This window comes from Megalops cyprinoides, chromosome 2 (assembly GCF_013368585.1).
Source record: "Megalops cyprinoides isolate fMegCyp1 chromosome 2, fMegCyp1.pri, whole genome shotgun sequence".
Lineage (NCBI taxonomy): Eukaryota > Metazoa > Chordata > Actinopteri > Elopiformes > Megalopidae > Megalops > Megalops cyprinoides.
In genome coordinates, this window is record NC_050584.1 from 7,125,536 (window position 1) to 7,269,714 (window position 144,179).

Here is a 144,179-nt window from a genome sequence, read left to right on the forward strand (position 1 = left end):
TAAAAAAGCTACATAGTAGGACCCAAGGGTGGAAGCCAGCCACATAATCATGATAACCATCACATGCAGACAGTAATATTACTTTGTTCAACATCCTCAGTAAGGTCACTTTTACATATATGTTGATGTTCTATGTTCGTCATGCTTCCCTTAGATTTTGGGTAAAATGGCTTTATTGGGATCAGCAATTGTGTGTTTTATACCATTTCAAAACAAACCTATCTTTGAAAAGTTTCAATGTCCCTATATTGAGCCACCCTGACAGAAGTTTAAGGGCACCAAATATCCTCCTATAAAACAGTAAACTGTAACATAGATATGAAGAAAACACAAGGGGACAGTATTTCCCCTGGGATTTTTTCATTGGCCAGGTGGGGCCTTACTTTCACTGTAGTGTCTCACATAAGATTAGACACCTACAGTCCTCTGGTAATGCTGCCCTTGCTAGATTCCACATCATCACTTTCCAAATAAGGGCACTCTAAAAATGTACAGTGTCATGAAATACAAGTACTTCATCACAAATACTAAAATGCAGTCCCTTTTTCCCCTCACAATTTTTGCACAAAAGCTTATGAACATGTTTCTTAGGGAGAGATCTGAGACGGCATATTAATGGAGCAACTCATTGTGACTCTCACTTTCCACCCTCTGCTTTCTTATGAATGTGCTCTCACAATACAGACAGACCCTATTATTTCATTTGTCACATTTATGTTTGTTTGTCATTTGTGTGTCACAATTAACAGCCAGATGATTTTGCATATGCTTGTAGTAAATTTAAAGAGATGTGATACAGGAAAGAGACAGGCTAGCCTGCACAACGGGTTTATTCTGCTCTGCAAGAATACTTATGAAGATACAGGTTTTTTTGTTGTTGTTTTTTTTTTTTCCAAAGGAGGATTATTGGGGATTTCAGTCTTCCTGCTGTATAGTTTGGCCTCCACTTTTTAAGAGATAAGTGTAGGACAAGTGCAATATTTCTGAGCTTGTACAGAATTTCCTTTTATTTCAAGATGATGTTTATGAAATGTTGCACAATTGAAGAAAAACTGACAATATCCTAAATTGTGTTCCTTAGACTTCAGGCCAAAACACATAGCAGGAGGAATAAAATTGGGTGGGTCTGTGTGGGTCTGTGCGTCCTTGATTAGTTCAGATTCAGCAGTTTATGTAAAACAATGACTGGGGTACTACAACATAAATATAAAGTGTACATAGCTGCACATCTCTGAATTGAATTATGTTAAAATGTCAGAGCCAACACATTGACAAAGAGCAAACAGAATGAGCATTTGAACCTCTCGTCATTTAAAGAGCCACGGTTGCGAGAGAAATTTTAAATATACCATGTTATGAACAGGAGAATATACTAGATATAGAATGCAATTATTCTAATAGTGTTTGAGATTAACAGGTCATTCAACAAGATTATTGCATTAACTGTCCAGGAGATTCATAGACCAAGATTCTCCTACAAAATGTCACTGAAACACACTATCAATAATCTAAAGTGTCTTTATCTTTGTATACAAGGGAGTAGTTCTACTTATGATGGTGTGTTTAAACTTGTTCAGTATTAAAACAGTCCTCTTTGTCCAAGAAACTTAAACTCCAGCATCTACAATCTTATGGACTGAGACTTTTCTGTCTCTTTTGCCTGAGGAAGACCATAGGTCAAAATGCACAGTTTAATACATGAATGAATCGTACACACGGTTATGCATTATCTGTGATCTTCACATTAAAGTACCTCATTACCATTGGTAATTTGATGCTACACCTTAAAATCTCACAAGATTTACTCTTTACGTTTAGTTTTCATTATCCTTTTTCTTCAGTCTTCGACGCATGATTCTGCCATTTCAAGCCTCATTGAGGCTTTACAAACTCAGCACTGGCACCGTGTTTGAGAATTTGAACTCTCCGTTAATTTATTGTCTTACTGCAGTTGTGCGGTACCTTTAAGAGAAGTCTTAAATGGGCCTGAAGGATCCATGGCACATACTGTGACTCATACCAAAACAAAAAGGACTTAAGCAGCTACTGCGTGTATGGTTCCCTTTACAGCAATTTCCGTTGCACAATTTCATTACATTGCGGTCAAGCTATTTGTTTTGAAGTATGTCTTTATCAATAGCCTCTCTACATTAAATAACCGTTGATATAGGCTTATACGCTTAATAGTAGATAATCTTTTTTGGGTGTGTGTGTGTGTGTGTATGGGGGGGGGGGGGGGGGGGGGGGGGTATTCGAGGATGTCTTTTTGTAATTGTTTATGGTAATAGTAGCATAGGTCTCTGTCATGGCAGGACAGCTGAGAATGCACCTTCAAATAGTGCAATAACTTACATGGGGAGCCATAGCTCCAACTCGAAAATTAAACGGGAACGTGCACGGGAAATTGATGTTCACGGGTTAGTCATTGTCCTGGCAAAAGGTGTATTGGTTAACGGATTCACGCTGGATATTACAGTAGTGAATGACGCGTTAAGTGAATGCCCCATCTCTGTACAACGACTCGTCGCTGTAAAACGTCCGTGGTGAATCTGCGCTATTTTATTACCCATTTATACCCACTGCTTCATTGTATTCTCGTAAGAAAGACACAGGTCCGACTGGACAGTTCAGGGATTTCATCATTGCACACCCACCTCGGTGAACCGCTTCCATAATAGAAAAATATATTTGGTTTGAGTTCCTGACTACATGCTTCGCTGTTTGCTAAAACTGACAAAATGACGTCGCAGTCATATCCATTGCTTTAAAAATAAGTTACGGGTTATATATTTCTTAATATTTCCTTTGCTTAGATGACTGACCTTTTCATACTGGAAGTAAAAATTGTCCGTACAACCCTACCGAGTGTAGGTTTTGTGTGCCTGTTTCAAACCAGAAACAGAGTGACAATCTGACTGCATGTTGGAACGCTGTTTGGCCTCCAACTTCCTCAAGCTGTCAGTCAGTAGCTTGAAAGAGCAGCGCTGAGCCGGAAACGCTTGAGTGGAGCTGCAGATTTTAAAACATTCATATCGTTGCTAGGTTTCACAGGAGTGTGACGCCGATATTTTTGTGCAGTTATACGTTTACGTACGATGCCATCCATGGGGGAATGAAAAATAATTTCGAAAAACAGGAAGAAATCTTGTTCCATTAGCTGGCCAAGTGCTTTAGCTAGCGTTAGCTAGGCAGGTCGCTTGCTAGTTAGCTGGTTAGCTGGTGAGAAGGGGGTGTTCAGGGGAACACTTGGAATTGCCTGGTATGCAACGTTAGCAAGAGAGTGAATTGGCTAACTAGCTATTTGTGGGGTTGCAGAAATAATTTTATTTTGTTTTAATGCTTATTTATTGGCTTGTTGTCGACGATAAATGCCGTGTCTCTAGAGAGCTGGCTGGCTAGCTAGCTAGCTAGCTGCCGTGGTAGCCGCATCTGGGGTTCGAGGCTCAGGAAGGAAGGAAGGGGTGATTGATGTTTGGGGGAAGTGCTGCTCGTATAGCTAGCTAGCTAGCTAACTTGCAAGCTCACTATTAGCTTACCATCGCCATCAGGAGATACGGAGCTTGGGTTAACGTTACATTTAAAAAAAGACACAGCCAGCTAGCACACGTTACTGTATGACACGTTATCCACAGTCCGTGGAGAGGAAAGCTGGGAAGACAACTTACGCTCCAAAAATTTTATGCGTTTTAGGTTTTGAAAGGCGCGCAGCTATTCGTAACAACGCAATCCGTCAGTTTCCGAGCAAATTGATTTATATTAAACATGGCTACGGCTAGCAGCATCGCCGCGTCTATTGCGAGTAAAACGAAGACGAAAAAGAAACACTTCGTGGCTCAGAAAGTGAAGCTGTTCCGTGCCAGCGACCCTCTGCTCAGCGTTCTGATGTGGGGAGTCAACCACTCGGTGAGTCAAGGCAATGAATTAAATCATTTCAGCGAGCTAACCATTGTTTGCGATCAGCCTGAATGCATGTGTCAGTTGTCAGCTGTGGCAGATTTGTGGCTGTAACTTGTATCTCTGTAGTGGGTGTAGTTTAGTGTTATCCCTGCGTATCGAATTAAATTGACAACACCGTATCCTGTAGCTGTCTTTGCTCACTAGCTGGACTAGCTACCGGACTGAAATTGTAGTCCTGTAATGTGGCGACAGCCAGCGCTAGATAGCTGGCTACATAATTAGCTAACGTTGGTAAACACGCCTTTGATAGATAGCTGCCTCCTTGATTTTCTCAGATGGCTAGCTATCAAGAAATTACAGCTAATCAACGGTGGTTCAATTTTAAAACGTAGCTAGCTAGCTAGCTAACTGGTTGGCTACGTGGCTTGGGACTGCTGGTGAATTAGCTAGCTAGGTGACTAGTGTAAGTCATGCTATAACGGCGTCTTTTTACAAAGTGGGTAACGTTAGCTAATTACCAAACAAACTTGTTGCAATTGAGATCAGAGCCCTTATGACGATCGGTTCAAATTGGCACGCACTGGTTTCTGAAGAGTGCAGGTGCTGACAGATGCCATGATGCAAGTTAGCCCTAGCCCGAGAAGGTAGGAGCGCTGCTTGGAGCGATTTGCAGATTACCAGCGGGCGGAGGTAGGCTCGGTACACGGCAAGGTGACGGGGATGTACAGCAACACGTTTGGGCTGAGTGCCTTTTTAATCGCCAAGCTGTTGAGATAGCTAAGTGAAGCTCTAATAATGGTCGAGATTATGGGCCGAACGCGGTGTAGTATTTGCTCTTGCTGTTGTGGCAGGCACGGTGACGAGGCGGTACACTGAAGGACACGGTCTAAGAGCTGCCCTTTTAAAATCGGTTGTTGCGCTTTTAAAATCCTGCATTGGGTCTTTTCATTTCCTAACAGAAGCGAAACTTGCCGAATAACCAAGACATTTTGACGAAACCGGGGTAAGATTCCAGGAATGTAACCCCTTCAACTCACAGTCCAAAAATCGAAATCTTATGTCAGGCACACAGTTGTACTTGACTAGACACTGTACTCGACTTTAAAAAGCACGATCACTGGTTCCAACTGCCAAGTGTCATATTTTGGATCATAGGCAATGAAATGCAGATCACTGAAGTTAGGGAAAATACTCAAGCATTATTCAGATAGATTCTGTTTCTTTCGTTTGAATAGAAATAAGATGAAATTTGTTTTACTTGAATAGTAATCAGAGCTGCATGTTGTAAAATTGTGGTGCAGTTTGCCATGTGGTGTTAGTGAAGAATTGTCCGTTGATATATTTGTGTTCACTAAGCTGGATTCCCTTTGGACTTTGGCCAATCTAAAGACATTTCACAGGTCTGACTTTTAGCCATGTTGGACATATGCCTTGTCTTCCATGCAAGTTCTTCTGTGGTGCGAGTGGAGTTCAAATTTACAATTTTCACAGCCACTCAGGAACAGAGGTGCCCAGTCTTGCTCTTGGTGGGGTAACCCTCCATGAGATTTTCCAGTTTGCTTTGAAAATGACTAAATAAGGGAGTGATTCAATCAGTAAAATGGAGGCAGTAGTTGGCTGAGTGCTTACCTGCTTGGTTGGGAGAGATCATTGCAGAGCTGTGACCCTGATGGAAAGCAATGGAAGTAACAGAACTTCTGACAAGATGCTGGCTCACAGTGGACGAGATCAAGGTCCCCCGCAGAGAGGCAAACTCCTGATATTGCTCCAGAGAGTGGCATCACTGTCCATAGTTGTCTCATACACACACTGGGCTCCATAACACCAGCAACCATTAGCTATTACTGGGCTGCTCTAGTGCAATAGAGCCTAGCTGATTTAGCCCTACCTGGAATTATCTGTTGACATCTGTGCATTAGGAGTGCATCATTTGGGGCCTGACACATGCTCCAGGAAACATGGTTTGTTTTATGTGTACCACTGTAAAACATATGCCAATTTTAGGGATGGCGTCCTGTTAGGTATGGGATACCCAGATGATAAGCGGAGGCTTAATGCTACTCAGCGAAGTCTGAGTAGCATTAAGCCCAAGTTCGGCTTAGTGATAGATGGTGTGTGTCTCATTTCAGTCATTTGGTTGCAAGCCCTTTTTTCTGATTTGAAGTGTACTGTGCATGTAGGCCTAAGTCCTTGTTCATCAAGAGCTGAAGTATTTGGTATTCACTGAGCATACATGTCTTCTGTGGATTATACTAGATAAGATATATTTTCTATCAGGCTCTCAAGAGCTGTAGTATGGCCCTAATTAAATTAAAATACTTATTTAACTACCAATTGTGGTATAAATCAATCATTTCCTCAGACATCACTGCTTCTACAACTTACAGCTAAACAGCTGTGCTAGAATAAAAATGGAGTCATTTGCTAGAACAAAATGGACTCATTTGCATATCAGAATTGCAAAGGCAGGTAGCAGTTTTATTAACAATTCAGACCGGATTCAACCTGCCATTTATTGCTGGGTTTGGCTTTCCAGTACCAATAAGGTTTGTGACAACCAAATCATTGTTACAGGCCAGGTAAATTCGCAAAACCTGGTAACATCCAAATCCTCTCAGTGATACTGTCTGAGCTTCATGTGATATCCAAATTGAATATAAATGCCTTGTCAGTAGACTGCTAATAACATACCAGGCTTTTGGCTTGACATGAGAGGGTGATGTCCCTTGCCATCCATATGATGGCATCCAGCCTGTAAGCACAGCTCTACACCACTAGTAGCCAGCATTCTGAACTGGGCAGCACAGAATGAGATTAAATTAACTGTTTCAGATGTAGTTTTGTGGACTCATGAATAATCCCCCAAAGTCCCTGCCACACAGATTTCACTACTAAATTCACTCACAGAATTGATGAATCCCTTACTATGGATGATCTTATTCATAGGCTTCTCATGACAACCTTGACCAATATCACTTTTATACTGAAGGTGATTTTATACAGATTTGTAAAACAATAAAGAAACAAAAAGACAGATATGTAACACAAAGACTCATGCTGAATACTGTAAAAAGAAATTTCAGTATTTCAAGTCATAAGGGACCAGTTGTAAGTATAAAACACAGCTTCTCACCACTTCATGCCACAATGTCTTAAATGTCGTAACTGATAACTGTTATTTATTACAGTAGACAAGTGGGTTTTGAAATTTACACTCTAACAATGTAAACAGTTAACGTTTTTACAAATAATGCATTTAAGGGGGGGTCAGGTCGCAATGTAAAATGTGCTGTTTGTAATATCCATATGCCTCATAAAGTCAGTCCTTGCATGCCATCAGGCTTGCAGCTCTGATGATAATACCAGGTGATTAATACCCTGTGGACCAGGCTGGGACTTAATTGCTCTGCTGTCTGAAATCTGAATGTTGTTTTTTTTGCTTTTCTTCACAAAGGCCTCTGATTGTGTGAACACACTGGAAATGTGACAATGTGAGAGAGACATAATAGTCAGTCATTACTTTCACACCTAGTTTCTTTCACTGTTTGATTTTAATAGAAACACAGTTTGTTTTTTTGCAGTTACATGTGAAATCTCTGACAGTGATGTAATCACACCATATTGCAAATTAAAATGGTCACATTGACACCACTGGAGAGATGGTCTTCAGCTGTTTGGAACTGAACATGGGCATCTCGTAAAGCTTATGAAGTGTGAAGGCCAGGTGCTTCAGGTTTAATTGGTGATGAACCTCTCAAAGAGGGCCCAAAACTGTACATTTCACATCTCCCGAAGTGACGAATTTGACTTGAAATTAAAGTAAATTATCATGTAAGTCATAATATAGGTGACCATATCCTTACATTTGTTTGCTGGGGTTCAAGGGAGTTAAAAGATGTCTGCTGTTTGCTTGGGTTTCTGCTCTGAAGATCTCTGGTGGTTTCCCTTTTCTAAAGGGAACAGTTTTCTCCTCTGCAAAAGGCGTCTTGAAGGGCACATCAGAGTTGCCAACACTTGCGCCCTAAGGAGCTGAATGACTGTGGCTGTCTTGTCACTTCCGCCCTCCATTCCAAGGGCAAGAGGTGGTAAGGGAGCAGGCTGGAACATGGCCAAGGTTTCCCCCTCTGCCTGTGTAGTGGAGCTGCCTGCTGTCATTGGAGGAAAAGCTCGCTGACTGCCTTTCTCTGATGAAGGGGGATGCTCATTGGTCGGGGGTTCTCATCCGTATTATGTTCAGCTAATGATGGAGGTATTCCGAGGGCAATTGCTTTTTGTTTTCAGGGCTTAATTGGCCCAGAGGGGAATTCAGGTCTCGGAGAGTCTCATTATATGGCCATCCTTTTTAGTTTTAATTTGAGAACGCCTACCAGATTACTGCCAACTCAAGGCCAACATGTAGTCATTTTGCAGGTGCTCTTATCCAGAGTGACTACAAGAGTGTATACAAGATGGTTAGGATAAGAGCAGAAACAATACTAAGCCATAAGCATCACAATCCAGTCATTACTTTACCATATTGAATTAAGTTCCTTAGTAGGTGCAAGAGTACGTTTGTTGTGAGGGTATAGCATGAATGTTATCACTTCAGTATTAGTTTGCAGTTGGAACAGATGAGCTCTGAACACAGAGGTGGAAGACGGTCAGTGATTTGGGGCAGTTCTGACTGTTGTGGGGAGCTCATTCTACCACAGGGGAGGCCAGTGTAGAGAACACATGTGGCTGAGAACATGGACCCTTTGTGAGAGGGATGACAAGGTGACCTGAGGTTTCAGAGCAGAGTGGTCTAGCAGGACTGTATGGCTGGGTAATAGTAGGGGGCAGTATCTGAAATTTTACATTGCTACTTCATCCTGCAAAAATCATGAACAAAACACAAAGGGGAACCTAAATATCTTATTGATGTTACCTGTCGTCTCTCCAAGTAGTAAGTACCTCTAGAAGATGGCAACACAACCAGTTTACGTGGGCACTTAGAGTTCATCACCCGGTGGAGTTTTTGGATAGGCAGCAGAAACTTGTGATTGAAAAGGCTGCCATTCCAGAACTGCATGATAAAGTGGCAATTTCAGTCTGTGCCTGAGCTGAATTTTTCACTTTGGCCATGAACGTGTTGTGGAGTAGTATAATGTCGGCGTGTTATTAACAGCACTCTTTATTAACTCAGTATGATGGAGTCAGTGTAAGAGCCACTGCCTGAGCATTTGGTGTTTGTCAGTTATTGTTGCCAGTTTTACTTAGGCTACAGCAGGCAGAAAATGCAGGACCTGCAGAAGGTGCAAGTTGAGATAAGTCTGCTGTATTTTCTGGTTACTGTAAGTTGTCATTTCTTATTATAATAGAATGGACTTACACAGTGCTTGACAATAGACTGTAGCCCTCAAATTTCTCAGACCGCACTACAGAGGGCCAACAAGAAGTCAATATGATTGTATAATGTAGGTGTGAGCTAGCATTATTAACAAATGGGGACTTGGTAAATGGTTATTTTTTTTTTCTATACAATCATCGATGTGAATGTACCATTGGTAATAGAGTACCCTTTGTCGATGTCCAGTGCCCATCAATGCATAATTGTGGACATGATGAGTTCAAATTTCTCAATGCTCTATTGGCAGCAGTGTCATCAAGATACTGTCCATTAAAGTATGTACTAGGGGTTTAACTGTTAAGAAAATGATGATTATATACATCTGCAGCCATCTAGACTTAAACTTTCTGTACTTCATTTTTCTACCTGATACAAGATTATTTTTCTTTGTATTTGCTTGGTCTGTGTAACTACATTGAGCCCTTAGGGAAGTGAACCTACATTGAATTTGTTGGAAAATCTACTGTAGATTTTAACTGTAGAATGTTGTGTAGAGTGTGACTCACTGGATTTCCATGTATCAAGGTCTTTACAGCCTTCCCTTATGCAACGAAGACTGTAAGGAACTTCATGATTAGTCAGGTCTTCCACGGTAAACACAGGGTATTGTAACTGTCTGTACTTTGTACCATTAAAAGTGTGAAACCACCCAATGGTAGACTTGATTACGGTAATGTTCGTCAGCACTTACTGTCTTTCTTAGCTCTGTCTTGTGGAAAGCTAGTCGTGATGGACATATCTCCTGTGCCGCACAGTGAGAGGACTCATTGAAGAGGGTAAACAGGTGTCATATGTACTTATGAATGATGAAGTTCACCAGATCTCCTCTGACCAAAAGGAGGCTGACTCGTGGACACCGCCTCTCAAGTCTTTAATGCGTTGATTCTTTGATTTTTTTTTTTTTAGGAGGGATCAGTGACAGCACTTTAAAGAGTGTTTTTTTTTTTTCTTTGTTCACTCCCATATGCACACTCACACGTTGTGTTTAAGCTGGATGGACTGGACAGGGTCTCATCAGAGAGGGAGTTTCACACGGCTGGCATGAGTCATTCTCATTCCTGTCCCACAGCAGCTGCTGGCAAGGAGAGCTCCTTGCTGACAAAGTGGTCCAGCCCGCTGTGGAGGATGTGCCCAAAGCCTGTCTGCATATGACCAGTCTAAGGACTGAGGAAAAAAATAGTGCTGGGATGGAAATGGCTCTCCCCTGCATGGCTTTTAGAAATACAGGCCCTCGGACAAGTTGCAGTTGATTATGTGCGATAAAGTCGGTTGAAGTTCATGTACAGACAGTTTGGACATACCTGTTTGAGATAATGAGAAACATGCGTTCAGAGACATTTTGATCTAAAGACTTCTACAGATTCTTAAATGGTTGAAGTTTGATTCTTTCCAAAAAAATTAATTTTAAAGAAGATTACTGGCTACTTTGAAGAATCTAAAATATGAGAGTTTTCATTTGTTTAACACTTTCATCACTGCATAATTCCATTTGTGTTATTTCATAGTTTTGATGTCTTTACTATAATTCTAAAATGTGGAAAATAGTAAAGATAAAGAAAAAGCCTTCTGTGAGTACGTATGTCCAAACCTTTGACTGGTACTGCATAAGTTGCGTGTATGTAGCTCCATATGCACGTATACACATAGAATTAGAGTGCTGCTATGCATAATAATTTCATACATCAAACATGTAATCATGCGTAATTATGCAACCGTGAAAACCTGGACCTGTTCACTGTTCACCCAGGGAACGGGAGACTCTCCATTCCCGCAGTACAAAGGCCTGTTTCCTCTGAGGGTTGATTCTGTAGAAACTGTGTTGTGTTATTTTTAGAGGTCCAGCTTGTGTGTCAGCAGGCCTTGGGTTTCCTGTTTTGTGTGTGTGTGTGTGTGTGGTGGTGCATTCGTATGTGTGTGTGTGTGTGTGTGTGTGTGGTGGTGCATTCGTGTGTGTGTGTGTGTGTGTGTGTGTGTGTGTGTGGTGGTGCATTTGTGTGTGTGTGTGTGTGTGTGTGTGTGTATGTGCGTGTGCGCGCGCACGGGGGAGATAAGCTGTCAGCCCTGTCGCATACAAGTGAATCATCTCATGCATTGCAGCCTGGGCCTGCTGTGACTTCCGCTCCAGCACATAAAGCAGCTGCACACACACACGCTGATGACACAGCCCTCGTGCCATGGCCTCACCTTCTCAGCCTTCCTTTGCATTTGCCCTGTGGGCGGCGGGACTCAGAACAGCCCCGCAATCACCTGCAGCCGCCACTGGAGGTGCCACCCTCAGGTCGTGGGAAGAACCGGGCGCTGACTGCATGCACCAGGCTGTGGTCTTCCATACTGCAGCTTTCCATGACCTCAAGTCAGTTATCTGGTTAATTAAAAACAAAAAAACAAGTATTCAGAGGTTCCTGCTCTCACCTGTCAGTTGCTCAAGAGGGTAGAACTGGTGGATTAAAAGAAAACACAGTATAGGCCTAGCACCTTTTGCAGCCTTTACATTAGGGACAGTGTAGAGCAAATTGGTGTGGTGTGGTTAGTCAATCAAGTATTTTTTGGTTGAAACTGCTTTTTATGAATTTCACCAAATTTAACTGGCGTATACATAAGAGAATTTCTTTTGGATTCTCTGAGAGCTTAATCTAAATCATTTTGTATCTAGCTGCATTTGACCTAAAGATATTATCGTTTCGCTTGACAGGGTACAAGAATTTTTGCCTTCTGGGCAAAAATGTGTTGGCATACACCCCACCCCCCCCGCCTTTGTTTGCCACATCTGTTGATGATTCAGGCTTTTCCTTTCAGTAATCAAAGCAGGGACATATGGTCACTGTCAGACTCCTCTAGTATGTTTGAGTTGTGTTGGGCCAATGGTGGGAGCAATTAAGATAATGTGAGCTACGGAAAAGTCCGTATTACACAGATCTGGAGAAATAATCCATTTACACTGATGTCGGATTCTTTTAAAAGTTTGCAGTGATGAAAGTTCACCATCGAGGTACTGGATTTTCAGTATCTGGATGTTGTGTAAATCTTTGGCCAACAGTGGTAGCCCTGCTTTTGAGGTGCATGGTTGTTTCTCCACATTCTAATAGATTATACTGTATGTAGCTACTTCTTCTGCCTCTGAGGCGCTGTGTCTCCTACACTTTTGATGGCACAATTCAATGCATTTGCATCTGAATAATTTGACTGCATTTGTCAAGTTGTGCCTTTAATCACTATCTAATCATCAACACCTTGCTCTATCCATCTGTTTAGGGATACTCTTATCGCAGTAATGGGCATGTAAATAATTTCTGAGCTGTAGGGATTAGAAGGCTAAGCCGAGGAGAAGGTGCAGAGTTAGGGGGAAACTGACTCATCAAAATTCCGGATGCAGTGCTTGGATGGTCACAAAAGGGTAACCAAAAAAGGTAAAATGTCATTTTAGTTGTGTAGAATGTTACGCTGTCAGGAAATAACAAAGACATCATGGTTTTGTGTGTCCAGCACTTTTCATGGATCACCTTTGAGTCCTGTCACTGACTGCTTGTTTTTTAAAGGAAATACTGAATTTTGAGTTTCTGTGCCCTGACCAGTCACTGGAAGACCAGCCCAGGCCTTCAGTATGCATGTGTTGATTTTTTGCGTCTAGGGTCAGCTCCTCTGGGGGGTATACTGAGGTGCCCTCTACTTGTCTTGCTGGTGTGTCCTCTGCAGTAGAAGGCACATTGTCACTTACGTGACATGAATGCCTGATAATGTCATAGTCTTTAGTAACACCTGCTGAACAGAAGCTACCTCTGCGCAACTGTTGCTAATAAACATTAGCTTGAGAACTGCACCACATTATCCTAGTCATCCACGGCACGATGCCTGAAGTCCCCAGTAAGGGCTTCCAGCTTCTTAGATCACCTGTTCTAAATGTACCCGTTTCTTCTCACGTACAGTCATTCGAACAGCAGCTACTTTTCACATGTGGTCTCTGTTGCCACAAAAGGCACAAATACCCAATAATTCAGCCTGCTGCTAAAGCTGTTGACATCCTTGTTTCAGGAAAATTAATATATTTGTTAGAATAAGTGTTTATTGTGTAATGAATACAGAAACTAACTTAAAAAGGAATTGAAATTCTGAACAATGAGTTAATCATGGTTAGCCCTAGCAGTACTTTGGTCTGAAAAAGGAGTGGCTGAAGCTCCAACATGACTTGGGAGCATGCCATGTAGTAGGTTAGTAATGGTGGGTATCCTATTGAGTGGAATTCAAGGTGAGTCACCAGAATCAAATAAGGTATTAGAACATGCTATGGAGGGTGCAATACCTATTGTTGATGACCTCATCAATTATAATGCGTTGACAACTGCTATCTGGATACCGGCCAATTTTTTTACATTCCTCTGGCAGTAACATCTGTTCCCAATGACTTTGGTCAGACTTATTTTTGTGCACCTTACTGTGAAATTGGCACCAAAGTTAATGGAACCCATCCTCCTCTTTATATTTAGTTTGTCATACTGATTAAATCAGATGGGAAGTTACTGTACGTGAGTGGACGAACTACATCAGGACTTGATGTAACACCAGCAGGATTATCTGAGAGCTCATTTGTTTTGTGAAGCATTTCCTCTGATTAAAGTTTGCATAGACTGCTTTTACAACACCTGTGATTCCCACCAACAAATCACATGTAAGCTGCTTCTGGCATTTTGTCACAAAGCTGGCGCCATTATTTACGTTTGCACTTAAAGTCCACATAAATTAGTGTCACTCCTCAACTATGGGTTGACACGACTAAGCCGTCTGACGACATTGTGAAAGCAACAGCTCGTTCACAGTGCTGCTTTAGACGCCGCCACATTTGCATTGCTGGCTGCCTGACATATCTGGGGCAACGTCAGCAGTGTTGGGTCACCTGGCTGGTATCAGGCACTTGAGCATGTGTCCGAGAACCTCCTGTTTTGCAGTGGCCCTCACCCAGCAATACATGAATTCAGTGTATTCTGAAGGGGATTTCCACTTTTTCAACAATCCCTGGCTGTGGTGGATGCTCCCAAACCAGTTTATCTGTGACAGTGTTTAAGGCGGTCGTGTTTTTTTTTTTTTTTACTTTGTGTGTCCGTACCAGAAATAAATAAATCACTCAAGCCGTTCTGTCTCTCTAATCGATTTCTACTTTCTACTTGATTTCTGAATTCAGCCTAAGCTGAGTGATCACATAGCACGAGGGTTACAGGAGGGCAGTATGGAAAGCATCATTGCCCTTGATGGAACAGGAACTTTTGTTTTGTTTGTTTTTTTTTGGTAATTGTTTAAATCACCACTTGGTGTTGTCAAAGTGTGTCTGAGTCAAATAGCCACATCCTAGATACAGTGGCACAACCCTGAGGAGCTGCACGTGTAAATTTCACTCGGTGAGCTCAGTTCTACCGATTTGGTAGTTCTGTTTTGACTATTGAATCGAACGTTTGACCATTAAGTCATCAGTTTTGTTCTATTAGCAGAGATACGTCTGTTACACATCCTGTTGATTGGTTAAAATTTCTGGTGGTATGGCGTTTGAGCAGTTGTACTCTGAAAATCAGGAGTAGTGAACAGCAGTTGTCAGTTGTCAAAACTTATTCATCGTGTGAGACAGACCTGGCGGTTTAGAAGAACTAGTCTATTTTGATGAAATTTATGCTGTAACATGTCACCAGTTTATAATCTGGTTTACCGTAAGATGTGGTGCACATAGACGAAGCAGTCCTCCACATTTTTTGAGTACCTCAGTATAAATGAGCTTCAGCTATTTAAGTTCTGGCAATTATTTCATTTTATTTATAACTCTAAGCAGCAGTGTGAAGCAGCTGCATTAGTAAGCTGGCAGGTTGTTGCATCAGGTCTCACCCCTGATGCATATTGTTATTTATGGATTTTTACTCAGGTTAGATGGAGGTTTTGACAGCAGCCCACGGCCTCGTTCAGCATACTGAATGGGGAGAGATCGTGCAGCTTTACTCAGGGAGACAGAAGATAAGGTCACAGCTGTCCTACCGTTTTCCCTCCTTTTTCTCTCCTTGGAGTCTTGTGGTTGGGATCACTTGTTTCTTCCATGTGAAATTTAAGCCAGAGGACACGCTGAAGGACACCTCTGCCCATGTGAGTTACCGAAAGACGCATGCGATTCAGCGTTCCTATCCACCAACCCCACAAGTCTGTGCCCTCTTGAGTCTTTCTGTATACTGGTCTGAACCAGCTTGGCTGCAAGTACAGTGCAGTGATTCCGCTGTAGGCTGTGTGGTCTTGGTCCTGCTGTGCCTGATGTGTCTGAACAGTCAGCCTTGGAGTCAGTCAGTGCTTGGCTTTGACCTGAGCACTACATGGCTGGTCCCCTCTGAGTGTAAACATGAAAGGCTGATCAAAGTGCATGTTACTATTACACACTTCTCACTGACCACAGGTAATTACACCCCCTTTTGTGCCTCCTTTTTTGGTACCGTTGAGGTAAGCCATGCATGTCTGTGCAAATGAAAGGTTTTCTGCCATGGCTTTGAGATGGCTCAGTGAAAATGAGTGCTTGGACAATGAAGGTGAAATAAATTTGAAATAAATAAATCTGGTATCCCTGCACCAAGGAGACTGAAGCTGTACTGAAAAACCTATTGTCTGTTTGCGAATGTGCATCAAGTAGACCCATGATGTGCTATGTAGATGGGGACAGATCCAGCCCTGAATACACCAAAAGCGTGTTGCAATTAAAAGTATTTTGCACGTGATGGCACATTATTGTGATTGCTCTACACAAAAATTTGGTGATGTTGATAGGATTGTGTGTCTGTGTGTGTGTGTCTGTGTAAGATACATCACAGTACTTGAAAAATGAAAAGTGAGACTTTTGGTAAGTTACCAAATTTATCATTCAATACCAGCATGTAGGCTACAACGTGTTTTTCAAAGGAAATAAAAAACAGCCAAAGCTAACGTGCCCTCGAGCATCACGATACAGTTGGCATCCTTGCATGGCGTAACATTTATATAGCGCTCTATGGAAGCATGGAATACTTGAGCAAGCCTTTAATTGGCCCAGATTAGAAACTGAAAGGTGCATATGTCCTGGAGCAGAAATCTGAGACAAAGGGGCAGATTATATGATGGTGCTTACAGTGAAAACATCCAGGCCTTTGTGTTTTCCTTACAAATAATTTTATTCTTCTTACTATGATGCAAAACACTTAAATTGTAGGGTCTCTGTGGTAGAAATTAAGATCAAATTTGAAACTGTATTACCGTTTATTTATTCCTGCACTTTTGTAATTCTTAATTACAATCTCTCATAGCATTACAGTCTGAAAAGCCTCACTCAGACTGATCTGTTTGTTGTTGAAAATGGTGTGTAATACTGGCACCAGGACACACATTTGGTGCTTGCTTGATTCTTGGCCGGATCGGCCGGATACTCAATATGAAATGGTTAAATAGGATTATGGAGGCCCAGCTAGTCGGAGGTAAAGGACGGAAGAGCCCTCCAGATGTCTGTTTGAATAGAGAAATAGCATGTTCAGTTAATTCTGCTGCAGGCGGTCAGATGAAGAAACTATGTGGACACCCCTCAAAAGTATTGGGAAGGAACATGTTGATTGGCTGGTGTTCCCGTAAGTGTAGGAGACCACTGGCCGTGACACACTGGCATGTAGGAAGTTGCTGCTGTAAAAATTTGTGTCCAGCAGATACTACAAGTGTACCCTGTCACGTGACCAGCCACAAAAATGATGTGTGCCGGGTCAGTCATCATGCAGAGGGAGATGGACAGCAGAGCAGAGCATTAGTTGCTGGAGTCTTTAACAGAGACTCGTTAGATCACATCTAGGATAGCAACCCACTACTGCTCTGAAATGGCCCAAATTGGAGTTTACAAAATCACTTCTGGCACAGCACAAAGTTAAACCTGTGAACAGCTCATGAGTGGTATTGCTGATGAAAAAGCAGTGCTGGTGGGTCAGAGGAGTAAGGCAGCTTGGAGTTACTCCATAGTTTATGCGGAGGGTCTGGTTATTTGACATGAAAGCTTTCAGGTGTATTTCATGTAAAGCAGATTGGTTCAAATGCTCTTGCTTGGCACACGTGCTTCACACTAGTTAGTTACAGTATGATGTTTGAAGTGCCATGTTATTACTGGAGGTTTCTGCTGTTAATGGCCATACAGTTGCCGTTACCAGGCTTCTCTTCATGTATGAATGTGGTCAGCCAAATTATTAATTTTTTGCAAATTCCTGTCATGCAAGGCAAGTGAATTTTTTCAGGAGTTTCTTTGGCGTGAGCACAACCAGTGATTTGATAGATAGTAATGAAAGATTAAATGAAAGTAAAATTGTTAACTCCGGAGAGCCACATGACTTTTCTGTGGCGAGGAGCCTTGTATTCACTTCCCTTCTCCACGCCATCTCTGTATTTCTCTGATGGCAGCAAAGCAACACCCGCTCATTATGCAAGGAAGCGCCCACCTGTAGCTTTATCTTCTCCTCACGGTCGCATTGAGAGCTGCACATCTGTTTCCAGTCAAAAGCCATGGTGTAAAATTCAGGTTGAAGTGTAAGATTAAGGAGTTTTTTCTCTTTCTTTGGTTACTCTTTCTTTCACCCCTCTGTGCATCTCAGACTCGGAGCAGCCGGGGTTACGTAAAGGTTTTCTAAAAGCGGCCTTGAGCCAACAGTCAAAATCTGCCGATGGTTGAACAGGCACGGTGTCTCGACAGGCTGCCTTTTCTCCGCGCCCGGCAAGGCCAACCAGACAAGTAACGGCAAGGTGTGTGCGTGGATGTCATTCAGTCCCATGCATTCATTCATTCCGCATAATCATGACTCAACCCTTAAATCAATAGCAGCAGGTTCAGAAAAACGCTGCAAGTGCTCTGCTCTGCTGAAGCTCTCTCTCGATGTGTGCGTCGGATCCGGAGAGCGTTAAACCAGGCTGACAGATGGGTGCAGGAGGGCCTATGGCTTCTGCTTGCAAGCGGCACAGGCCTCCGAAGCAGATTTCTGTGTCACAATAATACCCTATTAATTAAGACCGTGGCGGAGAGGACTTAAAGCAGTAATTACGGAATGGCAACCAGTGCCAAAGCATTGACAGCTGTCTGACTTTGGAACATAGTAATCACACTGATGACATGTGAGTCAATGTATCCGCTGATTGTGATAATTGGAAATTGCATGGGGCAGAAAGAGTTATTTAGATGTGCCTTTTCGCCCTTGTAAACATTGGCTCCCGTAAATGTTCTTCCACGGTGAATGAGCCAAGCTGCTCTCCCGATACTTTGCGCAACAGAGCCTTCTTGAGGTTCCTGTGCCTGCAAGCACCAGATGTTCACTTCTCGGGCTGTTCTGTCTGAGCACAGGTGTTTTTTTTTTTTTTTTTTCGCAGCCCATGATAAATCACACTTCCAAAAGAACCGGTAGCTTTATTCACTTTAGCAGCGCTCTTTGATTTGCATGGAAATGAATCACATTTAGAGGTCATGGGTCTGCTGTGTGCGGGGCTCGTCCTCTACCCACCACTTGTCAGAGCCATACGCCATGCTTACAGCATGCAATTTGCTTTAATGATACCGCAGACACCTCCGTCCGATTTGTGTTGTGATTGAACTGGCAATAAAGACCTTTTCCCGTGTCACAGAACAGGCACAGCCGCGCGACCCGAGAGCTTTCAGGCAAGTAACAAGGTCGAAATGAGCCACCGGTGTGCTTTAGCATTCATTGAGCTGTCGGGATGTGGCCAGTGTTGTGTGCTTCATGAAAGGAAACGGTAATATACTTCTAAAATTGGTTCAGTGTCAGTATTTCAGTATGATTTGGCATAGCTGCTAACAGAGGATGCCGCCACAGTAATGTTTGAACTACGAGTCACCTGGTTGTTGAGCAGCGGCACAGTTCGGACATATTCCCAAGTCCTAAAGTAATAGCAGTTGGCCGTTTACTGTCATTTCAGAGGGGTACTGGAAGGCATCTCACGTTTTCTTCTGTGAGAACAGAAAGCATTTCAGAAGCATTTCACTATGACTGAGTATTTTCAGTCATTTTTGTTCCGTATTCTGTGTGTATTCAGCGATTTTTTTTTTTTTTTTTTTTTACATGGTTAATTTTATTTAGAAGTATTGTGAAAATTTCCTGAAAACTTTCAAGGTGATTACTTCATTACATTACATAACATACATTGCATTCATTTAGCAAATGCTCGTATCCAAAGCGACTGACAGTACAAAAGAACAGAAGTTTATCCATTCAAGTTGAATGAGCAACAGTGTTAGACCAGGCTAACAACACTCCCAGACCAGTGAGTGTGAGCATAACACTATTCAAGCCCTACCACAAGTTAACTTGTGCAACCTGACTGGACAAGAGAGGCCAAATATACTACCATACATCAGTGAAAATGTCACTGAATCCAAAACACATTGCAATACTACACATAAAATAAACAGCAAGTAATACAAGCAGCAGGTTTTACAGACAGTACAGACAAGGATTGTGTCTGAGAGGAGCAACCTCATGGGGATGGGACAGTCAGTTGCCTCATGGTTGCAGAGCGTATGTAATTCCTCAGTATGCTACACATATATTGTGTTGAGTGTTGGCAGGTGGAAAATTTAATTATTTGCACACTGGGAAGTGTCCCAGTCAGTGTGTTTATCTGAATGCCAGAAAAAAAAATGCCAACGTTCACAGGAGATTCCGATGTTGGGGTCCCACTCCGCAGTTGCTTTTTACATTTTCTGTTTGTCACCATTTACCATAGAGAATACATGGGAGATAACTGTGAGGTATGCTGCTGACCAGGTTTCTTCAGCCTAAGGGCCCAGCACCATTCTATTCTTCCGTCTGGTCCTTTAAAGAAGTGTATCAGCTGCTCTCTGACCTGGCAAGGCTTTTTCAGACAGAGATATAAGAATTTGAAAATTAGAAATGCCACTGCAGGTTTGTGAGGGTGAACAACGGATGCAGTCACACACTTTGTGCACCTCAGTGGAACCTGATATTTTAGTCTAGGACCAGACAAAGTGTTTTAGACAAAACAACAGCATGTATTACGGCCCTCTGGTGTGTCTGCGTATGCTTCTTATGTGACACTTTCCCTTGGTTTGTCCTTTCAGACACTAAAAATGTGAAATGTTCATTGTTTTGTAACATTGCTTTTTTCAGAATTTTTTGTTCAGAATAGTTTGTAATGCTTGTCTACATGAAACAGGTTAAAAATTCAGTTCAGTAAGGTAAATGTTTCATTGTTCACTTTCATTCATGCATACAGATATATCTTTTGGGGAAATAATATTACTGAGATGAAAGTTATGCGTCCTCATCTAACAGGGAAATTTTGCAGGCAGCGTATAGAAATGTCAACAAAGTCACAGATTATCTTTTCCTTTTTACGCCCCCATAAGTGAATACATGGATGATTATAAGTACCGTCATAGTTTTCCAGATAAACTGTTTTAACACCGTCATCAAACGTTTACTTTTATACCGGCACTGTCTGGACTGCAGCTATGGATAAAAGCAGACATTTTTTACGGAGATTGTCACGTCACAGGCGGTTACCATTACTGGAAAAAATGCATTTCATTTACATTATAATGATCACGGCATTACTTAATAATACATTACATTATTTATCTGCTTAGCAGATGACCTTATCCAGGGTGACCTCCCCAGCTTACATTTTACATATTATCTGTCCATACAGGTTAATATTTACTGAAGCTCTTCAGATAATTCATTTTAGTAAAGGGTCCAGTGGCATTTCTGTACCAATGATTAAATCCAGGTTCCCAGAACACTATGTCCCAGTGCTGCTTATTCTTTATTGTACCTTTTATTTGAAGTAGTGCCAGTGTTCATGTTGAATTAACATGTTAAATTACCATTAAAAGGCCAGGCATGTTGATATTTTCCCCAGGTACTTGAATCCAGCCGAGCAGGTGGCTAAGGTTAGCACTGCATGTACAAATTAGCTAATCACAAATAGCTTCTGTAGCTTCAGAGGAAAAAGAACAAGTAGTTAGCTAGCTACATTGAACTCAGAGGCACCCTGACATAGCTATTTGGCTGCTTTTTGCTGGACAAAATTAATTTTGTTGAGGCAGAAACAGCCATGATACTTAGCCAGTGATTACCTTCTGAGCTATAACATTGATGTATAGAGAAAATACTGATCAGTACTTGCCATGAATTCAGTGCAGTGTGATTTTTTTTTTTGATTTGTAGCTGTCCGGGTACAATGTCAGATATGTAACTTGGCATCAACAAAAACAGGTTTGTAGTTGTAGTACTCTCAATCCTCAATCCTTAATTTACGTACCGTCAGTCCCCACTGACACACTCAAAATGATTTCCTAGCATGGTATTATGCTTAACTGTTCAATTGTAAGCTCAACTGGACAGTTTAATTGAAATGAATCTGAGGCATTTAAGATAGGAAAGCCCTGTACTCCATGAGTAATTGCAAAGGAATGGGGATTCACTTTCAGGGTTACTTGATTCGACAGAATTGTGTCGTTAGATACAAGTCTACGTTGTTAACTGGTGCTCTGTGTCTTTGAGCACTAGCTGGGAGACCAAATTCACTGCAGTAGAAGGTAGCAAATGTGACTGGCTACATGTGAGCACCTTGTCTTTGCTCTATTTCCTGCCTGCAAGAGTGTGCTGTATGTGAAACCTGACAGTGCTGCCAGGACGATGTACAGGAAGTTGTGGTGTGAAACTTGGAAGATGAGAGTAGTGCAGTCTAAGAGAGTGATAGTGAGATAGCTATGTTTGCTGTGAAGCTAAAAAACACAAGCCCCCTCTGTATTTGTCTCGTTCACAAGGTTAAGACCAGAGCTGCACAGAAAGTAACGAGGCTTCATTTTTGACTATATATGGACTATACACTGAAAAAAAGATGAGGCATTGTGTTTTTATGTCAGCGTATTGCACCAGTGCAGTACATCGTACTTTGAAAAGGCCATCATGTTTCATCTTAAAGTCTCTTGAGTCACACTTGAGAGCCTGCCACAGATAGAGATATGGCCACATGAAAAGGAAACTTGGAGAAGAAGATGAAAAGAAAAGAGAAAATACATCTACAGATTTCTGTGAAGGCCTTCATGGTCTTCTCACTCACGTTCGATTCGGCCTAGTCAGCGCCATGCACAAACTGCGTGTTTGAGCCGGTCTAAAGAAGTTGTGCACAGGATTCTTGGCATCTGTAAATGATTAGCAAGCTATAAGTAGAAAGAGTAGCTTTTGTCGGCATGACATCTTCTCTGTTCATTCCAATTAAAGAATTTGGCTGGTGGTAAGAGCTGCTTGTATTATGGACTGCATGAGGAGCGTCAGGGTCAGGGCTTACAGGGCATGGTTTAGAATCCTCAGTCATGCTTGTAAATACTTGATGCATCATCATAAAATATGTAATGTTTTCTGTTTTGACAGTAGTTCCTTAAGGTTCACTGCACAACACTTTAAACTGGCTCTAGCGGGTCACATGCAGGTCAGCAGTGACCCTCTTCTTTGAGAGAGATTAAGACAAATTGTTATGATGCTGGCATAAGCATATAATGCTAGGTGTAATTATGTACAGTGTTATACACTTTTCGAACAGGGGTCAGATCATCTCAATTTCCAGCCATTCATCCCCATCCAGAGTTTTAAATCTCTGGACTCATTCCTCTTGCCCAGTGATCAAAGGCAAATTGTCCAGACTGCATTTGCACAACATTCAGGAACCTTAAGGGATACAATGACTACAGGACTTGCAAGCTTGCTTTATTTCACAATGTGCTCATGCTGCTAATATATTTATGTTTCTTATTTGCAAAGGCTTGACCTGGTTTGACAGCTGTAACAACTTGCTAACTATTTAACAACTGCTTGGGCCCTCCTAATTTTCAGACGTAAAAGGAATTTATACAGTCGCTCTGTTAAAGTGAAAGAGTTTAAAAGATCCGAATGGAAAATGGAAATGCTTTTACTTATTCAAGGAAACAATTTATGTTTTTCAAATTGTATCACTAAGAGTGCTCTTTTTTTGCATCTTTAGTGTTTGACTGAGTATTTATTGGTGTGAATAAGCAGGCTCAACTTCAATTTGTGTTCAGTTTGTACAGTTTGTACGTCCCCGTACTATATCAGAGTATAATATCAGACCCTGAAGATTGCAGAAGAGCAGGTAGACACGCTTTCAGTGCCGTCCATCGCTGAGAGCGCGCCAGTGCTGTGGTGTAAGATAATGGAGCTGTGTCCGAGACTGCACGAGCGTGGCGTGTCGAAGCGGATCAGTGCACTTTGTGTGTGAGCGAGTGAGAATGCAGTATTTTGAGGTGTTTGAAGATCTTATAATATGGTGGAAGTTAGTGGTACACTGTGTGGTGAGAGCAGTAGTATGAGTTGTTTGTATTTGCAAGCCACAGGGGGGGGTAAAAATAAGAAAAAAGACGGAGACCAACTGTGCCAGCAGGATTTCCGCAGGAGGCTGTGCTCACTGGAGACAAGTGACATTCTCAGGGTGTTCATTTGAGAATGCGTACACTTTCTCTCGTCTTTTTTTCTGTTTGGGAAAATGATTCGGGAGGACTGACCCACAGAGCTGGTTCCGCTCGGGATGTGATCGGGGCGGTGTTGTTGAAGGCCGTGTGGGCGTGCTCCCATCGCTCTGGGACAGCTGCAGAGCCACAGCCTGTGCTCCAGCCCTGCTGGGCCTGCCGTCTCTGCCGTGACGTCATCAGACTGCAGAGAGAGAGGAGAGGGAGGAGAGAGAGGGGAATCCAGCGCTCATGACTCACCCTCACTGTGCTGTGCGTGTGCAAGTGTGTGTGTGTGTGTGTGTGTGTGTGTGTGTGTGTTCGTGTGTGTGTATATTTATTTCTGAAAGAGTGTGTGTGTGTTCGTGTGTGTGTATATTTATTTCTGAAAGAGTGTGTGTGTGTGTGTGTGTGTATATTTATTTCTGAAAGAGTGTGTGTGTGTTCGTGTGTGTGTATATTTATTTCTGAAAGAGTGTGCGTGTGTGTGTGTGTTCGTGTGTGTGTATATTTATTTCTGAAAGAGTGTGCGTGTGTGTTTGTGTGTGTGTATATTTATTTCTGAAAGAGTGTGCGTGTGTGTGTGTTCGTGTGTGTGTATATTTATTTCTGAAAGAGTGTGTGTTTATTTATGTGTGTGTGTGTGTCGGTGTGCGGTGTTCGTCTGTGTGGTTGAATTGGTCCGCCTGCTCGGCTTTGTGTATCGAGGGGCAGAGCCCTCGCTGCCAGCCTGTGTGCCTGTGGATGCGTCTGCCGCAGTGCTCTCTCTGCAGATGAAAGCGGAGCTTCCTCGGTCGTAAACGCCTGTGATTTAGCGCTGCCGTATATCAGAGCTCCTGAGCCGCGACACCCCTGCTCCGTACGCAGCCCCTTCCCACAGAAGGGGGCGGCGAGCCGCGCCGCATCGTAGCGCTGGCACAGTTCACACTGACGAAACAGGCTGCAGCGCACGGCTGTGTCAGAGGAATGGAATTTATGATGTCCTTAAAAAGCAGTGCACTGTGTCACTGCTGTACAATTATGATATTATTACCCATTTCAGCGCTGGTGCATTGTGTTACAAATGGATACAGTAGTATACTGATAATAGTCTACGTGACAAATGGGTACAGCACCGCACTGTGCCAGCACAGTTTCACACAGTCTGCCGGCTCTGTGCTGTTTTAGTGCTGGAAGAGTGCTCCTCCCTGCTCACTGACAGAAATGCAAATGAGCCTTTTTATTGATTGGCCTGTGTGAGGTTTCCAGTGCCTTTGTCAGTGAAAGCGTAGAGTCTGTGATTCAGCTCTGCCGTGAGACGCAGCATTAGTATTCATTAGTCTTGGAGCGAGCCTGGGCCTCAGAGTGTGGCAGAATTGATCTTCCTCCCTGGCACCGCCAGAGAGCTCCTGTAAGCCCTTTGCAAGCTGCTGACACCAGCTACAGAGCAGCGCAGATAGCCGTTATTACAAATATGGGGAGCACTGCAATTGATATGGGAAGATCGTAGTGATAATATATACAGAGGAAAAGTGTGAGGTTTCAGATGAGAGACTGCAGAGTAAAAAGGAGACAAATTATTTGTTGCAGTTAGGGCGTTAAATGTTGATCTCAGATGGCAAATATACTGTTCAGTGTTTCTTTTTCCTTTTTTATTTATTTAAATTAGCAACCATGAAAGGTTGTATTTGTGTATTGAAGGACTTACTTCTTCTAATGGATTTTCTTCTAATGGATTCTGTCTGATAGTTTGGGGATTTTGACATCATGACACATCTTGCATATGATCAGTTGTTGACTGTTGTCAGAGGAGCTCCTTGTGTTTTTATTGACATCTAGGTTTTAAAAATGTCCGGTGATTTTTTTGCAGTGACTTTATTTCAAGTGATTGCTCTCCTACATTGGTGCCCTGAGGCAGCAGATAGCAAAACTATCTGTACCTTTCAGTTTTGTTTATTGTTATGCCTTATTTTGTTTCCATTGCCATGAATTGGGAAATTCCTTTTGGATTTTGTAATTTTAACAATTGTTGTGTGAAGTCCTTCTTTAAATCAAACTTTAGCTACATTTTGAAATTAATATTGTGTTGGATAAATTACATGCATGAAATGCCCATTTGTTATTGTGTGTACTGGCTTCTTGTGGCCCCAACTTAGTAATTATGATTTAGGTTATTATTCATGTCTTTCTTCTATGTTGTCATTAGAATAACAGAAGTCCAGTAGAAATGTTATGGATGTATTCAGCTGCATAGATGCTTTCAGATAGGGTTTGTTTTGGTTTGAAAAAGACTGTGGAAGGTCTGATTAGTGATTCTTTATGAATGATTGATGAGTGTTCTTGCGGCCGTGGTATGTAATTACACTGGGACCTCAGTGGTATCAGATGGGCTGTTTGTCTTCATTCGTGGGGAGTCTCCTCTGGCTGGTGACTGCAGAGTGGGACAGAACAGGACAGACCCCTGGCTGTCTGGACGAGCAGTGCGGAGCACTGAATCAGAGAGAGGTCCCCATAGGCAGCATTATCGCCTGTCAGAGCTATAGGCAGGCCTGGTGCCGGGAGAAAACGCAGGGAGGTGCAGTTGCAATCCACGGGGGTGCACAAAAAGTCAAATACTATGTAGACATCTGGATGTAAGGACACAACTGGGGGTGCACTGAGGTCCATCCGGGGGTGCAGTGCACCCCTAAGCACCCCCATAGCGCCTGGCCTGGCAATACTGCACAGCACAAGATGTTTCTTCCGCGTAAACCCTGCGCGATGTGGAATCAGACACTGTGGCAGCCCTGGAGCAGGCCTGGGGACACCAATAGACCTGGGGTTCTGTGGCATCTCACAATTGACAAAGACAGGCCTCTGTTCTGCCCCCCCAGTCAGCAGGTTCTGCTGGAGCTAGTCAGACGGCCCTGCCAGTAGTTAGGCACAAATATCAAGCAGGAGACGCTGAGACTGTCACCGCTGTGTCCTTGCAGAGCTCTGAAGGGTGCCACTGCTACCGCAGGGCAGCCTACAGAGACTTCACCAGGGAAGGGAGGCTAAAGTGCTCTTGAGAGGAACCAAAAAATGGAGGATCCTCTTGGGTAGCAAAGAACAGAAAATAAGACTTTACATTAATGTTGCCAATGAATAGGTTTTTCTTTTATACTACTGTAAAACTTCCAATAGTAGCTGAGTCTCCAATAAGCGCAGGCCTCTTATAATCACCGGTATGCACAACCCTCTTAGTGAAATAAACACCTGCCTCAAATAAACGCCGGGGAAATTATATTTATTTTTCGTGACAATAAAACGAAAGAGCAGTGGGTTAAAGTGCTTACAGTAGTCCTATTTATATTTCGTAAATAACACAAACAAATAATTTTTTACAATTCAATTTGCTCTATGCGTGTTCATCTGTTCACAGACTAAACATAAACAAAAAAAACAAGCTATCTTTCAGACCATGGTAGCCTAAATTCATACTGCTGTTCTTACAGACTGTGCTCTCCCATCATAGGTTGCAATGACAATGTTTAACTTACTTGATTCCTGTTTGAGTTGCTACCAAAGAGTGCTGTATAATGTTTGTTAAGTAGGGTACTTGGAGGGAAAAAAAAACATGGTAAATTGTCAGTTCAGCTACCAATAACTTGCAGAAGCCTGAGGGCTTTAGGTGAAACAAATGTAGATCTCTTATTATCACCGAGTCTCCAATAAACACCGGTAAAGTTAAGTAATTAAAGCAAATAAAAACCTCAGCATTTATTGGAAGTTTACGGTATGTTTACAAGGGAACTCCTTTTGTAAGGAACTTATATGCAAAACTGAAGTATATCTGTATGATATTATATGATGTTAGTTCTCAAGCTTTTAAGGTGCTTGCCCAATGGGATATGTCCTGTTATAGTCCTGTTCTGTAGTGATTTTCCTCTCCTTTTGCCTGCTTATGAAAAATTTGGGAGAAGCTTTCTCACTTGAGGAGAGTGTCTTCAGCTAGTTTACTTCAAGCTCAGGGTTTGAAAGTAAGTTGCAAAAATTGGACACAGTAGTGTAAGCTATATCTTACCTTATCTCTCTTTGTTATGCCAAAGTGAAAATGCCATTTTTTTTTCCTTTTTACCAATTACCAGAACTGAGTTCATTTTACATACTACTTAAAGCTGCTGCACTACCAAAAAAGGAAAAAGGACATGACAAACAGCTCAGATTTGTGTATGGCAGAAATTGTAACGTGTGAAAGGAACGCCTGCCGTAGAGCAAGGGGAATAATAATGGCACGTCTGTGGCTCGCGATAGCTCCTGTTGGGGGAGGTTAATTAAGGCTTTGAGAAAGTCTGACAAGGGCCACTCCAGCTCTTCTTTGGAGGCTTAGCAGGGAGCCCTCGGAGAGGGTGTGCTCCCCAGGAGCCGGCGAGCTCTGTGCGCATAGTGGGAAGAAGGAAGAGACTCTTAATACATAGATAGGCGGCTGAAAGAAACCAATTACTGAGGCCTTCTTTGGAGGACCTTAAGCCAGGCTTGAATACAGATGCTTCTGACTAGGGGAGGGGAGGGGGGGGGACGCCTGGCTCTCTGCCCCCAGCCGCTGTACAGACGCTATACGTGAGCTTTTCTGAATGCTTTGGTTTGCAAATGGCTTCCTTGCTCAGTTGATTCACAAGCGCAACTTTGTAAAAGTGGCACAAATAGCTGCAGGTGTCAAAGCCTGGGGTAAGTTCTACCGTAATGTAACAGAATTTGGGCTAGCACTCAAAAGAGGCTGAAACAAAATATTACTGGTGAATACAGGGTATGGACCAATTTGCCATTGTGCAGTTGTCCTCACTGGGGGTCTGTAAGGTTTTAATTAAGAAAAAACATGTCAAGAATGGTCTGCTGTGTTGGTCCAAATTGTTCTGCCACAGTGGTGAGTCAGAGAGCTGTTAAGAAGTAAGTTTTATTTTTGACTTATAAAGTGAGGATTAGTTATTTTAACATGGTGATATTAAACAAAAAAGCAGCAATGATGTCAGCTCCTCCAATCCTGCTGTGACTAATATGTTTTTCTCCACTATTTTTGGAAAATTGATGTGGAGTATTATTTTTCAGTCTGTACCTTTTTTATGTTCGCTGCTTAAAACTGCTAATTTGCTTATTTGTTTTGGTTATGTAATAGCCTCATTCCGTGTTTTTTTTTTTTTTTTGCTTTATATCGATACTTGATAAGATACTTATCAGGAAAGTACCGTTTATCTTAATTATCCAAGTATAGACTGTATTAATCAGCCTTAATACTGATGAGGCAGGATTAAAGTTTTTTTTTTCTTTGCTGATCTTTTAGTCCTTCACTCTGAATTGTGTAATGCCACTCAAAGTTGTAGCAGAAAACCGTACAGGCATTGTAGCATTGTCATGTTTTATGTGTTTGATGACAGGATAAAGTGCTATGTGGAGGTAGAACACATTGAAGGCAGTAGACACTTTGCAACGCTGTAAGAGGGGCTGTTTTAGAGATTGATTATTATCTGATGAGGAAAGATGAGGGCTGGTTGATGACCTCCAGATTAGTACATGCTAGAGTATTAGAAACTGCCATTGGGTTACTGTTTACAGAGTGAATATGTGAAGGGGACGTTTGGTTTAAAGACTTTTGCTCATCATTCTTTTTGACAACAGCTATGGAGGTTTGCCAGTAAAATATCCGCCAGCAGCAAGCAGTCTCAGGAAGCTGTACGTTTAAGTGACAGGAAGGTAATGAGTCTTCACCCAAGCGTCTCACTCCGTTTTCGGGGTGAAGAACGTCGACACCCCCTCCGGTTTTCCACTCGCGCTACGCTGAAGGGCGCATCCTCTCTGACGCCTGTTTGGAAGCCGCACCGAGCCCCTCCGACGCCACCGAAACAGATGGAAGCTGCGGGAAGGGGCGCGAAAATAGAACGGGGCACAAGCGCGGCGTGGTGGGGAACAGCGGAGCGTGAGAGCCATGATTGAGTGGGTAGTGTCAGAGAGGTGGCGGAGCAGCCGAGGCCAAATTCAAGGGCAGACGGAGAATCGGTGGCACCGCGGCACCCAAGCAGACTGCGGAGTGGTCAGAAAGCTGCCCAGTTTATTATATTTACGGCCCTGCACCTTATGGGTGGCATCTCTCTACAACGGTATCTAAAATAAGGAGCAACAAGGTGCTTCTAGGCGGATAGGGATGGAGAAAATAGATATTCTGTCTGATAGGACAGTTTGCAGCTAGAGCACAGTAATCCCATTCGATGCAGGGCACACTGCCCGTGTGTGTGCGTGCCACATCCTCTCTTAGAGGTCATGCCGCGGGCAGTCCATTTGGCGTCCCCCTAAAAGGGAGCCTGATAACCTGAGCTGTTTGTTCTCCGTTACCTGCGACGCACCGCATTCTCTAATGGAGTGAGCGCCCAGCGGAGTGCTGCCAAGTGAGGCCGAGCGAGACCCGCCATGACCTTCAGCGCAGTCTCTGATCATCTGTGCAAAAGCATTTTAAACACAGACACTGCAGAAAATTGGGCTAAATGCTTCACAGAATCTCCCTCTCTCTGACTCTGGCTGGCTCTGTCTTTATCTCTAGCTCCAACTATATCTCCCTTTTTCCTCTTTCTTGGTGGCCCCCAAAAAAAGCCAAACTGCAGAAATCAAATCCCAGATTATTCTTTTGAGATTTTGGTATATTTAAACAGAAGGAACTTCTGAGGAACAGAAGGTCCTCAGTTCGTGATTTCCCCTGTGATCTGTGAGATTTATGATGACTAATGCTAGCAGAAAGCAGCAGCAGCCTCAGAACCCCTCTATGCGTTGTCAGTGGTATGAAACACGTGCGAACTGTGGACCATGCCTGAAATGGCAGCTGGAATCCATCTCATGTATTTCACATTTCAACCGCCACATTCATCATCCGTCTCTTTTTCCACTGCATAAACACGGAGTGCGTAATTAGAGCCGCGCCGTACAGTCCATTTTTTTCAGCTGCCTATTTGGAAAATCCGAATGCCTGCGCAGAACTCAGTCCAGTGTAGGGCCCAGTGCTTATTTTCGTCATCCATCATGCTTTCTGTTCCGTTTCAGCGCTCGGTGGCCACCATATTTCTGAAGAAGTTACGTGTATTTTTGTTGTATGGAAGAAAGTTACTGGTAAGGGATGTCATATTTTACCATGTTGTTGCTGGATGTGATGTTGATGCCGTGATTGGACTGTACGGTTGTAAACGAAATAATCCTTTGTGATAGCTGTGTAAAAATTTGTTTTGAGGGGTGGAGTCCACCTTATGCCATTGGGAGGGGTTTAGGAGGCATGACTTGAAGTTTGAAGTGTTAGACATTCATAATTTGCTGTTCTGTTCCATATGAAATAATATTACTCAGAAATAGTAGAAATAATAGCACAACACTGCATCTGCTTATACTTTGTATTGGCCTGTCTTTCAGAAATATGCAATTACAGGTGCTGTGAGAAATAATGAATTTTCATCCTCTGCAAACAAACAGTCATGGCAATAGAATTCAAATTGCAAAACTAAATATTTTTTAAATGCAAATGCAAAAATGCAAAGTGTTTAATTTTACAGCAATTTTACTTCTATTTTAATCGCAAAAATGTAAGAAACAAGCAACAAACTTCATTCACCATTGAGGTACGTAAGGGCTAAGTAAGGGAGGCAGTTGGTGTAAAAAATGGACGAACCATTAAAATCAGAAGGTAGGGAAAGGAGACAGTTGGGTATGGTTCAAGTATGTTTCCAATAGTTGCGATAAAGAAAAAAAAAATCATATTTTGAACAGATAACAAAACAAAAACAATGGAGAAAATGGAGATGGGCTCATTTTTATGCTTGTGCTGGACCGTATTGCACTACACTTACTCAGTTAACATTAAGCCAAACAAAAATCCAACAGAGTTGTTTGTTACAAATGTTTTTGTCTCTTGGAAGCATGTGGAAAATATTACCTCGAATAGTGTTATGAATAATGGAAACTGTAACTTCACATTGGATGTCCTGTTGCATCTTGTATCTCAGTTAGGTGCCAGTGGATAAAGGTAACATTTCAGTGCCTCTCAACTACAGCAGCATGGTCTTCTCTTTGCTGATGTTATTCATGCCTAAGATGCTTTTAGCAAACTGCAAATGCATTGAACTGATCCATATTGTACTTCCTTTGCTACCGCAGCCCTTTAATTAAAATATTTGACTGAATGTTCTGTTTACACTGGATTAGATGCACATTAGCATCAATCTGGTTGTTATTCCACAGTGTCATTGGCTTCCTCAGCACTGAATGTAATGTAACAGCTCTGTTACTGTCTTTGCTTTGGATTCCATTGACTGAGGTTTTATTTTAATGAGAGCAAAATGTGAAGATATGTGACAGTATGTGCAAAATAATTTGTCAGCTCATTCGTAGAACGCCACGCATTCTGTTTATTGTTGCATGAAACTGTGTTTGACACAGGAGTATTCAAGCCCAGAAGCTTTTCCCGGTGGTATGCATCTGTAAGGTCGGTTTAAGGCCTGAAACTGTGACACATGAAAATAAACATTCACTGGGTTGAACAAGACTTTGAAGGCCTTAATCAGAATCATTCCTCAGTGAAATGTCTGAACAAAAACACATCTGCTGATGTGGAGTTGTAAAAAGAGCACGAACTTTGTCATTGACAAAAGCTAATGTCGGGCACAGAGACAGTTGTATCATTAGAGGGACCACTGGTGCCAGAGCACTTGTTCTATCCTGAGCCTTTTCAAAATTGTAGCTGTAGCTCTCTTCCATTAATATGTAAGGTGAGCCAAAAAACCTTTGTATAAAACCTTTCAAATAAGCCTTGTTTATCAAAATTAATTTACCTGGAGGGGGGAATAGATTAGAGTTTTGAAAAATTTTAATGGAAACCACAGGCTGTTTGAATGTCAGGTAGATTGAAATGTATATTCTTAGCTGCACTCCACCTTTGAGGCAAGCGTGTTGAATGTCTTGAAGTTACGTGCAGTTAAGGGCATTGCTTGCTCGTGCTTCAGTGCCTTGGGCTCTGGCACATTCATCAGGAGAATTCCTCCCCTGCATGGACAGATTTCCTTCAAAGGAAAGCCTCTAATGGAGTGTAGCAGAGGTCTCGGGGGTCATCCACCCACAGGAGAGTGAAGGAACGAAGGAGCACAGCCACTAACTGAGAAGACCATGTGACTATTCAGAGCCTCACCGTAGACGTCAGTACTGCTGACCTTGTGGTCCACGCCCTAGGGCGGTCACTCTGCCAGTCGGCATCCCCAGACAAGCAGCATTTCACAATTCAAAAGTGTCAAAAACAGGAAGAAACCGGTTTAAGAGTCCTATTTCAGTTTTGTTTTCTGGTAAGTAGTGCTAGGTTCTGGGTGATCTGGTCTTATTTAATTATGTTCCCATATATTGTAAAATGATTTCAGAATTAAGACTACGTCTATTTCCAGGGGAGTTACGATATTCCTTTTCCAGTCAGTATACCAGCAGTAAATTCTCAATATAGGTTTAATAACCAGCATATAGACATTGTGCACTGAATATAGTACACCGCATTCAGGAGCTCAGTTATGAAAGTCAGTTTGAAACAGAAGTAACCTGATGCCTCCTTAACAGCCAGTTGCTCTGTCCTGTGTCCAGTTTTGGAAATTTGTATTTGAACACATGATGCAACCAGATGGTTGTGAGATTGATTGTTTGTGGGACTCGGTCGTGACTGCTGGGTTTGACACGTGTTTCATGGGAAAACCACCCAAGCAGTGACAAACTGATCTGTGTATCGTTCAAAGAGAGGCCAGGGACAGCTGACACATGGAAAGCTGTTTCATGGTCTTGAGCTTCTTCCCCACGTATCTGTACAAAGGCAGTCCTCGTTTCTATGAACCTACTTGAACCTTACCAATTGATAAGAGCTCTCAACAGGGTCTTTATTCTCATTATTAAAAGTAGTTGTCTAACACTGACACTTGACCAAGACTCTAGACCCCACTAGACAAGGTAGTCCGCAACATCTGTTTATGTGTTAAAGAAACCGAAGGTAAAGGTTTGCTGGTCAGCTGGTACATGCTATGAGCGATCATTGTTAGTTGGTGTGGGGGGGGGGGCTGATCAATAGAGGGTATCATGGTGTGACAGAGAGTATTTGTTGAACTTAGTGAATCAGGCAAGTCATTGTGTCAGATGCGGGGGTGCTGGTGCAGTGAGGGACATCGTCGCCTGATGCCCCAGAATGCACCAGTCACACAGCCACCATTGTGTACAGCACATCGTGGTAGAGTGGTCAGGGTGGTACTTCGGGTTGCACCAGATCCCAGCCTAATTACCGTGTACATCTCATAGTGCGCACTGTGATGATTTTGTGACTGTAGACAGCTTAGTGTAATACCTGGTCATTTTACTCAGAATGAGTCATTCTTGGTATTAACTAAGACTTAATGGGAAATATTATTAGTAAATTTTATTTATTAGTTTAATAATTATTATTAATTACAACTCATTCATTATCCCATCAAGAGTCGTATGAGACTGCTACTTGACCTATAAATCTGCTGTATGTAGGTATTGTTTATACAGCTGTAATAAACTAATAAAAAGTGAATACTTTTGGATATTGGTGCAGTATGATTTGGTTTACGTACTGTTGTTACTCCCTTTTGTGGTCTGTACCGCAGAAGATATGTAAATTATACGTACACATTAAATTCTACTCTTGCAGCTCTGTTTTGTATTCAGTGTTTGCTTGGTACATGTAAACTGTCTGTAATATCCTTGCAGTATTTGTTAGCTGCCTTTATGCTTGACTAAATGAGGGTTTATTTATGTCTCTCATAGTTTCAAGCATGACACCATTATAGACTGGGGGTTCTCCATGCATTAATTACATAATTATATGCAAATACTGAATATCTTATTGGTGTTAAATTGAAAATCAGTCATGATCATGGATTTGGATTGAAAACAGAGGGAATATGAGGAATGGAGTCGAAGTATCCGTGTGGTTATATCATTGGCACAAACTGAGAGTGACATTTAAATCAGAATTTTGACTAACCAGCTTCCTATGAATCATAAGCACAAATGGCCAAAACTATCTTGAATCTTCTGCAGTATCCAATAGCAACCGGGAAACCTGACACTGAATATGTTTGCAGTCAAGTGGACAATCATAATACCAGCCTTGCTCTGCACTTACACCTTCCTACTTGGATTTTGGGGCCACTGATTTGCTTTGTTTTATAGAGGCTACTTTATGGTTTTTTTTGTGCAGGGTGCACAAATTTGGGATAGTAACCCAATTAAATTACTGGTCATTTGACATATTTGTGAATTCACATTCTTAGATGAGGCATAATCTTGCCATACCTTTGAAGGCATCCTTTTCCCGGTAGAAGAACAACTGAGTATATTTACTCACTGACTGAGTGTTTTCCCTTTTCCCCCTGCAGATCAATGAGCTCAGCCATGTTCAGATCCCAATCATGCTAATGCCGGACGACTTTAAGGCCTACTCCAAGATCAAGGTCGACAACCACCTCTTCAACAAGTGAGTACCTCTCCGATGCTTTTTAATGCACTGTGCTTACTCACCAGCCAATAGAACCGTATGGGTATTTGATTAGATGGAGGCAGACCTCAAGAGTTGATCTACATCTCCGATGAGTGGTAGGCAGCAGAGTGGACTTGTGCTAAGGTCATGACTTTGAATCCTGCTTGCAATGCTACTGTTTTCCCCTCAAGTAAAGGTATGTTGCTTCAGCTGCATCTGCTAAATGTCCATCTGTTAGGCTGGATAATAATCCATCCATAATAATTTAATAATCTATTTCAATGTTATACTGTGTAGAAATGTGTAAAATTGTGAACCTTTTTAAGTTTGTATAGATGTAACAGAATACAAAATTAATAATGTCACAAAGGAACTGATTTCCTAAAGCCCTGATTGGTATGCATTCTGTAAAGAATTGCTTGCTTTTATGTAAACAAGTTAAGTTTGACGAATATTTTAACCTACATATTTTGAATTATTTTTGACATACTCATGTTTGTTTTTATAGGGAAAACATGCCAAGCCATTTTAAGTTCAAAGAATATTGCCCGCTTGTCTTCCGTAATTTAAGAGAGAGGTTCTCCATTGATGATCAAGACTTTCAGGTATGTGAGCGTTAACACACTTCATCAAAGAAAGCATGCATACCCCAGCTTTATAGTATAAGGAACAGATTGTCAGCTCAGTCTTCCACATTAGAAGGTCTTTCTCTGTCATTGTTGTAGCCACAGTTGTTCTGCTTTGCTGGCTCTCTGGGAACAAGGTCTAAAACAGAACATCCATACAAATGCAAGAGAACACACAGCGCTACAACTTCCTGTTACCGACCGCAGCCTCCCAGACAAGGGACAGAAAGAACGCAAGACCTGAATGTCTGTGCATAATAGAACATCTGTGTCTTTATTGTCACAGTAGAAGGTACACACTTTGCCTAAAAGACATTTAGGGCAGATTTTACCACTGTCAGTCAGGATGCAGTCTGAAAGCATAAGCAAGTTGTGATCAGCTTTGGGTACAGTGACTTGCCTGTGCTTCTACTGGAAAGATCAGAAGACACCACTCCAGTCACTCCATGATTTCAGCATAATTTGGTAAAGAAATAAGATTCTCTCTGATCTGATTTCTCCAGAAAGCCCCATCTGCCAATGATAAACTGAATATGTTTGTTAGCAGCTTTTGATTTGCTCTGACTCCACCGCAGCCAAATCTAATGTTACACACGCGTGTGTTGCGATGTTGGTAAGATAATGGTTTGAGTGAAACATTTTACAATTTTTTCATTACTTTACAGGCTGTGAATCCATTATTTGTGCATATTTTCACAGCATGTCTCTAGTGAGGCGCTTGTTGAAAGGAAGCATGAAGATTTTCGGTATGATGCAGTCGAAGCTTGGGGTGCATTGCAGGGACATATGGCTGTTGTGTCATCATTTCACATGTCAGATAAGGCCACACAAGAAGAGATGTATTGAAGAGATATATGAAAACGTAACACTTGAGTGGAACAAAAATGCAACGAGACGAAATGACCCCAGTAGAGTGGTTCCAGGCTGTGGTTTCCCGTGTGCGCAAGCAGCTGACTACACATTGATCCTCTAACTGTAAACATCCGTTGATGGACTTTATGGTTTTAACTTGTGCACGACCATTGTCTTTGAGAAGAAGCTAGCACAGTAAAATGGTGCATTAGTGATTCTTATCTGACCCACACTGACCTTTTATAAGCACTGACATTTTCAAGTGATGAAGAGCAAAAGCCCTCCTCTTACTCTTGTACTAACCAATGTAGAATAGGGTATAAATGCTCTCTTAAAAGGCAAGGCATGGACCTGATTAATGAGAGCCAGTTTTCTCAGCCGAGCCTCAATCTGTTGTCATAATATGCACCATTATGTGTCATAATGTCATTGCAATTTTAGAATAACTCCTCCTCCCTCCAGAAATGCACCAGAATGAAAGGATTGACCGCATTTTCTCTAATAGCACCTTGTGTTTATTGATGGCTCTGTATGTTGAATGACTGTGTTTAGGCTGAATGACGTAGCAGCTCTTCATCTGTGTATAACTGAAGCCTTACAGAGTGCTGTCAGTCAGTGTGCTTTGGTGAAGCAATGGTGGTGACGGAAAGCAATAGCAGAAGGCCTTGGAGCGCGTAGCAGGTGGATGCAGGCAGCCTGTGGGCTGCCATGCCTCTGAGCTCTCGGTTCTCTCGGCCAGGACGAAGGATACACCTCTAAGTCATCTAATTCCCCAGATCCTGCCGTCCAGCACAGAGCTCAGTAAGCCCTCTGGCCCGCCGCCACCTCCCCCCCCCCCCCCCCCCCCTGCTCTCACCAGCTGTTTCCTGGGGATTAATCTGCAGAGGAGTTTTGAGGCCTGAGGCTGTCACCATGGGCACTGAGGCAGATAGCCGGGCAGAGAGCACCCCAAGCCCCGCTGATGGGCAGAGAACTTGGAGCCGCAGTGTGGTCCTGGCGTCTCAGCCGAGGACCATTATGAGGATTACTTAGACAGCCCGAGTCAGTCACCTTATGTTGCTCCTGGCATTTCTCGTTGAATTCTTTTCATTCTTGCCCGATTCCTTCGTTTGCGCAAAAACATGTAAACGCTTGCCTCAGAAAGGCGGTCTGCATATAAATCATTGTAAAACAATGCTCAGCCTGAGCAACGATGAAGAATGAGGAAGAGGAAGTCACCCATGTGCCTTTTTACACTATTGAGACCAGGATCAAAAACTCAAGGCTCTTCACAAAACAGACGCTGTGACTTACCAACAAGAGCAAAAGATGGCACATCTGTGAGAAATTCACACAGCCTAATAGCCGCTGGTTAGGATAATACAGGCAAACTGAAAACTCCTTTAAGAGAACTGATGAAACCCTGTGACGCTACACTGAGGTTCACCTTCTGTTCTTGTTGGGTAGATTAAGACCAATACGCCTGTAATAAGATGAATCCCAGCAGAATGTTTGATACAATCTCAAGAATGTCAGGACTTAGCTGCTTATTTCTTGCTGGGAGATCACGAAGAGCAGGGGCGAAAGCCTCTGTTAAGCCTTGCACGGCAGGCGTTACTGGTGGGGAGCCTTTCTGTGCCGGCCCTTCAGCGTCACGCGTTCCCCAGATTCGACTGTGCCCTCACGATGCCTCATACTCCCCGGCTTATGCAGCAGGCAGGCTTCGGCAGGGCAGCTTGTTCAGGAGAGGCTTTCGAGATGACAGCAGACAGCGCAGCGGCTGCAGGGAGGTCCTCGGCTCCGCGCTTCTGTGAGATTGAGATCGTGCCTAATAAAAACAAGAAGACACTGGGGGGGGGGGAGCTGTGCTTCTGTGGTTTAGACAGATAGGCCGGCTGCAGCTCCTGTACATCTACTGCCGGTCTTCAAGCCAAGACAGTCCAAGCAAATGGGAAGAGAGTTGTGAAATACAGATTGACAAGCGTAAACAAACAGCCACTTCTAAGTGATGGTAATCGTCAGCACAAGTGATCACATCCATTGAAATCCCACACCCTCAACACAATGAGGACAAGTTGTTCATTAGTTATTCTTTTTCTGCTAATGCTATTATGAGGCGATTTCTTATCTCTGCATGAATTGATTTTTGAAATGATTTTTAAATCCCAGCTACTTTTAAACTAATAGTCTGGTGTGAAAATGATATGTCATGCTTGACAGGCCAGTTTGGCACATTATCGCTGGGTTCTCTGTGAATTTGGTGACATATCTTAGCATCATGTGTCACATGCTCTGAATGTAGGTACAGTGCATGATTGTAGCTTTTTCGCACTGAAGTGAGGAGGGGGATGTTGGAATCAGTGTCATTCTGCAGTGTTGATACTTAACCAAACAGGCTGTGCCACTTTTCTGAGACCAGCCTTGTAGTTTCTGAAGCTGCAGCAGTGAGCATTCATTGGCTTGTGTGCCACTTTCCGGCCCTGAATGGTTCTGAAGTGTCTACAGCAGGGATTCCTAAAGTGCAAGGCTGATAGCCAAATGGAGCTGGCTTCCTATGCGTCTGCCAACAGCCCTCTCAAGTTTCTCATTATTTTCAAATTTTACTTGGACCAGAACAGTGAATTTTGTTTGTAAGCATTTTTAAACTGAACATATTTAACAATTAGCATTCACATGCAGAGTTTGCGAACTTACTCTACTCACATTTCAGCTCTGTCTTGTTTTCATACTAGTATGAATGTTGTATTCGCTATAATAATTTAAGGAAGCAAAGAGTAGCTCTGTCAAAAGTTGTACATCAGTGGCTTTTATCCTGTGACCATAATAGCATATCTAATGCTATTCTTGCTGGCTTCACGTGAGTTTTAAAGCTCTGAGCCATGTAGCCAGGAAGGTCTTGGTATAATTCCTGAAGACAGCTGCTGTATCCTTGTTGTATATCTAGCCTGGATTTCTGCAGTAAAGTCCCACATGTTGTAACACCAGAAGCTGATTACACACTGCTGTTACCTCAAGGTATCACTCACTGGAATCATTCCTGTCAGGTTGTCAGCTTTTACAGCTACATTTGTTCACTAGCCTATGATGACGGTAAGTGATTTATGCCTACTTACAGATTTCTGGCATAACCGAGGCAAATGATAATCCTTTGGCCTCCTACAAATACTCATCAGTAAATGTTGTGAAACGTTGCCCCACCCATTTTAGAATTGACCGCCACCTGTGGCTTGTCATGTCTCTCAAAATGCTGTCATTAACAAATCCCAAAATTTTATTCTATGATCTATGAGTAAGCATACTCAGCATAACAGATATTAATGTGTTCGATTAAGCAATTTGTGTGTGTGTGTGTGTGTGTGTGTGTGTATGGGGGGGGGGGTTCTGCTCTTTCAGGGGGCATTTAAAGAGATGGCTGCAGCAGGCTTGCTCCAAACAGGAACAGTGTCAAGCGTCTCCTTGGCCTCAGAGACCAACAGAGCCGTAGCAGACACTGAATAATTTATCAAGTTTGTTCTGTGCACGGGGGCCTCTCCTGCACAAGGCCCCAGTGATGGCTGCATCAGGGACGTGAGGCCTGCATTTGTCATCCGTTTAAGAAACCATCCGGCTGGGGTAATAGAGTAGTGCTCGGCAACCCCAGCTGTCCCCCCCTAACTCCCCCTAACCCCCAACCCACGATGCACCTCTTGGGCAGGAGGGGAAGGAGCATCATTGTTTATTCAGCTCTGCATCCGCAGCTAGTGTCCCACTCCAGCCGAGCCTCACAGCGGGCGGCGTGATGTGCGGCAGCCTCTCCTTATCTCTCATCCTGTGATGGTTTCCCTTCGCCACGCGCAGCGTCTGCTAATTAAAAAGAAAGGCTTGGAAAGGTCAGGCCATTGTGTCCACACTCCACATAAAACACCTCCTCATGTAAACTCCCAACAGTTTTGAATTGTGGAGAATTATTTGTAGTGACTCACTGGAGTCCCCCCCTCCCCCCCGCACACACCTTCCTCTGTCTCCTGCCTCCACCTGCTCAAAAAAGTCAAATCCCAACCAAGCTAATGGCTTGAAGGGTGATAATTTGGAGCAGATTTAAATATCCATTAAATATAATCATTTTTAGAGTTTAAGCTCAGTCATTTTTGTTTAATGATACAGACCCTGCTCCTAGATCAGCCATTCTTAGGCCTACTTGGAAACATTCAGCAGAAGCTTCTAGACGTGCCTATCAGGTTTGTACTGCAGGGCCCCCAGAGGATGTTCTCATTTTCATGACAAATCTCCACGTTTTTCTCCCCAGTAATCATGATTTCACAAATGTTCTGATTTTCAAATTATCAGCTGTGATGGCGTGTGAATTTTTTGTTCCTCTGAAATGATATGTCAAAGGGTGAAAGCGGTGTGAAAGCTGCGTTTCCCTCATTTCCTTCTCGGCTCCACAATCTCTCATTTCCATTCATGAAGCGTCTCACGTGCGCCTGAGCCCCTAACTGCGTCTGCTGGCCTCGGCACCTCTGCCAAAGCCTGTCTCGGAGGAGTCTCATTCCTCCTCTAAATGTCATGTATATTCAGCAGCTGATGCTTCGCATACGGAGCAGCATGGGAATGTTGAGGAGTCTGGGAGCATCTATAGAATGGGAAATCTGCCGGCTCTCAGTCAGCTCGACCAGGCTCTTCCTGGCATAGAGTCCCTCAGTGGACCCAGTCTTGACTTCTTCTGGCTGCTGTCTCCAGGGTCGTGCATTTAGCTTCAGCTTCTGTGCTCCTTCTGGCTGCTGTAACTGGCACAGAATCTGTCTCTCTGGGTTGTCTGGAGGTTCCTTTCAGCATTGAGATACCCCAGTGAAGGGGCAAAGCCCCATGGGTTACCTGCTGAAGGCTCAGCATGGGAATCATGCACTGCAATGGCAAGAAAGAATAGAGGAACCAACACTGGACATGGGAGAGAACCAACACTGGACATGGGAGTTTAATATGAATGAGTTTTCAATGTTAGCCATCTTCTATGCTAAGAGCTCAGATTTATAATACTTAGTGGAAGCACAGGTGGGATCTTCCTGAACCAAGAACAACAATTCAGAACCCTCATTGCAAACATCAAATCTTGGCCTGTTTCCCAGCATGCTCTAGGCCACGCTACAGTTGGCATTCTGCAGGGGAGGTTAAAGCTGTATGCAGAGTGCAGATGCAGTAAGGGTAGTTAGTGAAGTTACGGGGGCATAAACATCACAGAAGCTTGAGCCAATTTCAGATGCCTGTTTGTCACCCTGTAGAATGCGGGGATGTCTGTCTGTGTGCCCTCCTCTGAGCTGCATCACTGAGCTCCTCTAGTACAGAGATGCACAGTATTGTATTGCCTGCAGTAGGGCCTAACAAAGGGCAATTTCTGGGTGTAATTCGTTTTATGAATGTAAACAGGAACTTGATTGTAGTAAAAGTACTTGGACACGCACAGTCAAATACACTCTTTTTGTTATTACAGAATTTTCAACATAAAAGGTTGTTATTGATGTGCTGGGTTTGAAGGAAATATGTACCTCATTCAAATTTTTTCTGCTGTGTAGGAATCACAAGGAATCTTCAATAAAAATTAGGTGGATATTATGCTGCTTTTTTGCCATTTACTTTAAGCTCATTGTCAGGATACAATTGTGGATAGGCAGAAGTGTCACCCGTTAAATTCTGTGCGACTTAAATGTAGTTTTAAGTGGATTGTGGAGACATGGAATAAGTAAAAAGCTATCATTAATAGGGAAAATGCAAACATTTTTTGGTAGTTCCTTGGTGGATGTGTCCACCAGTTGATACAAGAGGCCCCTTTGAGAACTCGCAGGTCTAATGGCAGAAATAGGACGATAGGTTTAACACCCAAAACGATAGTTCTCCATCTGGCCCGTCTCTTGGCAGAACTCCCTGACTCGGAGCGCACCCATCACCAGTGATGCCCAGGGCCGCAGTGGTGCGCGCTTCCACACCTCCTACGACAAGAGGTACGTCATCAAGACCATCACCAGCGAGGACGTGGCTGAGATGCACAACATCCTCAAGAAATATCACCAGGTACTACAACTTCTCCCTGCCTCATTGTCTACCACTTAGAGCACTTCACAGAGCTTGCCGTGTCTGATAGAGGTTTTACTTTGATTATTGGTTGCTTCACTGTTTGCATCTTATTTGAGCATTGGGAGGTTAATTTAGCCTTTAGTTGTTCATTTAATCATTCACAAAAAAGGTTAGCATCCAATATTATGAACTGTCATTATAACGTTGAAGTTCTTCATGGTTGTTTCAAGCTTTTCTGATTATATTAATGAAAGCTTAATATGATGCGTGTAAACTCCTGTCCAGTGTGATTTTATGAACGAAAGCTGCTTGATGTTCTCAAATTACAGCGGCCACTTGGAAAGAATTACATATGAATTTCAAGGTGCTGTTTCTATCCTATCCAGTGTAGCCGCTTGGCTTTTGCATGTAGTCTACTGATGCTGTTAACTGTTGAAACCATTCTCACAGTTGTATTTTTATGATGATTGCACTCACAATACTCTCTCAACCTCATCCCTCATTATCTGTCTGTGAAGTTTTGAAATGTAAAATGAAATCTCAAACGTGCATTGCTTGGATATAGCCGCCCTTTTTGGTGCCGTCGCGCAGGGTCGGTGTTGAGGGTGAGGCGCGGACATATGCTCACACATCCCCGTGTTTTCCACCGCAGTTCATCGTGGAGTGTCACGGCAACACACTGCTCCCGCAGTTCCTCGGCATGTATCGCCTCACGGTGGATGGAGACGAGACTTACATGATCGTCACGCGCAACGTCTTCAGCCACCGACTGTCCGTCTACAAGAAGTACGACCTGAAGGTGACTGAGGGAGGGGGACGATGGCAGCCTCTTGTATTAAGTACACAGGCGTTGTCTTCCATTTTATTGACTTCGGGATCAAGAAAAAAATGGACAAAGCTCATTTGCTTTCAGTTCTCGGCTGGTATTGATAAAGCGAACATGGCCGAATCAGGCAATTGATCAAATTATTTTTTGTTTGGTGCCCTTTGCAGAAGTCATTATTTTGGGTTGTTTGTCTGCTTTTGTATTTCAGGGCTCCACAGTAGCCAGAGAGGCAAGTGACAAGGAAAAGGTAAATGGATTTTGGGACTTGTAGTGTACCTCTGTTTTTAGAAGTCATTAGTCTATGCAGTAGTAAGTTGAGGAGTGGTCATGCTACCTTACATGTTTACTGTTAATTGTACCGTCTCACAAGCCATGCGCAAGACAAAAGCTGTGTATTCAGGCCTGAAGTCTCAGAATAACTGGGGTTGAGAATCTGTAAATCAACAGGAGGGGCTACCAGCTCTGGCCTTTGTCATTCCCATAATGGCAAAACAAAAAAAAAAACAAAAAGAAAAATCCATCTTCTTTTATCTCCACTCCTCTTTCAGTTTCCATGTTTCTGTCTCTTTTTTTTTTTTGCCATCACTCATGGGTTGTCTCTTACGTTCGATCCTCCCTTGCTTCTGAGGTTTGAATAGTTGTCCCTTCCAGCTGCCGGACTCTCTGCCTGCCTGCCCTGTGTTTCTGAGTGTGAGTGTTAGTGTGCGTGCTGTTGCATGCTGTCCTGTGTGCGCTGGTGGTAAAGTGAGAGAGCGTAGGGGCGAAGAGGTGTAAGCGCCGGTCCATCTTCTGCTGGAGAAGGGGAAGAATTGGCCAGGAAGCCTGTATGAGTCATTGCCAGTGAACTGCGGGGCACCGCGTCCTATGGCTCCGTCTCTACTGCAGCGTGGTTTAGGAAGGATCTCTTTTGTATTCTTCTCTGAGAGTATTCATCAAACCGATTAAACCCAGGCTTCCGTAGGCTGAGTATGAGGAGGCCTTGAACAAATACGAGGGTGTTCTGGTGTCACGCACAGCAGTAATTAAGGCATTGCAAGGAAAGCATTGCATGTAATGTAGAAAACGGTATAGCTGTAGACCGGGTATTAGTAATAACTGTAGGGTCCCTTTTTTGACCAAAACGGGAACTTAGATTGTGGTCAGAGGGGCGTTAAATGAGTGGGAACTGAATTGCCCGGGATACCTGACGTTAAAGGCCTGATTTTCCATCAAGGGACTGAAGGACTTTAATCCTTTTAGCTTTGGAGATGACAGCCAGCAGGACATTTGATTTGAGGCTCCCAAAACAATAAATTAAATGAGCGCTGCATTGGATCAGGGAGGCGGAACTCAGGGCCATAAATGGAAGAGATGAAATGGACAAGCGGGCAAAGGGATTTTATTTCCCGGTCCAGTAACTTGTGTGTGAAAGAGTTCGTCTCCTGTCAAAATGAGCACGCAGCAACACACAAAGAATGAGAGACCTTGCTGCAGCGAGTGGAGCCTCGGTGCTTGATTCTCTATCTTAAAGACCTCACTTTGAGGCTCCCCATCAGACTCAAAGCTGCAGCCTTGTCATGGAACATACTGAGACCTCTGCCCGAATGATTCTTGGAGGAGGTACTTTGATTATTGCCATCAAATTTTCTGGTCCATTGTAACGTGCTGTCATTGAAGTGTAATTAGCTTTTTATACGTAGTTGTTTTAGAGTTGAAAATACAGTAATACAGTACAGAAAATAGAGGAGCCTACAGGGACATAGAGTTGAGTCAGGGTTTGAAATTGGTCATGATGAAAACTTGTCTCACTTGTACATTTACTGCAGATTATAAGCAAAGTAAGCACAGAGGTGCTTTCGATGATACATTCTCATCGTTTTCTTACATTGCGTTCCCCTTGTAGCTGCTGGCAGCAGTATGATATGGTCGGGACACAGGAGTGGGGAAAACTGCAGAAGACTACATTATTGCTCTCATCACACTTGCTCGTTTTGTTTCTGGTGTCCGTGCGGTAGTTTCGCACCTGATCGCAGGCCAGCGGCCCGATCAGGAGGGACCTTAGCTGACACTGAACATGGCCGGGGGAGTAGAGTCCCAGCCCCGCTTCTGATGGCCGCGCTGCGGCGCAGCGCAGAGCCAGGAGGTCGCAGGTGGCAGGAGGTGAGGGGATCCTGTGCTAATCCTGTTGGAGCAGCAGCTCTCCTGGCTCCACCCAGGCGCTCGCTCTAATCCCTGTCCTGCCCCAGGACACTCACCCCCACTGCGGTGCTCAGAGATCTCACACACATGCAGCGCTGAGTAACCCACAAGGACACACACACACACGTGCAGCGCTGAGTAACCCACAAGGACACACACACACACACACACACGCAGCACTGAGTAACCCACAAGGACACACACATACAGCACTGAGTAACCCACAAGGACACACACACACACACACATGCAGCGCTGAGTAACCCACAAGGACACACACACACACATGCAGCGCTGAGTAACCCACAAGGACACACACACACACACACATACAGCACTGAGTAACCCACAAGGACACACACACACACACATACAGCACTGAGTAACCCACAAGGACACACACATGCAGCGCTGAGTAACCCACATGGACACACACACACACATACAGCACTGAGTAACCCACAAGGACACACACATGCAGCGCTGAGTAACCCACAAGGACACACACATACAGCACTGAGTAACCCACAAGGACACACACACACACATACAGCACTGAGTAACCCACAAGGACACACACACACACATACAGCACTGAGTAACCCACAAGGACACACACACACACATACAGCACTGAGTAACCCACAAGGACACACACACACACATACAGCACTGAGTAACCCACAAGGACACACACACACATACAGCACTGAGTAACCCACCAGGACACACACACACACACACACACACAGCACTGAGTAACCCACAAGGACACACACACACACACACACACACACACACACACGACACTGACTAATGCACAAAGACACCCACACGTCACATTCAGGACTGAATAAATACAGTCACTTACACGCACACACACAGGCACTGAATAATGCCACATTCAGCATTGAACACACGGACGTACACACAAATGGGGTGTCACTGGCACACGCCCACATGCTGAATAACACACAGAAACTCACAGGCACACTGCATCCACTGCATGACTCACTCGCACACACACACAGTATGTCCAACTCCAGCGCTCATCGGCCTTTCACAAAGAGGTTACAACTGAGGAAACGCGACACCTGCCACTAAACTCCAGATATAACTGCACCAGTGGAAAATCGGGGATTAGCTGAACAATGGAACGCGTCCCTGTGCTGCATTCAGAAACCCTTGCATCGGCGACACACTTTTACCCCTTTTCAGTGTCAAGGGCTTAAAGGCTGCAAGAGGTCGTATTCTGAGCAGATATTCAGATAATTATTACATATTTCTAACCCATGAAAATTATGCGAGGAGTGCACTCTACAGACTTAAGTATGGTTTGAACTGAGTGTGAATTGAGAATACTAATATTTGGGTGAATGAAATTTCAGCAACCAAGCCGGTCTCATTTTGGCAGTAATATTTCTTTGGAAACCCCTGGTTGCTCTCACTGAATACATGGAAAAATCGGTGTAGTTCTGTAATTTTTTTTCAGGGAGGAAATGCCCCCACTAAATTTGAGGGTGCAAATGTATGAAGGATTGTGCAGACAATCTCTTTATTACTGGTAAATGTCAGAGAATTTTTTTTTTGTTTGTTTCTATACAGGAGCTGTTAAAAGGCTTTGTCACCCAGCTGCTATTCGTGAAGAAGTAGGGGGTTAAGCAGGATATAGTCTTAGATGGCATTTGAAGTGAAGGAGACAGAAGAGATAAAGAATAGCTGTACCTTTTTACTGTTAATATGGTCTTTCAGAGTTCACTCTCTCTCCCTGAAGAAGCTAAGATTGACCCAGACGTATGTTTTCTTTTCATATGCAGCTGTATGTATGGGCATGAGGTTAGCACACTCACCTTTGTTCTCTTCACGTTTTGCCTTTCAGGAGCTGACAGTTTCACATTGAAAATGTGTATTGTCAAAGCACTTGAACGTGATGATAAGAAAGTGATGTATATTTTGGTGAACAGAGGTGTAGTGTATGGTCAGCATTATTTCATATACATGCTTGCGCATTTATTTTAGTTTTCCTGTGCCACATACATGCATGAAGTTTTACATCTGCACATTTTATATATATCTCAAATATCTTATATGCAGTTTATATATATATATATATATATATATATATATATATATATATATATATATATATATATATATATATATATATATATATATAATATATATAGCATTTTGGTATTGGTTTTGTACAGGCTATATATATATTTTATATATATATAAAATATGAAATCTCAATCTCGAAGCCTCTTCAAAGAGTAATTGAGTCCAACTCAATTACTGTTCTACTTTGTGTTTTGTTTCTATGTTTTTGTTTATTTTTCCTCATTACAAATCTTGCCAGCTGGTTGTCCGTCATAGTCACTGCTGCAGGCCGTTTGGGCCATGGCTTTCAGTGACGTTGAAGCAATGTCACTTCACTCTGTCTTGAGGTCACTTTCCAATGTGTGCGCATGTTGTCACTGGCTGCTGCCTTCCAACTCCAGACCAATGCAGGGAGCCAAAGACCTTCACTCACCGGAGATATGCAGTCACTGAACATTGCTAAGTATAATATGAGAATTGGATATCACATACATGAAAGTACTATCTGATGAGCTGAGATGAATATTGTTCCCAGTTTCACTCGGTTATCATGGGAAGTGGAAATGGCTGGTGTTCTCTGGAACGTTGGTAGTTTTGACCAATGAAAGTTGCATCTCATAAGGATTACAAAACCAACATCAGTGCAGAGTCGAGGATTGATGCCATCACCAAAAATGCTCTTTGCTCTTTGGCCATGCCTGTGCAATGCTCTGAGGAAACAAAAACAAAGTGAAAAAGCTTTCCTCTTGGATTATTTAGATAGAGCTTTTCATCTGGGGCCGTGTTAAAGATATTTCTTTAAAAACTGCAAATTCTCTTGCTTAACATTTTCTGGTTACTCTACCATTTTGATGCTTTTTTCATGTAGGATATTACCATAAAATGACATTCATCTCTAAACTGGGAGAAAAAATGCATTTTTATGTCTGTTCTGGGGATCTATGGCACAGTGTGTTTCTTAAAAAACACCAAGGATATTTCTATGCAAGAGTGGCTGACCCAGGGATCACGTTTGGTTGGATGTACCAAGCATTAAAAAACAGACTTCCATTCAGCTGGTGTGCAGTGGGCACGTGCAACTCTAGACTTTCCCGGAGGTGCAAATCCTCATGTTTAGACTGTGTCAAATAACATTTCAAGCTTAAATTAGATGCACAAGTTAAATGGAACTTGCATTACAAACAACTGATATTGTTTATTTTTAGGGATCAGTTCATTGGTGCCCTTCAGATGAAAAAATACAGAAATTTAAAGAAAGGTGCGGAGCAAATGTTGCTATGGAGAAGAGCACCTCAAAACGCACAGCATGTCAGCAGTATTTCAGAAACGTGCTCCAAACTTCCAGAAAGCACTGGCCTTGCTTGATGTGCGGTTAACACGGTTTTGTGAATGAATGAGCCTGAAAACCCTGCCTCTCCTTCCCTGTCTGTAGCAGCCCCGTCCGCCCGAGGAGGCCGCGCCCCCCAAATCGCGCATGCACCAAAAGCTGCAAACGATCAGGATCGCCACGCGTTTTTACTGCGCCATCAAAAACGTAAGAGGCATGCAGAGGGGGAGTGAGCTGAGACGACCAGCAATCGATGACTCGAGCCCACCCCTCCACTCACTGTGGCCTTGTCCTCCATTTAGCTGTGGTTCAGTTAGGATCTGCTGTTCGAAACGGGAACTCAGTGCAAAGGGCAGATCACAGGAACTGAAGTGCACTCACTGCAAACTGCTGCCGTCACTATAAAGTCGATTTGCCTCTGATGCACATGTATGATTACTAAAGTAAAATAACTTTTGTTTATTATTTAACCTAGATGAGAAACGCACAGTATATAGCCTGTGGGCTAAATGCCATACTACATTTGCACCATTCTGTGAGAATACTGATTTATTTCAAGCGTTTTAATTTTAGTATGAGATTAAGGCGGTCAGACTCCAAAGCTCTTTTGAAGACTTGCATCAGAGATTTTACTGCAACTCATCAATAAGAAGAGCGATCTGGAATTTACCCATCATTTTCCTCAGCGTAGCTCTGAGCCATGACCTGACTGATTTTTCTGCTGTGTATCTGGCATATCCTCTCACAGTAGCAGAGTAAGATGATTTAACTAAGGGGAATAGAAAATGCCATGACATCTGTGTGGTGCCTGGTTTGAAGTAGCATGGCAGACAGGGGTTAACATTTCAGGATATTGTCCTAAACATTGTTCACAGAGGCAAAGTATTTTGCAACATGAACACAGTGATCATGCTGTACTGACTAGGGATTTTGTCAAAGTCTGGAGGCTGATAAAACCCTAAGAATGCAGTTTTTTTTTGAGAATGTTTTAATCTATCGGCTGAAGCAGTCATACCTTTACTCACTGTAGCCCTTTTAGTGCTGAGGTGCACTGATTGCTACTGACGTCAGCACCATTCTCACCAGGAAAGTGCAACCTGCCTGCTGTCACTGAAGGTGTTCTGCTCCTGCAAAGTTCAGGCAGAAACTGAGCCATTTTTGTCAGTTGGGCAAAAACCATGGTTTTGCCGAGCAATGTGTTTGCATTAGTGTCCTTTGATGACCCAGATTCTGCATCGATCTGTTGGGCTTGGCTGTTTCAAGTCACTTTCATGTTCAAAGTGCCTTTTGAGAGAAGTGCTACAATTCCATTTCAGGTGTTGTGAAGAAGATATAATAAGCATTGCAGTCTAGTGCCTATGAAATCAGTCCATTTGTATCTGACTTCATCAGCCTTTTTTAAGTTTTTTTGGCACGTGAAATGTAACATCAAAGGGGAAAGAACTGTCACCAAGAAGCAGTCTTTGCTCTCCTATAGGATTGTTCATTTGACTGTTAGTGTTGACCAGTTGTTTCAAGATCTGTCCCCCTAGCTGAACATGTTTTTAATTTTATATTGAGAATAACACCTACCTGTTCGTCACAATTACTTGTTTATGAATGGGCCATGGAATTAATTGTTTCGTGCAAAAGCATGGAGCAAAGGTCTTTTCTGGTGACTGGTGGAAACCATGGTGTGTCTAATGTAGTGACATTAGAGGGATTTCTAGCTGATTACAGCGGGCAAGAATCAGAGATGCTAAAGCACTACAAACATTGCTCTAAATCAGCCTTTCTCCTCCTTGACACTGAGGAAATGCAGCTGTTCCAGTCAATTTTTCAGCCATATCCTTTTGATGTTTTGATTTCATTCAGATACAGAATATCCGTAGCGGAGGTTTAAGTATATTCTGTAGCTTGATCGTCTCTGTGAACTTTCCTTTTAAGTCTAATTTTGATGCAGTGCCCAAGTGGCAATGACGCATTCAATGTCATGGCACACTTTTATCACGATTTTCTGTACACATCATGCAACAAAGGCGTGTTGTACTAAAGAAACAAAAAGGTAAATGTTCTAACTCCGTAAACACACAAGTGAAGTTCAGCTTATGTTCAAGTTTTTTACATGATAGAATACCACTTTCACTTTGATCTTCTTATTGTATACTTTGTGTGAAGATTAGTCTGGACGATTCACAAATTTAATGGAATTTTTTTAGTTGTCTTCTTTTTTTCCCTAGTGATGATTTGCCCATGTTTTTGACTTCTAGCCGATATGGTGTGTACTGCCCATCCTGTGACATCAACTGAGAACAGCAGGTTTAATTAAAGGCCATTTTATAATGAGCCAACAATAGGTAATCAGACAGTCAGCTTAAATTCTGCCATGTCTGCCATGCAGACAAAACCTACAAACCTACAGTGGCATGAAAAAATATTTGCCCCCCTTATTGATATTCTACATCTCTATTATTTCAAGCACTGAATGGTTTCAGATTTTCAAACAAAATGTAATATTGCACAAAGGGAACATGGGGAAACACAAAACACAGTATTTTAATGTTTATTTTGTTCCTTTAGTGAAAATAGTTAACATATATATAATATCACCCCTGTGAAAAAATGAATGCCCCCTTAAACCTAATATCTGGCTGGACCACCCTTGCAACTAAATGCTTCCTATAATTTAATATGAGCCTTGCACATCTCTGTGGAGGAATCTTGGTCCACTCTTCTTTGCAAAACTGCTTTAACTCTGACAGATTGGTAGGTCTTTGAGCATGAACTGCTCTTTTCAGGTCCTGCCACATCATCTCTATTGGATTCAAGTCAGGACTTTGACTAGGCCCCCCCAAAACTTTAATTTTGCTTCTTTTTAGGCATTCAGATGTGGACCTGCTTCTGCGTTTTGGATCATTGTCCTGCTGCATCACCCAATGATGCTTTAGCTTCAGCTCCTGCACAGATGGTCGGACATTCTCCTTAAGAATTGTCTGGTACATAGAAGAATTTGTGCTTCCTTCAATGATAAGTCGTCCAGGTCCCAAGGCAGCAAAACATAGGAAGACTTGCATCCTCCAAAAAGTTCCACTTTTGACTCATTTGTCCATAGAATATCATACCAAAATTCTTGGGGATCATCCAGGTGCTTTTTAGCAAATGTGAGACAAGCATTGATGTTTTTTTTTTCTTGGAGAGCAGAGGTTCCCCCTTGCTACTCTTCCATGAAGCCCATTTTTATTGTTGAGTCATGAACACTGACTCATTTGTCCATAGAATATCATACCAAAATTCTTGGGGATCATCCAGGTGCTTTTTAGCAAATGTGAGACAAGCATTGATGTTTTTTTTTTCTTGGAGAGCAGAGGTTCCCCCTTGCTACTCTTCCATGAAGCCCATTTTTATTGTTGAGTCATGAACACTGACCTTAGCTGCTGCTAGAGAGACCTGCAGTTCTTTGGAAGTTTTTCTGGGATCGTTGGAACTTCTGGATGAGGTGCCGCTATGTCCTCGGGGAAAATTTGGCAGGTTGGCCACTCCTAGGAATATTCACCACTACTCCAAGTCTTCTCCATTTGGAGATAATGGCTTGTACTGTGGTTCGGTGGAGTCCAAGAGCCTTACAAATGGCTTTGTAACCCATTCCAGACTGATACATCTCAAAAGCTTTTTTTTCCTCAGCTGTTCTGGAATTTCCTTTGATTGTGGCATTGTGTGCCTGTAGAAAATTTGTGGTGACTAATTCTTTCTGAGTGTTCAATATATACGCCATTTAACAAGGCTGGTTGCAATCAAGCCTGCCTGTGTTCAGTCACCTGAATCCTATTACCATTGAAAATTTTGTTGATTTGTTTCAAAACTACTTTTTCACAGGGGGAATATAGGTAATTGGTGAGTTTTTCTATTAAATTAATGAAATAATGATTTTAAAACTGTTTTGTGTTTTCTCTTGTTTACCTTGTCTAATATTAAATTGTATTTGATGGTATGAAACCATTCAATATTTTTTCACCCCACTGTATATGTAGAATCTTGGTCAGAGATCATCAAGCAGCATATAATATCAGAGCCAATGAGAAAGCAGGAAGGTACACCCAGATCGCTTGAGCTTCTGTTTGAAGTCAACATTCACAAGCAAGCTCATGTGAACTACAAACTAATGTCAAATACAAACACAAGAAGATGGTTAGGCTCATGAAGACCCATATTTTAACTTACAGTTTTATAAATTAAATCATAGGAATTGTGCTATTGAGCTGATTCCAGATGCCATGAAGGTAGCAAAGTTTCTTGTATCACTTTGTCTTCACTTCTGAATCCATTAAATCTGAATATGGAGTTTGGGTACAATTTTACCAATAGTCATAGTTAGGGATGGGACAATATAGTTATTTCATAATTCGGTTCAATGTACGATATGAAGTTCGCGATCCGCTATCACCAAGATTTGATAGAGCCTAATAACAGTTCAGTGACAAAGTATGAATATTTAGAATTGATATTTAATTTTTAGGCATGCAAAATACAAAATAAATTCTCATTTGAATAAAGTTCTCCTCTAGACAACACATAAAGAGATCAAAGTAACAACAGAAATTCTCATAAAGATCAGAAATACAACAAAAGTGTCATAAATACAACAAATAAATTAATAAATACAACAAACATTACCAGTAAAATAAACATTCAATAATAGTTGTCTACATTTAGGCTGATCCAGTGGATGGAAACCAGTATCTCTCAACTATCCACAAAGATAAAATTTTCCTGAAAAACATAAGCTTGCAGAGACCTCTGCTATAACACACTTGGCAGCTTTGGTTGTTACATAATGTGTAAACAATATGGAAATGTGACAAAATACAGAAAACAGCAGAGAAAAGGCAACAGACAGGAGAGGAGATGCAAGAGCTGAAGAAGCCTAAGGTTAGAATTCACACTAGGGGTCCAGCAGTCCCACAGAGCCTGAATTTTAGTTCAGTTGGAAGCTCACACTCACACACTGTATGTGCATGCATATCAGGGCTGTACAGTGCGACAGTTTTGCTCGCATTTGCAGTTAAAAATTATTTTGTGCAAAATTAAATATTGATCCACTCGCGCCCTTGCGATCAGTCTCTAAGCGCCAAATTCATGTTGTTTGATATCAGAATATACACATTTAATAAAATAAGTACTTGCATGTAATTTGAATATAGTGTTTCTAAGTAACAGTGCTTATTGCAATACCCTTATGTTTTGATTGTTACATGATTGGTGCATGTCACTTTAAGAGAAAGATGCGGATGTTGGTTGACGTGGTAATGCAGTGTCGTAAATTTGCCGGTGTTTTCTGTTTTGTTTACAGTGGAGCTGCACAGCTTTCTTGCCCTGTCGAATTACAAGTTTAAGGAAGAAACAAGTAACAAAGTATAAATTTATTATATGTTTCTACTATGTACTCTATTTGTTTTTGCATTAAAGAGAATACATTAGTTCTGTTTAACTCAATCACGTGTCAGCCTAAAGTTCGTTTATGGCTAGAAGTACATCATACAGTATCTTTGCGATCTGCAAATCGGTGACAGAAATAAACAAGCTACCTAGGCCTACTAGTCGAGGCGTTGCAGGGACATGTATAATGAGTGTCTTCTACGCAACTTCATTAGCTACCCGTAAATACGTTGCCAAGGACATGGTGGAGATACGGTCCGGTATGATAGGTAACGCGAAGACTATCTTTGGCTAAGGTTAGCTCGGACCAAAAGCAACAATGATAAGATATTTCTTAGTTGTGAATGGGCAACGAGAGACAAGCGAACTTGACTTATGCAGGTAAAGCTCTACTGGCACTAACTAGTTACTAGCGCATCATTGGGCAAGGTTAGGGTACAATACAAAGTAGCAAATATCGCGATATCATATTCTGACTTACAAAATGGATCGTAATGTTTTTGGATTGCGATATATATCGAATTTTGATTTATTGTCCCATCCCTTGTAACAGTATTTCATTGGGCCTGGTATGTGAAGATTATAGGAAAAGGCAGCCCCATCCAGAATTTTTTACTCACAAAGAGGGAATCTAGAAAAGCACTGCTGGTCCCCTTTGTCCTGCAATGATTTTTTGTAAAGAATGGTAATTATTAGAGATGGTAAAAGAAATGGTTGAAAGGTTAGAGTCATTAGTCAAGAGTCAGTTCACAGGGTATTAACAGAGATGTAAGATATTATTCTTAGTCTAGAATCAAGAATCAGTTTTTTTTTTTTTACATTTTAGGACTAAAAAGATGGATTCAAGAATAGGCTATACATGTACCTTTAATAGTTTTAAGGTTCTCTCTTACATGCAGAAGAGTCGACTACTATACAAGATACCTCGCTCAAAGTTAGTGCCAATCAGGGCCTAGAAAACTGCAGGACTGACCTTCACTTGAGGATTAATGTACTCTGTGAGTCATGTTGTGTGGCTTCAGTTGTCATTTTGGCCACCTGGCTGTGTGTGTGTGTGTGTGTCTGTGTCTGTGTGTGAGTGAGAGTGTGTGAGTGAGAGTGTGTGAGAGAGACAGAGCATGCGCACACAGTATGAGATGCAGGAGTGTTGGTCGATACTGTGCTGTCTGTGTGAGTCAGTGTGTGCTCTCAGACTAATCTTCCACCATCAGCAGCGAAGCCCTCGCCTACCAGAGGTTGAAATGGCTGCCTGTCATCTCTTATATCACATACTCCCTAGTGACAAAATCAGGCAGAAGGCAAGCAGAGCGCTCACATGTAGCCCAGCAGCGCCCTCTTTGTTCGTATTGCTTACTGCAAGATGAATTTCCTTACGGCAGACTGCAAAACAGCTTTTTTTTTTTCTCCATTTGATTTGGAGGACTGCCAGAACAGAAACTGCTCTTTACAAACTGCTCACCAGTGACATAATGATGGGTCCTCTTTTTTTAATTCACTATATTTGGTGCTTGGTGATTGGGCAGCAATAGATTTGAGGTGGTGTTCGGCAAGAGACCTCTGCTTAAAATGCAGTGTGTTCACCTGCTGTTGCATTGTTACTCCTTCAATGTCGTCAGGCCAAGGAACTCCCCACGTTTAAGGATAATGACTTCATCAACGACGGGCAGAAGATCTACGTGGACGAGAACAACAAGAAGATGTTCCTGGAGAAGCTGAGGAAAGATGTGGAGGTGAGACCAACGCTCTGGCCTGGCTCTGGTGGCACGGTGTACATACATCTGTGCTTTGAGCTTAAACACAACCATTGGCTGCACTAGGGGCAGTGCCCACCCCTGCACCCCCCAGCTGTTATGAGCAGCTACAAGGGCTTTGCAAATAGACAACAGATAGACACCCACAAGGTAGCATCGGGTGTGTTTGCGGCGTCCTTCTGTCGGGCTCCAGGGATTGAGCACTGAAAGGCGTGTCAGTCAAGGAATTTCCACCCTCACCATTTCTCTTTTGCCCTCTCTTTCCGCTCCTCAAGTTCCTGGCCCAGCTGAAGCTGATGGACTACAGCCTGCTGGTGGGCATCCACGATGTGGAGCGGGCCGAGCAGGAGGAGGTGGAGAGCGAAGACAACGAGGGCGACGAGGAGGGCGAGAGTGACGGAGGCGCCGTGGGCACCCCGCCGGACAGTCCCAGCAACACACTGGACAGCACCAAGCCTTTCGGCCCGGGAGAGTTCGACCCCACCATCGATGTCTACGCCATCAAGAGCCACGACAGTAAGTGGGGAGAGTGGCCGAGCACGCACACATTTTAACCAAGCTGAGGTGCTTTTAATGGCAAGCTGCAGATTCTGTACAGCCCAGGCCCCTCATTGGACAAGTGAACGCAACATATACAGGAAAGGTCAGCTGGACAAAGGTCTGCGGAGAGTAGAAGCCCCCAACCATTTTCTTTCCTTTCAATCATAATCATTCCTCTATTACATAATAAAGCTACTGACTCACTGCAGCCTTTGGCATACTCCAGAGCACACATGAAAAATAGTCTCGTCTGCAGTAAACAGAATGTAATGCAGTCTGCTTCCTCTCTCTGCCGTTGAGGCCTTTTCCCTTGTCTGAGGTCGTAGCAGAGATGCAGACTTTCCCAGAATCGGAAAGCAATGCAAGTGGCCTGTTCTCTTTTTTTTTACCCTTTATTCAATAGATGCACCAAGGAAGGAGGTCTACTTCATGGCAATCATTGACATCCTGACACATTACGATGCAAAGAAGAAGGCAGCCCACGCAGCCAAGACAGTGAAGCATGGGGTAAGCGTGCAGAGAGAGAGAGCTCGGGGTGCGGTGGGGTGGCAGCGTGCTGGCCGCAGTGGCACTGTCGTGCTCGAGCCCCCCCGGTGATCAAATGGCGGGAAACGCAAATGGTAAAGTGTGCTCTTCCACCTGCAGGCCGGGGCGGAGATCTCCACGGTGAACCCGGAGCAGTACTCCAAGAGATTCTACGACTTCATCACCACCATTCTGTCGTAGCTTGGGCCGGGGGCCAGAAGGAGAAAGATGAGGAAGGAGTGGAGGGAAAGAGGGAGTGAGTTGGGGGAGGGGGGGGGTGTATGGGAGTCTGGGGGGAGGGTAGAGAGGGACCCCTGCAAATGGGTTTGCAAAATGCACGCACCACGCACCAGCGGGGACCCTCTCAGCAGCTACAGCCGCCATTTGTTTACATTAATTTCTCTTTTTGTCTGTTTGTGTTGTGGGACCAGAAGAGTGATAAAGGAGACAGGTGCATGAATAATGATAATTTGTGGGAATCTGGCTTTTTCCTGTCATCTGGTGTGTGTTCTTCTCCCAGCATTCTGTAACTCGCTGTTTGTTTCTTGAATTCAGCATATTCACGATAAATGATCAAAGTAGCTGGGGAGGCGAGGGAGGAGCAAACATGTCGTGTTTGGTCGGTGACCTGAACGCAGCAGTGATGTCTCCCCAGAATGTATGCGTTTTTGTTTTGTTATTTTTTTTCCTGCGATTTAAAAAAAAAAAAAAAAAAAGTGCTCATGGACACTTACTGAACCAGGCCACAGAGGGTGGAGCCAGTGAGGGAGGGAGGGAGGGGCAGGAAGTGAACCCTCAGCCACGAAGAGCTCCAGCTTGGCAGCTGGGGAGCAGTCTTCCATGAAGCCACAGGATGCCCTCTGCCGCCCCGCTCACACGTCCTGTAGCCCCTCCCCTTAACAGCGGCTCCTCCCACCGCACCACGTCGAGCATACTGACATCAGCATCACGGCGCCCCCTCGCTCATCCATCCTCTGCTCTCCTGACACGAGGTCAATGGCTTTCTTCTGTCCTCTTCTCATGCATGGGGAAGCACAAAATAATACGTCGCTGTGTTTTGGTCTTTAGAGTATCGTTTCCTCGTCCAATACGTTCTTCGCTCCAGAGAAACATCCGGGCTGTGTTCAACAGGGGGAGGTCCCTGGCGTAGTTTCTCATTAGTATTACTTTCTAAATAAACTGGACTGGGGAGCATTGCTTTTGTTCCAAGATGGCAGAAGACTGTTGCTTGTGTGACGTCCCAAAGCAAACTGCTGGAGAGTCAGAATAGGTGGAATCCGCGCTAAGATCCTGCAGTAATCATCAGCGTTGCATTGCTTTTGCTATTTTCTGGACACAGTCTGTGAAACGACATTACGTAAGATCTGATTGAGTGACCTCATCTCCTATCTCCACTTTCATGTATTGCAGCACTTTTCAGCAGGTCCTAACCTCCCAGTATCTTCAGTGCTCTTTCTGTGAGGCATTCTGTTGAACACAGCCCTGAGTTTTAGGTAACTAGCAAAAGCGCTTTCCCTGCACGTGAACACCATTCCACCTCTCTCGTTGCTCCAGTATATTTTCCTGTGTTTTATTCATGTACCTGGGAGACAGTGGAGTGTTTAGAAAAGCATTCATTTCAGGGTCATAATTCTTGCATACCATGTCAGTTTCTCTTTGTCGTTGTTGTAGGTCTGATGTTGTTTTTAACTTTGAGTTCCTTGGCCATGTAGTAGAAAATGTAGAATTGACTTTGAAAAAATATTATAGGCAAACATTTGTATATTTTGCACATGAGAAAATGCACCAAAATGTTTATGCATATGATCCCGATGGTTATTGTGGTCTTTACAAGGGAAAAGCAATACCTGTACCAAGTGAAATAATATGACATAAGGTATCGTTTTTAGGCAACAGGTAACAAGGTAAAATTTGAATGTTATCCTCTTTGCCTAATTCTTTTTTTTTACCCATGCAAAAAGCTTCCATGTGATATTTTCATTTGTTTAGACACCGTATGTAGAGTATATATACAAATATTTTTTACATCACATTATTAAAAAGAAAATAGGTTTGCGCGCATTTTAAAGTACCACCCAGATTGAGTGAAAGTGGTCTGATAAATGAAGGATGTTACTGTTTAAATTTGTACTAAGCTTATGTACTGTAAAACAAAAAGGAGCATGTTGCCTAAACTGTGGGGTTTTCAGTTTATTTGCTTGTGTTTGTTCATTCGTTTGGTTCCAGAAACCGTTAGTATTATATATTGATACATTTACATGTTTCTCCAGAGTATAGTTTCCAAAATAATCCTAACATGCTTTATACTGTTTTCAGTGTATACACTGTGCAAGCGGCGTGCCTTTTTACTCGAAATTATTTAATTTTGTACTTTAAATCTTTTTTTTTTTTTAAACAAAATTAAAAGATTATTTTCTAAAAATGTGGAGGTCAAAATGGATCCAGTGGTTCTATTGAACCATTTCTGTGTAAGCATATAAATGTGTATCAGTGATTCAACTCAATAAAATTATTATTGACGTTTAAGAATAAAAAAAAAAGAAAACAAAGCCATCTATCTTTGAAAGGTGACTTTTGAAAATCTGCTTAGCGTCTGCTCCTTTGAGACAGAAGCATATGTTGTGGATTTGTTGGTATAGTATGGTGTCAGGTGTGAATGTGTTTATTGTAGTTAAATGTGTTCTGCCTCCTCATTGATGTTGTATGAGAATCAAAAGTGTTACTCCCCCTTCATGTTACCGTTGCCAGTTGCTTATTGTCATATGTTCTCAAATGTTTGTTAATGCTGGGCTTTCTCTCTTCTCACATCATATTGACAAAGCAGGGAAGAGCGGAGCTGTTCAATATGCATTTGATGTGATCCTCTGAAATGATAAGGTGGTCTTGAATTTTTTTTTTTTTTGTCTTGCTCTTCACACAGTTTGATGGGAAATGTGAATGGGCTGTGAGAGAATGGGTTAATAGCACAACGCAGTGGGCCTTTTGATCTAACAAATATGAAGGTGAGCCAACCGCGATATGGTAGTGCGTTTACGTCAGATTTTCAGATGTAAATGTCCTCGCACCATAACTGTTTATGCGAGTTTTTGACATGACCCAGTTTCTGACATTTTTTTTTTACGGCTTCATCACAACCGTGATGCAATCCCAGCATCAGATTCTCTGCATCTCTGCTAACCTAACTGCAAATATCTGAATTTGATTTTGAGATTTTAATCGTGTCGCTTATATAAAGCCAACGCCATTTCAGAGCCTGGCTGTGTGATTTCGTTAAATCACAAAAAAAAAAAAAACCTACATAAACAGTTGTAGCATTGCATGACACGTTGAAGAGAAAACTGTTACTTACAAATGTAACACAATTAAGACTTGGTAATATTTATCGTCAGGTTTGCTAAATTCTTAATATTTGACGGTGTTCCACCAAAAAATGAACACCGGCTCATTTCACACGACATTTAAAGGAAAGGACAATGTTAACTGGAGGATGAGGCTCTGATGCATTTTGAATCCTCTGCGAAATCCTTTGCAGGATCTGAACACCTGCGCTGTTCTTTAAGCCGTCTCTGCAGGCCCTCATACTCAGTGGCTCTTCGTTTTGCCAAAAGCAAGATTACACCCTGTCAGTTTACATCACTTCTTTACATCCCCTGAGAATAGGATGACGAGGGGCTTAAAAAGTGCAACATATTTTGAGAATTCTGATTGGACAACATTATTGTTTTTTATTCCCTAACCACTTATAAAGGCTACCATCATTTCCAGTTTCGTGTGGCTCACGATGATAAACCTTTTCATGAAAATGTATGAGACCATGTTTCAGTGTGGCCGGTTATGTTTAAGTGCTTTTGAAAATAGTTATAATAACGTGATAACAATAACAATATTAATTCTCATGGGTTTTTGTCTGCAAGTCATTATTATGAATACACTCTTAAAAGATGAGGCTGCCTCATGTTGTATGCTGTAATACCAATATTATACACTCCATCCCATTAAGCATTGCTCAATGAAATAAAGCACTTTGTCTGCTTGGTCTGCTGTCCACTGTGCTGTGTTTTCTGTGAGCATTGGGTCAGTATGTACCACATTTCACACACCAGTATTGCACGGTTTTGATTTTAATGAATGGTTCACTCACCAGTTTATTAGTTTTCTTATTTGATCAGCTGTTTAAAAAAACATGTTAGGTGGTGAATACTCAATAGCCTTGTGGTATGTTCTCAGTTACTCAGCAAATTACAACCTTCCAATCACAGCTGAAGAATAGAGGTTCATAAACCAATCCAATACAAGCAACAAGAGGTCTGGTTCTAACTTTTGATGACACCTTTTAGGTGCAGTTCTTTCGTCTTTCGTCGTCAAAATAAACTGAAAATATAACCACAAATATGAACACGCTTTTTCTCATCTGCTATCAACTTTCTAAACACATAATGGCTGCTATAAGAGCTAAACCTAAACTAAATAACTAAACCTTCAAAAGAGTTTTCTATTAGGCATGCATCTTAAGACAATTAGAAACTGATCTTGTGTAAAACTGTCCCATGTGCTTTTGGAGGGAATATACTGAGGATGGCTTGGCTAGTTTTTGAGGAGAACTTAGTCTGAACAAGCGTGCTACAGGTTCAAACGAGACAAATTTATGTGTGCCTGCGAATCTCAATGTTAGATGTATTTTCTGTTTGAAAACATGCATATGTGTGCATTTGTGTGGCCTCTAGGTAGGTTTGTCATTAGGAAGCCTATTTCCTCTGTGCTGGAAAATGGATTCCCCGAGAGAGCAGACACAAGCAGTGCAGTATCCCTTTCAGACCCTGAAATGCCACTGCACCAGACTTACACACACACTGCTCTGCAGTCTGAAAAATAAACCAACATGATCCAAGTCAATACTAAAAATATCTATTTTCCATTTCTGCTTGGTTCATATAAACTACAGATCATTCCCTGTGAAATACAATGCCTTTGTCTGTGATTGTACTTCATCTTACATTGGCATTCTTCTCATTTTTAGACATTCTGTGTTATTACTTGAACAAAGCTGGTTCAGGTTGCTGCTACAGACCGCATTATTTGAGAATGAGGGGGTGACTGTTCCAGCGTCATGACGTAATACCTGAAATCCCAGTTGGGACTTCGGGTCCTGCCGTTACCATAGCAGCATGAAAGCTGTCCTGTCAGAAACGTGTAGGTGAGAACATTTCAGTAATGACCCAGTAATCTCAAGGGACAAGAAATTGCATTTACTACATTAATTATGCCTTGCCACTTAGGGCTAGTCCCCTAACACAAGGAAGTTTCTAGGGCTTTACCATGGTGTTTAATTCATTCATAATATTTTATGAAACATGAGCTACGGCTAAACACAATAGTTCAACACTGAGCTACTCCTCAGATCATGGTTAAATTATAGATGCGTGACATTTGGATGCAAAACATTACAGAGTGTTATAATGTAGGCCTAATATTTTAAAAGCAGTATCCTGTGCCAAATCCATCCGTAAATTTAGACGTGTTAGAGAAACTACATGTACACAGCTCATATACATTTTGTACTAACTGCAGTACTCTTAATTAATTACTCATTCGGGTTAGGCCTACTTGTATTGACAAAGAATAGCAGTCTATATGCTTTTACTCTGTACATGGTTGTAAATGACAGACTGACAGACACATGAACAGAGGTCAGTGTACCAACCGATTTACTGCCGATGATTGAATAACAGTGTTGGTCATGAAACTTGGGATCTTGGGATTCCTCATGACAACATTTTTTTTAATATATGGTGGCCTTCTTTAATTGCACAAACTGTAGTAAGACGTAGCCGACGGCAGCTTACATTTGAGAGCTGAACCCTTTTTCTTATAGGGCAACATCATCATTGCGTAAATCTAAAATGTGACAAATTACCGCAATTCATTTTTCGGCAATTTGATGATTCGAGCCATAAACTGTATCATAAACATATAAACATAAACAGATTATCATCAAACCACCATCAATCGTTAAAAGCTTTTGTAGGCAGAGGGTCTTATTCAGATTTGCTGGCTATTAGCCTATAATAGGCAACATTTTGAAAGATTTATTTAGCATATCCCACCAACACTGGATTTTCACATGCAGATTATAAATGGCCCATCTTCCGATTTAGACTATTTTAAGGTAGGATTTATGTTTTAAACTCTCGAAAAATACTGGCCTTACTTACCCGTTTGAATTCGCGGCGTTGAATGAGGAAGCTTTTACTGCCTCTGTACCAGCGAAGAACACACAAGGAAATTGTTTGGAACTGATTAAACCAATTGAAATCATATGAAACATACGTGGAGCATTCAGAATTTTTAAATGATACATTTGCGTGTGTCTAGTTCATGTTCCAATGATATGGCTACCATCTAGTGTAAAGGTTATTTTATAAATTAAGACATTCTGCTTAATTTGTAAGTCTCTCATATCCAAAAATAAAGGCTAACAGATAAACACAATCAGTTAAACATACTAAAATCCATTCAAATCAAACTTTAAAGCTAACTACTCCCCAAAAGCGATTTTTCATCAAGAATTCGTTTGCAATATTATATTTTATCAAAGTGAAACTAAATAATTGATTCGAAGACGATACCAATGTAATCCCCATCAAATGCGACATTTTTAAATGTCAAAATCCTTCAGCAAAGAAGATGGCTATACACCAAATTCGAGGATACAGCGGCCTAATTTTTCGTATACACAGTATAAACAGACGTCTCGGCTTACAGTAAAGTTGTCGCCTATGCCCAAATGAAATAACCGTAACCGTGAGACGATGACGTGCTCGGGGGCGTGTGTGAGTCCGAGACTCACCCCAATTCGAGGTGTGTAGCGCAAACGATGTATATCCGGCAGGGGGCGACAAAGAACAAGTTGTTGCTGCTCCAAGAAAAGACAATGGACTGTCGTAGTTACAACATAAACCTAGATTGCATAGTCGAGCGTTTTTTAACGAGTGCATTACAATGCATGTACGTTAGCCTGTTATTTTTCAGTAGCTAAATTACGCTTTTGGGAGAGCTCCAACAAACGGAAGGAACACATCCCTTATGTAAAACGGGGGGTTGATAACCCAACTATCCGTGGTTCCCTTGTGTAAAAATAAATAAATAAATAACTGGTATACGTGCTGGTAACAAGTATCATTTCCTGACCACTACACTATTAACACGATTTACCTATTTATTCAGTTGGTAACAGCACACGTTGGAGTCATTAATTCCCAATCCTTTGATGATTTATTTAGGCCAACAGAAACATAAGACAAATTCTGCCCGCATCTGTAAAGGCTTAAAGAGCAACGTGTTTTTCTTTTCAACGCAAGATAATTGCGCAGCAAAGAGCGATGGTTGTTAGCAGTATGAATTGAATGACAATATAATCAACATTCTCTCTGGCATGCTGCTATTTCCTACGCCGTTAAGAAACGAAAACTGAAATCGTCACGCTTCCTATAGGTGCACACCTGTGCGTGCAGTAGTTAGTATTGACCCTACCTTAAAACTGACACATAACGCGGGTAAGGAATGTGACCCTAACGTTACAAACTTGCAACCATGCTGATACTCTCTTTATTCTGGTAGTTTATTATTTAGCCTAATTGTTAAATATTGTGTCGCGCAAATTCTCCGAGGAAAATGATTCTTTCGTATCCAGCTAACAACGAGACATCGTGATTTCGAGATGCAAGCATTCTGCTCTTCCCGCTCTTCTTTCTTAGCTTCTGCGTGACTGGTAGACTGTGTCATCCATCTCTGGCGCAGAACGGCAAAGATTAAATTACGTTCGGCAGCCTTAGAGCAACTCAATTGGAAATTGAGTCACGCCAATGCAAATCACGTCTACTCACAAGAAATAAACACAAGCGGCCCCAGCAATCACCAAAACGTTAGGTTTCATGTAACTGTATTATTTTGACAGTTGATAGTAGCTGTTCTTTTCATTTTAATTTACTTTTGTCACATTATCACATTTACACGATCTGATCACAGTCACAGTTAAAGTGTAACTGTAGTTCATAATGAAATACAGATGTTATGAACTACGGAAACTTTTTTTCCCAAAAAATGTCAAGTAATACTAATTTGTAAAGCAAAAGACTGTGCACTTGTTCTGCCACACTCAACAATAGAGTATAGAACATATGGGTATACAGTGTTCATTTAAAAGATTGTTCTCTCACATTTGAAATGGCCAAGACAAACCTCACTCATTTTGGATTTTTCATAATATATTTATTAATTCTTTCATGCATTTATTTTACAAATTCTTTTTCAGTCCACACTATATGTTCCAAAGAATCACATGGGTGGATAGATATTCCTTCTCTAAGTAGTACTGAAAACTTCTCAAAGTAATCTATGGCAAACTGCATAAACTTAGACATGTTTTTGCATGCTAACAGCACATTAACAAGTTATTAATGTAAAACAGGAGGGAGGAATACAATTACCTATATTTTGATTAAAAAAGATATAATATTTTGTCAAGAAAAAAATTTCCCAGAACCTAATCTACTTAATTCACTTTCTTTTTCAAATGTTAATATTAGATTGGCATACTTCCTCTTTGAGATGAATTCTAACAGAATTACAGGAGATGCAAGAAAAACATCAATAGATAATGCATATCAAGATCAAAACTTTAAGAGGTATGACCTTTTGAATGTACAGTAGATAATTCTTTGCAGGACCAGTCTATAATGAAAGATGTATATCAACAAGAATAAAAGAAAATGTGCACAATGGTTCAATTTATCAAATACATAGTATGCAGTTCAAACAATTATGTGTATACTACAGTGACAAGAATGATGTTTCAGTCACTGGTGCTGATATAGATGTCCAGTAAGTACCAAAAAACCTCTAAAACATTTTAAACATTTCAAACTGGCTGGTATTTCTCCACCCTCTCCAGTAGAGTCTCTGAATACCCTGGGGAATAGTACCTGAAAAGAGAAATAAGACTAATCTGATCAAGAAGCTACTACACACAATGGGATCAGAGTCTGCTGAATCATGGTTAAAAAAAATCATCACTAGTACTTAATGGAATGAAGAGAGAGAACAATTGTCAATCAAAGAGAATATGAGACAAAAAAACAATCAAAAGACTAGTGCTTTACATAATGTCAACATCTGTGTCTCCTCAGTGAAACTACTCTAAATGACTGATATCACTGGATCTGTAGCTAACAGGAAGACAGAGTGATGAAGCTGGTCCTCTGACCCTCCAGCACGCCAGCTATGCAATATGGATAATGTATAAGATGTACGCAGTGCAAGTCTCCCTAGATAAGGAGGTCCGCTCTGCAAATAAATAATTCAGTGTGATTTAATGAAAAATGAAAGGGCTCTCTACCTGACAATTTCCTCTGGGTAACAGTTGTTGATGGCGGTGATGTATTCCCAGAGCGCTGATCCAGGATCGGCCTTGATCTCCTGCACCTTCTTTAGTCCCCCGCTCGTGACGAACAGACGCCTGGCCTTGCTGTCGTGTGGCAGGACCTGCAGAGATGGGAGACGAAGGGGCAGTCATTCAGAACGGGGAACATGTAGAAGAGAATCTTACGCACAAACATTTCAGTCTCTCCCAGTGAAAATGGACGAGCGAACCAGCACGCATAATCCTCTGTTGTCTTTCTTCTGACCTTGCTGAACTGGCAGACAACATGTTTGAGGACGTTGCTGGGGGCTTCGTGTAGCAGGGGTTCCAGTGCAGGTAGGTAGGTGCACTTCTGAAGGATGCTCTTCAATGCCTTTTTAGCCTTTGAGAGAAAGAGGAAGGTGGGGACCCAAGACATTGAGTTCTTCAGTGGAATTATGCATTATGTGAAAGCCTGCATTATGTGAAATTTTCTTATTATTGAATTCTGAAACATCAGTTCATGCACCGTATCTCATATGTCACTAGTAAATAGGGTTGAGTACCGAAACCTGGTTTCTATACGACCGGTATCTACCGGACCAAATCGCAACACAGATTTTGGTCCCCCATTTCGGTGGGCTGAGCTGTCGATTGAAATATTTGCCCTCTGATGCTCCGAAATGGACGTTACAGTACTGTAATTGTTACTTAGTGTTGAATTATTGTAGTTTGGTTAGGTTTTATTTATTATGTGAATTTGTTGTGTTTTGTACTTATATACATTTATATATTTAAGAATACTTTAAACTGTTAACAGTTAACCCTTTCGCGTGTACGGTCACACCGGTGTGATTAGCCATTTAGCGCATATGCTAAAACCGCTGCGATTAGAACACTAAATTGGAAAAATTCTTGCTAATTTTAGCTTTGAGGAAACAGCAATTTAAGGTTTAAAAATACATCAAATACTAACTGAAAACTATGAGAAGCTTAATAACGCTAATGAAAACATAACGAACCATGTAACGTAAGGCGCGATACAAAGCATAAAAATAAGTTACGTGCAAAAGGGTTAATATATTGTTCAATTTCAAGGTTAAATTTGCCTTAGCAATAAAAAAAGCTGTTCTTTAATGTCGTCGACCGTCGTTTTGTGCTTTTTTTTACGTATCGGTTCAGGCACCATTTAGGCACCGGTTCCATTTTAAAAGTATCGCTTTAGCACCGGTATCAGAAAAAACCCAAACGATACCCAACCCTACTAGTAAGCGTGTAAGCTTGTAAGTCGCTTTGGATAAAATGTAAATGTAAATATAAATATCTATCTAGTCATCTTTGTAATTCAGTAAGTGTCTGACAAATAAATAAATTATGATTATAGTGTATAAATTAATGATAAAACAGGATAAAACAGGAAGTTGCTTTATAGGTGGTTTACCTATAAGATGCAGAAGAGCAGTGTTTGTGGAAGTGGTTCCAGACACAGTGACCTGTGCACCTTGTCCCTGTAGGCCTTTACCTTGACTTGTAGGTCCTCAGAGCTGTCTGTGTCCATGTAGAGCGCCAGCAGCTTGGGCAGGATGTTTGCAACGGCTACAGCACGTGCGTGCTCCGGCGTGTGCCTGCCTATCTGCCCGAACGCCCAGGCCGTGGCTGACTTGATATGCTCCTCCTGCTCCTCCGACAGGCAGATCGCCAACTGGGGCACACCCTGGGGGAGGGGAAAGAGGGAGGGGGAGAAAGGAAGGGAAGGAAGGGGAGGAATAATGAAAGGGGGGGGGGGGGGGTAAGCAATTGAGAAAGGGTAGAGGAGGAACAGAGGGAGGACGAAGTAAGAACGTGGATAACAGGGAATGTAGGAAAAGAGAAGGCAGAGAAGTGAAGTTAGGTTCAATGTATGGTAAAAAGCAGCAAAAAAAAAAAAAAACAGAAAAAGGAAAGGAGGTCCAGAAGAGTGAATTATTGATGAGGAGAGGCCATGGAGAAGACAGAGTAAATATATCTTCAATTTCCTTGTGACAGATTACGCAGCTTTGGCATCATAAATTTAACAGTAAAAGTTATGCTGATTGTAAACTGTTGAAAGAAATGTAAAATACATATTCCTACTTTGATAGCAGTAGTAAATCTTCCTCAAAGGGTTAAACACTCGCTCCACAGGCTCAACATAAAAACCGGGGTGTGAGTGCTTGTATGCCACGATCACCACTGTTGACACTTGAAAGAGTGGTAACAGATGTCTTCTGAATGGGACTTCCAAATTCTAATCCGCTATAATTCCAGTGGAAGACTTGCTGGAAAACGGAGCCAAACAATACACTTTTATGTGGTTTGTCAATTCTTTGTCATGTTCATTGGATTTTATAATTTTCATTTCGGTTAAGAATGCGTCACAGAAGTTATGGGGAACTTTACGAACTGATGGATTACTCAGGGAGACCAACTGACAGATACTCATGAACTATACGTTGCATTAATTATGAGAGACAAAAAGTACAAAAATGCCTCCACTCAACTTAAAAATGCATTGTTTTCTGAAAGCATCCTTGTTAATTGTTTGTGGCTCCTACAGTGCCTTCACATTACACTACATTACATTATTGGTATTTAGCAGACGCTCTTATCCAGAGCGACTTACCCAGTTTACAATTTTTTCATGTTACCCATTTATACAGCTGGATATTTACTGAGGCAATTGTGGGTTAAGTACCTTACCCAAGGGTTCAACAGCAGTGCCCTGCAGGGAATTGAACCGATAACCTTTTGGTTATGAGTCCTACTCCATACCACTATGCTACACTGCCACCATCTTGATTAAAACTGGACAGACATGAGACACTACAGATATAACTCTAATCTTGTGCAGAATCATTCTGATTACATGGGTTCTGAATTCAGTTTGTGGAGCACTTTTTTCAGATAGATGAAGCTCAACATTTGCACATATCCTACAGTACTGTGCATGTGCAAAACAACTTTAAGATGGAATTACCTCCTAATTGGACCAGGTATCATGCCAGTATTAATAAAGAATCTTCCACATAAGGTATTTAAGTCTGTATGCATATCTGTCTACATAAGATTCCCATTCCCCACCAAATGTTTTCTAGCCAGGTGAAAGTACAAGTTGACCAGGGTATTTAAGGACACTTTGACAGTACGCAGTGAGGAGTGGTGGACTTGACACCCGTGCAAGTCTGATTAAGAACTGAAACAGTGATGGCCTGAACCAAAACTTAAACTACACTCTGCCAACTAAGTACACTCTCAAAAGGCCTGTCATGCTGAAATGCACCCAGACACCTGCTTAAGAGACTTTTTAACATTGGCCAGTTCCAGGAGAAGGCTTCACATCAATCGACAGACTCGTCATGCTCAAACAAGCACTGCTAGTACTGAATGGGGGAAGGGGGCAGCGGGACCGGCGGACCTTGGACACGATGACCGCCATGGCCAGGTTCTCAGAGTGCGCCGCCACGTAGCCCAGCATCATGATCCCCGGCAGCCGCACGTGGCCCCGGCAGTCCCCGATGTAGTCAATGACAGCAGCCACGCCACCCGCGTTCACGATCAGCTGGGACAGCTGAGCACAGCATGCAGCCGCAACACGGAGACAGCCCACAGATGCAACACACCGGTGAACAGACGCAACAGCAACACATTAAGACAACATGTGGCAAAAACAGACAAAAGAAAACATCAGGGGTTAAAAGATGAAAGTATCTGTTTTTCTTACCTACATTACATTACATTCATTTATCAGAAGCTCTTATCCATAGCGACTTCCAGCACAAAAGAACAGAAATGTATCCATTCAGGGATAATGAGCAACAGAGTTAGACCAGGCTAATAACACTCCCAGAGCAGTAAGTGTGACCGTAACACTATTCAAGCCCTACCACAAGTTCACCTATGCAATCAGACTAGACAAGGGAAGCCGAGTATACTGCCATATATACCACTATGCCACTATACCACTATATACCACTATTTTAATTTGGTATTATTGTTGATGTTATTATTTGTTATTATTATTATAGAATGTTAAAAAAGAGCAATGCATCAACAAAATGTACAAGAAGCAACAGACGTGAATTTCAGTTTCAAATATCAATTTAAAAGCCACACAAAAATGCCAATGAAATGATTTTGAATGGAGGCATCTAATGTGACATCCCTATAGGGAGGGGACTGCTGGACATATGGAAGATGCTTTGTGAACAATGTCTTTATAGCTAAATTTTATTTTTGTGACCAGGAAACACTGACATGTGACAAGTTACAACATGATGATAAAAAATGGGTAAAATTCCTTTGGAGTCTCACTATAAGGGTATAAGAGCAGTGGCTCACCATGGGAATATAAGTCTGCAGCTTTCTGGCTAATAACAAAAACACTTACTGTAATGAATTAAATAATAATATAATGAATAATAATGCCATAGATGACTTAAAAAAGATTATAATGAGCATGTGAGACATCCACTTTGTGCATAAGCACAAATGCAGTGGCATAAATATAATGGCAATTCAAATTCAAAGGCAAAAAAACATCAAAATATGGTAACATTAACATATTATGGGACTTGTCTTTACAAAGACAGACAAGCTGCCCAAAAACACTCCTCTCTGAAGGGTAAGAAACCCAGAAAAGCTCCTGTTTGAAAACTTAGACTCCCAGAAAAACTCCTCTCTGAATGGTAAGATGCAAAGAAAGGCTAAACACTACAGGGACTAAGATACTAGATGATTCATGAACATAGTCAAAAGACATGAGCATAGCCTTATAAGATCAATTTGCCCGCCTTCCCTGCCTTTGTGTAAATACATGATGATCAAATGCCTTTGAATGGCTTCTTGTATTTCCTGGCAGCAGCAGTGTCGGTTAAATAAGCATTTACATATTAAATTGAAATGCACTATGCTCTTTTGGAAGCCTTTCAGCATTCTGGGACATTGCCTTCTTATGAATGGTGTTATTCCCTTGGCAACCTTCAAACAGTAAACACAAAAACAGCACTACAGGTGTAAAGAGCGCTACAAGTTAATTAGAGAGGAATCACCAATCAGCACCTCTATTTTCAGTTAGGCTACTAACGGTTTAGTATATGCTGCGACACAGACCGTGTCAACTAAAGCAGCCTGTGGGGAGGGGTTTACCTCAGGCGTGTGCTTAGCGATCTCTCGCATTAGCGTGGCGACGTTCTTCCTCACATACTCGTCCGGATCCTTCAGACAGCCCAGCACGGCGGGGAAGATCTCCGCCTCCACCACCATCTCAGCCAGGTCCACAGAGTGCTTGGAGATCTGGCTGAGGGCCGAGAAGACCTGCCGCTGCGGGAGGAGAAGGGAGAGGAGGCCCACCCGGAGATGTTACAGGCCACAGGGGGACACACACATGCCACCGCTTCTGCTCTCGGACCACGTCGCCTGAAAGGAGCGAGCGGGCCTCATACTCCGCGTCCAGTGATTGGGCCCGCGGGGGGTTGAATTAAACGAGCAGGATGGCTGCTCTCCAGGATTGGCCACCAATCATTTCCAGTAAGAGTATATATAATGGACTAAACAGGTTCGGTTTTCTTCTATGTTCTTAATGTCTGAATTGATCACGTGGAGTTGAGAATCTCTGGAAAAGGTATCATTTTTATAAAAAAAACTAACAAAAGATGAATTACACCCATCTATAACCATTTTAGGCAATGTAATGACAGGCAATACATTATCATACGGAGTTTTTAATGGTGACATATGATGTTAGTAATGCACTGCTTTGCTACTGTTCGTTCCCTGGCACAGGAGAGGAAGATCCGGAGGAGCAGGTGCAGGGCGCTCTGCATGGGGCTGAGTGAGGGCATCGGCCTCCGTACCTTCAGCTTGGCGTCAGGGTTCAGGATCATCTGCGCCAGGTGCGCAATGGCCCCAGCGTCCACCACAGTCTGGGCCAGCTCCGGGGAGTGCTTGGCAATGTCGCTGAGGCTGGAGGCAGCGATCCTCTTCAGGGCCACCTCAGGCTCCTGCACACACAGCACCAGCAGGGGCACCGCCCCTGCGTCCACCACAGCCTGGGACAACTCTGCGGATCACACGGTGAGAGCACAGGTCAGCCTGGCCGCAGCCTGGGACAACTCTGCGGATCACACGGTGAGAGCACAGGTCAGCCTGGCCGCAGCCTGGGACAACTCTGCGGATCACACGGTGAGAGCACAGGTCAGCCTGGCCGCAGCCTGGGACAACTCTGCGGATCACACGGTGAGAGCACAGGTCAGCCTGGCCGCAGCCTGGGACAACTCTGCGGATCACACGGTGAGAGCACAGGTCAGCCTGGCCGCAGCCTGGGGGGGGGCAGATCAGCCTGCCTGCAGGCAAGGAGGACAGAGGGGCACAGGAGAGATCAGGACATCTAGGATGAGCAGACATAAAGAAAACAGATCAGCCTGACCACAACCAGGTAGTACAGAGGGGGAAAGGAGAGATCAGCCTGCCTGTGTCCAGAGTGGGCGAAATGGGAGAGAAGGGATCTGACTGGCCGTGTCTGAGAGAGCCAGAGGAGGAGAAACCCACGGGAAGGCCCATCCTTCAGCTTGACATACATGGAGGAGTCAAACGGGGGTGGTGGGGAGGTGGGGGTGGTTAGTGAAAGGGAGTAAAAAAGAAGGAAAAAAAACATGCACGTGAGAGTAGAGGGGCTGGAAAGGTGAAGGGGGGTGGGGGGGTGGGGGGGGGGCTGACTTCCCATTCCTTCCATCTGCATTTCAAATCAGGCTCAGAAAAGCTGTGTGCCGCACAGGGGATCAGTCAGATGCTGGGGCGGACACAGGTCATTGGCTGGGTCCCATTAACATGCACACTTTACAGACAGACTGTGTGTGTATGGACGTGTGGCCATGTGTGTGTATGTGTTTACGTCTGTGCTATTACATGCACGTCCAAATGTAGGTGAGGGAAAGCGTGCATACCCTCCTACCATGTTGCCATTGTATACGTGTTGTGTGTTGGAATTCAGTTTTACATGTTCAGTCTGGGGGTTGCTTCAGGCTAATCTAAGAATAGAGCATTTTCTCTAAAAGCAACAATCCTGGGCCCATCTGACTGATTCCCCCTCATTAGGATGCATAATGGGTTTTCTGCAACGGGGTTTTCTGAAAGGCCAATTTACTTTGGAGATACTGCAATCCCATGTCACCAGCTGGCAGACAGCATCACAAAAAGAATTCTGATCAAATATTCCAAACCAGAGGATGAAGAGAGTGTTCCTGAAATAGTTGCATCAAAGTTATATAATACTGCAGTCAATGTTTTTGTTGAAATTGTGAAACCAACATCTTGTGAGATTCAACTGACATTTTTCTAAAATCACTATGACTATTCCAACAGTACATAAAGAGCATTAAGATGAACAATGTAAATTACAATTACACAATGGGACCTATTCACTTATTTCAGTTATGTAATGAACTATAACATATTCAGAGTTGTGTTGAGATTGCACCGTTGTACTCAAATAACCAACTAAAACATTTATACCTTTATAAGTTTTTAACTTATATGTTTGTCTCTACTATTCTACTATGAAGTTTGAAAGTGATCGTCCTAACACAAATTCTGAAACATGCAGTGTGGCTCCACTTCAGGGGTAATATACGGTAAGTTCATGTTGCTGTTGTGGATCACCGTCTGGCATTAGGTAAACAATAATGTAACGATTATATGTAACGACTCACAGTAATGCTCCTTTCACAGTTCATTGCTAGGCTCTAAGTTCACTTTCACATTACAGAATGTTGCTCTTGAAGATAAATATGCACAACATTTTTACTCTTAAATGTTTTTATTTTAGCACTGTTTTAAGTATTGAGGCCTATTTATTGTAATGTTGGCTGTTGTGTACTTGTTTTTTTTTTTTTTTTTTAATTGGCGCTCCAGTGATATGTGTTTCAATGTACCACACTATATCAGACTTGTTAGTCATTCTGGATAAGACTGTCCGCAAAATAAACAAATTATGATTACGATCGTGATTATGATCATCCAGAGAAACCATCCATGGAATGGGACTGCTTTTTGCATGCAACGTTTTTTTCATTATTTACTGTATTTTTTCCTTTCTTTTTTACTGCTGCATTAGTCCAAAACATTCAGCCACTCAATTTCTTCTCTTATACACTTCCTTATAACAACAGTGAAGGGGGTCTCCCCAAATTCAATCCATTCTTCCTCTCCAAGCCATGATGTTCCTTTCGCTTCCTAAACTGCCTGAGATTCAGCAGGGTCTCTGAGTGTGTCCGCAGTCTTACCTCCATTGTGGCGCGCAATGTAGCCGAGCGCCCAAGCGGCGGCCTCCTTAACCCCGGGGTCAAACTCCTCCAGAGAGATGACCAAAGCGTCTAGTGCCCCACAGTCTACCACAGCCTGGGCCAGCTCTGGAGAGTGCTTGGCCACCGCCCGCAACACAAACGCAGCCGCCTTCTTGTAGAAGCGCTATGGGGCAAGGAGAACAGGGACGAAAACACATGCAGACACACACGTACCATCATTATGGTGACCATAAGCATTATCAACATGCAACTAAAACATGACATCCCCGGTGAACAACTGTGTAACAAACCAGATATAAACTAAATGTAACAAAAAAGGACTTATAAAATTGGATTATGCATATCAGGCATGCCATTTTCAGAGGTGATGTATCATTGGATTATGCATATAAGGCATGCCATTTTCAGAGGTGATGTATCACTAAATAACTGCAAACGCTATTGGTAAACAGCACAAAAACAAACACTAATCTCAACTAATATACATGTTCATTATGCTGAATGAGTTCCCAGATATCCTCAGCCAGCTTCCCATCCAGTGCAATGTCAATGCATGTTTTCAGGTACATGAGGCATGAGCTAATTAGGAATGTTCCTGAGTTGAGCCATTTAGAGACTCTGTGAGTCCATGGGGAAGGTTTCCCACACCGTGTGCACTTAATCACGAGAGGGTCATGAATGTCTGACCAGTTTCTGGCTCCATCTCGCTCATCTCAAGGGGATGGATGCCGCTCGAGTGTTGCCTTACGATTCTGAGGAAGGCAGACCAGCTTCCACTGGCACAAAGTCAAGGGCTTAGTCAACCAGATGGGCCGTAATATGTAACTTTATAACCTGATTTACTCCAGTGGTTCCAGTTTCAACCCTTCCCAACCTGGGTCTTTAACATGGAGAGGCGTGGGAGTTTGAGAATGTGCTATCGGTATTAAGGATAGATCGTTGGTGCTTTGCGAGTGAAGTAAATCTAGGGGGACACCTTAGAAGGAACCTGCTAAAGAAACCGCTACGGCAAAGTAAGGTCAAAAGTAACATCTAGATTTGTTGTTAGAAACGATGAGTTATGGGGAAACAACACTGCAAATTCCCAGCTTGGTATAGTTTTCTTGGTAACTGATTTTAAGACAAAATTTTTTATTTTCAATTTTATATAATAATATGTAATATTAAATACAGGAACAAGCAGTGACCAAGCAGTGAGCAAAAAGCACTCCTACTGACTTCGGTGATGAATTACAAGTCACACGAGAACATGTAAAAGTATCAGCTAAAAGTATGCCATCATATCTGCAGATTAAACACGTAATGGGTCAACACCACCAATATTCAATATTCTCCCAAATACTGCCCAAAGCTGCTAATAGCAGATTTTCTGCAGGGACTATTCACCATGTTTTTATTGTTTCATGAATCAGCAGGCAAACAATGCCTGACTTCAAATGAGTTACCTTTAAACGTACGATAGCATCTTAGACTGTTTTACACACACAAATTTCCCGTGATCCATAATTATGAAGGCATTTTATGACCAAAGCAAATTTACTTGATCACGGTTAAAAAGGACATTAAATGACACATGAGAAGCTGTGCAAATATGTCAGAGATTTCTGGACTGAAAGTGTGAACTAGGCAGCCAGCTGATTCTTGTTTTATAACATAAAAAATAATAATACTTCTTAACAGAAGGAAAAAAAACAAAAACAATGAACTGAATTGACTATTTTAAAGAATTTATCTCTTGTATTGCGCATTTTATAGTGGTGTACCTCATGACAAACACATCGCTCATGGGGAAAACGAAGTGTGTTGCCTCAGTGCTCATTGGAAAGCAGCCATCAGATTGACGGCATCAGATTAAGAACAAACTCATAAAGCGGAGCCCCCAGCGAGAAGGAAAAACCTTGGGGGATACATTTCACTCGCTTGATAGCCAGCAGAAATGCAATCTTCATGGACAGGAATCCAGACCCAGACAGATCCAGCTAATTGCATGCGCAGCGAAATCCCCCAAAACCAAGCAAATGCCAGTGACCAGAAAAGTTGCCACTTGTGTGAAGTGTGTTCTTAAGACTCTGTAGTGTTTCAGTGACAGAGCACTATAAAATGCTTCTATTCAGGGGGCCAGAGCCGAAGCCTCAGCAGCACTGCTGAATGAGTGTGCACACAACATTCCCCTGTGTGCTTCATTGAGTCCAGGTGTAGGCCCAGAAAGGTTGCCAAGGGACCGAGCACCAGCCAAACCTTTTTTTTTTCCACATGTATTCAGTGTCGGGCTTGCTTATGTCCAGCAGCCCTTCCCAGTGCTCCACAACCATTTTATCTGCAGTCTGCGCCAGTCTCATGATAAGCTACAACTACAGACAGACCACAGTACAGTACTATTAACACAGTACAACAGCGTTAATATGTTTGAGAAAGGAGTATGAGCCAAAGAATTAAGTAATGGCAGTACTGAATTCATAATCCGTGGCAGAAGGCAAGCAATATGCACAAGAAATATATATACAACAAAAATACTAAAAATTTACAAAACAAACCCTCATTCATTAAAACACAAGCTTTCACAGCAAATCACAAAGCAGCAGCTCCCCTCTATTTCCACTGTTGCCTTGTAGTGATTTAAGATCATCTTTCTTTCTAAAACCATTCTAGTCCACTGGATTTTGGGTAAACGCATATTCACCAACTATCTCTTCTAGTTCTAGTGATTCTGTTCATGAATTACGTACTGTTGTCAGGGAGCCTTGCTAAAGATGAATGGCTTTTTGTTGGCAAAAGAAACATAATTGCTGCTTTGAAAAAAAAAAAACCCTGGCACAGTGACTGTTTTCTGCAGTTGCTCCCTTTATCAACATTTTCAGCTTTGAAACCACATGCTGTTATTTTTCTACATTCAGACTAGGGTTAGGGTTAGACATTCAGACACTCAGGCTTACGATCATACAGTGTACAGCATTAGGGTGCCCACACAGCCCACATAATTAGCTGAGCAACAATCCTTAGAGATAAATAAAATCTAATCTAATTATGTTAACCATTCTTTAGACCAGAATCACCATCATATGCAATATTTTGCCAGCTTTTAGAAAATCACAATTTGTTTTCAAATGAAATTATTTTTGCTACAAAATCCTGTGAAACATTTAGCTTTACCATTCAGGTCATTCAATTTCCATACTGAATACCATTAAAAATTCTGGCATAGTCAACTCAGTTTCATTCTCTGAGGACTGCAGCAGGTACAGACTTCTCTCCAGATAGGAACCAAACCACCTTGCGACCAACCATTGTCATAGAACAAATGAAAGTTGACAGTTGAAAAGTTAACAGTGGACAGTTAAGAATACACTTTCTTGTGCCTTTTTGCTATATACTAAGTTAAAGAAAAGAAACTATACAACATATTCAAATGTAAAAAGACAACAAAACATTGCAATATGTGACATGAAAGCTTATTAATTAAACTTATTAATGAAATGTTTACTTTTCCTCCGATTCACTGTTCAGAATTACAAGTTAAATTTTAAGATTTATTTTCTAGAACGCAAGCAAGCCAGTGACATATATCCTGAGGAAAAAAGATTTAAGACCATAGCCAGCTAAACTCAGCAGCATGGACTGCTGTATGTTTAGTTGCATCCTGAGTGTGACTGACTCGCCCAGACTGAGAATTTCAATTTCTCAAAATCTTTTGAAGGATTTAACAAGCATTTATCTCATAGCTCTGCCTCTCCTATAACAGAAGAGGCTGTGCTTCAAAGAATGCTCTGGGGTGCACTGTAGGCCTCCCCTTTTTCCTGGTTCTTTCTCCATCCCACCTTCAATATCACCATTGCTGGTAGCAACAGAAGGATAACAGTGGGTGGGCTTGAGTCTTTCATACCATGCTTCCTGTGAGGGTTCATTTGGTAAAAAAAAACAAAAGCATAAAATCAATACTGAAGATCAGGAAACATCAGCCGGCATGGCATTTTGCAGAAGCTGCAACTGGATGTAACACATTTCCAGTCACTGAAAAATTTCAGGCTGGCCACAACTCAGCTGCACGCACAAGTACATCCCACCTCCAGTCAGCCACATTTCCCTGCCATGAACTACACAAACAAAACACATGATTTTATTTCCATTCCAAGTCAGACTGGCTACACACCCACTACAATCTGATGAGGTCCAATTACCTCTGACATCTTTTCACAAATGCTACGGCCTGGAAAATATCCCCTCTCCTGAGCAGTACCCCGGGTTGGGTACAGACAGGGCAGCAGACATCTCACATGGTTCTTTGTATTGACATGGAAAAATAATCCCTTTCACCACGCCTGAGGCTTTAAATTTGTTTGTACGTTTCCTCAGTTGCATTTATTTAACACATGCTCACATCTCACAAGTGTCTCCTTGGCCACATTTGCACTTTTAACACTGGTTTGGCTTATTATCATTTTCCAACGACTTGGGAGTACCACGTACAGTGGTTACTGGGTTGTGGTTACTACAGTTTGGCTTGTGGGTTGAGTTACGGCATTAAAGCACACAGTAAAACAAGTTCTGTTGTTACAGGTAGGCAATAAAAACCTCAAGACTTGCCTGGTGAACACAAGATATTCTGCGTTAAATATAATACAGAAATGTATGATGGTAAAGATCAGGTAGGGTTGCATGTTTCACTTAATGCAAATTATCACAGGGGCCTGATGCATGTTTAGAAGTGGTTGGTTGTGTTCTGTATGTTCCGTTGTCTTTATAAGATGCACGTTTGTACTCTGACTTTGTATATACCGCTGGACAAGAGCTACAGAACATCTGCTACATAACCACATGTAAATGTAAATGTTATGAATCATGCCCATAGAAGTTATAAATAGAAATTATACAGATATGCATCATATCATACCCTATGTCTTCATGGAATCTATAATACCGAGTAAATGTCTTAAGACAATTGCATTTATACATTCAAACAGGGTATACCACTTTACATGCACAAAATAAGACTAACACCTAAAAAACATGAATAAATAAATGACAACAAATGGAAGTGCTGAGGTAGGGCCTCACTTTGGTTTCCTCAGATCATCTGAGGGGAAGAAAAAAAAAAAAAGAGTGCCTAGGCCCTAGGCCTACTTCAGTAACAAGCACCAAGTTCTCAGAACACAAAGGAGTCTTACGTTCTGTTCCGCCAAGGAGTACACAAGTTGTGGAAGAATGTCTCCCTTAACAACTGCCTCGGCCAGGTCATCGCTGTAGTTGGCAAGCCTCCCCAGCGCCAAAGCTGCTGTCTGCTGAATAGTTGGGACCACATCCAACAGAAGAGGCCTCAAAAGGGACATTACACCTAGAGTCAAAGAAAAGGTTTCATGTGCAAAAGAAAATGGGAGTAACAACTGAATGTCAACAAGAGAATATATTTCGATCTGTGAAGGTTTACAACAGCTACATGTGATTTCTTTACTGCATTAAAATGAATTTCACTAAGTGAGCCAAGAGGAGCGCAAGGAGTTGATAAAAACAACCACAAAAAATGTGTAATCTAGGAACTGACAGAAAGCGGAAATATCAGTATTTACATGCACTTCACAAGGGGTTATACAAAATGTTTTCTGGGATCGTATTGTTGTCATTTTAGTTGTCATTATCAATAATATTATACAGAATACATGAGCTGATTTAAATCAAAGCATCACTTACAGGGAGAATTTGCTCTCTCCATGCATTAATTCTAGCCAGAGTGAAATGGGGCATAAAGCAAGAAAACATCATTAATTAAACACTGATGACAATGAAAAAAGTTCTCTGTTGTAAGCATGTTGTCGCTGCAAATAGAAATGTGGCTCTTTGCCAAAGCCTCTGTTACATCCTCCTAATCACAACCATGTGCCACACTCAGAAGAGTGGAATCCACATTCAGGGCTGTAGCACCACATCCTGAGAGCTCCGAGCAGCACTACAATACACGCTCTCCACCTTTCTTTGCCATATTGTGCTGTTAATTACACTGAACCACATGCATGTTCAGAACATGAATTTTGGTCCTGATCATGCAATAGATTTTTCTAAAAAGATTTATTTTCAAATTGTGTAACTGTCACTGCAAAACAACCGATAGTGGCAGATTCTGAGGATAAAGCTGGGGCGGCAGTGTAGCATAGTGGTTAAGGAGCAGGACCCCTAACCGAAAGGTTGCTGGTTCGATCCCCTCTGGGACACTGCTGCTGTACCCTTGGGCATGGTACTTAACTCACAATTGCCTCAATAAATATCCAGCTGTATAAATGGGTAACATTGTAAAGAACTGTAACCTATGTAAGTCGCTTTGGATAAAAGCGTCTGCTAAATGAATAAATGTAAATGAGTAGTGGTTTGAGCTGCATTCTGCACCCTCCCCTTATCATCTACTTTATGCTGCGTACAGTATAAAGGTATACCAGTGATAGCAATAAGAATACGGCCTATTAAATGAGGAATACCTCAATTTAATAGGCCGTATCCTGCTTCAGGATAGGATACATGATTTTCCTGTTGAAAGCACTGTCATCCAATGAGGCTATCCTGTCCACTTACCTGCATTTTGTAAAGTTTCAAGATTCTGTGGTCTTGTTGCAAGCTCAGCAATTGACTGCACAAACTGTGTTCTGGATTTCTGATACTGTTCAAAAACTGAAAAGTAAAAAAAAGGATGTTATTTCACACATATATATATATATATAAAATACAAAGAATTATGGACAATTAGGAAGACCCCCTGCCTCATTCAAGCCCAATGTGTCTGCAATGGCAAGAAATAAAACATTTTACCTATAGAGTATTATTGTTGTATTTAATTCTGGGATACCATAATGTATTTTGTCATAGTGAATTAACAGTTTAACTGTTACTCATTGTGATTTAGTCATTTGTAGCTATGTTTACAGCTTGCTCTACAAACTGGCTATGCCGCCCGATAAGGGCATATGCTTGATGGTATTTACTATAACTTCTACTAGCTAACCTCTGCTAGCTTACCACTACGAATGATGATACTATAAATTCACTTTGCAATCTAGTAAAACTAGGCCTTTTGTTTTTAACAGTCATGCAACAATTGTAGATAATTAGAATAACACAAAATAATTTAGCTGCAACGAGTTACTTTATCTGGCATGTGTTTGACTTCCGGACCTGGCTAGTCTGGTTAGCTAGCTACCTACAAAAAGCTAGTTAGATAGAGAGGCATCCTAATATGTACAGTGCAAACATTTGTTAACAAACAGCTGGCTAGTTCATTTATTTATAAAATAAATTTATAATCAATTAATAACTATTCGTACTGACTTAACCCAGGCCAGCTATAAGAATGTGTTTGGTTTTGCACAGTGAATTTTACTTTGCAATTGTTAGGTGTGCTTCTTTGGTATTGATTGTCGTCCTTACCTTGTAAAACCTGCCGCTGACTCATAATTCAAAATTATTCCGCAGCCAGCAAACAAATAATCAAAATGTTAACAACTATAACGATGAGAAACGCCAATCAAGCTTAACTCCTAACCAGCCCAATGTCTCTATCACTAGCGTGCAACCTTTAGTTTGGGCTACAGAGTAACTGTTGTCCTGGTAACAAACCGGAAGTGAACGAAGAAACACTGTGTAGCGGCGCGGCTGCGGTGAAGTCATGCAAGTAATTTTTCAACGCTGCAGCCGGATGGCTGGCTTCGTAGTTTTAAAGTAGCCTCCTCACGTCGACTTTAAATCGAAACATCATATTCGAGGCTATTTGCAAGCACATCCAAAGCGCTTTTCTTAACTCAATTACGGAGACTTTTAAACATCAAAATATTTTTTTCTTAAGACGGCGAAAATTTTCACGTGGTGAGAGCAGGGCAGACTACAATGCAGGCTTGCTGTAGTGTTGCATACATGCATGGATATGTCAGGAAGAAATACGCGTGGAATTCTGCGGAATTAAATGTTGCTATGAACCGAATTTAGCCATCTTTCCCGTCTACGAGAAGACGAGTTTGTGCTCGGTGTGTGCGCACGCGCATGCAACACAGCACATATTAATTTATGAACCTTTTGGCTTTAATTTTTCAATTAACCCGTGTGCATGTTCACATACAAAAAGCGGTAGTTGATTGTTAATAAATGAATCTTTGTGCGTTACGCGAATGCGTACTTATATAATACAGTCGGATTGTATAAAGAAACACTAAATCCAGATCGCTTTCAAAAGTAGTGAAAAAGACAGTATTGAAGAAAATCAGAAAATGGGCGCTGAACGTTTGTTTAATGTAATTATGAACTGTTGAATGTAATTATCAACCGTTTTAAAGTACTGTCAGTATATATTATGTAGGCCTGTTTAATTAATCCACCAACGTAGTATCACACGCGGAGTCAATACAATTGACCAATTTGTTGCACGTTATAGTACCTCCGGCAGTTTTTAATAGATTTCAATCTTTTGCCTAATGTCTATATTAATAATTTGAATACTGTAAGACTATGACCTGACAATTTACAGCGCAGTTGAAACACAATGGCCTGTCGATAAACGCTGAGATTCATATGTCATTGTCTCATATTCATATGTTATGTCTGAAACTTTGAGCATGGAAAGCATGGAAACGAAAGTTTAATTGAGTAAACAAATAAATAAGGACTGGGGTGTTATCAGGTCACAACCGTTACATTTCCTGGGCCTTTTTCTTAGTAAATGATTAATAAGCATTACAAGTTAATTAATTACTTGCATACAGTATAAATTAAGTAGCATATAAGAATGATGTAATGATTGGTATCTTACTTTTATCTTATCTTATCATCGTATCTTATCTTCTATTTCTTTTTCTTATTGGATCGAGAAAGGAATACTCCACTGAATTTTCGAATGACACAATGTGGTCACTTCATGCGTTTGAACTGTGAACCAGCACACATTTTTCACCCAAGATAAACCATGTTTAGCCTTCTGTCACGGTACCCCCACGTCCCCAAGGACATATAGTTAGCATAAACTGGGTCTAGCGAATGGGTCCTAGCTCCTAGTATACATTGAGGCCGAGATTTAAGGGCAATATCGATTATAATTAAATATTAGGTCAATTGAATTACTCCACATTAATCCATCGGTGTATTTTCTTTAAGTCCGACATTGCAGGCCTTAGTGGCCAAACTTTTCATATGAAAATCTTCCATAGCCAAACCATTTAAACGAGTTAAAACAGATTGAACTGTTCTTCATCATAAATTCTGTAGATATTAAGCAGCAGGGCTTTGCTCGTTGCTGCTGCAGTTTAGACCTGTCACGCGCCACTGAGTGGGTCAAGTAGATGAGACCGCGGCTGGTGCGCAAAGGCCTGGAAAGGTTTCTACCTCATTGCATGCTGTATGCTACTGTCCCGAATTTAATGAAAGAGTAAAATGTAATGTAAAAATGTATACTTTATCATTCTAACCATTTTCAACCATTTAATAAATATTACGTGGGACAACATACCCCAAGCCCGATAGTCTGAAAACATGTCACAAGTAATTTGTATTTCATTTTATTATATAGTTAGGTTTTTAAATGCATATTTAAACAGCTAAACAATGATTTGAAATACTGTCAAAGTCAGTAGCACGGTAAATATGCAACATGAAAAGGACATGACTGTTAAATTTCACTACACGAGAAGACCCCCTAATGAGAACTAGGATAACAAACCTAAAACAATAAATAAACAATGCAATAAAATGTAAAAACCCATTGAACCATTTGTCATTTTCTGCAAATAGTGCAAAAGGCTATATTTTGACAGGAAGACCATTTCACTGGCTAATTGCATAAAAATGTTCGCAATATTGCGATTCCAACTCGTAATTTGCGATTCTCGTTAATTAGAAAGAAAACAAATATTCTACGTATATTCTGTCGTTGCATTCAATTTATATATTCAGTATTACACTTACGAGTATTCTGTTTTCACCTTGACTGTTCAAATGTTGGTAGAACACTGACTGCTGTAGGCACGTGAACAAGAGTGAGTGTGACGTTTGCACACGCAATTACAGGTAGGGTATCATTCTACTTTCCAAGGAATTACAGAAATCACAGTTTTTACATATGAGTGTGCTTCCCTGGAGTACACCTGGAGGCAATTTTTCCTATTTACGCCAGTATTTGTAATATATTTCCTATTTGCAGTGGATTCAGGCTTCCTCAAAACAGATAGTACTGTTAACGCTGGCTCATTTCATTCTTTCAAAAATGACCAGTATTGAATTTTGAACAATATTGGTAGTTTAAATGAACTATTTAGTATCAGTTTCTTGCTGCACCTCTTCTGTTATGATGAAGTTGTGCTTATTGTTCATCTCTCAGTATATAATAGGTTGGTGTTGTACCACTCTTTGTTTTTCTTTTTAAGTTTAGAATTATTTTTTACTTACAGGGAAGCAATACATGTAAATTATGGCCATAACAAGGGTCAACTGCCAGAGTGTTTCACAACAGTGGCCCTGGGACATGCTGATATTTGTTCCAGCAAAGCTCTTAATTTCCTGGATCTTATTGAGCAGCTAATTTAAAGATGATCTGAATTTAGTGTCATCTCACAGGCAGTCTACAGTATCAATCTTTTTAAAAGATATGTTGTTGGAATGATGTTTGTTCTAACAAGATAAAACTATTTATTGAACTGTATTGTATGAACTGTGTAAACAAATTGGTAATACTAATCAGCTGGTCCTGTTCAGGAACATATTCAGTTCAAACAGACCATAATGCTATGTGGAGTTCTCACATTATTAAAAGGTGTCCATTGTTTACACCTTGAGTTTGAAGATAATTCAGTACATGCACACCTAAATGTTTTATGGCATTAACCTGCGATTACCTGACTCATCTCTGAACGAATTGGAGCTTCATTTTATGTTAACAAGAAAAAAAGTCAATAGGCATTTGAAAATTAACCACAAGAAAATATTTTGTTTTATTGTATCATGCAAGCATGTATTTTCTATTTGAATAGTTCCTGGGATGTCTCAGGTTTGCCCTTTTTGACAATATTTTGACAATATATTTAAGACTGTAATAGACATAGCATACATTCCGTATATTTCGGTCTTTAATTTTCAGAATGCTTATCGTCATTTCTTCTTTGTTCTGCAAAGCCAAAAAACGTATGTTGACTATGTCTGATTCTGACATTCAAATTCAGAATCAGACCCAGAGTAGGGCTTTAGTCACTCTCTGTCCTCAAGGCAACCCTTGAAATCTACGATATTATATTACACAGTTGTATGTCTCAAGTGATCCAAAAGTCTCAAGTTTCAATATTTCAACAGGAGCTGTAATGTGTATGATACTACACACTGATCCTACCATTATGTATTGCACATACTACACATAACTCACATGTGTAATATAATTCTATATACACTGTGTAGGTTTAATGCTATCTTTAAAAGGTATATGCATTGTATTTCTTACCCTTGGTTTCGAACTTTTGAAATATTTGTACCTCAGCTGTTAAGTCAACTTGTCCTCAAAGTGTGAAAACGTTCATTTTGTGATTAATATGTACTAATGGGATTTTGTCATTTTTATTTTATTTTCCCAAGGCTAGCTGAGAGTTGAGAGAGCAATAAAACCGACGGTACTACTTCGGAAAAGCTGTATTTAGAAGATCGACCAACATTGCAATAAAGAGCAGCTGTAAAGAGCCGAGAAAGCACTTTGTCTAGAGTTTTTTTTCCCCTCTCATTTACATGTAACCGAAAATAACAACATAACAAACCTGTTTATCAGCTTCATTTGTGTAACTGTACAGTGCCGACAGTGTATATATGGGTTGGGGAATTGCATGACTTCATACTGTACATTGGTTGGGAATTTTGTGGCACCGTATAACAAAGTTACCCAAACTCGGGTCATCAGGGGAGACTACACTTTCCTAGTCAGAGCAATGTAAAGAGTAATGTAGTGTTATTTTGACTTTCAGTGCAAAACAGACGGATATTCGCATATGATTTGGGGGTCAATAATGCATGTTGTTATGGTGGGTAAAGGTAATAGCAATGGGTAGTTTTTCACGTTCGTGATATCAATCAAAGGCCAAAACAATATTGCGATTTAGGGGAATTATAATCTCAAAAGATCAAAATGCAAAGTCACCAGGTAGCCCGGTCAGTGTTCCGTTTTCTAGTGCGTTTATCTGGGGTTAACAATGAATTTCAAATCCAAGTTACCAATAGCAAGCAATGATTACTTAAAATATAAAACTAAAGCATGTATTGAATGGTTTGAATTCGACTGTATATAATAACAGTCTTAACCATCACCAGCACCACCGTCAGCGACGTCGTCATTGTCCTCGTTATCGAGATAATGGATCTTCCTACTTTTAACGAGTAGAAGTAGTATCACTAATTATACAGAGACAGATTATTCGTAGATACGTGTAGTCATTTGTAATTACAATCCTGGACAAGACAATATGTGTCATTAGGATTTCTTCATCAAATATTAGTAACACTATCATGGATTTAATTACTTATATACGTCATTCACTTCCAAGCTGCAGGCAAGATAATGTGGGCTGTTTGTGCAAAAAAAATGTTGCTCGGCAGAAGAAGAATTTACAAATTGACAATTATAAATGATTAGCGCAAGAAAATACTGCAGCTTCGAAAAGTAAATCATAATCACCTTTTCTGTAAAGTACGTTCTTATGTCACTTTACCATGCGTGTGCAAAGTGTCCGTTCACTTTTTTCCGATGGTCATTCACGCAAACATCCTGCAGTCATGTTAAGGAGTTTCCTTCGAAACTCCTATATTCCTATATTCTGTTATCTTAATGGTGAGTTTAATTTCACTTATAGATTTGAACGAAAGCAACAGAAGACTTAACTTATATCCAGTTCTTGTAAAGTAAGGGTGTTTCCAGCTCAGCAAGTACATTTTTTGGAATGTAAACTGTATACATGTTAACATTTCCTTATATATTCAACGTGTATTCAAACTCTTTGTAGGGGATGTGTGTGTGTGAGTGTGTGTGTTTGGGGGCGGGGGGGGGGGGGGGGTTAAATAAATAAAATGTTCCAACTTTTGGCAGCGTTGGCACATTGACATGATTCCCCCAACATCATTCACTCATCGCATTAAATCTTCTTAAATGCAATAAATTGTGTTGATCTAGAACGCTTCCAGCTGACTGAAAAAACGTTAAGATTAGTTAAAAGCTTTTTAGGCTCCAACTTTTTAAAATCTGGTAGTCACAATGATGTCAAAATTTTAATTCTTCAACCAAGACTGTTTGAACAGTTTACATTTTTGAATGCAGGAAACCTAATGTTTATAGAATGTTTAACAAGAAGACCTCAGTTCTTTTACATTAGACTTAAAATGAGTGAATTAAGACCTTAAATATATTTCTAGTTTGTACTGAACATTTTGGGAAGTTGTGCTTGACAATCTGGCTGTGGTGGATTAAGTTTATTTATTTATTTATTTATTTGTTCATTTATTCGTTCATTTAAGGACTTTCTGGCCATCAAAAAGTATTCTGTTATATTCTGTCACAGAAAAAGTAGAGACACCATTGAAATTACAATCTGTCCAACAGCAATCAGTTTCTTACTACTTGTGCTCTCAATGGTCTTCTGGCACTAAAATGTGATCAATGCATTATATACAATTTATTTATTTACATGGTGTCTTCCTTTCTGGTTCACATCTGATGGATTCAAAAGGCAAAAGGAATACAAAGTAATGGTTTCTTGGGTTAAATTAAACACAAGGATGGAATAAATACTCCTGGAGCCATAGGCTGTAATACACTGACTTGCAATGGTAAACATTTAAATGTTGTATACTTAAGATTCTGTTCTGAACATTGTGACATAATCACCATGTGAAGGATCAAATTTGGGGTAACACAACACTCTGTGACAATATTAACCTATTAGTAAATAAGATATTTGATCATGGGCAAAATAGGGGGAAAATAACAGGAATAGCTATGGAAAGGGAAAATATCACATGCTGTATATTTCACAGAGAACTTGCTTGCGGCAGCTGATTTCTACGTTTAACCAACAGGCAAGTCACTTGAGGACATTTTGCCTGATGTCCAGGGCTCAGCTGTGCTGAGATAGGAGGCCTTGTCAGGATCTGCTGCTGTTGGAAATACTGCAGGTGAGCCAGCAGGGGGAAGTCTTCCCTCTGGACCAACCAGAAAATCAATGCTCAGTACTGACGAGGGGACGCTGTGCTGTCGGAGATTCCATCTCTTGGATGGAGATATGAAACAAAGGTCTTGACTCACTGTGGTCTCTTCAGATCTCGTAGCAATTATCTCATAGTGCAGGGAGGTCTTCACCAGTCTTGTGCTGTTAACCTGGCTGTTAATCTGGCTGTCTGAACATCCCTCATTATAAGCGGATAATAAATGAAGCACTTCAAGATCCATGAAAACGGCTCTACGGATTAGATTGTTATTAGATATTAGATTGTTTTGATTATTCAACAGAGTATAAAACCCTCACAAAACCCTGTATAGATTTCAGTATAATTTTATTACGTCTCCTTGTCAACACAACTCTATTTTTAATCATGTGATAAACAATGGAAGGCATAAAATTCAAAATGACTTTATGAAATCCTTAGGTAAATCACAAAAATTATCTCCTTTTTTGGGATCACTGCTGGAATGAATCATAATGAGAATAGATTTTGTGACCTGGAAAGTTTATTTGGAATAATACTCCAGCTATTCTAAAATAATATCAATCTCAAATGATGACAAAGTGAATTCAATAACAAAGGACCTAAACAGGTTGGCACAGTAGGCCTACTTGCTGGGGATGATTAGAGTTTGTATACTGTCATGGGGACAGAGTAGGGGAAGAGTGTTTAATCTTTGCTAACTTGAAGCATCTTTAAACCACGCTGAAATCTAGCTATCTGCCTAAAGGAGAAAAGCACCTGTTTAATCATATTCTGTTTTGTCGGTTGATCAACGAAAGGGCACGGTGAATATTGTTCAATAGGAAGTGATGTGAAAGTAACCTCAGGGCTGCAGTGGATTTTGTACAGCGATTAAGATGACGTAATAGGGCTGCAAACTGTTTTCAGATACTTTTATTTTTAACGATGATATGTCGTGCTATCAACATTATAAGACATGCATACTTTCTGTCCAAAAAATAAATGTTTTGCCCCCATGAAAGTATCTCTTCTCCTGTGATTTATGTTCATATGTCACCAGAAGATATATTTCTGCTTGCTTTAAGCAAAAAATCAGAATTTTGGTATAATTAAATCTTACGCAGTTCATATTATATTTGCTAAATTCTGTTAGTCTACAACTACTGGCTATAATGATAAAGCTTCAGCTTTTTTATCATAACTATCATAAAAAATCACTGGTTCTCCGTAATTTCAGCTAACTGTGCCTCTTCAATGAATGTAAGTCCTGCAAAATATACTACCATTGCCACTGGTCGGGTCTGTAAGTCTGTATACCGACCCCACTCCAACGGCATGCGCATTTTAGCTTCCCCTTCGCTATTTTCTATTCAAAGATAAACGGTAGATCAATCTGATGGCTTGCGAGCTCACTGACTAAACTACAGTTTCCTGTAGCTAGTTTAGTTGTAGTAGTTCCTGTAGTAGTAGTTCCTGCAGCTAGTCAATTCTTAAGTTTTTCTTCTCTTACAGCACAACGATTGTAATTTGGTCAGTTTTTGGTTCCCGTCCTCATGTCAATCAAGCATGGGAATCGCTACAGACAGTAGGCAGTTAAATGCCACCTGTTAATAATAGCAATGCTAACGAATTGAAAAGAAAAAAAGTTCGGTTTCAGGTTGTCTGATTTTCGTAAGGATTCTTCATTACGTTTTAATCAGGACAGTGATCTAGCTATCTATCTTGATATTCCTCCACAGGCCAGTCAACTGATTTAGCGGTCTACCTAACATTGCAACGGGTCAAAATTGCCAGTGTACACTACACATTAATCCTAATCACCGTATTCATAATAGCTCATAGGCTATAATTTTATTGGCGGTTGTTCTCGAAGATTATATAGCCGACTGTACAGAGCTGGGTGTTATCGATCTGTGCAATTTAATTGTGAAGAATCAGTTAGCCTATAGCCTAACATTCGACAACATACCTCATGCCGAAACGAAAAGTAGCCGTGGTATAGTCTATAGCCTACTACACCGCTTGCCTCAGTAACACTAAACTACTGCTTTTCAGCTATTCCTTCTTGTAAAAATACATTTATTGCCGAAGCCATTATAGGGCAGTTCCTCGCACTAGACGGTTAATAAGAAACTAATTTTGTACATAATTAGCGGTATGTCCGTAGTCTTGATCGACACACGGATCAAATAACCTGAGAGATGCATCTTACATACGCAAGGGAGTCTGAGCTGTGAATTGTCCACCCAATATTCTGACCGTATTGTCACATAACTTTCCTCTTTTTCATGGTGTTTTCAATCTATAATGGGCTAAAAAAAAAAAACTGTTTAACACACCAGGTAGTCTTCAGTTTACGGTGTTCACCCAGACTTCTCGGTTAGTATCACGCATTGAAATTAAGCTTTTAAAGCGCGTTCTTATGTCACGAGGTCAGGAATAAGAATTTTAAAGGCCTACGGAAACGCCGCCGAAAATGGCTGCAATCTTGATAACCGACTTTACATGAACATTAGCGAAAATTCAGATGTTCACTTCCTAGACAAGCAGCACTTCAATTACGCCTGTACAAATCCGTTTAAACGTCATTTTAAAGTGTAGGCCTATAAGATATCATTCAATACCATACAATGTAATGTTTCAGACAGCCGACCAGCGTTTATTAGGTTTCACTTGTGGTTTTAGAAGGCTGACCTTCAAAATAAAATTCGAAAAATGCATAAATGAAGTAATCAAAATGTAAAATGTTTATTTAGATGTTTTTATACTGTGCAACAGTAACAATACAATAGTTTTACATACAAACGCCAATACAAATATTTAGAACACTGTGGAGACATCAAAACATTTGTCTTCTAGCATGAAACTGACTTCCTCACATGGTTATACAGAGGTCAACCCCTTCTTCAGACAACAAGCTTTGTTCATATTTTTTTCCGGCTCTATAGTGGCTAGATAAGTATGCACATATAGGCCTATATACATTTCCATATCTTGAGCCTGACTTCTTGCCCTGCAGTGTTCAAAACGAACTTTGGGCATTTAGCAGATTGAATTGAAGCACTCAGTCCCACAACGGCATAAAAAATGCAGAGCTTATTAAAACTAAACAGAATTAATAACTAAAACATCTGAATGTTTTCAGGCCCCTCATATAATACTTCGCAGTGTGGTCTACATGTCTTAATACTGCTGCTAATTACATAGTTTAGTAGTTGCGGGAACAATCTTCACCGAATCATTTTAACTGCTCCACGTCAACCTCTATAATGTACCCATGTGTCAGTTTTACAGATTTGCATCTATCTGAACTACACATTAAACATTTTATTTGCTTAGACACAGTTTCATCAATAGCAGTTAAATTGGGTGTATTTTTACAGTTCCAAAGGAAAAATTTGGGATCAGAAAGTCTGAACAAGTCTTACCATTTGAAAAGCCTACTGCAATGCACATTAAAATAGAGGCAACATGTAACACTTTGAATTTGGTGGAGCAAACCAAAAGTTAAAAAAAAAAATCTACAAAAGTAATCTTCAGTTGCTCCGTTTAATGAGAATTTTCAAAGCTCCTCTGTTAAATGTTCCTATTTAAACCACCCTACATAGAATATTGTGTGCTGCCTCCCAGCCGACGATGTCACCTGTATAACACAAACTGATCTGTCCATCCCCACTATTCTGACTGCAATGTAATTACATTTGAGTCATAATCTTGCACATACATGATATAATTAGAGCAACAATGACAATGATTAAAAAAGAAACGATCTACAGTAGAGCTACATTGGCATGGAAAGAGCTGGCTGATCTGACACTGGCAGCGGAGCCTTGTGACAGTCATCCCGAAGATGTAGAGGATCCATTGACAGAGGCCTTGCGCGCTTTGCCGCAGAAGGGGGTCTGCCGGTTAGAGCTTGCCTCCGCGGTGTTCCCGTTGACCGCGGTGGAGATGTGGGGGAAGTGCGGGTGCGGGGACTGAACCGGGGTGCTGGGGCTGGGCAGCGATGAGGAAGTGGAAGGCACGCCAGCTGGGCTGCTGGCCTTGTCGCTCGCAGAGTCGCTCTCCATTGCAGCGCGGCTGGAGCTGTTTAGCCCCTCCTGCGAGGGGCTGATCTTCATCTTCTTACAGTTGGGACGAACTCTGTATTTCAAAGGCAAGGGTCCATTCTGCAAAAATAATTTTAAAAGTGGTTTTCTGAATAATAACACATAAAGTCTTCTTGAGGGGTGGTAAATTTGATATATATATATATATATATATATATATATATATATATATATATATATGAGGATCTGCTCATTTCTGCTTAAAAGCTATATTAAGGACAGCAAGAAATATTTTGTCGATATATTTTTAAGAAAATATTTTAGATTTGCAAGGACATATTCCATGTAACCATTATGAACATTATCTGTAACACTCAATAATGAAACTAAGCAGGAATGACATCTTTTAGTGACTTATGTCTCATTTTTGTTCATGATTATGACTTCCATAATCAAACTTTTGTGTAATGCACAAAAATTGCTTTCTTTTTAAGCCAAAGTTATGGACCAAGTACAGTAAACTTTGCTTAAAAGTTATTATCAGACTTCAGCTTCAGCTTCAAGTTTTTTCCTACACAATACATCCCAATTCCACTTTTCAGTGGTTTAGTTTCCTTCAAAATTCTTAAGATACAGTAGTAAATTTTATTCTTCAAAGTAGCATTTAAATGTTACAGTATATTACCCGTCTCCAGGTGTAGATGTAGGCAATGTCCATTAATGTGTAGTAATCCTTCAACGGTTCATCTTCGTACATTACTTCAATCTATGTGAAAAACAGAGTAGTAGAGTAATGGGACCTTAATCTTTCTAATTCTTATTATCAGTGATTCAGTGAACACAGTTGCCTTCAAACATGATATAAAACAGTGAGATTACACACTAATAAAGTGTTTGCACCTCACAATTATTAAAAATCCATTTTAATTCCAAAAAGGATTCCAAGAGGCATCTGCCACTAGAAAAAAAAAATCAGCACCATTCATACATAATAGCAGCTAAATTCTATCACAGGCAATTTAACTGTAACAGCGGTATAAAATCTCTGCTGCTTTCATATGTGAGTACTTGCAGGATTGGTATTAAGACAGAAAATTTGTCTTTAAACAGGTCTTAAGGTCTGGAACAGAATGTTCAAGCCTCAAACTTTGCTGTTATAGACTACAACTACAAGTAGCACATTTGTGGCAGCAGTGTTTATTTAAGTAATAATCTTTCATTTTTTGTAGTTTCACTTACAAACGTATGTATGGTTGAAATAAAAGCAGCTTCTAACCAAAGAATAAAATCCTAAAATATATTAGTTAAGGTCCAAGATGGGAGGATTGAAGTCTTATGTATTGAAGATAGAAGATTTTAAATTGGTATACTGCACTACTATAGCTGGTAGTTAAAGATTAAATTTGAAGTTACAATGAATGCCTAAATGCACAGCTCACTTTACCTGAAAGGTGCATGGAACATCCATCTTACTTCTTAGAAATTTCCTCAAATGCATCACCGTCATTGCAGCAGGACACTGCAAATACCTTTTGTTGTTTACCTGCAAAACAGGTTTTAAAATTAGTTATTAAAACAAATATTTAGGAACTCCAGCACAGATTCAGTTTAACTACAATGCACTTTATGAATTTAGGCAAGTGCTCCTTTTTAAATTCATGTAATAGGCTTGTCAGCTACAAAAATAAAAGAAAAATGATCAAACTGTAACTGAAAAATGTTAAGACTATAGCTTAAATCTGTCACTCAACATTTAACATGACACATATTGTGGGTCAACTGAGTCTTGGTCTAAGTAATGTGCTTATGCTTTTAAATACTGAGAATGACCATACATTTTAGATGATGTATTGCATGGCAAATTTTCATTTTATGAGGCAGGAGTTAACATTAACCCTCATTACCTCTTCTTTTGTTTTCTTTTCTTCTGCATTGGCTTGTTTTTCTATCCTGAACAGAAAAGGACAGATGACAACATTTATTAAAGCTCACCCTCATACAAGACTGCAGCTAAAACTGAATTTTATTGAATACCTCCTTTGTATTTTGTGTTACTGGAAAACTTACAATTATAGTTGTTGGGCAATTCTTTTACAAACAGACAATTCTTTTAATATCACTCTCTGTTCATTTGAAAGACAGAACAGAAGAGACAGCAAGAAAGCTTAATATTGCCGGATGTACTTGTTCTGGTCAAAGAATTCGATGGAAAGGCTGATTATCTCATCATCTGTGATTATTCTCTTGTCTTCATCTGCCACCTCTCCTCGGTCTTCATTCGATCCATTTGCAGCTTAAAACAAAACACAATTACCATGATTGCATATTTCAAAGCTTTTTTTCCCTGAAAGGCTCTGTGTGGCATGAAATTCTGCACATATTCACACACACGTGACAGAGAACTGCCCACAAAAATGAAAACACATGGTTGAAATGGAATGTATCTATCATTTTTGGTTCTATCAGTGAAAACTGTGTCAATGATTATCATATACCAAATGTCAAATGTGGTTGGCTATAAGGTTAATTACCATCTACTGATGGATGCTCTGCATAAAAATCCCTCCTCCGCTTCATTTCATCTGGAGGGAAACAAAAGGTTACCTGTTCACACCTTGTTAAAGTTAGGGATTCACTTATTCAGGCTCAAATACATTAAACAGGACACTTACTTTTGAAGAGACCAGGAACCAGCTTATACACAATGTCCTGAAGAGTCTTGTCAGACCTAAACACAGCATTGTTTCAATCTTATTATTATGGTTTGAACATTATTGCTACATAACAGATGAAAACCTCTCCTACACGATAAGAGAGGAAGGGGCAACTTACTTTTAATTAATAATAAAAAAAACATATCTATACTCATACAGCTTTGACTGCAGTTTAATGGGTGTTATATTTCTATTATAAATAATGGAAAGAACACCAAGTATGTTGTTTACCCTGAAAATTAATGATTAGTAAAGTTTGTGAATAAATATATGGTGGAGTATAATGAATATGAACATGCAAACTATTATCTAGTTTTTTTACTCTTTTATGGACTATTACTCCTCAGTTGCTACATTTACTGCAGTAACTGGAACAAATGTTAGTATCATTACAAGGTCATTGACAGATTTACAAAAGCATTATGAAATAATTAGGATGCATACAATACATGTGTATTCTATGGGAGGGAAATCTCATGTTTACCTAATGTTTAGAAGAGGCTTTGTTTTGTGAACCTGGACATCACAAATGGGACAGTATTTGCTGGTCTCCAGATAGCGCACAATGCACATTTTACAGACTGAGGATCAAATTGAGAGAGAAGCAATTGAATAAGATTTCACTTGTTATTAAACATGTTTTAATTTTTCATAACAATGACACAAAAAGAATGATTTCAGTGTATCACAAAATTAATAAAATAAGAGTTGGTAAGAGTTTTCAGTGTGTTTAAATATTTCAATATATCAGCTAGCCTTTTATTTAGTTTAGGCCTACTATTCTAGTATGGTACTTACATGAGTGCAGACACTCTATGATGGTGGTTGCGTCTATGAAATATCCACCACACAACACACACATCAAATGCGGATTTAGCTCTGTAATCTTAATTCTTGTTGTTCGGTGCATCGTCATGGAAGGAAAAGTCCTATAGGAGGTGAAATAAAAAGACATACAAATTAACCGAATATAGTAGGCTACACATTCGCTGAATTCAAACTATATGTGCATGCTAACAGTTCTATAATCAAACAATGCATGACTTTATCAGAATTTTAACGGGCATCAACGCTACATACCACGCCATAGGTTGCCTGTCGCTAGCTAGACATCTTACATCTACCGGCTGCAACTAGGCATTTCGCTGAAATTATGGTTTTTACAGTTGTACTGCGACAGAGAATAGAGAACATGCTATTTATTTTGTAAACGTCAGGCAATCGAATATTTCAACAGCGCAAAATTTCTGCAGAGGCAGCAGTTAGTCTGTTAGATAAATTACCTACACACCGCTTCAAATTACGATATGAAAACGTTTTACCACCACACATCTATTATTTTCCATATGCCACAATAGCCAACCTAGCCTCGAGGAGACAAAAGGTCAAAGTAGCCTATTAGTTTGCTCAGCAGCGAAATAACCTCCCTGAGAAACCATCCTTTGCCACTTGTTAAATTGTCATCTTTTCTACATTTATTTTAAATCACTGTGTGAAAACGATAAGCGCTATTGCAATAGCCAGGGTCGACTAGGGATCTGTTTACAGACTGTGCTGCGGAGTCGTTTACTGTCAAAGTAATTACACTAGACCACGAAAGTACAAAGTAACACGTTCAACCATTGTTATTGTGATATGTGATATTTCAAAATTTTAAGATCTGTACCGATAAAATAATGTTTACGGGTGCCCAAACACAATCATTCCTATTGTTGCTATAGCAACTTAGGTTATACTTGGCATCTTGCCAATGACTGAAAATAGAGCCGTGCTACTAGTGAGTAAGCATGGCTCACGCAGATGTGACGAAAAATAAATCAGTATCTACTTGATAAGCCTTCGTTTACAGATGCTAACAGACACACTCTCGAAGACGGGTCTGCCATTTCGCAAGCGATGCCCTTAAAAGCACTCACAGCTCCTTTCGTTCAGAGAAAAGGATAGGCTACCACTACAACGTCGAAGCTGGTTTCAAGACTGTTTTTTCTCTTTCGGTCAAACGTACCATGTGTAGTACAAATCACGCCAATTTCAACACACTGCCTCTGTTATTTACACATTCGACACACGATGAACAACACGATTCAAAAACACGGATCGACCTTAAAATATTGTATAGCCCAATGGTTATATATCGGTTGACTTGTGTGGATGCGGACAAACGCACATGAAGACAGAAAGACTTAGCCAGTAATCTAGGCTACCTTTACGACGAACTGAATTCAACTCTTATCGCAAGAGATGACAATACAGCATGCAGAAGACGTCAGCAAAATAGGGGATCCAAACCGTTAGTCTCGGGTCACTGTAAGCTGTCCGAAAACAAACCACAAAGTGGCGAAACCGATAAAGACCTCAGCCTATAAAGAAAGAGAACGTATTCCCAGATGTCAATTTTAAAACCATAACTACAGCTGGGTTTTTTTTTCACCTTAGCCGTTAAAAGTGCTGAAACCGAAACCGTGTTTCCCCCAACTCAAATATCCAATCCACAAACACGCTGCTTGTCCATTCTGAAGAGATGGAAAAAAATGAATGGTGTTACAGCTGCCAGTATCCGTCTTGCATAACCAATTACAAGAGTAATAAAACTGCGACTTAAACGAAATTGATATCCATTTATTACGCCATCGGAGGTCGCCCACATTTTAGTGCATAGGCTGATTGAGCATCGTAACTCCGGGAAACGGTGTAGGCTGCACAACGCTCAAAAACACCACAGATGATTCTCATTGATGGGCACGTCGAGTGTGACGTTTAAGAAAAATAACCGAAAAATGATTATGTTTTATAAGAATTCAAGTAACTTGTTACACATTCCTCGTTTATTAAGCAACAAATAGGCTAATAATTATGCCTCCCCTTCTCAGTGAATTACTGATAAATACAATGCTTACAGGCAATTGATCTAATGTTTCCAACCACCATTTTAAAATGTGGCGTATCGCTGAGGTAACGGCAGTGTTAGAGATTTGTAGGATCATGCAATTCCGTTCTGTAAGACAGTTCAAATTGCAACCAAGTGTCTACACACGTTGCATGCGAACTCCACATAGCTGGCCTGTGACTCAGTCAATCGATTAACTTTCTAGTGTTTGCACAACTGTTAGCTACTGTTTCTTCCACATAGACATGTGTTTAAATTCGCAGTGGTGGCTTTCTTGGCGATGTTAAAGTACGCAACACTGTCACAAGTAACAGTTTTGTGTCACCATTAATTAATACAATAAAATGTCACGTCAAAGAATTCTAGAACTCCGCTGACATAATGTAGCGATATAATTTCAGCCGCTGTCACTAGGCCTACTTAAATTATATTTGACATGCTGGCAAAAGCAACGAACCAACTGCTTGATAGGCTTCTTACGTACAATGTCCACTTTTGTTGTAATGAATACTTACATGGGATGTGTTTCCAGCCTAGTCAGTAACAAAGTAGGCTATTCAGGAACGGGACACCAAATATAATTCTGTATTCTTCATAATTACCACCTACACATGGGCACAAACGGTCAGGCCTGTACCTGACAGAAATACAACAAATGGCCTTGTAAGTATGGCATGTTGCTCATGTCAAAGTAAGCATACTTTGTTCACAGCATAAGGAAACACAACACATGTCTGACTAAGAAAAACGAGAGGGCTATAGCAACAATGCGAAGCGGCAAAATTCCAAACCATTTAACTGAGCCATTATCAATTTGCAAATGATGGCCAACGCATGGTTTCCTACTTCAAAACCAGTAAGATGACAGGCTACTGACAACTGGTACTGCACGGTCAAATCCACTAACACTGTAACTGCACGGAACCTCATGAATATAATTAACAGAAACTACACCAGCAATCCATAGGGAACGTAGTCTTGAAAGGTCAATCGTACAATTGATCCTGATGCTATCGTCCTCAATTTTTCAGAACCAATGCTTCACATATAAACATCGCCCCCAACCTTACACCGACTATGGCGCACATGTGCACACTCTGAGTGAGTATGAGCTGTGGATAAGCCTGGCATACAACCCAATTATCTGCAAGATGGTTGAGAAACTTGCAGCGTTCATTAGCCGTGGCTGAATTGAACAGTGACAGCAATTCTCGATCTGAATCCAGGCTTTGTTATGTGTAAATCAACCGATAACTCGTTAACAGTGTGTTATGGTCAGTGTATGGTCACGCACGCACAGACCATTGTAACCCTGTTTATGCTAACAGAGAATCATACAATACAAATTCAGGAATACAAGAGCATAGCATCAAGACTTTTTCCACTAGACCTGAGTATTCCATAAATCAATGGAACTGCAAGAATTCTGCAACCAATGCTCACCCATCCATCAACCTGGGAGAAAACGTAGATGGAATTTAATTGATGATTAGACACATATTTGTATCATGGTGTTCAACTGCCCTGTTTAGAGTATTCTTTCTGTGATAACCACAAGTCAGTAACTTGGATATTTTGGTCAATAGTTAATCTCAAAGTAGCCTCAGTCCCGTCTGTTCTGCAAAGACGTGGGTTGCTAACGGACAACTTAAGTTCATAAAATCGATGGTGGGCTACCTCTGAGGAATGTAACCATCTTGTTGTATTCTCAACTATCTATAGACTCATTTTCTATAAAATAAATAAATTTGTTTAAGATAAACCGATGGGGCGAAGCGATTGAATGTGAGTTACCATGAACACTTGCCCCATCTCGCTCTTAATTTATTGTGAACTCCGGCTTTCATGAAAGCGTACAAAATCAAACTAAAGAATTAGCTAAAAACCATATGTTCAAACATTAGTTTAAATGTTTGTCAACACGATATAGTTGTCTCTACAGTACATAAACAAAACCTGTCCGAGAATGGAACTCAATTTAAAGCATTGTGCGTAGCTTCAGTGAGTCCGTGTGGTGTGCGTGAACCACTGTCAGAACCTCGCATCTAGCGCAGCCCTCGTCTCCCATTTAAACCGGAAAAAACAATCAAAGCATCTATATAATCCTTTCATAATTCACCCATTAGTAAGATGAGATATCGCACAATACTCACCGCGAAACTCTGCTGCGGGTCGGTTAGACTTGGTAGGGATAAACAATCAAAGTTAGAAGTCGATCAGCAGAAAATGAATACGAGCCAAGCGGCCATCTTGAAAAGAGCTGCAGACGCTGTCAATTGCAATAAGCGTACGGCAGCACGGAGCTCATTTTAGTTAAGAAAATCCTTATTTCTCAACCGATCTGCACCGTTTGTGAGTTAAGAGCATTGGGTAGCCGAAGAGACAAAACTATGACCGTCTGATTTCAGTCATCAAATTGCTCTCCCAACGAGGTTCGTTCTTAATTCAGTTGTTTGAAAAATGCAATGCTGATGGTTCAGTGGAAACTGACACCGTCCCCAAAATGGCTTGTAGTTGGACCGCCCCGCTCTGTCACGTGGTTTCATTCCTTAAGGGTGGCCAGGGAATTAGCGTCGATGTACAACAGGCACGAATCTTTACTGTATTCCACCTTTTTCCTTTGTAACACCTTATTCATACTCTCGGACGAAAGCATTCAGAGTGCGTTTACTGGAATCGAGTTTTTACGAGAATGGAATGTGCGCTTTCACTTGCCCCTTTTTTGTAGAAAAATGTGATGTACAAGGAAAGGCAAATTTATAAAAAGTGTATCTTTAAAACGAACGTTTTATACCAAAAGTCATATTAGCCTGATTTAATCCACAGGCTTCGGATGGTTCACAGTGTGTGCTGTACATATAGTGGTCAGCACGAAGGAAACGGTGGAAAAAGCATAATTCCAAAACAAGGGTCGAACTGGCTGAGCGACATCATAATCCTTAGCTAGTGCAGTTAAAGAAAGCGTTTATATCCACGTTGGTGGTGATGTGCACCCTTCGTTTTCGTCCTAAGAATAGGCTACCGAGTTTGTGAAGCTTACTCAAGTGAGCAAGCTTGCTCAAAGCGTAGCCGAAATTTTGTTCCACTGGAGTCTGCTACCGAAGTGCTTTCGGCAAACACTTTCCCATCTCAGTATAAGTGCTGTAAGATTGCTAGAGATGAGATTGCTCAGAAACAACGTGCAGTTTATTGCTTTAGGTTATTGTTGCCTTGTAAATGCACTGGAAATTTAAAATGTTCGCATGTAACGAATAACAACCCAAATAAATCAAAGGCTGAAATCATATTGCATATCTTAAGATCCCATTGCTATTTTATTTAGACAACTCCGACTTATCTGGTTTAAAGTGGTGCTCTAGACACATTGGTTCGGTTGCTTGTTCGTGTAGGTACAAAATGCTTGAAAATTATTACAGTACTGATATCGCCATTTGGCTACTTACTGCAGATACGGTAATGAAAACAAAATTAAAGGTTGCAAAACTTAAAACATAAGAAAAACATTAAATTATCACAACTGTAACTCAGAATCGTCGTCCTCTGTCATCAGAGTAAAATTGAAATAGAAAGTCTATACACATAGACTACATTATATAATAATTGCATAAAATATTTATAGAATTTCTTTGGTTCGATGAATGTAACCAGTAAAAAAAACCCTTTTCTGGACTTGATAATTTGCATTGTTTATTTTCACTTTGTTCTTCCAAACCTGATTAAAAAAAAAAAAACAGCGAATCGTGTGGTTCGCTGGACGTCAGTGTAAGACAGAGCGGGGTCACGAGCCAAGTCAGATTCCCATAGCGCTTCCTCAGGCGCTCCGAGCTCGCGTTTAACAGCGGAGCAGCGCTTTCCACGTCTGTCGTCCTTCCGACGAGGTTATAAACACACTGCGTTCTAAAAAGAAATTATTTAAATAAAAAATATGAACACTACACAGTATCCCAAGAACAAAGAGCATAACGTTTACTTCATGAAATATCTATGTTTCTAGCCACTTTTCTGAATGCATTTCCAGAACACAAAACATTTAATGTTGTGTCAAATAACCAGGTTGTTTTGTCTAGTTACTGCCTTTCATGTTCACTTGGCCTCAGAGGGCCACGACAGGGAATCGGCAGCATTTTCTGAGGTTCAGTTTTTTTCCCACAAATCACGCGCTTTATCCTCGTCGTTCACAAGGGTGAAAGGTATGGCAAAAAGTGACATTTGACAATCAGTCCCCGATATTCAGTTTTCACTCTCCGTGTTTACATTGTACATTAAACAAGGCCAGCAAACAGAAACATTCGCAACGCTTACAAAGGTTGTTTTTCTGTTGAGAACCATAGGACATTGTGCACACAACGACGTGATCCATTCTGCGAATTCATCAAGCTGTATATTAAAGGACAGTCCGACATTTTCTAAACAAAGATATGCAATACTTTAAGAGGCATTGTGCTTTTTTGCCTTTTGCGCATGATCATGTCTCCCACTAAAGCCTTAACACTTATTTCAGATGTGTGGGTAGGCCTAACTAAAAGCAGTTTTCGGAAAAAAGCTAATTTACGGTAGTACCGACATTATAAAACCGCCAAATGGACGAGGGATATAGTCAATGAGCACATGGCAATCACCCAAAGAGGAACTAATATCCTACACTAAATAAAATCTGCTCAGGTATTCAGTGCTAAACGACGTAGCCTTCCTACTTCTTGTTGAAAAAGGCTTCCTACGAGTAGCCTATTCCTGCAACAAAAATGTCAATCCGTCTGAGCGACCCAAGTAAATTATTCACCATGATTGAAAAAGGACCAAATTGAATCTGTAGGCCTGAGAGTTTTCCACATCCATTTAAACCGCAAAATGTCGAAGTTCAGCGTTTGACCCAAAAGAACGAATTATGACAGACGCGCAATTTCCGTTTAATATATATATATTTAAATGAACTCTACCAATAGCACCTTAAAGGTTGTTATTAACATGGTAAAATACCCCACTGTAGGCACAACCAGGGTCCCAGCTTTTCGTCTTAAGAGCACACCAGTACGTGTTTAAGGTTCCTAAACTCAAACTGTACGTTTATACGCGTGTCAAATACTCAGATACTGTTTTGTATGTTAATTGCATTTGGTCCAAGTGACTGAAATGGAGGCGCAGCCAGAAGCGATTCCGCTGCATATACTAAACAACTAGTGTATAGGAGCAAAACACAACCAAGTGACAGCACAATGCTGGGATATAATATAATATATAATATATAATTGATGGGTAGATTCTGAGTGGATGTATAAGACCAATTAAAAATGTCAAATAATCAAGACGTCAGACGTGATTTTTCCCCCAATTACTTCACGTGTCCAGCTTTATCTAATGAATCATGGAGACAGGGCACCATCCAATTCATAGTTTTAAAATGGGTGATAACTCATGATCTGTTGGACTTTCTCATTGCACTTTTCCCACTTTTCCTTACAGTGAATGCATTCAGATTACAAAGTCTGATTAACTTTAAATAGCTTTTATCTATAGGCAACAGTAAGTGTCACAGCTGCCCTTTCAAAACTTGAAATATTATAGTGTAAATTCATTTTTATGGGGAAATAGGTCTAATGTGGCAGAGGGATTTCAGAAACTGAAAGTCATTGGCAGCACTAATCATATCCTTAATTTCCATCCATAATTTTACTAATGTGTGTAAAATCCTGAAATGTTTCTTTTTTTACAAAACTTTTTTTAAAAGGAAGTATTGTAAATCCACAACGACCATGACAAAATAAGACATACATGACAACAATACATGTTTGCTAGCTCCTTTATTCATGAAGATAATGTTGAATGACATAATTCTTACATAATTCTTAAAACTACCAGAACATGACAGAAGAAACAGGAAAAAACACACAGACAAGACATCAGATGATCCAGCTCTGTGTGTGCCAAAAATAAGTGAAGTTGACACTCAACTAATGACTTAATGAGTTATAAAATACTGTTAATGACAATGCACAAACTGTATTAATTGCTTTATTTCTCTTACATACAATGTACTTTAATGATAAACCATGATCTATGAATTATATATTGCCTAAATGAGTTGCATACCTTGTGCTCAGGACATATAACAGAAGTACAACTCAACCATGGATGTTGACATTTCATTTAATATTTTTAACTTTTTGCTTTTCTTAATGTTTTTGTGTATGACTGGTCTGAAACTATGCACCTTGTTTACTGACACTGCATGGCATGACACATGATGTTTAAAGCTATTGCTATGCTTACTTTCTGCTTCATTTGTAGGTACATTTCAGGAGTTTTATATTAATCTAAAGTGACCCTAAACAAAGATGCCTGCCTACTTTTTGAAATGTGTATGACACAACCTCCATAAAGGGGAATACCAGTAGACTAAACAAATTTTGCTGAAGCAAAATAAATTAAAAAAGAACTCATCGAAACTGGTGCTATTAAAATTCTGCAGTCATAGGCCTATGGAATATAGCATAGTCATGTATTACTATAAGTCAAATGTTTCAAATAATACAAGGCTAATAAACACTTTTTTATAAAGAAGAATAAAAACACAAAGTTCTACTCTGTAGTGCAACATCTGAATTTTCAAATATCCATTAATTTCTAAATATGCTTTTTAAAACTTCAATGAACTCATGGATACAAATCTTCAAAATATAAAATAAATCTGATAAATCCTAAAAAATACAATAACTGTGCTCACTTACTGAAATTAATGTTAAATAACACAAAAAAATTAGGTCAATGTGAATCAAAAACAAAAACGTTCAATACATAATATACTGTTGTGACCTTATCATTAACAACCACATTAGCATGGTAGTTAGTCACAGATTGAAATGTGGATTAACCTTGAGTCTGTTCATTCATGAGACTGTCCTGATACAAGAAACGTGTTATCCAAGTATCAGTAACATAAAATGCGTCTTAACCAAAATACCTTCAGTTGATCCCCAGGCACTGAGACGTCACATACATGAGGTATTTGCACCCCCTATACTAAAAGTATAATCAATCAATCCATGAAAAATTCAGATTGGAAGAACTTTTAAAATCATGTTTCAGAAATGTTCATTAGAGCACATAAGATCCAATCTTACAGATATTGGTCTTTAAAACTTCACTTCGGACTTGAAAAGTCATTAAACTTTGACTTGTTGAATAAATGGCAATATTTCATAGAGTGATAAGCAATTTTCAGTAGGCTTTTTACTAAGTCATTAAAATGCATAATTACATGAGTGGCATGGCAAAATGTACTTGCATACACTGAAGCAAAGAAAAGTGAAAACTTTAACATTAAGGGATCAGATTAAAAGGTAATTATTCAGATGTTTTTAAAATAATCTTAAAAGTCTTTTAAAAGTAATCTTAAAGGTAATCAATCAGATTCTTTCAAAGTAAAGCTGTATTTAAGCCAAGGCTATACTTTAAGTTATACTTCACTTAAGCGTGTATTTCTTTTTTCATAACTAACTCAGTGTTTTACTTTCAATCTAAAATTAGCTTTTTGAATGAATTTACCTCTTAGTCTAAAGCATACTTACCCTGACTGTGGGTTTCCAATCACTTGTCTTCTGAAAGGCAAGGTAACATTTTATATTTAATATTTTTCATAGCGGCACATATGATGCAGTAGTGGAAGGGTCGGACCTAAATTGGGGGAAAAAAAAAACTTAAAATTGGATAATTCATGCTTCACTTAACACTTTGATGAAACGGTTTCATCTTTTCCTCTTAACAATGTTCAGTTGTACCTAAGGAAGGAAATGTCATAGATATGTTTAAATCATCAAAATTTGTACCTCCAATCCTCTCATTCTTGATCGTCAGCTTAAATATTGAGATGTGTTAAATAATCAATTCATTATAAATCAGACCAAAGGGACTCCAATGAGATTGCAATGCTGGAAATTGAGGCTGCTTCTTACCCTTATTCTGGTTGTTTCAACATACACCGTGTGGTGTTCCTATCAATGACATAGTTGAATGCAAGACGACTCCACCAACTTTCTGATATTTTAGTGCAACTGCAAATAAACCAATTTTATTTTAAAAATGAAAATCAAATTATGTTATCTGGCATAACTGTAGTGCAGGGAATGCCCAAACCAACCCATCTGATTTTTCCCAGAATATTACAATTACCGTACTTTTAAGCAGCTTGTCTTATTAGGGTACTCCAAGAAGGGGAATCAGAGCATCGCAGGGCCAGTACCTCCATCTGTCTTGGTAACAGCTGCATTCAGTTCCATGATTTTTTTGGTATTACTTAGCTGAGGGCTGAATCCACAGCTTTCAGCTTCTTCTTGTACCAAACTGTAGGCTTCAGTTCAAACTATGTTGACACGGTTCAAATTGATTCAGATTTTTTCTTCAATGCCTTCTGCCCTAAACATGTAATCACAATATAGCACTGTGTTACACTGAAATCCACTTGTTTTAAACATACAAAAGTGATTACTTCTTCATGATCGCATGTAACACAATTCTTTAAAGTCTGAAGTAAAATTATATAGCAGGTTAAGATGCAATCTGTATAGACACTGTCTAACCCTTTGAGTGACCCCAATTCCAAAGACAAAATGAGCAGTGGTGTACAGTTTTACCCATTAAACAAATAATGACTGACCATCACTGTCATTTGTCTACAATTGTATTAAAGTACATTAGCCATATTTTTCCTTATAGCACCCTTCCATCAACCTTCCATTTGTGTTCATCGTGTGGTTGTAACTTCAACTTTAAACAGTATATTTCACCCCTACTCCAAGGGCAGAAACAGGGAAGGTTGTGGTTTGGATTTTCACCTTGGATTACAAGGAGAAGAAGAAGAGAAGCTTTTATACAAACACACAATAAGGCTTATATTGAGGAAAGTAAAATTCTACTGCTTTAAAGTATGAACTACCTTGCCATCCTTCAGAACCTTTTTGTGTGGACCAGATCCTCAGGGCATAAAAAGACATGCATGAACAATGTGGGCTTTAAGTCTTGCTGTAATAATAATAAGAAAAAAACCTTAGTTCACTACAGCAAATAAAGCCACTGGCATTCTGTCCATAGTGGATACAATTATATCATTTATAATCATCAATTATAGCATTTCATTAACTACACTATAGTACGACATTATATATATTTATGGCCTGACGGTCCACTCCATAAGACTCTTAAGTGTAATTTGTCAAGTCGCTGTTACAGAAACTATAAAAGGTCTCTTATTACAATAACAGTTACACACTATTGAACAATGGAACAAAACACGATCACCCTGACAGCAGTGACGTTGACTGCATCCAAGGAGCATGCAAGGAGATTTTCGTGTAAACAAAGGAACAGGGGCATGTTGACAGGGTCGTTCAGCATGCAAAAAACATGTACTTGAAATAAATGCGACGAAGACTTCGTAAATATGCTTGCAGAGTATGAGTATGTGGAAGATTTTCTTCCGCTACTGTACGTAAAATGCTTGCCTGTCGTAACTCTTTCTTTTACAAGGATTTTAATAGAGCTTTAGAAGAGAGCGAGTAAGATTATCTCTGCGAACCGAGAATAACCACAACATGGAATATAATTTGAAAATCCATTTTACGTGGCTCTGCTCTGAGGCTAGCTCAAACAACCTCGTTGCTGAACTGAGTAACTCAGCTAGTCGTAAAGCATTCCAGTTCGATACTCATTTATAGCTAATGTCGACAATTGATACATGTAGTAGGTTATCTGCCTTGATGACAATGTTATGACACAACTATTTCTCCGGAACACAAGCAGGGGAGCTTCTCGGCAACGTATGAAAATCGTTCTCATCTCTACTTTCCTCTTGTTTGAGTGAAGAGAAACGTAATTGGTTATAGCTTTGATAGTCCTCCTTCGTTGCATTTTTATTCGTATGTGTTGAGAGACAGGGAATATCCCCGCACAGAAAGACGATGTGTAAAACAAGGAACTTACCTCAGAAAGTGCCATCAGAATGGCAGACGAATAAACTACAGATGATCTGCTCCATCATGCCAAAGAACATTTTCACGTCAAATGTGCCAGGTCTGCATAATTTTGGAGACCTTTCAGTACAAATTTCTACTCCTCCATTATGGTCGTGAAATGACCTCCGACACCAAAGCACGTGACGGGGACTCTGGGGTGACGTGATGGGTTGAATTGAAAAACAGCGTTTATTTCTCGCAGGAACGGCCGATCATCTTGTGGAGCGGGCGACGGGGCCTGCAGTGCCTACAGCTTAAATAACCTCTTATATGCTTCCGATCATACTGTGGTTTCATGCATATTTACAAAATATGTAGGAACATTACTAAGAAGGAATAATCATTATGCATCATGCTTTGAGCGTGTAACTCATGAATTGCGTTGGCGTGTTACTTGTTAATGTAATTATTGTATTTACATATATGTGTAATTAATAAATAAGGTATAATTTGCGTTCAGGCAGATCTCATACAGTAAGAAGCGCTCAGTACTTTCTGCAGGCTGATCAGAAGGGCTTCGAAGGGTTTAGATTAGACTAGGCTAGTTAACTAGTCTAAAACTAGTCCTTTTACACAGCAAGTTGGTTTATCTTCTGCAGTGAATGTAATGTAATGAATCTACATTATGCAATAAAGCATTATAATATTCAAGCCTTTGTGTGCATGTGTGTGCCAACAACAGTATGCCCTGAGGGTCATTAAAAAATATTAGACTCCTAAATTGCAACAGTTAAATAAAAGCTTCATTTCAGTTTTTGGAAATTTGACTAAATGACAGACATATTAATCATACTTGATCAAAGAGTTCAGTCTTTCCATGTGAATCTTTACAACTGATTCAGTAAAGCATGTGAGCAAGATCAATTTCATTTAGTCTGTGCAGCAAATGGACTGCACTGCTTTCCCTTTGAGTACTAAATAGGTTGTTTTGTTCTCTAACTCAGCTACCTTATGGACACATTTTCATTTTGCATATTCATTTCCCTGTTTATTAAGTCAGTATGATCTGTACAGAAGCCACCATGTTGCTTTCTCTGTTGCTACAGACTGCAGACTTAGCTTATTGTCTTTGACAGTAGACCTTGCCCTACTAACAATAGCACTGTATAGCAAACTGACAGTATCATTGGGCCTCAATTACCACTATTCTGCAATAAATGCATTGGTGGATTTAAGAACATAGTCTAAAGTTGATTGGATATTGGATTTCATTGCCGTGACAGAATGGTAGCAGAGCATTGTGAACCACATCATGTAGGCCCAGAACCCAACACTCTTGTTGATGATTCAAACCAGCCTTTCTACCTGCCAGAATTTTTCATCTGAGTTAAAATAGGAATTCAAACCCCTGTCTAAAAGGTCACCTTTTCTGCTGATAGTCCTCTGATAACTGAAAGGTAAGAGTAATCAGAAATAAAACATCTTTTGAGCGTTTCAATGTGCTGTTTGTCCATAGTGACAATTTCATTGTTTAGAAACAGAGTGAGAAGCTAGACGGCTAAACAATGATGATGCTGACAAATGCTTTCAATGCAGGATGACTTGCTGAAAGAGCTAGCCTTGCTGTTCACTCAGTTTCAAAACAATTACATTTTCACCATGCACAAATCACACACTAACATGCTCACAGGTTTTTCTGCTTGATGCTTGGGCACTATTAAATTAGACAAAAGTGAAATGAGGGAAAAAATATATTTTTACTCTTTTCAATCTCTGGCCATTAGTAAGGTCAGCTCTACACAAAAACCTGCTCAGTTGTGAACAGTGAAGTACTTTATGCATATCATAAAGTATGTCAAATCTGATTTTTTGACAGGACTTCTCCAGTTACACTTAAGCACACCATACCTTTTGTGTTTCAGACAACCAATGGAGGGGAAAACAATAATTTCCAGTTCATGTCAATTTAATTTCCACAGTCATGTAAAACTAGGCCTGTCATGGCATTTTGCAACCAGATAGAAAAGAAGTTGTTTAAAAAAGATTGAATTGTTTTTTGTTCCACTGCATATTTTTTGTGTTGTCTTAGTGTAGGAGTCTAGTTTAAACTGCAAAGCCACATAGAAGGTGGCTAATATCACTCTTTCCGTGCTGCTGATTGAACATCAAATGCAAGTTGCTTATTTACTATATGTAATATTTTAGCTTTTTAAAAATGTTCTTGCCTTTTGTCATTGTACTTTGTTGTCGACACAGATGTCAGATTCCATTCTTTATTATCCAGTATGAAAATGTGCCACACATTCTATGACTCTAAATGTAGCATACTCTGAACGTATGATGAAAGACAATAAATCAATCTGAAACACAACCCCTCTTCAACCAAAACGTCATGGCTTATGGTACGGGTACGCTTATTCTTTGAATCTGGTGGTCATTCAAATTAACAAAACATATTATGTGAGAAACAAAAAATGAAATTCTTGCTTAAATAGGTTACTCAAAGACCAAGGCATTCCGATGTACAGACCAGTGTATCCCTCCACGTTTTGCGGTTGTGGTATTGACCGCACAACTGCAGCAAGCGAAGTACCAGATTCGCATCAATTAATTACATCAAAGAAATTTATAAACATTCTTTGGCCGAAACTTTATTCCTCTTTGTATGTCGCAACTTTGTCCTGTTACTATAAAGTGCTTTCCAAGACTCACTATAATGCCGCAGTGTCTGTGTAACTAATCCAGTTTTGGCATATCATTGTCATCCATGTCACACACATTAACCCATCTAGCGATATCTCGTCTAACTTATGAAAAGAGGTAGACTTGTCTTCACATCTGAAGCTGACCAAACGCTAACTGGCGAAAACAGCGGCATAAGTTTTACATGTGGCTTTTAGAGTTATGAGAAGGCATAATAGAAGAACAATTAAATTATGTGATTGCGGAAAAATCGATTCATGCATCTTGTGTTCATGAATCTGGTGTTATAATGATACCATTCATTGTCACAAATATGGAATGAGTATGGTCATGATAGCACACATCTTTAATGTGTGTTCAGCTGTCTCAGTGAGTGCTTCCCAGCCACATGATTTACGACTAAAACAGAGTTAATTTAAAGGTGTCAGTTTACATTATTATTATTTATCCTATTTATTTATTTATTTATTTATTTATTTATTTTGCATTTTGTAATACATCTATAGGACCGGGTCCAAACTATTATTATTATTATTATTATTATTATTATTATTATTAATCTTGAAAATCACCATCATCAACATCATTATACCCTACTTATTATGATAAAGTATGTTGCTCATTGATACCTAGTGCTTCTGAGCTACTGCAGTGTGCTATTTTTTTGTGCTTGTTAAAGCCTCTATACATTATGCTGCAGGCGCTCCTTAGTTATCGACCGATTAATATTAATGATTTGAAAAAAAAAATTCACATACTTCAACAGGCTAACTCAAATTTAGGAATGACAAAGATTAAAGATATCGGCCGTGTGTCCTTCCTTCACTGTGATTAAGTTATTCATTGCCTAATTAGTTTTACGTTCAACGTGCGGTGTACTAACAATTTTACACGGACACTTGGTTTTTCAATCAGAGGGCATCTGTAACACATTCGAAACGTTATGTTTTTAATAAATGTTGTCCTGTTTATTTTGGAGAAATGCACAGCTAGTATGTTTTAACCCACTGGTTTCACAGTTTTGGTCACCACACCCCGCATGAGCTAAGCTTTTTTCGATCGGAAAAAAACCCATCCACTATCCTTTACATCTTACACATGTGCTTTTTGTTATCTCCCTTTTTAAAACGGCAATGGAAAAAATAATGTACCCAGGCTGTGTAAATAGATAAAATGTCATCCATTACGATACATCGACTTGAATAAAGGCTCTTGCTTAAGATGAGCAACGTTGCGCGTGCACGTGTTTGTTTTATTCTGTCTCGTGCAGTCACGCATCCGCTGTTTTGTTAGCATTACGAACCACCTGCGATGTCGTTTATCTGTCGGATTGTTTTGGGACGTATTAGTTTGTTCTGCAAATAATTCCAGTACAATGCATATATATCACACAGATCAGATTTACCGTCAATTCAGATATATTGCTCGAACTTGACACGAAGCCGTGCCACAGTAAATTGATAATCTGTGCTCGCCTCTGACGGTAGCTTTTTGCTTCCCCCCCTCTAATGATTTGTATCAGTTGTGCTCTTTGCATGCTGATTTTAAACGGTGTCAAAACACACCCTTTTGTTTCGTTTTATTTTCAGTGCTGAAGGAGCAAATTTTATAGGTGATCTAGTTGAAGGAAAACGGAATATTAAAAAATAGACAATGGTTTGTTAGGCCGAAAAGATCATGAATGATTTTTATACTATTATTTATTTAGATGTTACATTTACATGACAGTTACACTATAGTTGTAATGTTCCTGTGCGATTGCATTCTCGTCTACCAGACTTTGTTGCTTCTGAGTATATTCTTAAATATATTTTCAATAAATACACTAAACATACTATGAGGCTACGAGGGTTGTATCAATCTTATGGAACCCTTATGGCAATCTTATGACAAATAATACTTATGAGATCTTATAGGGAATGGCGTTGCTTTTGTGTAAAAAATGCTAATGCGCCCACATGCTTCAAAACAAAGCATGAAGAAACTCAACAGACCGTCAGTTGTAATCACAGTTTGGTCTTAATTTTTTTCCCCGTAAACCCTTTACAATATTTATTCATACCTACTTTATCTATTACATACAGTTCATTTTAAAAACATGTTTTCAATTACCTCTGGGGCATACAGGCCCATCGTCTTTCATTTCGAGTGATAAGCTGACGAGCGGAGGAACATTCATTAACTTTGGAAAGCTACTATATTCTCCAACTGCATAATCTAATCTATTCCACTTTAATGTATTCTGTGCATTTTAGTTAAATCAGTCAAACAGAAAATGGATAAACAGATAAATTGCTAAATTAATATTTTGGCTACAATTTAGGTACCCAGGACAACACCTACGTAACTCTGCTTGCCAGTGCTGTTATTTGTAATAATATATGTAGCGTGAATAAAAGCTGAATTTTTATGTGTTGTATTTCTGTAGGCCAAAATCAAATGCCCACTAAATTCTTCCACAACAGACTCGGTTTTCAAGCAGGTGGTAAGGTATGAACAAATCTCTTTACCCTCTGGTGGATTTGCCATCAACACACAGTGTAAATAGCAGGCCAAATGTAACAAAATATGCATATACTTTAAACGTTTCCTCTGAATATTGTTTCACACACTCCACTGCAATACAAGATTTTTTGTGTCTACATGTTTTCAATATTTGACAAAATGGTTAGTGTACTTGCAGGAACAGACCATATATTTAGGGGGAAAAAAACAGTAAAGTGAATGATATGTGTCAAATTAAATATGCATTTATATGTTTGAACATAAGTGCAAATTGTAATGTATTTGCATAAAAAGTATGCACTAATGAAATGGTTCAATTATTTTAAATGTAAACGAATGTGGGAAATGGGTAAGAATCCAAGGAAAGGACAGAGAGATGACGGACAGTATGACAATTATGGAAAAGTCAGTAAGTGATTTAAAGCTCACAGAAGGTTGTGTTCAGATCATTTCAGATACTCTTGCGTTCACTGAACAAACAAGCCGGGAAAGACAAAACGGCTCTATGTAGCAACTATCGTACCAAACCCACAAACTGCAAACCGATACGAATCATTCAAATTCAATGAAAAAGAATCTGAGACATAAATAATTTATCATATGATGTAAATGTGCAGTTATTTCAAAGTTTTTCTGTTTGTCAGATTATAACTGGGTATTGTTTTCTCGGATCAAATAAAACCTGACATTATAACTGACTTTCTGGATTGCAGATGAATGTCAGGTTCCCGTCAAAAGTTGTAAGTGTTATTTTTGATTAATCGATTGTTTCGATAAATTATTGTTTCGTTTTGTACATGATGTAAAATAGCAAAAGTACAAGGCATTGCTTAAGTTTTTAGAAACGTTTCCAGAAAGTTACTTTTTCATGCCCATTTCTAAGCGCCAGTATGTTTTGTCATTTTCCTGTAATACTACATTGAAATGAACTTACGTGATAGCCAGTAAGTGATAGCCAATATTTTAAAAAGAGAGATATTCTTTCTAAACAGTGTTGAACCAAGTTGAGGTCAATCGTCAAGAAAAAAAAATCAGCAATTAATCGCCCTCCAATACAGCTGAGTGGACTAATAAAAATAACAAACACTGTGGAAAAAATAAGTGATGAACTTAAATATAAATCTAAATTGATGAAAGGATGTTACGAATTTTAGATATATATATAACCAATCCTATAAATACTCAATACTCCGGATTATTTTCGCCCCGTGATGTCCGAGATTCCACAAACCGGCATAATGGATTCACAAGCGTTGATAAAGCCACTTAAAATCTATGCTGGGGATTCGTTATGTCGGGAGCAAACGTCCGGTGTGATTTATCACATCAGATACATGAGATACTTTGCAATTATATAGGAATGCGGTCTGGTACACATCCTGTGGTATTATATCCGTGCTATAGCTACTTTTTAAAATGTCATAGTTTATAATCGTTGAAACGTTAAAATATAACAAGTAAATAAATAAATAAATAAATAAATCCAATATTTGATATTATAGTCACAGAATAATTAATTTGGTCATGTTTTCAGAGGCACCTACTTATCATGAAATTACTAAAATAACAAGTCAACTTTATTTACATTTTTTAAACTTATATAGGCCTAATATAAAAAACTAGCCATATTTCCTTAAAGATGTGAAATGCGAAACAACCCTAATATATATTTTAAACGGATAGAGACATTTGTAGAAAAAATTTTTGCGCACTTAGACGTCCAAAGTTAAAACAAAAAAAAAGTTTACGATTTAGTAGATTATTATTATTCTCATTCTTTATCTTTTTTGTGTAGACGTCCCCTGATTTAAAATGGTGAAATAAGAAATAAAGTGTGTGTGAAGGGAAACACGACGGAAAATGTTCGATCATCCTTTATGATCAAATTTTCGACATGGTGATTCATGGCGATGCACATGTGAAACGTTAAGATGCGTTTGTGTATCCCAGCTTTTCCTTCACATTTCACTGAGGGAGGCTTCAACTTTATATAGGGACTGAGGGACGCGCCGTAGTCGTGCAAGCGACTGCAGTCGACTGAGCCTGAATTACTCGTATAGGTCGATTACAAAGCACACCCCTCTCATCCGCAGAAGTTCCAATACTGCACGCAGCCAGCCAGAAGTCCTGAGGCTTCACAAATGGCGTAGCGGCCATCTTGGATAGCTGTAAATGCCCGATGAAATAGTGTAGCCCATTCGACAAAATGGATGTGACAGGTTTTTGCGGCTCTGGTGGGGCATATTTATCACTGAAGCAGCTGACTGGTTGTTCAACGTGAACTCTCAACACTATTTATTATGAAAAGAAACCAAAACCAAAAATTTCAAAACGTTGTTGAAGAATTTTTGGCTGAAGAGAAAATTACAAAAAGTAAGAGCCATTATTATTTAAATGCGAATTTCAATGTGCAGCGCCTAGTAAACCTCACTAGAGAACAAAGTAGTGAGGACATGCACAGGTTAACGCTTTCAGCGTTTTCGATCTACGCTTTTCTCCCATGTAACGTCGCATTTACAATATAACCTTTTCTTTCTCGTAAATGATCTCACTACCCAATATTGACGTACAGGTCCTACTTATTCTCAGGGCATTTAACAGATACATATATACATACATACATACATACATACATACATACATAAACGAGTCATGACCGCGCTGCATCATGATGGTTACATTTCATATCTGCAAAACACTAGTTTCTTCGCAAGAATCCGGAAACTGTAGCGCCATAGTTGCATTGCAAACCGAGATTAAACTTCTAAAATGATCATTTATGTTCCGCTGACGCTTTGATTATAAATGCGTATTTATTTCATGTATTAGTTTGCATTGCTCAGTCGTAATAAACAATGTTGTGCACATGCTGCTTGGATATGAGGTGCTACAGTGATGAAACCGACATGACGTAGTCGAATACGATTATACCTTCTGTAAGGGCAGATGTGGAAACAGAAGATAGCCAATCGCATGTGCAGGTTGTAAATGATTCTTAATGGCGGCATATTTCAAAGTTATAAAATGTGGGGAAATTCTCACCTGTGACAGGTAGCGTTAGCCGTTATGTGTAATGTACGCTATGTGTAACGTGACCATGTCTGAGAACAAGAAATAAAATTGTAGTTGTCCTAATGCTGTTCAGGAGAGATATGGTGGCGAAAACAGTGAAAAGTGATGATACCGACGAGTCAAAGTTCGTCTGACTGAACTGAAATGTATGTATTGGTGCTGCTAACCATGTGTTCTCTCTCACACCGCGGGATGCATTCCATCTAATCGCTATGGTGCCAACCCTAACTTTGAGTAACGAATTTAATTCATTTTGATTGTTTTTCGATACTTAGTCATATTCGTGACGTCTGTAGTTGGTGAAATTAACGAACATATTCTTTAAAACAGATGTAACACCGGATTAAATTATTTTAGGGCTATAGAGAAGGAGGATCCTCAGCGGCTAGTTCCACGAATCTGAACAGTGAAGACACTGCTTTATTTGAAGTTCTAATAAGAGTGATTAAACTACATTATAAGGCTAACACGTGGATCCTTGAAAGCGAAACTGAAGTACACTCATCTGGAAAACGAACCTGAAATAATTCATTAATACAAAATATAGTATAGCCCACAGGCACATTTTGTGAATCGACTGTATAAAGACTTTAAAGTTTAACACGCGATACTTTAGAAAACTCCAAAGGTTTTTTTTTCCTGAGAAAAGAAACACCTCAGTTATTTATTTTTCTAAAATGACCGTTTTTTTTTGCACGACAGTCCTCATAGGCCTGCCGAAGACATAATTGCCGCATATTGCTTCTTTTTGTTTCTACAGGACATGTTTCCCCCTCTCTTAGGCGGTTTGCCAAATAAATTCAGAAGCAATCCCTTCTGTACGTAGTGTAACAGATGTCTATTTTTGTCAGCATCTCACAACCAGGTAGATACGGTTTCATTTTATATCGAACATTCTATGATTAAATGATCGTATTGATTATTTGTGTTGTCAGCACATTTTATGATTTTTCAAGCACCCAATATGATTTCAAGCACCCAGTATGATTTTTCAAGCACCCAGTATGACGTAGAACATGCGCAAACTAGGTCTAGAGCAGCCCTACCAGTGGTATACTAGAAGAACTATAAAATAAGTAACTAATTTAACGAACTGGTTCACTCAGAGAAAAGAAAGGCTTTAGTGTACCTCGCGTTGTTAATATACATTACCATATGATGACCGTTATTAACTTGTTTAAAATATGTTTCATTTTTCTTATCTAAGCTATAGCTTACATGCTATTTTCTCAGCTCTTTATTTGTAGAGATATCGGTTCGTGTTATTGCCTTTCCACATAGTTTAAACTTTGGACTATTGATAGAGAGTTACATTTTTACTTTTTCTTTCTCTTATTACTTTTAACATTGCAGTTCAGTCGCAGCCCATAATGAAAGAAGTGATCGTTTTACACGATAAAATGCTCAAAGCATCACGCAGTTATGTGACGTTTTCTATTCACGTAGCTATTACTTGTCAAGCAACCTTCGATCAAGTTAAGAATAAAAAAAATGCAGCAATAATGTTTTATCATGACTTAGTGCGTTTTAAGACGTTAAAAGCAGTAGGCACCCAACAGTCTCCTTTAGCCTAAAAAATTTGCACCTGGCAACATTTGGTATCCGTTCTCCATGTAAAACGCAACATCCTCATATTTATTGATGCCCATGATTAAATGGGCAAAATGCCGTAAACCGAAAAAAATGTATTTTCCGCTTCATTGTTATTACTATTATTGATACATTATTACATTATTTATTATGTAATTTAATGTTTAATTTACTAGCATCACACAGAGCAAATGCAGATTCAAATGCTGAAATTTGATCTGGAAAACATGAGGCTCTGAAAGGCCTCCTTTTGCCCTGTGAGATAAAAGGTGGTAACATATGCAGCATATTCGTCAGTGGTATGCTTTATCGTGGTTAAGGTCAGAGAGCTCTCCGAAGACTGCAGGTCTTCAAATGACCTTCAAAAGCTGGAAAATGCTTATAGAGGAATTCACAAACAACTGAATTCTTCACTTTCTACTGTAGTTTCCATTAAAGCAACTGGTGCAGTGGTCACCCTGCTTAGAAGAGGATGCATGTCTCTCAGGTAAGTTGTACTGCATTTGCGTGTTGGACCAGGTGCGCAGTTGTGGCTCAGCCTTGTGGCTCCTGCTCATGTATGGATGATGGTTTTCTTGTTTGTGCAACCTTTTGCGCCATTTTGCCAGATGCCCTTTGTGCTCAACCCCAGTCTGGATGAGGGTGTCTACTTGATATCAGCAATGTAAATGTATTGTTAAATGTAGCTACTCAAGTTGTACATCACTGGATAGGAGCATTTGCTAAGCAACAAAGTGTAAATGTGTCTTTCCACCATGGGTTGGGAGTGGTTCAAGAATCATCTATAAACCGAAACGTCACATTTAGAGAGCTCCCAAATAAACTGGCATCTTCAGGTTACAAGGTGTCAGAACAGTCAAAGCTGCATGCATTTATGGCTGGGTTACAAGGAAGAGGTCTTTTTTGAAGGCAAGCCATACAAAGAGGCGAATTTGCCAAACTACAATTCAGTGACAACCAGGAGCATGTCTCATGCTTAGATTAAATGAAATTTTGGCATTTTGGACATGCTCATCAGCTGTATGTTTGGTATAAAAAGGTATAGCTTAACATGAGGAAGAGTATGTGCCCCCTATGAAATATAGTAATCGGTTTATTCGGTTTTTGGCTTGTTTTGTACCTATAGGTCCCTTGTTAAGATAGAGAGAGATATCAACTACAACACATATCAGGACATTTTGGCTAAACCTAGTTCCCTCTGGGTGGACTAGGTGAAAATGGAAATTCTATTATAACAAGAATTCAATGTATTCATCCAAATCTGCAGAGTTATGGTTAATTGACCACAAAATCTAAAATGCACAAAATATAATGTTAAGTATAAAATACTAAAAATGTTATTAACTGACTCAGTGTCCAGACCCCAATCAAATCATATAAAGTGCCTTGCAAAAGTTACCAGACCCTTGACCAATTCTCACATTTTACTGAATTACAAATGATACATTGAAATTTTGTTCTGTATGATATTTGATTTAAAAACACTGAAACTCAAAATTAATTATTTTGAGGTGACATTAGTTTTATGTTGGAAAACATTTTTAAGAAAAATTGGGAAACAGACTTGTATGATTAGACTTATATGATTAGTCAAGCCCCACACAATAATATTTGGTAGAGCCACCTTTTGCTGCGATAAATCAACTTTAAGTCTTTTGGGTAAAGTATTAGCTTTTCAATTTTTCAATTTTCAATTACATTTTACAAATATAAAACATGTCTTTACCTCTCAGACTAAGGTATTTACAAAAAGAACCAAACTAACAGAATTAACAAACTAGTTTATTTATTTATTTTTTAAGCAAAATCATATCAATATTCCTAATGGCATTTTATCACAAACTAACTAAACAATCCCAAAAACAAACAAAATACAATCATTGTATGTCACATAATTCAGAAACATAATTACATAGGTCACATATGCAATTTTAATGTGCAAATGTAAAACACATGGGAATAAATAAAACACATGAAAAGGCAGCATTATACAAGCAAAATATATAATATTATATATTCAGCATGCTCACAGAAATCACACACGTAAATCAAAATTACACTTCCTTACAACTGATAGAAGTGAATATCCTTATCAGTTAGCTGTAGATGTTAATATTACACTTTCATTCAGAGAAGCTCATTGTGTTCCCCATTATTATATGGCAAGCCAGTTGCCAATCAAAATTTAAAAATGCAACATTAATGGCAATTGTTTGGCCATGATGCTGCAATATTTTTGAACCAAGGCTTGTGTAACACTCTATTCAATGTTGTCTGAAGGGCTGAGATTTGATGCATAGAAAAAAAACTGATAACTAACCTCCTTTGATGAAAATGGAATAAAAGATGAGTGGACCTGTTATAGCTGTAAATGGACAAAATGTTGTGGTTAGTGCCATGTATTGGTAGTTTCAGTTTACCCAGTATTATGTTTAAAATAAATATAGCTGTAAGAAGAATATAACACTGGGTTTAAAATGAGAAAATATTCTGGAGAAACCAACTCTTTTCTCTGAACCTCTCATTATCTGGGTTGTGTGTACAGCTACTGGCATGATTTTGGAGATATACATTCTGTCAGATCACACAGATGAAAGATGCACTTAATGTTACTGTGCTATTTATGATTTCAAAGTTGCAACATGGTTGGATCAGAACAAAATTAAACAGACAAGAACCTCAGCAGACCACCCTGAAAAGGCAAGCATAGAGAAAATTTTTTACTTTTCCCAATGAAAATTGGGAGCCTTGTCAATAAGTGTAAGAGGAGCTGGGTTATACTATTGTAATAAGCAGGTCCTGTTTTCAGTTCTCCAGTAGCTTTTCACTGTTGCATTGATGTTTTGATGTTTGAAGACTTTTAGAAATTTTGATATAATGGAAAGATATCATTGGACCAAAGCAACACAGATCAGGATACACACTTAAATGTTTTTCCACCAACACAATGGGCATGCAATTTTAAAATTTGAATTTAAAGACAACAAAAAACCAAACACTATAATTTCAGTTATCATTTAGCACTGAAGAATATAGGATTTTCTGTGAAAACAATAATTTTCAAATATTTGTTGGAATTATTGAAGTTTTAAGCATTGCTTTCTTAAGTCTTACTTTTGCTTTACATATTTGTTCCATTCGATCCTCTTTCTTAAACTTTAAATGACAAAATTAACAAATAAACAAAAACTTGCAAAGCGTGACTGAATCTACAAATGCACAGTTGGCAATAAATAACATGTGTAGTATTCATAATCAAATCGGAGGCAGAGAAAAAGGAGCACTGTGAGTCTATAGGGGCCCCAAGAGAGGAGGAGCAGAGCAATGGTAGATTTCAAAATAGTCATTATTCACTGCCACTTATAAAGACCCAACGCCACAGACAAAGAAGAATAAACAGAGACCCCCCTCCCCCTTTTGCCCACATGCAGTCAAACAAAAACTGTTTTTAATCACAATCTTTGCATGTAAGCCAACAATGATTTTGAACACTTCCATGGACACCAATTAAGAACAGTGTAACCTTTCCAATCAAAACTGTAAAAATGTTTAATGTGTACTGTACAATGAGCCAGGTGAATTTAGCTGTGAGACATAAAGTACTGGACACAGTGTTGCTTTCAAATGGCAACTCGTCATGTAAAAATGTGCCGAATCTAACCACATTGTGGACATATGAAACAAATCATTCTTTTAGGTCATCTGTCCCATATACCCATCTCCCTTCCTCCTTACTCAACTCCTTGCTCTGAAGGAATCGTGAAAGGCGATACAAAAAAAAGTATGAAAAGAGTAGTTGTGAGAAATATGCACCTCAGACTCATGAATTGCATTATCCAAGCAGCTCAGCAGGGGTCAGAACAAAAGGTTAGTACAGGATATTATGGCCTTGATCAAAGAAGGGGAATCAGAAAATAAGAGAAGTTCAAAGATGCAAGAGGAATGACCTAATAAAAAGCAACAGCTGCAGTAAAACAAATTACTATAGGCATGAAATCACACAGGAGTATCCACTGAATTGAAATTAGGTCACTAGACACTCATTTGGTCTGAAGTATCCTAGCATGGGATTGTGCCACACTTTCATATGTATGTGCCAAAACTCTGGCTTCCTGCTTGGAAGGTTGTGTTGTCAAACCTCCTGAAAGTCTAGCTAATGACTTTTATGGAAAGTCTGGTGAGGGCTATTTCCATACCTGACCTTTTAGAGTTCATTGGTATGTGGATGTGGACATGACTGTATGATATCTGACAGATAATGTTGGTCATCTGTTGAGCAACCAACATTATGACTCCTCTGTTCCTTATCCTGTCTCATGCAAAGCATTATAAAACTGTAAATATTACCGTTAGCTTTCTATCCAGGTTAAGAACTTGGCTGTTTTATAGCGTAGTGTTTGAACTAATCTAGCAACATAAATTGTACTTTTTGTAGCTCTTAGCTAATATCACAACTAGCTAGCTTGTAGTCCACAAGCACAGTTATAAAATATAAAACAGCAATCAATCAGTTCTTTATATATTTACCATCTAAAATAACTCAATGCAATGCACATTAGTGACTACAAAGCTAACTTGGTTGATTGGTAGCTAATTATTAATATTACTTTGTGAAAACTTCCCCTTTAATAAAGTGGTTTCTGAGCTGAAGAATATCTATCCGTAAAGCTATCTGATGAAAATGAACATATTTAATATTGAATGAATGAGTTTTGCATTTAATCTGTGATTGGGGAGTTTACATGACAGCCGTAGATGTACTCGCATAGTCAAATCATCAGAGTCCCACCGTTCAGAAAATGCTTCTGTGAAGGTCGGAGGTTTGACCTTGCGAACTCAATTTCACTGGAGGTGAGAAAATTAAAAATGTTATGTATATCAACATGTTCTATTCAATAGAATTCTGCTTAATCACTCCTACCTTATAAAAAAAGAACAAAACCACTGATATAAAGTGGGTTATAGTAACTGTCAGTACAGAGTGCACAAGTTCATGTGTTTCTTTTCTTATGCTATCAATTTTTTCAACAGCAAATAAACCCAGAGATCAATCATGTAAGAAATTGTCACATAACATGACTGAGGCCATGGCCTTGGTGTCCTCTATGTAACTTGTGGCCATGTGTGAAATATACAGTAGTAACAGAAAAACAAATTGGCTTTGACTGAGTATTTTGAAATTCTAATGTAAACCGTTTTAGAAAAATAGGGCATCATTTGCAAACCATGTGGTGGGCCACAATAAATGCTACACCATACATTTTAAACAGATGAAATTAATTCAGATCCTTCCCTTTCTTGTGTATGCATTTTACTTCTGTATGGATGTCTTATTGCACTTGTGAATTTGTTGTGGCACTCACGTGTGCATGATAGCACACACTCTTCCAGCACTGATTGCTGGAGTATCGCACTCTGGATGTGGTTTGTTGTGTTCCGTATGCGCCCTCAGTTCTGTATGCAAACACCTCATTTCATTAGTTGCACTTTTGTGCTCTTCCACGTGATAAGAACATCTGCTGAGTGACAGGTATAAATCAAACTCATTTTTCTCTGGCAGATTGTTGAACTTCCTGAGTTGACTGTATGTGCGTCATCGCGCACAGAAATGTAGGGAAGTGACGACAGTTGGGAGCTTTTGGGGGATGAACTCCGAGAGAATATACGCGTGTCTACTTGAAGGCAAGCTGTGGAAAGCAGAGTCGCTGGTGGAGGAAAAGCAACAGTGATATCTTTTATGGCCTATCAGTTTTTAAAATATATGCATAAGCTCGGGGTTCGTCGTTTCTGGATGAGAACCAGTTTGGCATCTCACGTTGATAAATTGCGAGAATGGTCGTAACTTAGGTGTCAACATATCTGTAAGTCGTTTGCTTCTTGTAATTAACCGGGCTCCTGCGTTTCAAGGAATAACGTTACGGACATATCTGACCAAGTGGAAAGAATTCTCTCTAACCCGTGTGAATTTCGATCAAAGGAACAGGTAATGTAACTCGTATTTAAACTCGCTGCGGTTATGTAATGCTGTCCAGCTGATAATGTTAGTGACTGTTTATAGCAAGGGCTCTCCCTTTAGTTTTTTTTTTTTCTGGGGAAAGTTTTGAATCTTACAGGCAAGGAGATTAGCATGTTACTTGTTGCCAATTGGAGATCCAGCTGCGTGTTTGTAATCCTTACGGACACAATGTAGTTTGTGCCATAGCAAGCTAGCTAGGTATCTGTTTTCTAAATGTTGATAGCTAGTTTATGTGGCAGCTATCTAGTCAAGCTAAAAAAAAATAACTGGAAAAAGTTGAGTCAACAAACCCTGTAACTTGCTATGTAGCTAATTTTCTTTTTCTTTCTTTTTTGAGAAAGACTGTAAACTAATTTATCTAAACTGGCTATCGACCCAGAACCTTGAGGGGACAAACACAAGATACTCGCACGTTGTGTACTAAATCCTGTTAGTGCATAAATGTCAACAATAGGTAAAAGGTTAGGTGGCAAAGATAACAATGTTGCTTCTTATATATTACACATTTTTGTACAGATTTGTAGAGAATGTGTACTTAGTGCATGAAAAACTCGTTTTGTATATGCATGTTGTTTATTATTATTCTTCACGGTCTAGATTGACGTTGTCTTGACAGTTACAGCCTACACTGTTAAGCGTGAACAATTGCTCTTCAAGTTTTCGCTACCTTCCATTGAAGTCTGCATGTTAATTTCTGCAAATTGCACGACACTGTAGTTATTTTAGAACAGGACTCCATAAGAGCCTTGAAGTGTTTCAGTATATCTTGGAGCAGGGTTTTCTGCTACCATTTCTAACGCACAGATTGTAGCTTTCCCTGCAGCTGGCAACACGTACTAAGAGTCCAGTAGTAGGTGAGATAAGTAGCCCACTGGTTGTGAGGCCTTATCCACTCCTGGGAATTCCTGTTCAGACCTGAATGCAAGATGGCTGTCATCGTCTTGAATATTGCTTCAGTCCGTACAAGGAAAGTTAAGTGTGAGTTTTCAGGTCCTACAGCTCTCACTGCTTCCTCTGATGGAGTTTACTAAAAACCATATGACTATGTGATTACATATATCATTAATAGGGCTCCGGGTTTTTTCTCCACTTGTTTTCCTGCATGTATTTCAATCCTCTTAGTTACAAACCACCAGTTAAACACTTATCTCACTAAATATAAAGGTAAACTAAAATATGAAAGTAGTGTAAAGCAAAAATAGACATTGTGTTTACGGCAGGAGCATGTTGAATACAAAAAATAAAACGGGCGCATGATCATAATGTATACAGTTTAGCAAAAGAACATGGTGTTCTAAACTGTGTGGTGATGTTTAATTATTGACAGTTGGTTTCACTTTTGAATATACTGCTTGTACACACAAAGGCACTCCTCTTCATTGCCAGAATTGGTAACAGCAGACAGATATCGTTTAGTCGTGCATTGTTAGCCTGTGAAATACCCTTTTTTCATATTTATACCAGAATTCATTGGAGTTCATTCATTGTGTAGTTTGTATTTGTCCGATTTGCATTTACGGGCCAACAGAATCTCCCGGGAGGGTTCCACTTAAAAATTTCAGATCCCTACTGCTATAAATGGCCTTGAGCCTCAGCAAATGAAAGTGCCTTTAGTTTGAAGTCTTTCTTAACTTCCTGTAGATTGGACAGCAACACTAACCTGAATCCAAACAAATTTGTTATTCGTGCAAGAAAAAAAGAACAGGGGCTCACAAATAAACTGTGAGTCAGTGAATCAGATAAAATTAGTTGATCGATAAAGCAAGAGCAGCCTTTAAATGCATTTTAATGTGTCAGAATACACAAGTAGTTGGCTCACAAGCTGTTGAGGTTGTTTGTTGAGGAGAAAAAATACAAAGTAGTGAAAGTCTGGCCATTTATTGTATGGCCTGAAGAAGTTATGAATGGGCACTTTGTTGGATATTTGATAATTTTTCTTTTATTTGGAAAGTTCAAATAAATCCAGAGGGGTCCAGGGCAATCAGAGCAGCAGGGCAGAGCTGTCAGAATGGCAAGTAGTTGGGAGACAATGACAAGCTGCTTCACAGTGGGATGCAGTGAATAAAATGATATTTTCATGCTTTCTCTGCTTTATCAGCCTTAACTATAGCTTAACTAACAGCCTTAAGTATGTTGCGTACACAATCACATCCTGTACACTTTCACAGGAGCACTCAAGCACAAAGAATAGCATCCTTATGTTCACATATGCAGCCAACAGTTTTGCACAAGTTCCACTGCCATCATTCAAATAACTTGTAGGCACCTGACACGTTGCTAGAGGCTGCTAATAAACGGTGGGTGAGGGGGGCCTTGGTCACTGTAATTCAACCTGCCCTGAATGAAACTTTCATTGTTCTATGCCCCCAACCATGGGCATCAGTTTGTTTTGAAAAGTGCTGGGGACAACGACAGGTTCAACGTGTTCACACCTTTTTAAAGTGGAGGGGGACATATCCCCAGCATCCCCAGCATAAATGACGCCTATGCCCCCAACCCCAGTCATTGTCTGCTAATGACATAATGCAGCTGTGAGCTTGGGTCTAGGCTGTGGTGCACAGTCTGCTCAGAACAAATGCTTTGACTGACAGCCATAAATACAATTATTAGTAAATGCTTTGTTATACATCATTTAATAATATTGTGTTTATGTCACATTTCCACTACCATTCATAACCAGTGAGTGATGTCCTCACCCATCAGGTGGGTACACTAGCAGATCTCCAATCTTGATCTGAAGCACATTTGATTTCAGAAAAAAAACGACCATGAACATATATGCAAGTGAAAAGGTACTACCACACCAGTGTTTCACAATCAGACAAAGAATTTTACCCACAAGATTGTTTGCTAAACACTGGCCCCTTTAAAGCACAGATTCCTTAACTAGTTGTGATGCCGGAGGAAACCGTAAAATACTTACTCCCTTAATAAATGTCAGATGTGATGACACATTGAACTTGGTAAGAAAACTTGTGTAATGTAACATGAGGAAGTGGAATCTAGCCTTAAAATGCAGACGATGACCAAATGATGTGTGGCTGTTCATTTATTAAAAACACACCAGCAGGGTTTCCATACGTCACAAACATTATTACTGTGTTGAATTTGTCTCCCATTTGATCCACACTGGGTTTTCTAGGTTTTTCCGCTCAAGACTGTGTCAACATTGACCTCTGTAAAATGTTCCTGGAAATGGCACTATTAGCAATGGCGTATAGGTTCACAGCCTGTTGTGGTGTTTTGTTATGTAGAGCCTTGGTGAGCCTAATCGGCTTTGCTTGTTCAGTTGGCTTCATCCACAAATCAGGCTTTGGAAACCTTGGCAAGCTATTTGTCGTGCTCAAAAACACAACTGAGACAACAGATGAATTTGCTATGGTTTCAGTTCAGAACTGGTGTTTCCAAAAGTCACATGGATTGTTGCTTGTAGGTGAAATTCTTAATTTGATGGTAAATCATTTCAGTAAATTAACAGGCTCATTGGTGTATTGAAGATGAATTAATGTTTTAAAGCTGGAGATCAGGACACAATGGGATGGAGGAGGAAGAAGTGTATCCGGTTTTAATGGTAAAACCATAATATGTATCTGTTCTGGTGGCTACTCGTTGGAGAATAAGCACATTACCACTGCAGTGAATTTATCTGACAAGTCATTAACATGTTCAACAAACTGAAGAATGTGTAAAAGAACTGTAAAGCAATTAAAAAAAGCAAATAATTAAATGCAATAAATGCACAGTTAGTGTAATGGTGTTGTGTTCACATTAAAATGTGACCAATTAACAATACTCTATGCCTCATTTTTGACATGCTTTGCTCAGATTGATACCCTTCAGATTAGTTTAGAACCAGATCTGCACTGTGTCTTGCTCAGTTGTACAGAAATCACTTTGAGAGCATAATGAAAACATGATCATAGTTTTGCATTCTAATCATGTGCCATTGAGTGTCCTTCACAACCAGACTGTAGTGGAGCGCAAATGGAGCTACAGGAGTCCTTTCTTCTCTCTTTCTCCCTCCTGATGCTGATAATTGCTTGACCTCCTCTGTTTTATGAGCCTCTTTGTTGTCTCATCCAGTGAGCACTAAAGATTTTATTAGTGAGGTTTGGAAAATCGTGCTGCATTTACATTCCCCTTCACCCTTGTGGGGTTACCGGGTAAGAGCCGCTGTCCTACAGGCTTCCTTTTATAGCCCCCTCCTGTTGCCAAGCTGTTGATTTGTTAACAAGCAAACAAGCCATAAGAGTATAAAATAAACAACACCCCAAAACAACTCCACCCTCCCAGCTTGCAGTGGGTGTAGGGCTCAGTATCATAGAGTATACTGTACAGACTGCTTTCACTTTATCCTCTGACTTAAGAGTAAGAAAAATATATGCAGTACCTTACAAAAGTATTTAGCCCAAAAGATACATTGAAATTTCATTGTCTGATGTTTTGTGTAAAAACACTGAAACTCAAAATGAATTCTTTTGAGGTTACATTGGTTTTATGTTAGACCTTTTTTAAGGAAAAGCTGAAACAGGCTTGCTTAATTATTCAAGCCCCACACAGTAATATTTGATAGAGGCATTTTTTTTTTTGCTGCAGTAACAGCTTTAAGGCTTTTGGGTTAAATATCTACCAGCTTTGTACACTGTTTGGGAGTGATGTTTGCCCATTTCTCTTCACCCTTTTTGTTCTTGAGCCAATCCAATGTTGTTTTGGCCCTGTGCTTGGAATCATTGTCCTGCTGAAAGGTGAACCTTCTCCCAAGCCTCCATTTTCAGCAGACTGAAGCAGGTTCTCTTACAGCATTTCCATGTATTTCGCCACACACAGCAGTATGGATTTTGGCCAAAAAGCTCTATCTTGGTCTCATCTCACCACAAAACATTTTCCCACATAATGCTTTTCTGGCAAATTCCAGACGTGCTTGTAGATGGTTCTTTTTGAATATTGGGTTCTTTCTTGCCAATCTCCCATACAGGCCAGTTTTATGCAGAGCTCTTGATATTGTTGACTGGTGCACCTTTACTCCACTTTCAGCCACTGAACTCTGTAGCTCCTTTAAAGTGATTGTTGGCTTCTCCATGGCTTCTCTCACAAGTCTCCTTCTTGCTTGGGAACTGACTTTTAAGGGGTAGCCTGTTTTAGACAGTGCCTGGGTGGTATGACACAATTTCTACTTCCTCATTATTGATCCAACAGTAGTCACTGGGATATCCGCTTGCATATTTTTTTTGTTGTTGACTACTATATTATACATCATAGTATATTATATTTATTGTATTGTATTTTTATCTATACTTCTTCACCTGTCTTTCTGCCACTGTTAACACCCAAATTTCCCTGCCTGGGGATCAATGAAGTGTTATCTTATATTATTTTTACCCTCTTCCTTATTTATGCATTTATATTACTTTATCTCTAACTCTCTAACTTTAATAGAATGCTCTTTAGTGTCACACCTTTCCTTCAGATTCACAGCCTGACCAATGAGCAGAGTGGGTTTTTTTCTCCAGAAAATGTGACAGTTACTTTAATGGTTCCCAGGTAGAGGTCAATAGTAACACAGTGGTGTGCTTGTGAGGGAATTTTTTTGTCTGTGTAGACTTGCAGCTTCCAGAGCACAGGGTTTGAATGCTTATGCATACAGCATATTTCAGTTTTTTAATATTTTCTAAAATAAAATACTAAACATTAAAAAATAAAACCTTAAAATAATTAAAATGTTTTAAAATAAAACACTTGAAATGTCACACAGAACAAAATGTCAGTGTATAATTTGTAATTCAGTAAAATGAATTACAAATGAATTGTGCCTTACCAAAACAAGAAGCTGTGTGACCCTGTATGTCAGCCAGCAAGTGAGAGAGTGAGTGTGCCCCCTACAGGCAATACACAGCTACAGTCTGTCTCAGATAAGATGCGGTTTGTGAGGACAATTAGTTGATAATTTTGTTATGGATAGTGATTATTGTTCACCGCCTCATTAAATTTCGCCTGTTAATGCTTTATCATTTAAAAAGGCACTTGAACTGAATTTCACATACTTTGAATATAACATGATGAACTGTTTATACTACTTTTGGATCTATGTTTTAAATTTTCATTGTAAAATTGAATGTCACTGATGGTGTGTCCATTTTCTCTGTTGAGACTCAGACAAATAATCTAAAACATTTTTCACAGAGACTCCTGTACTTTTTAGAAATGGCCTATTTGAATTATTTGTGAGAGGCAGTGTAGAACATCTTGGCATGGCAAATTTTTCCCAGCTGTCTTTTGTGTTCCTCAGTTACTGTCCAACAGAGTGCTGCTGACTTCATTTATAATCTCTCCTAATGATCAAAAGCTGCAGTTCTGATTATTAATTTGGCCACCGGCACTTATTCCAGTGCGCCATTATTTAAATCCATCATAATGGATGGCTAATTAGCAGATACATGATCTATAATAGATATTAATGCTTCATTAATATTAATGCATTCTTTAACCTCAACTAAGGAGCAGGATTGTACAAATGTTTAAGCCAAGTTACATGTAGACATGATGAGTCAAAATAGTTCTAAAAAGGTAACAAACTTTAACAATATAAGACTCTGGGACTTTTCCCTTCCAGTTGAAATTAAGATGCCAGTTTTCCTAGCACCATTTATACTGTACTGTATGTATCTTTACACAGCTCAGTAATATGGTGACTTTATTTTTTAAACCAATTTGACATGTCTTTACCATACAAACATGCAGCTACCTCTCTGAGTAGATCTGAGAGAAGAATGGATTGAATTAGACAGAGTGACAATGTATATGTATGACAATCTGTGGATAAACTCTACTAGGAGGTATGGAAACATCTGGTACCATATTTAATTTCTAATTTGCCCAGTGTTTTAAAATGGGCTCCAAAAATAAATTATATGTAGAACAAAATCATAAGCCAAGTAATTAATAGTATCTTAACAATAATAACCAATGTCAGGGGAAAAAACAGCTTCACTGTGCCCTGAAATTCACAAACACTTTGAAAATCAAGAATCTTGTTCAAAAGATTGTTCAGGCACAGCAAATCACTTAAGAGATAATTAGAACCATAACAAGTTTATGGTTGGGTTAAAAAGCATAGTGGATGTGCTGTCCCTATTGCTAAACCACAGTGACCACCCTTCCCATCGTGGGAAACGCTCTTTTGTGGAACGCTGGATTTGCTGTTGGATTTAGAATGCTCAGTGTTGCTTTATGTTTCTCCTCACCACAGTTTCTGTGTTTTAAAACGGCACAGCCAATCCAGATGGCTACAGTTTGAGTGTCACTGTTCTTTCCAAGTGGTCAGAATGAACAGTGAAGCCTGAAAGCTTAAAAGCCCTGCCGCTGCCAGGTTCCAGAACAGGCTGACATTCCCTGCCAAACACAACAAACCAGTATGTGGCCTGTCCTAAGACACCACACTAAATCTAATAATGCATTACTCACCCTGCCCGAAACCTTGAAACCCCCCCCACTGAAAAACTTTGATCCAAGCCCCTCCACCCAAAACAGCAGCCCGACCCCTGCTTTGCCCCACCAATATTCATCCCCTCTCCCCAGCCCAAAGCCTCCATTCTCCTCATGAAACCCACTAAGCCCCTCCCCCCTCCTCTCACATCAAGAGGACCCACAGCCCAGCCATTTAAAGGCCTGAGGGCAGCTTTAGCTCTGCACATTATTGATAGCAATTGCTAGGAAGCAATTTGTCACTGAAGCTGCTAAAGGAAGCATGTCAAGCCATATTTTAGACTTATATTGATGTTGTATACCCAATGCAGTCATTTTAGGGAGCATTGTTATGCAAGAGCTGTGCAGAGAGAATGTGTAAGTTTGTGTATGTGTGTTTTAAAAAATATATATATATATGTGTATATACCAGTTTTGTCTTCTGCGTGGGCATATTACTGATACTCCATTTTGGAAGAGTTGGAAACAGAAAAGATATTCTCCCTGTATAATTCGAAACAATAATTACCATCTTAAGCTGTCTCATTTGCATGTCCAATTGAATTAGAGAAGTGTGGTGGAGCATTATCTTCATATTGTCAGTTATGCACGGCCCCCTCATTGTTCAGAAGAATTCACAGCCTTTTTCGATCATCTTATAATCAGGAAGTATACACTCTTACAAGTCTATGCTTCCGTGCTGCCTAAATGTACATGGGGGTTTACTCATGCACATATTTTTCTGTGCTATTATGTTATCATGTGTCTGATTTGTGTGGATCTCCCCAGTGCTCGCAGTGCTGACATACATGTACGTCAGCACATAACATGGCCACATGCACGCGACGCGCGTGCTCAGGTGGCCACTGGATGGCAGTGGTGTGGAGGGAGTGATGAGTGGAATTGGCGCTACGATGAATGGAGCATGTAGGCCGTATTGCGCTGTATCACTAAATGGAAAGAAACAAAGATGGGGTAGGGAGTTCCACTAAATCGTCTTTTATTTTGATATTATGAAAGAAAAATCTCACAGATTAATACCCACTGGCTGTAAGTACAACGCAGGGATTCTTTCTGGTTAAGAATCAGTCTCACACTTTATTCGAAATGGCTCGATGTCCCGGACAACGGATGGATAGAATCATAATAATGACTACGGTAAAGGGTAATAACAGTCATAATGTTAATAGATTATCAGTCTGTATTAAAGGCTTAGCCACTGAATTTGGTACGTGTTCCAAGAAGCTTACACAGTTGCATTAAGTCTCTTTCCAATAATTATCTGGTGCATTTGACCAGTATTACATAAGATTGTTTGATACATTTACTTCATTTCTTTATATTGCTTAATTACCTATTTGGTTACGATGTGATCTAACGTTGTTCAGCATATCTTTTGTATTTCAAGGTTACACATTCTCATACACCAGAAGCCCAGAAAAAATATGAAAAGTTTGGAATAGGTGGTCGACGGGGAAAGGACACTGATCAAATGGTATCATATTTGTCTTTTGTAGTTCTATACGGTTGTCTGCTGGTGATTCATAAAATTAAATAAAAATAAACCAACCGGTCATGTTGCACACTTGGTCTGCCCTACATATATCATAAAAAAAAGCTTGAACAATGCTTACAGTAATTTGCAGACAAAGTGAGCGGCGCTCTGAGTATCTTGTCAATATCGACAAATTTAACGTTGATGAAATGTAGGCCGTTCTGTTTTCTTACAAAAGCTTTTACAGATCGCTTTGTAACATATATGGAGCAGTGAGGTTGACTTCTGTACGAAAATAGCAAACAACCAAGATGTAAGTGGTTCAACAAAAGTCACGTTTGTGGTGTCTTGCACTGGATCTGGCAAGAAACTTGGACTGTGTTTATCCTTTTGGTGTCAGGCATTTTTTCAGCAGTCCAGTGCTGCCATTCCACGTTCCATTTCGCCCACTTATCTCGAAAAACATCTATTAATTTACGAAATGTAAAAACGTTTAATGTAGGCTACTCGGCCCAACTTAACTATTTTAAAACTACGCCGAACTGCACTGTAGTGATCTGTTACCAGAAATGACAACTGCAAATAATACCCTGTTCGCTATTATTTCCACACATTATTCAGTCAACATGTTAAGCCATAAATGTTTCGGTTATTGCGTTATCATTTCTGTTACCCCTTTGTCCTTCGTACTGTATTTTCATTGTTATTTCCAGAAAACCGCTACATGCAGTCGGCCTCCATTCTCTGGAGAGCTGTGGGAAAAGCAGCTAAAGCCTGCTCTTCGCGTGTATTTCAGGGGACAATTGACGGTCGACATTCTCAAAAAATAGGTGATTGAAACGATGCGTTTTTGACATTTTCCAAATGCTGTTGGAAATAGACTCGACGTGCACGTAAAACGTAGCTGTCACATAATTTTTATCTGACCTGCTGTGCGTGTGGTATCCGTGCGACAGAGCGGTTGAAAACCATGAAGGTCTGAACAGGCCTGAAAACCACTAAACTGCAAACTCATTTTTGTACTACATCATTGCCGTTATTCCGCTGATTGTGCTGGGAGAATTAACTTGAAGGCACTTTTCAATGATAGTCCTCCCCACTGTTTTGATGATTCCTAGAAAAAAAAAATCTGAAGCTAACTCGAGCAGTGCAACTATAGAGTGTCATAGTATGTCTTGTATACCAAAACATATTCATTCAGTAGACATGTACGTGGGTTGTAATGGAAATTTCTGTAAGTTTTCAGTTATAAATCAATCATTAATATGTCGCCTAAATTAAAATTATGATTGTAGTTCTGTTTGTCCTTTTATGCTTTCTTTCTGTTGACATTGCTGGCTGTCTTAGATATGAGTAGCCTATGTCATTACTGGGTATCATTTGTTTTGTTGTGACTAGCTGTATATTTGCAGGTCAACGCTATTGTATGTTAATTATAACTTAGGTATCATTTTGTTTAGAGAAATGCCAGATGACATAGTTTTCAGTAGCTTATATTTGATGATAACTGAATTTGATTAATAAGATAAAGAAATGTTTTGAATGACAAAATGATACTTATTTATAAAGTACAAGTTCATGGTAGTGTTCTTTTCTCAAAGATGTGGCACTACATTTAGATTAAAAGACTCTGCTTTTTCAGTATTGAGAGGATTTGAAATTACAAGATGTAAAAGATTAACTATGCATTAGGTCTCACCAAACCACCAGTATTTTGCTGGTCATAAAAGGTAATATTGCGAACAGTACTTCTTTTTAATTTTCAGAAAGGATTTGTGCCATTGTTAAATAAAAGGGGCCATCATTCTTCTGTTTCTGAAGAAGCGTATGAGTACAAAATATCTACAATGCTGTATGTTTTTGTTATATGTATACTGTCATACAAAACTGTCAAAATTATCCCCATTATATATATATATATATATATATATATATATATATATATATATATATATATAAAATAAAATTTATTTTTTTTTATATATTCTTTGTAATATGAAGTCTCACTCTGTATCTTTCTCAGTTTGGTATGTCTTGGGGTAATTTTGACAGTTGTCACCATGTACTTTAATGAACCTCCTGAAAGGCCAGTTTAGAAGCCTGAACATGTAAGTCGTCCTATATTTGCATTTTGACTATTAGGTTGTCTCTGTGTCTAGGAGAATTGGCCCTCCCACCATTCTCAAAACTGCATTTTAAAATTGGTCATTTATATTTGATTCAGATTTTTCTGTAGAGGTAACAAGAACTTGCTCATCTTTCAAATTATTTTGCAGAATTGTTATAGTTAAGCAAATTCTGTAATTTTGATCTTAATTTGGGGAATGATTGTTACTGGACATGTTGTAAATGTGGCATAAACAATAAACCCATGCTTGAATTACAGTGACTCATAGTGAAAATGTTTGTGCTTGGGCTTTGTGTATGTGTGTGTGTGTGTGTGTGTGTGCGCGTGTGTGTGCGCGTGTGTGTGCGCGTGTGTGTGCGCGTGTGTGTGCGCGTGTGCGTGCGCGTGTGCGTGCGCGTGTGCGTGCGCGTGTGCGTGCGCGTGTGCGCGCTTGCATAAAAGACAGACAGTCAGTGCTGTCTATCAAAGACTGATACAGGATAGCTGGATGAAAGGCAGCCTGTATCTGGAATTACAATGTAAATATGACTTTATATGGCAGAGAGAGGAGAGAATAAATGAACTATACAACAAGCAGCTACTACAATCATAATTTCCATTGAAGTGCTGCAGTTAAGTATGAATGGAGGAAGCAGACTTAGTTTGTCTATCAGAATGTTTGTTATGATATGCCTATAACCACACCAGAGGAGTGCAAAAAAAGATATTTGGTGTCCTAGACTGTTGGTTCATTTTTCTTTTTTTATTATTCCTTTTTGTTTTAGGGAGCTCCACTTATGAGTTCTGCCTCTCGTTGTATGCGTTTAATGCTTGTGATAGCCTGTGACAAAACATGACTCATTCTGCCCTCTCTCCTTCTGGTGGACGTACAACTGAAGAAACCAAAAGAGGATTTCAAGATGAGAGAGTCTGTCTCCACTAAACGAGGGGTTGTTCCTCCTCTGCATTCATTGTGGATGTTGTTTCTGCCCAGTCCAGGACTCTCTGACCCAGGCCAACAATACAGTGTTTCCTCAGCCTGTCTTTGCATAGAGAAACAAACTAAACTTCAAAGCTTTTGGTTCTTGGGGGGGGGGGGGGGGGGGCTTTTCATGCATTCTACTTTGTTGAAATCACACAGATATTGCATGGCTTCTCAAGAAATTCTCTTTAAACATGAAGGATAATATTGTTTTCCAGTATATTTAACCTTTTAGAGATATTTATAGAGAATTTAAGTATTTTAAACTATCAATTAACATGTTGTTGTGGGAATAAAGGAGAACCTGGTAAAAGGATGTAAGTATATTTCATTTAGAATGCATCCAGTGAAACTGGTCTTCATTGAATATTTGTCATATATATATACATATATATATATATATATATATATATATATATATATAATATATAATTCACATGTAATGATTATCCAGCAGTATCACACAGCTGGCTGACTAGAGAGTTGTTATTTGCTACAGAAATGCTAAAAATAGGAAATGTTGATATAATCTAAAATGTTGATAATTCACCATAAGTGGAACTAAGCTGTGTGATTTGTAGGCAAACTTTTCAGTGTTTTCTTTGCTGGACTGTGAACAGACTGAGTGAGAAGCTGATCATTTGTCTTTACCTTTTAGTATTCCAAGTTAAACGATAAATGTCTTTGTTGTGTTGTTAAATGGTTGCTTAGCATTTCTGTGAGATGCTCTACCACAAGAGCTTCTTTTTTGAAAATCTGTGTTGAGCTTGTAAAGGAATATTCTTCCACTGTCAGCTGTTATTTCTAAGATAAATGTGTACAAATAAAGCAACCATTTGTCTTTTCGGGGGTTGATAATATGGGAGTCAGTTAAAAGATTTAGTGCAGTTGTAGATAATTCAATAAACTGTGTTTCAGTTGTTTTGTCACAGCTGTTATCAAGATAGTGGTTGTGCTGGAAAAAATCACAGTTAATCTGAACAATTGATAGCAGCACTAGCCATTTGTATTAGTATTATACTGAATGCTAAGTCTGTCTGCCTGCTAGAATGTTTGTATCAATGTCTGAAATATCACAATGGGCTTGTGGGACAGTGCTACTGACTACCAATTACAAATATTGTTCAACACGGTCAGGATCTTTTCAACATAAGCGAAGGCTGAATCTTCATAGCTTGCATGAACTTATGCTGCATATGATTTATCCAAATTTATTTTGTTTTGTTTTGTTTTTTTCTTTTTATTGAAAGATTAGTAAGGACTAGGTGCCCCAGGGCCAAATGTAAATATGCATTTATGCGAATGACATTCCCATGCACTCAATTAGACATTAGGGCTGCATGCTGCTTTGCAGTGACGGCTGCTATTCTCACCTTGCTCATTCACGGACATCTGAAATCTCCAGACGTTACAGCACAAATGTAAGCATTAACAGTCTGCCTCGGGAAGCTCAAGTGGCTGGCCAGCGGTTTAAAATTCCTCCTGCCACAGGAATGCCGCCATGTGTGCTGAAAGACAGATATGTTGATGTATGAAAGAGAGGGCAATTTCTTTGTTCAGGTTGTCTGTAAAATGAATGTGTCCCCTTATTGTCTCATATTCCAGCCTCCTTCTGTTCCTCCTTTAGCTTAGAGCATGCGGTATGATTTTAGCCCCCTGACTGTTGCTGGTGCAAGTTTCCTCACTTTCTTGTTTGCACTTTGGCTTAATGACACAGATCTTGAACTGTGTCAAGTGCTTGCACCTATGTGCTGTAATTAAAATCTTGGTAAGTCAGAAATTTTTCATATGAAACTTGTGACAGGTTTCATGAGCTAAGTTTATAATAAGGACTGCCAGCAGCCAACGAAACATGCCCATCAATGAAATGTCACAGCAGCTGTTTCTGGTCAGCCGTATCTAGTAGCTGTTTCTTGTAGAACCTTAATGAAAAGAACCAATAAGAGAGCTGTAGAAGTAGAAAAATACAGTGACAGTTAGCACCAAGGCAAACATACTGGACTAAAGCAGAAGATGGCTAGATATTTAGCTGTGGCAAGAACATGAGTGTTTGTGTAATCTATCCACAGAGAGAAACGATGAAAGTACAAGAAGAAGAAAGAAATGGTCCAACAGCTTGGTAGCAATGGAAGAGTACATGATTTTGTGTGACCCAGGGTGCTGCACTTATCCTCTAAGCATGCTAGCAAGGAAATGGCAAACCTGGGAATACAAGCTTAGTAGAGATTGGAGGCACTTCATGAGGTGGTGATGCATACCATGACTTTTAGATGTCAAAACTTGTGACAAAGCCAAGTCTCGCCTCCAACCAGTTCTGGAGAAGTTAATTCTGGCCAACTCGTATAGTGTGACATACGCACTCACATTACACATGCATGTTTCAGAAATCATGCTGTGCGTTATAGGCTTTACCCTCTGGCACTGTGTAGCCCTGGCCATAACTGAAGCTTTGAAATCATATTGGCTATCGTCCTGTTAGGTGCCATGTAATCTTGTTTTGTCTGTAAGGTTGGAGACAATTCCTTTTGTTTCACCAATAACCGATCTGCCACCTCACATCAAATATAAGAGGCGAGTGCAGAAGGCCAAACATTAAGAACATGATGTCTTGCAGATGGACGTGCATTGAAACTACTGAGTGGGATGGGCTGTTTTTTCTTTACACTTCCCATAAAACATATTTTTGTATTCTTACATATGAAATACAAAGGAAATAGACACTGTAGGAGGATGTTTCTTCAAAAGCAGATATAGGTCTGTGAGGTGAGTTATTGACTGTGACCGTTATTTGATATTAACTGAAGAATTTCTACTTGTATCACTCTTTTACACCTTCATATGTCTTCTCTAGCCCCACACACTCGTATTCTGCAGACCTTTGAAGTGATCATGTTTCCGATCTGAATTCCAAAAAACCTACCTGTTGTTTGACCTAATTTACTTCAGATGTAATGCTATTGCAACAAACATATTTCACAGACGTGTATAGTAGCTATCATACAGTTGATAAATGGTGTGTTGAGGTTAGCTCATATGTAAAGGCTGCAGCCACTCCTGATCCTCAAGCAGGCATCCTTGCATTCATACGATTCAATTCGAGACTGTACATGCATGACTGTACAGCATGAGTGAAAGTCGTGCATCGATAACCGGGACGGAGAATTGGGGGGGGGGGGGGGGGGGTCAAAATACGCATCACCTATTCCCTGCTCCCCTGCTCGAATTACGCCCCCCAACCGAATTACGGCCAGATTCACGGAATCTTCTGCAGGCGAAACAAAGCCGCTGGGCAAGCGTGGAGCAGTCTGACTGACAGGCTGTGCTTTGTGCCCCTGTCCCTGCTCATTAAGGACGCCTCCTCCGCTGTTATCAAGAAGGCCCATCACAGGCTCTCCCTGACCTTCCACCCCGAGGAGAACAAAGACAACAGCGCCGCTGAGAACACCTATCCTGCTCCCCTTCCTCCTTTTGTGTTTTGGGTCTTGCGTACGAGTCATCACGCTGCAATATGGGCATGCATCTGAGAAAGGACACAGGTGGAACAATTTGAGAACTAAGCGTTTGTGTTATGGGTATGTCTCGTGTGTTATGAATGTTATGAATGTATCCTATCCTCTTAGGTGGCATTTTATTCAGCATATTAATGGAATTACCATGCAGGTCATCGACTCCTAAACAATAAGAAAAGGAATAACAAAATATGAAAAAGTATGTAATGAAGGTGTTCTATTTCCATAAACCAGTTATGCACTGAAAAACGGAAAATGGTGGTACAGAAAACTCATATCTTTGATGAAACTCGCGTAATAATGATTCCGTGTCTTGTAATGCAGAGACTATAGTTTATAGTGGTGTGTCACCACCTGGAAAATTTTCGGTTGATTTCCGTCCAGGAAATTCTCCTTGGTGTGCATTGATAATGGTGCATAGTGAGATGTTCTCTTTTTTTAGTTGACAGCAATTAAGAGGAGACTGTGTCTTAAGAAAGAAAGCTAAATAAGATTCTATAAAGATTCTTCCTATTGGACCTCTATTTACACTTTTGTAGCTTCCATTTTAATTAGTAATGTTAATGTCTGACAAATATGAAGAATGGATTTTTACTTAAGATCAGAGTCTGAAGCAGTCTCCTAATTATTGAATATTGCAAATTAATTATTCTTGACTTCATTAACTCATGGTGAAAAAAGTAGGATTAACCATTTTATCAATTTTCTTTGGGCTTCATGAAGAAGCATTTGTGAGTGAGTACTTTTACCAGTTAAATGTGGTATTTGAATATGTTTCTTAATTTTAATTTGTGCAGGTTAAACTGTTTTTATATATATTGTGAAAACTGCCTAGATTGCTTCATTGCTGTCTGATGAGAATCACCAATGCTTATAAAATGCTTATAATTTCCTACAGTTTTGGACATACCCATGTAATATGCTTCACCTGTCAACTGCCTATGTGCCTCCAGTCACACTGGGCAAATGCAATTCTGCAAAGAGGTGCAGTGCACTATTCACATATGTATTTTTTTTTTATTTGTAGTATTCCTTGCGGAATATTTTCATAATCTATTTGTCATTGAATGTTTATATGTTATAAGAAATTTTACCCTTTTTAGTGATGTGTGAAGTCCTGAAACATGAACAGTTGAAGCCAGAGGCTAGTTTGATTTGCTCCTTTATCAACACAAGTCCTTGTATGTGTGCCTGCGTGTGCCTACATGTGTCACATGGTGGTGTGTAGACTGCAGGAGCATCTGACTAAGTGGCTTTGATGTGTTGCTGGAAGGTGGCCCCTCAATCTAGGCACCCTTATTGACCAGGCATTAGCCAGATTAACAGCCATGCAGTGTTTAGCTCCTCAAGATGGTTTGCTGCCTTGTGCAGGGCAGCTTGACCCCTAAGTGCAGGCGTCGGGCCCTCCTGGCAGATTCTCATGTGACTTTGACTAAGAAAAGACTGTTGTTATATATATACACACACACACACACATCTATGAACAACACATCTTTTGGAGGGGAAAACCAAACGAATGAGAACAAAAAAAAAAAAAACATTGAGAAAGCGTTTTAGTGTCTGTGTATCTAGTCTTGAAGCCGTAGACTTTGTGCAAGCCATCGAAGGTGGAGTTCACCAATTAGCTGTCTGACTGGTGCTCATTCCCGATAAGTCTCTGGGATTCAGGTGACGAAGGATGAGAGTTCACTCCAAATGTGTTGCAGACCCATTACAGGGAGAGAGGATAGGGAGCACCAGTATACACGGACAATAGGAGCTTGGCATGCAACGTCAGGAGATTTGCCTGAGGAAGAACGAGCAAAAGCCACAGTGTGACCCCCCCCCACTTGCTCCCAGCCTGTCTAATTTGTCTTCACCACCAGCTTCCCCAAGTGTGCACCCTCGCCCCCTGCCTCAGGTGTCAGTCTCTCGTCTGCCTGTGCAAGGCCTGATCTGCGAGGCGTCAACAGCACAAATAACTTCATATCACAAGTCAGGACAGCAAAAGGGACGCGGGAGAGATGGGGCCCATTACGAGCATGGAGAAGGACAGGCAGGTCCTCAAGGTTCGCCATGCTGCAACCTGCTCTGCATTCATCCCGAAAATTGAAATTTCACAAGACAAAAAAACGCGTGATTAGACATATCCTAATATTTATCGAGTGGCTGGCTTTAGGTAGAACGTGCATCGGCTCGAGGGCTCTGGAGGACTGGAGGGGCCTCACTGAAGGACGTAAGCGTCTGCAAAAAAATACGACGCGGTTTCCGCTGGGCACGGATCTCAGAACTATATAGCAGTGTGTGGACCACGTAGCTGTACTCTGACAGGGAGTCTCTGTTCATGGCATCAACTGTGTTAGGTTCAATGGGGTGGAGTGAACTGCATGGGGTGGTATGGGCTAGCCCAAGCATTCTATTCCCCGGGACATTCAGTGTCATGTGGACGTGAAACTGCTTGAAGTAGCAGTTTGGAGCGTGAAATTGGGCTGACGTCGTAAAAAGTCTTGTGCTTAACCAGCAAAAACTAGCAAACAGATATCCCTCTCTGTGTTTATATCTATGTCACTATTTGTTTGTCTTTTTCTCTGCTCTGCCACTGTCCTTCCATCCCTCCCTATTTGTTCAGATACTCCACCATTCATTTCCTTATCTCTCTGTCAGGGCCGGAGCAATGATGAAGCCTCTTATGTCTCTCGGCAATGGGCAGAGCACGTAGCACAGAACCAATGGGATGCAGGAGTTAGCATGCGGCCGTCTGATCCATGATAATGTCCATTGATAGGAAAATCAATGTGCCATTGATCCAGGGCCCAGGGGCTGTGGAGGCAGTCATTCACAATGGCCGCCACACTGTGGGCCAGCAAATATCAAGCGCAATTCAGAGGCCTTAATGCACACGATGCTACAGGCAGGAATGGGAGGCAGCTCTAAATTGGAACGGTGGTGGTTGGTTGGTTGGGGGGGAGGGGGGGGAGGGGGGGGGGGCAGCCTATTTTAGTCCAGAGCAGCATGTTCTAATGGTGGCTCAGAAAAGAACTTAACATTTTTCTCTTAATTGCCAATCCGCAGAACATACAGGCTGTGCCCCCTGGCTGGGGCTTCACCCAGTCAAGGGGATGCTTGTTTTCATTGAGGAAATAAGTCCTTTTGAGTCCCCGTTTTATTTCTGCGTTTCTCAAAAAGCAATTAGATCATCAAAAATAAAATGTTGCTCTCCGCACAGATGTTTTGGGGAAAAAATTCATTTTGTCCTCAAACCAAGGCATGGCATTCTCAGATAAACATGAGATGTTTCTTGCTTATGAATGGTGAATGGTGAATGCTTGCTGGCTGTTTTGTTTGCCTCTGCATGGGACCTTGGGTTCTCATTGTTTGTGTAGGCCTAACACACCACAAGCTAGCTGGCCTGATCAAACACACCAACTCACACAGAACGCAACTGAAGAGAAGACGATTTTCAATATTTTAGCATTCATAAGAATGTTTCGGAATGTTATACCTTTTCATGCTTTGGTAAGCACTGGAGCTTTTTCTTGGAAGTCTATCCAGAATTGATTAGCAGTTCAGCAGTATTGTGGCAGTACATAATTTGGTCCCCAGTATAGCCTAGGTTCAAACTTCCCTCTGGGGTACATAGATTTGTCATTCTGAGAGATTTTTGGGGCTTATACAGTCCCCTTGGTTTGAGAACAGTAGGATGTAGTATACAGGCTGGTAGCAAGAGCAGAGCTGAGAGTATTGTTTCCCTTTGAAAGCTCAGACCCTCTGTGCAGGTACAAAGACTAGTCTTGCGGCTTCTGAGCCGGGGGAATCTTCTCAGCCTCACCCAGGTCTTCTCTCAGTGGGTGAG

The 144,179-nt window shown here is 40.2% G+C and overlaps 3 protein-coding genes and 1 long non-coding RNA gene across 7 annotated transcripts in view; 2 read left to right on the plus strand and 2 right to left on the minus strand.

The window, feature by feature from the left end:
- Positions 1-2,967: 2,967 nt before the first annotated feature.
- Positions 2,968-57,678, plus strand: pip4k2aa (phosphatidylinositol-5-phosphate 4-kinase, type II, alpha a). Of its 3 annotated transcripts, none has more exons than XM_036522820.1 (11): positions 2,968-3,903; positions 35,168-35,265; positions 35,777-35,873; positions 42,618-42,770; positions 43,426-43,572; positions 43,808-43,846; positions 49,313-49,411; positions 56,233-56,346; positions 56,643-56,883; positions 57,311-57,414; positions 57,553-57,678. In XM_036522820.1, exons 1-11 carry the CDS (start codon positions 3,763-3,765, stop codon positions 57,631-57,633), a joined length of 1,314 nt encoding a protein of 437 aa, XP_036378713.1. In that variant the 5' UTR covers positions 2,968-3,762; the 3' UTR covers positions 57,634-57,678. The 3 variants fall into 3 exon arrangements, with proteins under 3 accessions (XP_036378713.1, XP_036378712.1, XP_036378714.1); XM_036522819.1 differs by having other exon boundaries at positions 49,310-49,411; positions 57,553-57,677; XM_036522821.1 differs by lacking the exon at positions 49,313-49,411 and having other exon boundaries at positions 57,553-57,677.
- Positions 57,679-66,349: 8,671 nt separating this feature from the next.
- Positions 66,350-82,616, minus strand: spag6 (sperm associated antigen 6). Its single transcript, XM_036522534.1, has 11 exons — positions 82,552-82,616; positions 81,703-81,798; positions 80,310-80,476; positions 75,127-75,310; positions 72,700-72,905; positions 71,993-72,166; positions 70,263-70,415; positions 68,352-68,543; positions 67,116-67,232; positions 66,827-66,972; positions 66,350-66,413 (listed from the first exon to the last, which is right to left on the minus strand). Exons 1-11 carry the CDS (start codon positions 82,574-82,576, stop codon positions 66,350-66,352), a joined length of 1,524 nt encoding a protein of 507 aa, XP_036378427.1. The 5' UTR covers positions 82,577-82,616.
- A 9,509-nt stretch (positions 82,617-92,125) lies between these two features.
- Positions 92,126-101,448, minus strand: bmi1a (bmi1 polycomb ring finger oncogene 1a). Of its 2 annotated transcripts, none has more exons than XM_036521469.1 (10): positions 101,117-101,448; positions 96,875-97,005; positions 96,561-96,657; positions 96,035-96,090; positions 95,894-95,944; positions 95,547-95,655; positions 95,267-95,312; positions 94,807-94,905; positions 94,048-94,128; positions 92,126-93,482 (listed from the first exon to the last, which is right to left on the minus strand). In XM_036521469.1, exons 2-10 carry the CDS (start codon positions 96,990-96,992, stop codon positions 93,153-93,155), a joined length of 987 nt encoding a protein of 328 aa, XP_036377362.1. In that variant the 5' UTR covers positions 96,993-97,005; positions 101,117-101,448; the 3' UTR covers positions 92,126-93,152. The 2 variants fall into 2 exon arrangements, with proteins under 2 accessions (XP_036377362.1, XP_036377363.1); XM_036521470.1 differs by lacking the exon at positions 101,117-101,448 and adding an exon at positions 98,366-98,434.
- Positions 101,449-124,450: 23,002 nt separating this feature from the next.
- LOC118796528 overlaps positions 124,451-144,179 on the plus strand; it is a 39,740-nt gene continuing 20,011 nt past the window's right edge. The window contains exon 1 of the long non-coding RNA XR_005005896.1: positions 124,451-124,760. This is a non-coding gene — a long non-coding RNA (uncharacterized LOC118796528). The remainder of the gene's footprint in view (positions 124,761-144,179) is intronic.

Bases quoted from the DNA above. Each gene is read 5' to 3' on its own strand.
- spag6 (XM_036522534.1), bottom strand. From the start codon at position 82,576: ATGAGTCAGCGGCAGGTTTTACAAG. The intron at 72,167-72,699 runs GTACGGAGGCCG...CTCCTCCCGCAG, and splicing joins ACCCTGACGCCAAGCTGAAG to CGGCAGGTCTTCTCGGCCCT. The intron at 70,416-71,992 runs GTAAACCCCTCC...TGCTGTGCTCAG, and splicing joins TCGCTAAGCACACGCCTGAG to CTGTCCCAGCTGATCGTGAA.
- pip4k2aa (XM_036522819.1), top strand. From the start codon at position 3,763: ATGGCTACGGCTAGCAGCATCGCCGCGTCTATTGCGAGTAAAACGAAG. The intron at 42,771-43,425 runs GTACTACAACTT...TTTCCACCGCAG, and splicing joins TCCTCAAGAAATATCACCAG to TTCATCGTGGAGTGTCACGG. The intron at 57,415-57,552 runs GTAAGCGTGCAG...TTCCACCTGCAG, and splicing joins CCAAGACAGTGAAGCATGGG to GCCGGGGCGGAGATCTCCAC.
- bmi1a (XM_036521469.1), bottom strand. From the start codon at position 96,992: ATGACGATGCACCGAACAACAAGAATTAAGATTACAGAGCTAAATCCG. The intron at 95,656-95,893 runs GTAATTAACCTT...TTTTGTTTTAAG, and splicing joins AGAGCATCCATCAGTAGATG to CTGCAAATGGATCGAATGAA. The intron at 94,129-94,806 runs GTAAAGTGAGCT...TTTTTCACATAG, and splicing joins ATGTTCCATGCACCTTTCAG to ATTGAAGTAATGTACGAAGA.